Genomic DNA, 144,179 nt, shown 5'->3' with positions numbered 1-144,179 from the left:
CGTCACTGGGTTATTTTATAGCCAGAACTGCTCGCAAGATTGTGGTAGCAAAAACCAACCACAAGAATAGCGAGCAGTTCATACGCTGGTCGATGTACTCGATTAATCTAATAAATAGCGGACATGACGTAGGATGCGAGCGGCCAGGGGGCGTAGTTTTCCAAAAAACGACCGCAAGTTTTGTTTGCTCGTTCAGACCTAGAGGCGTGAACAGACCGCAAAGAGCGAACGGTTCATTTGAATAGCCACCCCTATATTCTGGACGAGCGAGCACTAATTGCGTCCGGCTCTGAATCAGGCCCTTAGTTTGATAAATAGGCACCTGGATTTGAAGACACAGGGGTTTATATTATACACATTGTCAGTTGAAGACCTAATAATTATCATTGTATAAATACCATGCAGAATAATTTTATTTTTACAATAGCTAATGTGAGACAAATTTATACTGAATTCAGGTTATAGCTGTAACTGAGATACAGAATATAACATTTAATATTGTGAAGAATTCTAATGACATCTAGTGGTAATCTAGTGGTAACACAATGCATATAGTATATACCTTTGTAGAATATGCAACATTTTCTAAACTTTTCCAAGTAATATTCACCTCATTTTCTACTTGGCACAAGAATGCTCATTCTTAAACAAAATAAACCACAGAGCTACAGTCATAATTTTATGCAATGAGAATTACCTTTTATTAAATGTTTTTGCTGTTGGTAGCACTTGTTTTCTCTTCAATATATGGGGCCTATTTATCAATCGGAATTGGTATAAAATCCAAGTAGTCGGGATGCCTGCTGTCAATATACCAACAATGGCATCCCGATGCTCAGGATCCCAACAAGGGTTCGGTAAGTATGGTAACCCTCCCCCCTTCTCCCCCCACCCTGCACCCTAACCCTCCCCCTTAGAGCCTAAGCCTAACCCCCCCAGTGGTGCCTAACCCTAACCTCCCCCCCCCTAGCCTAACCCTAGCCCCCGTGATGCCTAAACCTAACCCCCACCTCGCGGCTAAGACCTAACCAGTCCCGCTATACTTGTGATCAGCATCCCGGCTGTCAGGACTGCGGCGTCGGCATCTCCACTACTGTCGGTATTCCGGCACCGGTCTTCTGGCCGGGTAGTGGCATTCCGGCGCCAGAATTTCATCAGCTGGGATGCCGGATGTAGGTATAATAACTGCATTCTTATCAATCATATCGGTGGTCAAGTGTACAATGGTGGTGTATTTGCAGGCATACAGTGAGGCATTGCAGACTCTTAGGTGGTGAGAGTCTCCTGGTCCGACCTGTCCACATGGACGCTGGGGAGAAAAGACGTGTGAAAAGGTTGCGCGTGTGCTGTAGCACGTCTCTCTTAGCAGTGCTTCGGCGCATCCTAGCAACTGCCAACTGTATCCTACCTGTACAGTGCTGCAGGGAGGCAGCACAGGAGCATTATCTTTCCAACATTACCAAGCTCTGAAAAGCTTAGCAGTAGCAATTGCATCCTAAAGGCTGCATTTTTTTGCAGGATACCTCATCGGCATCCTGGAGTGTGCGCACACCCAGTGCAAATACCGCCTTCACTCCTGTGATAAGCACAGAGTGCAGGAGGTTTGGATGATGGAAAGTCAGATTTCTATTGGTTGCACTGTCCCAGCATGACCTTAATGATATACAGTGTAGCCACCAAAGGCGTAACCGGGTCTGGTGACCCCCTTTGCACACTCTGGATATTCAACACGCGCAGGAGGCGCATCTGACCTAAAAGGAGCATGGTCTAAATAAAGGGGATGTGACCTCACAGGGGATCTGGATAACACTACTCCGGGGGCAGCCCATCATCACCGGAGATACTGGGCTGCCCGCGGAGATTGGGTGGTCTGCACTGTCGGCTCCTCTTCTATGACAAGAGACGGGTGCTGCAGCAGAATGTCACACTGCAGCACCCGGCCTCTGTCACTGCAGAGGAGCCGGCATTTTGGTGTCACCCCCTCCGAGTGGGACACCCTCATGACGCCACTTATAGTCACATTAATTAATAACTTCTCTCTGTTAATAGCAACCAACTATAGCTGATATTAAATAACCTACCAAAAACACGGTCATTGATAAATGAGTGCCTGTATATTAAGTGGGATTATAGGATTACAGTACCACTGATCTTGCATGGGGCAGCCTAGTTATAAAGCATCACAGTGTTACTTAGGGGTAAATTTACTAAGAATCAAGTCTGGGAGTTTTTTTTTTTTTTTCAACTTGATTAGCTTCACCTAAACTCGGGTGATTTGAAGCTCCTGAGACTCTCGAATTTACAAAGAAGGGAGTTTAGCTGAGAGTGAGATGGCCAATGGTGAAGCAGAACGAGATTTCTATGCCGAGTAGCAGGGTTTGCAGGAGATTTCTCCCCCAAGTAGCAGGATGTGCAGATTACTCACCCGAGATTGCAGCGTCTTCTCTCTGCAAAACTCTCCCGAGCAAGCAGCCTGCACATATCAGTGAGATATGTGTAAGCTGCTTGTGTTGTACCTGTTAAACAACGGGTTAGAAGTGTTGTGAAAAAAAGTGACTTAGCTCCCCCCCCCCCCAAAATCTTAACAAGCCCCAGGCTTGCCAGCCTGTCCTGTTTTCTAAGATTACGGGGAACAAAATGTGTAGGGTTCCCACGTAATTTAGAAACCAACACCAGGCTGCAGGGCCAGTCCTGATTTTAAATATAGGGGGGAAAAAATTGCGTAGGGTCCCCCCTGTTTAAAACCAGCACCAGACCCAAAACGGCCGGGCTTAATGCCACAGCCCGGAGACCCTTTCACCGAGGCTCTGGGTCCAAAGCATTATCAGCCCAAGCCAGGGATCTCAGGGGAGGTGGGGACCCCCCCAAAAAAGGGGTCCCCCCTCTCACTTAACCCCAGGCTTGGTCTGAAGCCTGGGGCTCTTTCCCGCACCCCTGGAGCGTTGGGTACGGGGGTAATAAAGTGGGGAAATTTAAGTAAACTATTGTATTTTACAGTGGGACTACAGGTGCCAGCATGCCTGCCTTTTGGCACTTGTGGAACTACAAGTGCCAGCAGACGGACGGCACCTGTACCCCCACTGTAAAATAAATAGTTAAATGAAGACAAAACACACACACCGTGATTAGTAAAGCTTTATTACACACACCTACCCATTCACACATACTTACCTATGCCAGATGCTTCTGTCCCCTTCTCCAGTAGATTACGTATTGACTAGCCCTACAAAAAAGATTTCATACTCACCTATATCCTGGCGCTGGTCTCCGCAGTAATCCATGGCCTTTGTAAAACAAAAAACGAATTTACCGATCCACGCACCGGGTATCAGTATGTGTGTTGCCACACATACTGATACCTCCCGAATGCCAGCTGACGGGATTGCACAGGGTTTGCATGTCCCACAAGCCAATCAGCGGCCGCGCTGACTGTAGAGCGGCCGCTGATTGGCTCCGGCAAGTTGCGATTGCATGGTAAGACATTAGTACGCACACTATGTGTTAGCGTGCGACGGCAGTGCTATCGCAAGCCAGCCTAATGACACCCCCTTTCCCTTCACAGCACGCGTCATCTCCAGGAAGTGTATGTAATTTCAGTAACAGAGCACCATCGGACCCGCTCGCAGCACTTGTCGTTGACCATACCCCGCCGCAGGCACTGCGATCGCTGCAGTGTGAAACACAGCCAGGTGACGTGTACAATGACGCTCCATGTTAAATATACACGCCCATGAAACGTTGTTAGAACGCACAGGCACACCTGCGTTCACACATCCACATCCCCGTTTCATTGACCTTCCCGTCATCACCCACAAACGGCTCGTCCTGTCATTCAATGTTGTGAGCTGTCTAAACTTAACTTGCGATCACCTCCCTATCGCAGTGACTGGCTTGCGCACATGCACTGCAATACGTACGCATGCGCAGATAACAAAAATCGTCCAGCTGCGTGCGAACACAGCCTAGCGAGTGGGTCTGAATAAGGCCCTTTAGCTACAACCCGCCAACAATCCAATTGTATATATAAACCAATATATCTAACATAGATAGAATATTATATATAAGGAAAAAATGATACAGAAACAACATTTTTTAGAGTAAAAAAATATATACCAAAGATATATAGATAAACCTTGTACAGAAAAAAATTACAATGAGAGCACATTACATCAGAATCTATATGCTTCAAAATTAATAAGCATACAGGACCTCATTCAGAGGCGGTCGTTAGATGCAAGCGGTCGCTCTGAATGAGGGCGGCCGCTTGCATCTTGTAGTGCCGCCTCTTGGTCGATCGCTAAGCTGTGGGTTACCACCCACAGCTCTAGCGACCGACCAGGGTGATGGTCGCGATGGTCAAGACCATCACGACCATCGGGGCTTGCGACGAGCCCCTAAGGTTGGGTCTCGGCACTCGCAAGCCCCAGGGAGCTTCCTGCTCTGATCGAGCAGGAAGCTCCCCACTGACATTACTGCTGATCTCAGTGGGGCCGCCCCCAAACGGCAAGCGTTCCTTCGGGAATGCCTCCGTTTGGCCAGCCACGACTCCCAAATGGGGCTAGCTGTCACTCACCATCGACAGCTCACCCCCTTTGGTGCGAGACCCCTAGCGGCGGAGCGCCGTCGCTAGCCAGGTCTCGCGCATGCGCATGTCGGAGCCGGCTCCGACGTGCGCATGCCCAGTGGGGGAACATCGACCCGGTTGCGAGCGCTCAGTGCTTGCGACCAGGTCTGAATGACCCCCACCTTTCCAATTGATCTTATTGTTTAGATGCTTAGGACTAATGGTGTCCAAACGTAAGATCCATTGTGATTCCTTAATAAACAGACTCTTTGCTCTATCACCCCCACGAAGTGAGGGGGTATATGGTCAATAATTAAATATTTCAGAGGCCAAAGTGTGACCTCGTTCATTAAAGTGTTTAATGACCGGCTGGATACTATCGATGTTTCAGAACCAGTGTTTAGGACTAAACAATGTTTTGTATCCAATGTTAAAAACATTGATACTTCCAATGTTTTCTGTTGATGTCCCTCCCGCACAGTGCAGAACAAACATTGACATTATGGGCCTGATTCAGAAAGGATCGCAGTTGCTAATACACACGCAATCGGACGATTGTTGTGTTCTGCATATGCGTATGCATCACAGTGCGCAAGCGTGAATCATTCACTGCGATCGCAGAGGCTACGCAGACCCATCGCCATGTGAGTGACAGGAAGTACCGTTTGAGGGTGGTGATTGGTTGAGTGAACGCAGGCGTGCCAGTGCATTTCACCGTTGTTGCATGGGTGTGCATAAATTATCCACAGCGATACCATATGCAGCATGAGGCCTCATACAGTGCGCTGAAAGTTAGCAATTCCTGAATGAGGCCTGACCTGCCTTAACTGTGCGTATGGGTCCGATGTTACATTTCACTATGTTGCTAAAATGTGATGATGTAAGGGGAAGTGGGCGTCCTTATGTTAAGCTGCGATCTCAATGCAAATGTAATTATTTGCATATCACCGCTGATATTAGCAACTGCGTTGTATGCGTATTAGCAGAATAGCGATCCTTGCACTGCAGCTGTACAGGAGGGGTGGTTACCTCTCCTTAGGTATGGACATCGAACAACAAGAGAGATAGGGCCTGATTCAGACCCACTCGCGAGCGGCTGTCCGCTCGCAAATGGGTCGATGTTCTGGACTGAGCATGCGCGCGACGGAGGGAGCTCCGTCGTGCGCATGCGCCAGACGCGACGAGCGAAGGAAAGTCCTTCGCTCGTTGTGTCTGATCAAAGGGGGCGTGCTGTCGATGTTGATTGACAGCACGCCCCCTTTGGTAGGCGTGCCGGGGGCGTGCCTCCCTGACGGGGGCGTTCCCATGGGAACGCCTCCCGTCAGAAGCCGGCCCACTGACATCACTAGTGATGTCAGTGGGAGTGATTTTGGCTCTGATAGAGCCAAAATCACTCCGGAGCTTGCGGTTGAAAACCTCAACCGCAGGCTCCGGCTCGCAGTTTCGATGGTCGCGATGGTCAAGACCATCGCGGCCATCAAACTGCACGCTCGTATAGCCTGTGGGTGGTGACCCACAGCTATACGAGCGTCCAGGAGGATGCTCCATTTTCATGGAGGCCGGCCCTCATTCAGAGCGTGCGCTCTGCTCAGAGCGTACGGCTCTGAATGAGGGCCATGGTAAGAACTTACCTTTGTTATCTCTGTTTCTACGAAGTCCTTAGGGTCCACAGGGATACCTTGGGGTATTGGCATGGGCTTGTCCATGGGCACCGCACAGTTAAAGCTGTCATCCCAGGATGCACTGGGCCCCCTCCTATACCCCGCCCCCAGGCCAAGGCACCTCAGGTTTAGTAGCAAGCCATAGGCCGGAAGGAGGAGAAAAAGGAAGAACAACATCTGGAACACACAGGAATCACAGTCTCACAGAAAAAAAGACAGAAACGGGTGACCAGAATAACACCCTACAGAAGCACAGGGCATCAGGGCGGGCGCCCTGTGGATCCTAAGGACTTCGTAGAAACAGAGATAACAAAGGTAAGTTCTTACCATATCTCTTGTTTTCTACCCCAGGGTCCTTAGGTATCCACAGGCATACCTTGGGGATGTCCCAAACCAGTATCCTTCAAGGGTGGGGACGCTCCTGTGCAGGAAGGAGAACCTGCCGCCCGAAGGAAGCATCCTGAGAAGCAAATGTGTCAAAGGCGTAATGCCTGACAAAAGCATTGACAGATGACCACGTGGCTGCCTTGCAAAGCTAAACAGCTGAGGCGCCACGGTGAGCTGCCCACGAAGGACCCACAGACCTCGTAGAATGTGCCTTCACAGAGGGTGGCACTGGCAGACTCTCTTGAGCGTAAGCCTCAGAGATCACCAGGTGAATCCACCACGCCAAAGACTGCTTATTGGCACACCAACCCCTCCTTTGAAAGTCATACAGGACAAAGAGTCAGATTTTCGTAAAGACACATAAATCCGCAGCGCCCGTTCCACATCCAATGAGGCCTCACTGGCCGAGAGATCCAAGGGATTAAATGCAGGGACCACAATTTTCTCATTACTATGGAAACTAGACACCACTTTAGGAAGGAAACCAGGGTGGGTCCGAAGAACCGCCAGGTCTGAATGAAAAATCAGGAGAGAGCCACCAGATCCGACACTCTTCTGGCCGAAGCAATAGCCAGAAGGAACACTGTCTTTGTTGTAAGCCATTTCAAATCCACCGAACCAAAAGGTTCGAATGGAGGACCTTGGAGCGCCCTCAGAACCACAGCCAAATCCCAAGGAGCCACCGGAGGGACAAAGGGAGGCTGGATGCGAAGGACACCCTGCACAAAGGTGTGGATATCAGGCAACATAGAAATCATACGCTGAAACCAAACCGACAGGGCAGAGACATACACCTTCAGTGAGGTGAGGCGTAGACCTAGATCCAAGCCCGCCTGTAGGAAAGCCAGCACTCTGGGTATCCGAAACCCCTGAGGATCGTAGCCTCTAGGGCGACACCACTCAAAATAAGTATGCCACACCCTGTGGTAAATTCTAGCCGAAGCAGAAGAGGGAGAAACCCTTAGACCCCTTAGAGTCTCAAGAGCCACTCAGGTTAGGGTAGAGGCAAGGACCTTGAGACAACAGGTCCGGGCATTGAGGCAACAGCAATGGAGTGTCGATGGACAGACACTGAAGATCCGAGTACCAATTCCATCTGGGCCATGCAGGAGCCACCAGCAGGATCTTGCCTCCTTCCTGTTTGAACTTTCAAAGTACACGAGGCAGAAGGGAGAACGGAGGAAACAGGTACGCGAACTGGAAGGTCAATCGTACCGACAGAGCGTCCACCAGAAGAGCCCCTATGTCTCTTGTTCGGGATCCGTATGCCCACAGCTTGCTGTTGTTTCTGGAGGCCATTAGGTCTATTTTGGGAAGGCCCCACTTGTCCACCAGGAGTTGAAACACCTCCTGGTGAAGAAACCATTCCCCCGGATGTACATCGTGATGGCTGAGGAAGTCCGCTTCCCAGTTGAGCACTCCCGGTATGATCTCAGCCGAAATGGCTGGGAGATTGCCTTCCGCCCAAGTCAGAATGCGGGGTACCTCCCTTAGCGCCGCTTGACTTCGAATTCCACCTTGACTGTTTAGGTAAGCCACCATGGTGGCGTTGTCTGATTGAACCTGCACGGGTTTCCCCTGCAGGAAAAGCCTTGCTTGTTGCAGCGCTCTGAACACTGGGCCTGATTCAGACCCGCTCGTAAGCGCATAGTGCACGCAAGAAGGGTCGTTGGTGGTCCAGTGCGCACGCGAGGCGTGTGCACTGCGCGTGCACGAGCCCCGGAGCGAGCGCAAAAAGCACTCGCTCCGTGGCTCACTACAAAAGGGGCAGCTGTCGATGTTGATCGACAGCTCGCCCCGTTTTGTAGGCGGCCCCACTGACATCACCAGTGATGTCAGTGAGAGAGCTTCCGGCTCTATTAGAGCCAGAAGCTCTCTGGTGCTTGCGGCCACGAGACCCTACCACAAGGGTCTCGTCGCAAGCCTGCGATGGTCAAGAGCATCGTGACCATCATCCTGGCCGCTCGCAATAGCTGTAGGCGGTCACCCACAGCTATGCGAGTGGCCAGGAGGCCGCAACTAAAAAAAACAGCTCCCACCCTGAGTCAGAGAGCGCTCACTTTTTGCGAGCGCCTCTGAATCAGGCCCACTGCACGAACCTCCAATATATTGATTTCCTCTGACGTCCACCGGCCCTGAAAGACGTGCCCATCACAGCGCCCCAGCCCCGAAGGTAGCCATCCATTGTTAGAAGGACCCAATCCGAAATCCAAAACGGACGTCCCCTGCTGAGATGGGACTTCTGTAACCACCAGGTCAGGGACAGGCGCACCTCTGGAGAGAGCCTGATCATCTGTGTCTTTATCCGACGGGGAATTCTGTCCCATCTGGAGAGGATCAACATCTGCAGAGGCCTGGAATGGAACTGGGCATACTCCACCATGTCTAATGTTGACACCATGGAACCCAGTAACCTCATTGCTGAGAGAAGAGACACTCGGCGACTCTTTAGACCATTGCGTATCCTGGACTGCAACAGGGCTATCTTTTCTTCCATCAAGAAGATCCTCTGCTGCTGAGAGTCCAACAATACTCCGAGATGGACCATCCCGAGAAGGAATTCGAGGATTTCTGCCAATTCACTAGCCATCCGTGAGCCTGCAACACTGATATTGTCAGTTGCAAAGGACCTGTGGCACCGTGCCAACAACAGAAGGTTGTCCAAATAAGGTAACAGGTGAACCCCCTGCAACCGCAGAAAGGCCAAACTGTAGAGCTTGAAACTGGTAATGGTGGCCCAACACCGCAAATCTGAGGTAACGCTGATGAGCCCTGGCAATGGGGATATGTAGGTAAGCATCCTGAATATCCAGGGACACCATAACATCCCCAGGCTGCATAGCTAAAACAATAGAATGCAGAGTCTCCATTCGGAACCGAGGGACCCATAAAAACTTGTTCAGGGAGTTGAGGCTGAGGATAGGTCGGAATGATACATTTGGTTTTTGAACCAGAAAGAGGTTGGAGTAATATCCCGTCCCCCTTAGGGGAAACAGAACAGGCACTATGACTCCCATATGGAGCATAGAGCGCACCATCTCCTGGATCGCTAGAGCCTTCATTGGATCTGAAGGAAGGCCTGCTGCCGAGAACTGAGGAGGAGGCCGTCTGCGGAAGGAGAGGGCATATCCCTGAGATACCACCTCCCTTACCCTAGTGTCTGTGGTGGTCTGAAACCAGCACTGGGCATATTGCAGAAGTCGGCCTCCCACCTTCGGGTCCTCCAAGCGGAAGCCCAGCTCGTCAGGCTGAGGGCTTGTCGTCTGGCTTGACGGCCAAGCCTGTTTCTAGGGTTTGGCGGTCTTTTTGGGGCCAGAAGGTCTCGGGAAGGACTGCACCTTAGATTTGCCCTGTGGGCGATAGGGACGAAAGGACGGGTTCTTAGACCCTGACAGAGTCGGGGCCGAAGGCAGACATGCCGATTTCGCTGCCACCAGCGTGTCCACAATTTTGTCCAAAGCAGAATCTGACCATTATAAGGTAAGCCTTCCAAACCCTTTTTGGATTCAGCATATGCCCTCCAAGAACGTAACCATAAGGAGCAGCGAGTGGACACTGCCGCCGCAGAAATCCTAGAAGTCAGAAGACTAAGGGCCTGATTAAGAGCCGGACGCTCTGACCAGAGCGCTCGCTCTGAATCAGGGCCCTCCTACATGAAAATGGAGCGGCCTTATGGATGCTCGTATAGCTGTGGGTTACCACCCACAGCTTATGCGAGCGTCCATGATGATGGTCGCGATGGTCAAGACCATCGCGACCATCGGGCTTGCGATGGAGACCCTGCGGTAGGGTCTCGCTGCCGCAAGCCCTGGAGTGATTTTGGCTCTATCAGAGCCAAAATCACTCCCACTGACATCACTAGTGATGTCAGTGGGCCCGGCTTCAGACGGTAGGCGTTCCCATGGGAACGCCTCCGTCTGGCAGCCACGCCCCCTTTTGTGGGCGTGCTCTCAATCAACTTCGACAGCACGCCCCCTTTGGTGCGAGACCCGGAGCGACGGAGAGCCCGTCGCTATCCGGGTCTCGCACATGCGCACGACGGAGCTCCCTCCGTCGTGCGCATGCGCAGTGGGGCAACATCGACCTGCTTGCGAGCATCCTGCGCTTGCGAGTGGGTCTGAATGACCCCCTAAGGGCCTGATTCAGAGCCCTCGCTCTGAATCAGGCGGCCGCTTTATTTTGACAAACCCGGCCTCCTGGCCGCTCGCTAAGCTGTGGGTGAACACCCACAGCTTTTGCGAGTGGCCAGGTGATGGTCACGATGGTCGCGACCATCGGGCTTGCGACGAGACCCTTGTGGAAGGATCTCATCTGCAGCAAGCCGCGGTGAACTTCCGGCTCTAATAGAGCCGGATGCTCACTACTGAGATCACTCGTGATGTCAGTAGAGCCACCCCCAAACGGCAGGCGTTCCTTCGGGAACGCCTCCGTTTGGCCAGCCACCCCCCCCCCCCGCCTACAAAACGTTTGTAGCAAGCCCCGGAGCGAGAGAATTTCTCTCGCTCCGGGGCTTGCGCACTGCCCGCCCATCGACCCGCTTGCGAGTGGGTCTGAATCAGGCCCTAAGATCCAAGGCTGCTTTGTTAATGTACGTAGCAGAATCCCGGAGATTACACAGTAACACAACCTGTTCCCTGGTAACTTCCAAAGCAAATGATGCTTCCAATGCGTCTGCCCATCCTTCCATAGCCTGGGCCACCCAGCAGACTGCCATAGCTGGCCTGAATGCTACTCCAGCGAGGGAATAGATGGATTTAAGGCACAGGGTCTCATTCAGACCCGCTCGCAAGCGGGTCGATGTTACCCAAATGCGCATGCGCACGATGGAGGGAGCTCCGTCGCGCACATGCGCGAGACCCGGACAGCGACAGCCAAGCTGTCGCTCCGGGTCTCGCACCAAAGGGGGCGTGCTGTCGATGTTGATTGACAGCACGCCCACTTTGGTGGGCGTGCCGGGGGCGTTGCCGCCAGACGGAGGCGTTCCCATGGGAACGCCTGCCGTCTGAAGCCGGCCCCACTGACATCAGTAGTGATGTCAGTGGGAGTGATTTTGGCTCTGATAGAGCCAAAATCACTCCAGGGCTTGCGGCAGCGAGACCCTACCACAAGGGTCTCGTCGCAAGCCCGATGGTCGCGATGGTCTTGACCATGGCTAGCTGGAACCCCCAAGAGCCTGCCAAGTTCCCCGGATCGCTACCGGAGGTCAGCGTCGGTGGGGGTGTCAGATTGGCAGAACGGACGTCCGCTGGACTGTCCGAGCTTCCACTCTTAAAGTTCTTTCCAGCTCTTCAGGGGCTGTGAAACCGACCCGAGTCCTGCCGGGCACCAACTGAAACTGAGGTGCCTTGGCCTCGGGGCAGGGTATAGGCCCCCAGTGCATCCTGGGATGACAGCTTTAACTGTGTGGTGCCCATGGACAAGCCCATGCCAATACCCCAAGGAATCCCTGTGGACCCTAAGGACCCTGGAGTAGAAATAGATGGTTGTTAACCATCAATGTTTTTGATCCGATAGATGTTTTTACATTCAATCGTAGCCTTCCGATGTTTGTCACCATCATTAGTCCCGGGTGCTGCTGCTGCTGCACTGTGTCAGCTGTGACACAGCAGCAGCAGGGGCAGTGTCTCTCCGTCCTCCGAGTCCTCTCTGCCTGGCTCAGCTGGATGTAATGTAACACACTAGGGATGGGAATCATTTGTTGTTTCATCGGAAACATCGGGCAGATGGTTCCAATGTTTGATGTTTAACCCTGCGATGTTTAGGATCCAATGTTCCATTACCATCGCTAGATTTCTCCCCTGATGTTTTTCCCTGCTTTCCAATGATTTTTTTTTTTTTGCGACACTGGGCCTGATTCAGAGCCGAACGCTCTTGGAGAGCGCATGCTCTGAATCAGGGCGTCCCTTTTTTTTTTTTTTAAAGACGGCCTCCTGGCCGTTCGCATAGCTGTGGGTGACCACCCACAGCTTATGCGAGCGGCCAGGTGATGGTCAAGACCATCGCGACCATCGGGCTTGTGACGAGACCCTTGTGGTAGGGTCTCGTGGCCGCAAGCCCCAGTGGACTTCCTGCACCAAAAGAGCAGGAAGTCCACTTACTGACATCACGAGTGATGTCAGTAGGGACGCCCACAAACGGCAGGCTTTCCTGGCGGAACGCCTCTGTTTGCCCAGCCACCCCCCCCTGTCGGTCTCCAAAACAGGGCAAGCTGTCAATCACCATCGATAGCTGCCCCGCTTTGGTGAAACCCCCGCTTTGGTGCAAGACCCGCTGCGGGGGTTTCTAGTTTTTTCTGGGGGGAAGTCGGGAGTGTCGCAGGGTCCATGAGGCTTGCCTGCCTTTCCAGGGGGCCGGGAGTGGCACCCAAAAATCGTGAGGCTCCCGGCCAAATCGGGAGGGTAGGCAAGCCTGCATTCCTGTCCACAGCCCACTGCCACTGGTGCGGCTTTCAGTGAACACTGGTTGGCTGCTGGGGTGTCTGGCTGCTGCAGCTCTTGGTAAGAAGCAGAGAAATGTTTCATGAAAGTTTTATTAGACAAGGCATCACTTTCATTTCTTCAATAACAAGTTTATTACCACAAAACATGTTTTACTTCTAATGGTGCATACACACGGTCAGATTTTTCCTTCAGATCTGAACGATAACGATTTAAAAATCGTTCAGTCGTTCATATCTGAAGGAAAATCTGACATATCTGACATGCCTGAACGATGGACGATGAACGATGCGCGTTCCCGTTTGTCAGATAACGATATCTGACATCTGATGTGTTTGCAGTCAGACTTGGACGATTCCATTCATTTTAATGCAGTAAAAAATCATTCAATCGTTCAAAACTTTTGTTAAATCGTTCATCTGACAAATCTGACCGTGTGTATGCTCCATAAAAATGCATTCATCCTTGTAATTTTTGCACCACTTTTGTGTATACATATATATACTGTTTGCCTCCATGAAGATAGACATTGTATAATAATTATTTTAAAAGTCTTAGAGGGGTATTCAATATGGGAGCGAAAAGTCCATGCTGGACTTTTCGCTCCACATCGGAGCTTTTCCTGGGATAAAGTATCGGGCGCTCGCCCGCTATATCCCCGTATTTAATTAAAAAGCTACGAAAACAGGAACCGGCGAAATAGGATTGGCCAAAAAAAAACTGGATTTACCTGGAATAAATTGTAGGACCCCCCTAAAGCTGTCAAAACATGGGGGATCACTATGGGTACCCCGTTTTAGCCTGCGAATGAAAGTCGGGGTTTTAAATAGCTGCGGCAGGTGTTTTTTTTCCGACCTTGAAGAAGTGATGCAGAAGAGCACTTAGGTTATTATTTTTCGGTTTTTTAAGTGGTCACATCAAATTTGGGGTACATGAAAATGGGTACTAGCATATTTTTAAGTCCCTAAAGTGTTTTTATTTCAAATTTTGCAAAAATGCACCTGCCGCTAATAGCCTATTCTAGAAAGCATCTGCCGCATACTAGCAGAATAGCCCAGAACCTATTTCCTTATTTTTAAACACTTTTTTTTTTCACCCCAAATTTTTTTTATCAATTTTTTGGGGTGTCCCTATTTTTTTTTTTTTACTTTTTTTGACACAGTTATTTTTTAAATGTCATTCCCAGGGGTGCAGGCTATTTTTTTTAAGCCTGCACCCCTAAACCCCAATTCTGCACTTTTTTTCGCCACCTATTCAGTGGTGAAAAGTTATCCCCGTTTTTTTTCAAAGACTTTTCGAACCTGCGAAAAGTCTTTGAAGTTGAATAATGGGATAATTGAAATCGGAGAAAATGACGTCATCGGCGATAATTTATCGCTGATTCCGTAATTTACGCTCCAAATTGAATACCCCCGCTAGTCTATTAATGTACAAAGTTTGCTTACAAAAATACAGAAACATCGGTTAACATCGGTTCCAGAGAACCAATGTTTTTATCTAAATTATGTTTTGTATTCAATGTTAAAAACATCGGTACTTCCACACTTTTCTTTCGATGTCCCATAAACACACTGACTCGACTGCAGCGAGCAACCTCCTATGTCGCTTGTGTTTGGCATGCTGGAAATGGGCCGGGCTGTCACTGTATAAATCTGTTACTATGTATATATAAAAGCGTACTGAATACCTGCCGCCCAATCCCCAAAGCACATAGAGATCACAGACAGTGATAGTATGTATGCTTTTGCTACGGAGCGGGCTCTGCCCCTGATCCCATCCCCCCCCCTCCAATTACGTCCCTGTTAGTATAGCATCATGCTGTGTAGTGCTGTTCCGTAAGGCACCGTATGGAGTGGCATTATATAGTATGGATGCTTGCTTTTAGTATCTTAATAGTATGCATTATTGCATTTAACCTAGTGTAATTGTTCTCAAAACTGTTAGTATAGCATCATGCTGTGTAGTGCTGTTCCGTAAGGCACCGTATGGAGTGGTATTACATAGTATGGATGCTTCCTTTTGCATATTTTTGCTTGCTTTTAGTATCTTCATAGTTTACATTATTGCATTTAACCTAGTGTAATTGTCCTTAAAAGTTTAAATAGCATCATGCTGTGTAGTGCTGTTCCGTATGGAGTGGCATAAAGTATGGTTGTTTTTAGTTAGTATTTTTAATACTATGCATTATTGCATTTAACCTAGTTTGTGTCCTTAAAACTGTTATACAGCATGTGTGGTGCTGTTCCGTAATGGTGCGTATCCACATTGCAATTTAAATCGCACATGTATCGTGCACATTTTGGTCAAACTACCAGTGATGCGTGCGCCCGCAGGTCGGTTCCAACATCTATCATCGCCCGTACATGCTGGTCAACCTGACAATCACGTCAGGTTCCGCATGTACGGCGATGATGAATGTGTGTGCTACACTGAACGTTCAGTGTAGGCACATTACAGACATGGAAACGACATCACGATTACAATGTCGTAATCGTGCTGTCATTTCCATGTCTGGTAGTGGATACGCACCTTTAGGCAGCGTATGGAGTGGCATTATAAATTATGGTTGCTTTTAGTTATAATCGTAATAGTATATATTATTGAATTTAACCTGGTTTAATTGTCCTTAACTGTTAGTATAGCATCATGCTATGTGGTGCTGTTCCGTATGGAGTGGCATTCTATAGTATGGTTGCTTCCTGTTAGTAGCATATCCCGCTTGCTTTTAGGTAATATATTAATAGGTTACACTTAACAAATACAAACTATATTTATTGCCCCTAAAACTTAGTATGGTGTGGCGTGTCATAATGCTGTATATTTCCTGCCTGTAGGGTGTTGTACCAATTATTTACAATTGGCAGTGTTATATTTTCAGTAGAAACTTTCTTTACCTCCTAGAATTACTGCACTTCTCATTCCAGCAGCTACTCTAATGAACATTGAGGTTTTTGGATACCTTAAAGAAAATGATTTGCTTCATCCATTGGCAGTGGTACAAGCGGAAACCAGTGTCTTCAAACAGCTTGGATATTATAGATGGCTTTGTGGTGGACATTACAGGAGTTTATCAGGATACAGTGCTGCAGACTATTGAGCCTATGAAGCTACCAGACAAGACGCTTACTGACGACTATCCAGAGGCAATGATATCCTGTATTCATTGTAAGTAATTGGCTTGCTTTAATATCTTAATAGGTTACATCCAACAATACAAACTATATTTTCATTCTCTATAAAACTACTTTGGCTTTATGCTGTGAGGTGCTGTGACGTAAGGTGCCGTGCGACATGTCATCCTACAGTATGGTGCTTTGTGGTTATCACTCTCATATCCTTCTTTCTTTTTCTTTAATGTCTTCTTTTCTCTCAAATGTTGCGATTCGATGGTTCCAGTCTATGCAGCAGTGAGTCTCTATAGCAGTGTTAGTCTGCATTCCCAATAGTTGGTTCCAGAACTGAGTTCCGCTACGAACGGTTGCAGACCTTCACGGCTAAGACTCCAGTTCTGTATATCTTCGTCATGCTGAGAGATGCTGTGAGGTGCTGTGCTGTGAGGTGTTGTGTCGTAAGGTGCCGTGCGACATGTCATCCTACAGTATGGTGCTTTGTGGTTATCACTCTCATATCCTTCTTTCTTTTTCTTTAATGTCTTCTTTTCTCTCAAATGTTGCGATTCGATGGTTCCGGTCTATGCAGCAGTGAGTCTCTATAGCAGTGTTAGTCTGCGTTCCCAGTAGTTGGTTCCAGGACTGAGTTCCGCTACGAACGGTTGCAGACCTTCACGGCTAAGACTCCAGTTCTGTATATCTTCGTCATGCTGAGAGATGCTGTGAGGTGCTGTGCTGTGTGGTGTTGTGCCGTAAGGTGCCGTGCGACATGTCATCCTACAGTATGGTGCTTTGTGGTTGTCACTCTCATATCCTTCTTTCTTTTTCTTTAATGTCTTCTTTTCTCTCAAATGTTGCGATTCGATGGTTCCGGTCTATGCAGCATTGAGTCTCTATAGCAGTGTTAGTCTGCATTCCCAGTAGTTGGTTCCAGAACTGAGTTCCGCTACGAACGGTTGCAGACCTTCACGGCTAAGACTCCAGTTCTGTATATCTTCGTCATGCTGAGAGATGCTGTGAGGTGCTGTGCTGTGTGGTGTTGTGTCGTAAGGTGCCGTGCGACATGTCATCCTACAGTATGGTGCTTTGTGGTTATCACTCTCATATCCTTCTTTCTTTTTCTTTAATGTCTTCTTTTCTCTCAAATGTTGCGATTCGATGGTTCCGGTCTATGCAGCAGTGAGTCTCTATAGCAGTGTTAGTCTGCGTTCCCAGTAGTTGGTTCCAGGACTGAGTTCCGCTACGAACGGTTGCAGATCTTCACGGCTAAGACTCCAGTTCTGTATATCTTCGTCATGCTGAGAGATGCTGTGAGGTGCTGTGCTGTGTGGTGTTGTGCCGTAAGGTGCCGTGCGACATGTCATCCTACAGTATGGTGCTTTGTGGTTGTCACTCTCATATCCTTCTTTCATTTTTTTTTCATGTCTTCATAGTTTATTGTTGATTGTAACCTTTTTGTCTCTCATTGTCCCTATTTACAGTTGGCAGGTTTGTTTTGAGTATACATTTTCTTTACTTCCTAGAATTTCTGCACTTCTCACTTGAGCAGCTACTCTAATGAACATTGAGGGTTTTGGATACGTGAAAGAAAATGGTTTGCTTCAATGTTACAAGGGGAAACTGGTGTCTTCAAACATGGTGGATATTATAGACTGGTTTGTGTGTGGCCATATCAAGAGGCCATCAGGATACAGTGCTGCAGACTATTGAGTTTCTAAAGCTACCAGACAAGATTCTTACGAACTTCCATGCCCAGGTAATGCTTGTTTTAATATCCTAATAGTCTGTATTGTTTAGTTTAACCTAATTTAATTATCCTTAAAACTTAAAATGGCATCATACTGTGTGGTGCTGTTCTGTAAGGCACCGTATGGAGTGGCATTATATAGTATGGATGCTTGCTTTTAGTATCTTAATAGTATGCATTATTGCATTTAACCTAGTGTAATTGTTCTACCAACTGTTAGTATAGCATCATGCTGTGTAGTGCTGTTCCGTAAGGCACCGTATGGAGTGGCATTATATAGTATGGATGCTTCCTGTTGAATATTTTGCTTGCTTTTAGTATCTTAATAGTATGCATTATTGCATTTAACCTAGTGTAATTGTTCTACCAACTGTTAGTATAGCATCATGCTGTGTAGTGCTGTTCCGTAAGGCACCGTATGGAGTGGTATTACATAGTATGGATGCTTCCTTTTGCATATTTTTGCTTGCTTTTAGTATCTTCATAGTTTACATTATTGCATTTAGCCTAGTGTAATTGTCCTTAAAAGTTTAAATAGCATCATGCTGTGTAGTGCTGTTCCGTATGGAGTGGCATAAAGTATGGTTGTTTTTAGTTAGTATTTTTAATACTATGCATTATTGCATTTAACCTAGTTTGTGTCCTTAAAACTGTTATACAGCATGTGTGGTGCTGTTCCGTAATGGTGCGTATCCACATTGCAATTTAAATCGCACATGTATCGTGCACATTTTGGTCAAACTACCAGTGATGCGTGCGCCCGCAGGTCGGTTCCGACATCTATCATCGCCCGTACATGCTGGTCAACCTGACAATCACGTCAGGTTCCGCATGTACGGCGATGATGAATGTGTGTGCTACACTGAACGTTCAGTGTAGGCACATTACAGACATGGAAACGACATCACGATTACAATGTCGTAATCGTGCTGTCATTTCCATGTCTGGTAGTGGATACGCACCTTTAGGCAGCGTATGGAGTGGCATTATAAATTATGGTTGCTTTTAGTTATAATCGTAATAGTATATATTATTGAATTTAACCTAGTTTAATTGTCCTTAACTGTTAGTATAGCATCATGCTATGTGGTGCTGTTCCGTATGGAGTGGCATTCTATAGTATGGTTGCTTCCTGTTAGTAGCATATCCCGCTTGCTTTTAGGTAATATATTAATAGGTTACACTTAACAAATACAAACTATAGTTATTGCCCCTAAAACTTAGTATGGTGTGGCGTGTCATAATGCTGTATATTTCCTGCCTGTAGGGTGTTGTACCAATTATTTACAATTGGCAGTGTTATATTTTCAGTAGAAACTTTCTTTACCTCCTAGAATTACTGCACTTCTCATTCCAGCAGCTACTCTAATGAACATTGAGGTTTTTGGATACCTTAAAAAAAATGATTTGCTTCATCCATTGGCAGTGGTACAAGCGGAAACCAGTGTCTTCAAACAGCTTGGATATTATAGATGGCTTTGTGGTGGACATTACAGGAGTTTATCAGGATACAGTGCTGCAGACTATTGAGCCTATGAAGCTACCAGACAAGACGCTTACTGACGACTATCCAGAGGCAATGATATCCTGTATTCATTGTAAGTAATTGGCTTGCTTTAATATCTTAATAGGTTACATCCAACAATACAAACTATATTTTCATTCTCTATAAAACTACTTTGGCTTTATGCTGTGAGGTGCTGTGACGTAAGGTGCCGTGCGACATGTCATCCTACAGTATGGTGCTTTGTGGTTATCACTCTCATATCCTTCTTTCTTTTTCTTTAATGTCTTCTTTTCTCTCAAATGTTGCGATTCGATGGTTCCGGTCTATGCAGCATTGAGTCTCTATAGCAGTGTTAGTCTGCATTCCCAGTAGTTGGTTCCAGAACTGAGTTCCGCTACGAACGGTTGCAGATCTTCACGGCTAAGACTCCAGTTCTGTATATCTTCGTCATGCTGAGAGATGCTGTGAGGTGCTGTGCTGTGTGGTGTTGTGCCGTAAGGTGCCGTGCGACATGTCATCCTACAGTATGGTGCTTTGTGGTTGTCACTCTCATATCCTTCTTTCATTTTTTTTTCATGTCTTCATAGTTTATTGTTGATTGTAACCTTTTTGTCTCTCATTGTCCCTATTTACAGTTGGCAGGTTTGTTTTGAGTATACATTTTCTTTACTTCCTAGAATTTCTGCACTTCTCACTTGAGCAGCTACTCTAATGAACATTGAGGGTTTTGGATACGTGAAAGAAAATGGTTTGCTTCAATGTTACAAGGGGAAACTGGTGTCTTCAAACATGGTGGATATTATAGACTGGTTTGTGTGTGGCCATATCAAGAGGCCATCAGGATACAGTGCTGCAGACTATTGAGTTTCTAAAGCTACCAGACAAGATTCTTACGAACTTCCATGCCCAGGTAATGCTTGTTTTAATATCCTAATAGTCTGTATTGTTTAGTTTAACCTAATTTAATTATCCTTAAAACTTAAAATGGCATCATACTGTGTGGTGCTGTTCTGTAAGGCACCGTATGGAGTGGCATTATATAGTATGGATGCTTGCTTTTAGTATCTTAATAGTATGCATTATTGCATTTAACCTAGTGTAATTGTTCTACCAACTGTTAGTATAGCATCATGCTGTGTAGTGCTGTTCTGTAAGGCACCGTATGGAGTGGCATTATATAGTATGGATGCTTCCTGTTGAATATTTTGCTTGCTTTTAGTATCTTAATAGTATGCATTATTGCATTTAACCTAGTGTAATTGTTCTACCAACTGTTAGTATAGCATCATGCTGTGTAGTGCTGTTCCGTAAGGCACCGTATGGAGTGGTATTACATAGTATGGATGCTTCCTTTTGCATATTTTTGCTTGCTTTTAGTATCTTCATAGTTTACATTATTGCATTTAGCCTAGTGTAATTGTCCTTAAAAGTTTAAATAGCATCATGCTGTGTAGTGCTGTTCCGTATGGAGTGGCATAAAGTATGGTTGTTTTTAGTTAGTATTTTTAATACTATGCATTATTGCATTTAACCTAGTTTGTGTCCTTAAAACTGTTATACAGCATGTGTGGTGCTGTTCCGTAATGGTGCGTATCCACATTGCAATTTAAATCGCACATGTATCGTGCACATTTTGGTCAAACTACCAGTGATGCGTGCGCCCGCAGGTCGGTTCCGACATCTATCATCGCCCGTACATGCTGGTCAACCTGACAATCACGTCAGGTTCCGCATGTACGGCGATGATGAATGTGTGTGCTACACTGAACGTTCAGTGTAGGCACATTACAGACATGGAAACGACATCACGATTACAATGTCGTAATCGTGCTGTCATTTCCATGTCTGGTAGTGGATACGCACCTTTAGGCAGCGTATGGAGTGGCATTATAAATTATGGTTGCTTTTAGTTATCGTAATAGTATATATTATTGAATTTAACCTAGTTTAATTGTCCTTAACTGTTAGTATAGCATCATGCTATGTGGTGCTGTTCCGTATGGAGTGGCATTCTATAGTATGGTTGCTTCCTGTTAGTAGCATATCCCGCTTGCTTTTAGGTAATATATTAATAGGTTACACTTAACAAATACAAACTATATTTATTGCCCCTAAAACTTAGTATGGTGTGGCGTGTCATAATGCTGTATATTTCCTGCCTGTAGGGTGTTGTACCAATTATTTACAATTGGCAGTGTTATATTTTCAGTAGAAACTTTCTTTACCTCCTAGAATTACTGCACTTCTCATTCCAGCAGCTACTCTAATGAACATTGAGGTTTTTGGATACCTTAAAGAAAATGATTTGCTTCATCCATTGGCAGTGGTACAAGCGGAAACCAGTGTCTTCAAACAGCTTGGATATTATAGATGGCTTTGTGGTGGACATTACAGGAGTTTATCAGGATACAGTGCTGCAGACTATTGAGCCTATGAAGCTACCAGACAAGACGCTTACTGACGACTATCCAGAGGCAATGATATCCTGTATTCATTGTAAGTAATTGGCTTGCTTTAATATCTTAATAGGTTACATCCAACAATACAAACTATATTTTCATTCTCTATAAAACTACTTTGGCTTTATGCTGTGAGGTGCTGTGACGTAAGGTGCCGTGCGACATGTCATCCTACAGTATGGTGCTTTGTGGTTATCACTCTCATATCCTTCTTTCTTTTTCTTTAATGTCTTTTCTCTCAAATGTTGCGATTCGATGGTTCCGGTCTATGCAGCAGTGAGTCTCTATAGCAGTGTTAGTCTGCGTTCCCAGTAGTTGGTTCCAGGACTGAGTTCCGCTACGAACGGTTGCAGACCTTCACGGCTAAGACTCCAGTTCTGTATATCTTCGTCATGCTGAGAGATGCTGTGAGGTGCTGTGCTGTGTGGTGTTGTGCCGTAAGGTGCCGTGCGACATGTCATCCTACAGTATGGTGCTTTGTGGTTGTCACTCTCATATCCTTCTTTCTTTTTCTTTAATGTCTTTTCTCTCAAATGTTGCGATTCGATGGTTCCGGTCTATGCAGCATTGAGTCTCTATAGCAGTGTTAGTCTGCATTCCCAGTAGTTGGTTCCAGGACTGAGTTCCGCTACGAACGGTTGCAGATCTTCACGGCTAAGACTCCAGTTCTGTATATCTTCGTCATGCTGAGAGATGCTGTGAGGTGCTGTGCTGTGAGGTGTTGTGTCGTAAGGTGCCGTGCGACATGTCATCCTACAGTATGGTGCTTTGTGGTTATCACTCTCATATCCTTCTTTCTTTTTCTTTAATGTCTTCTTTTCTCTCAAATGTTGCGATTCGATGGTTCCGGTCTATGCAGCAGTGAGTCTCTATAGCAGTGTTAGTCTGCGTTCCCAGTAGTTGGTTCCAGGACTGAGTTCCGCTACGAACGGTTGCAGATCTTCACGGCTAAGACTCCAGTTCTGTATATCTTCGTCATGCTGAGAGATGCTGTGAGGTGCTGTGCTGTGTGGTGTTGTGTCGTAAGGTGCCGTGCGACATGTCATCCTACAGTATGGTGCTTTGTGGTTATCACTCTCATATCCTTCTTTCTTTTTCTTTAATGTCTTCTTTTCTCTCAAATGTTGCGATTCGATGGTTCCAGTCTATGCAGCAGTGAGTCTCTATAGCAGTGTTAGTCTGCATTCCCAATAGTTGGTTCCAGAACTGAGTTCCGCTACGAACGGTTGCAGACCTTCACGGTTAAGACTCCAGTTCTGCATATCTTCGTCATGCTGAGAGATGCTGTGAGGTGCTGTGCTGTGAGGTGTTGTGTCGTAAGGTGCCGTGCGACATGTCATCCTACAGTATGGTGCTTTGTGGTTATCACTCTCATATCCTTCTTTCTTTTTCTTTAATGTCTTCTTTTCTCTCAAATGTTGCGATTCGATGGTTCCGGTCTATGCAGCAGTGAGTCTCTATAGCAGTGTTAGTCTGCGTTCCCAGTAGTTGGTTCCAGGACTGAGTTCCGCTACGAACGGTTGCAGATCTTCACGGCTAAGACTCCAGTTCTGTATATCTTCGTCATGCTGAGAGATGCTGTGAGGTGCTGTGCTGTGTGGTGTTGTGCCGTAAGGTGCCGTGCGACATGTCATCCTACAGTATGGTGCTTTGTGGTTGTCACTCTCATATCCTTCTTTCATTTTTTTTTCATGTCTTCATAGTTTATTGTTGATTGTAACCTTTTTGTCTCTCATTGTCCCTATTTACAGTTGGCAGGTTTGTTTTGAGTATACATTTTCTTTACTTCCTAGAATTTCTGCACTTCTCACTTGAGCAGCTACTCTAATGAACATTGAGGGTTTTGGATACGTGAAAGAAAATGGTTTGCTTCAATGTTACAAGGGGAAACTGGTGTCTTCAAACATGGTGGATATTATAGACTGGTTTGTGTGTGGCCATATCAAGAGGCCATCAGGATACAGTGCTGCAGACTATTGAGTTTCTAAAGCTACCAGACAAGATTCTTACGAACTTCCATGCCCAGGTAATGCTTGTTTTAATATCCTAATAGTCTGTATTGTTTAGTTTAACCTAATTTAATTATCCTTAAAACTTAAAATGGCATCATACTGTGTGGTGCTGTTCTGTAAGGCACCGTATGGAGTGGCATTATATAGTATGGATGCTTGCTTTTAGTATCTTAATAGTATGCATTATTGCATTTAACCTAGTGTAATTGTTCTCAAAACTGTTAGTATAGCATCATGCTGTGTAGTGCTGTTCCGTAAGGCACCGTATGGAGTGGCATTATATAGTATGGATGCTTGCTTTTAGTATCTTAATAGTATGCATTATTGCATTTAACCTAGTGTAATTGTTCTCAAAACTGTTAGTATAGCATCATGCTGTGTAGTGCTGTTCCGTAAGGCACCGTATGGAGTGGTATTACATAGTATGGATGCTTCCTTTTGCATATTTTTGCTTGCTTTTAGTATCTTCATAGTTTACATTATTGCATTTAACCTAGTGTAATTGTCCTTAAAAGTTTAAATAGCATCATGCTGTGTAGTGCTGTTCCGTATGGAGTGGCATAAAGTATGGTTGTTTTTAGTTAGTATTTTTAATACTATGCATTATTGCATTTAACCTAGTTTGTGTCCTTAAAACTGTTATACAGCATGTGTGGTGCTGTTCCGTAATGGTGCGTATCCACATTGCAATTTAAATCGCACATGTATCGTGCACATTTTGGTCAAACTACCAGTGATGCGTGCGCCCGCAGGTCGGTTCCAACATCTATCATCGCCCGTACATGCTGGTCAACCTGACAATCACGTCAGGTTCCGCATGTACGGCGATGATGAATGTGTGTGCTACACTGAACGTTCAGTGTAGGCACATTACAGACATGGAAACGACATCACGATTACAATGTCGTAATCGTGCTGTCATTTCCATGTCTGGTAGTGGATACGCACCTTTAGGCAGCGTATGGAGTGGCATTATAAATTATGGTTGCTTTTAGTTATAATCGTAATAGTATATATTATTGAATTTAACCTAGTTTAATTGTCCTTAACTGTTAGTATAGCATCATGCTATGTGGTGCTGTTCCGTATGGAGTGGCATTCTATAGTATGGTTGCTTCCTGTTAGTAGCATATCCCGCTTGCTTTTAGGTAATATATTAATAGGTTACACTTAACAAATACAAACTATATTTATTGCCCCTAAAACTTAGTATGGTGTGGCGTGTCATAATGCTGTATATTTCCTGCCTGTAGGGTGTTGTACCAATTATTTACAATTGGCAGTGTTATATTTTCAGTAGAAACTTTATTTACCTCCTAGAATTACTGCACTTCTCATTCCAGCAGCTACTCTAATGAACATTGAGGTTTTTGGATACCTTAAAGAAAATGATTTGCTTCATCCATTGGCAGTGGTACAAGCGGAAACCAGTGTCTTCAAACAGCTTGGATATTATAGATGGCTTTGTGGTGGACATTACAGGAGTTTATCAGGATACAGTGCTGCAGACTATTGAGCCTATGAAGCTACCAGACAAGACGCTTACTGACGACTATCCAGAGGCAATGATATCCTGTATTCATTGTAAGTAATTGGCTTGCTTTAATATCTTAATAGGTTACATCCAACAATACAAACTATATTTTCATTCTCTATAAAACTACTTTGGCTTTATGCTGTGAGGTGCTGTGACGTAAGGTGCCGTGCGACATGTCATCCTACAGTATGGTGCTTTGTGGTTATCACTCTCATATCCTTCTTTCTTTTTCTTTAATGTCTTTTCTCTCAAATGTTGCGATTCGATGGTTCCGGTCTATGCAGCAGTGAGTCTCTATAGCAGTGTTAGTCTGCGTTCCCAGTAGTTGGTTCCAGGACTGAGTTCCGCTACGAACGGTTGCAGACCTTCACGGCTAAGACTCCAGTTCTGTATATCTTCGTCATGCTGAGAGATGCTGTGAGGTGCTGTGCTGTGTGGTGTTGTGCCGTAAGGTGCCGTGCGACATGTCATCCTACAGTATGGTGCTTTGTGGTTGTCACTCTCATATCCTTCTTTCTTTTTCTTTAATGTCTTTTCTCTCAAATGTTGCGATTCGATGGTTCCGGTCTATGCAGCATTGAGTCTCTATAGCAGTGTTAGTCTGCATTCCCAGTAGTTGGTTCCAGGACTGAGTTCCGCTACGAACGGTTGCAGACCTTCACGGCTAAGACTCCAGTTCTGTATATCTTCGTCATGCTGAGAGATGCTGTGAGGTGCTGTGCTGTGTGGTGTTGTGCCGTAAGGTGCCGTGCGACATGTCATCCTACAGTATGGTGCTTTGTGGTTGTCACTCTCATATCCTTCTTTCTTTTTCTTTAATGTCTTCTTTTCTCTCAAATGTTGCGATTCGATGGTTCCGGTCTATGCAGCATTGAGTCTCTATAGCAGTGTTAGTCTGCATTCCCAGTAGTTGGTTCCAGAACTGAGTTCCGCTACGAACGGTTGCAGACCTTCACGGCTAAGACTCCAGTTCTGTATATCTTCGTCATGCTGAGAGATGCTGTGAGGTGCTGTGCTGTGTGGTGTTGTGTCGTAAGGTGCCGTGCGACATGTCATCCTACAGTATGGTGCTTTGTGGTTATCACTCTCATATCCTGCTTTCTTTTTCTTTAATGTCTTCTTTTCTCTCAAATGTTGCGATTCGATGGTTCCGGTCTATGCAGCAGTGAGTCTCTATAGCAGTGTTAGTCTGCGTTCCCAGTAGTTGGTTCCAGGACTGAGTTCCGCTACGAACGGTTGCAGATCTTCACGGCTAAGACTCCAGTTCTGTATATCTTCGTCATGCTGAGAGATGCTGTGAGGTGCTGTGCTGTGTGGTGTTGTGCCGTAAGGTGCCGTGCGACATGTCATCCTACAGTATGGTGCTTTGTGGTTGTCACTCTCATATCCTTCTTTCATTTTTTTTTCATGTCTTCATAGTTTATTGTTGATTGTAACCTTTTTGTCTCTCATTGTCCCTATTTACAGTTGGCAGGTTTGTTTTGAGTATACATTTTCTTTACTTCCTAGAATTTCTGCACTTCTCACTTGAGCAGCTACTCTAATGAACATTGAGGGTTTTGGATACGTGAAAGAAAATGGTTTGCTTCAATGTTACAAGCGGAAACTGGTGTCTTCAAACATGGTGGATATTATAGACTGGTTTGTGTGTGGCCATATCAAGAGGCCATCAGGATACAGTGCTGCAGACTATTGAGTTTCTAAAGCTACCAGACAAGATTCTTACGAACTTCCATGCCCAGGTAATGCTTGTTTTAATATCCTAATAGTCTGTATTGTTTAGTTTAACCTAATTTTAATTATCCTTAAAATGGCATCATACTGTGTGGTGCTGTTCTGTAAGGCACCGTATGGAGTGGCATTATATAGTATGGATGCTTGCTTTTAGTATCTTAATAGTATGCATTATTGCATTTAACCTAGTGTAATTGTTCTACCAACTGTTAGTATAGCATCATGCTGTGTAGTGCTGTTCCGTAAGGCACCGTATGGAGTGGCATTATATAGTATGGATGCTTGCTTTTAGTATCTTAATAGTATGCATTATTGCATTTAACCTAGTGTAATTGTTCTCAAAACTGTTAGTATAGCATCATGCTGTGTAGTGCTGTTCCGTAAGGCACCATATGGAGTGGCATTATATAGTATGGATGCTTCCTGTTGAATATTTTGCTTGCTTTTAGTATCTTAATAGTATGCATTATTGCATTTAACCTAGTGTAATTGTTCTACCAACTGTTAGTATAGCATCATGCTGTGTAGTGCTGTTCCGTAAGGCACCGTATGGAGTGGCATTATATAGTATGGATGCTTGCTTTTAGTATCTTAATAGTATGCATTATTGCATTTAACCTAGTGTAATTGTTCTCAAAACTGTTAGTATAGCATCATGCTGTGTAGTGCTGTTCCGTAAGGCACCGTATGGAGTGGTATTACATAGTATGGATGCTTCCTTTTGCATATTTTTGCTTGCTTTTAGTATCTTCATAGTTTACATTATTGCATTTAACCTAGTGTAATTGTCCTTAAAAGTTTAAATAGCATCATGCTGTGTAGTGCTGTTCCGTATGGAGTGGCATAAAGTATGGTTGTTTTTAGTTAGTATTTTTAATACTATGCATTATTGCATTTAACCTAGTTTGTGTCCTTAAAACTGTTATACAGCATGTGTGGTGCTGTTCCGTAATGGTGCGTATCCACATTGCAATTTAAATCGCACATGTATCGTGCACATTTTGGTCAAACTACCAGTGATGCGTGCGCCCGCAGGTCGGTTCCAACATCTATCATCGCCCGTACATGCTGGTCAACCTGACAATCACGTCAGGTTCCGCATGTACGGCGATGATGAATGTGTGTGCTACACTGAACGTTCAGTGTAGGCACATTACAGACATGGAAACGACATCACGATTACAATGTCGTAATCGTGCTGTCATTTCCATGTCTGGTAGTGGATACGCACCTTTAGGCAGCGTATGGAGTGGCATTATAAATTATGGTTGCTTTTAGTTATAATCGTAATAGTATATATTATTGAATTTAACCTAGTTTAATTGTCCTTAACTGTTAGTATAGCATCATGCTATGTGGTGCTGTTCCGTATGGAGTGGCATTCTATAGTATGGTTGCTTCCTGTTAGTAGCATATCCCGCTTGCTTTTAGGTAATATATTAATAGGTTACACTTAACAAATACAAACTATATTTATTGCCCCTAAAACTTAGTATGGTGTGGCGTGTCATAATGCTGTATATTTCCTGCCTGTAGGGTGTTGTACCAATTATTTACAATTGGCAGTGTTATATTTTCAGTAGAAACTTTCTTTACCTCCTAGAATTACTGCACTTCTCATTCCAGCAGCTACTCTAATGAACATTGAGGTTTTTGGATACCTTAAAGAAAATGATTTGCTTCATCCATTGGCAGTGGTACAAGCGGAAACCAGTGTCTTCAAACAGCTTGGATATTATAGATGGCTTTGTGGTGGACATTACAGGAGTTTATCAGGATACAGTGCTGCAGACTATTGAGCCTATGAAGCTACCAGACAAGACGCTTACTGACGACTATCCAGAGGCAATGATATCCTGTATTCATTGTAAGTAATTGGCTTGCTTTAATATCTTAATAGGTTACATCCAACAATACAAACTATATTTTCATTCTCTATAAAACTACTTTGGCTTTATGCTGTGAGGTGCTGTGACGTAAGGTGCCGTGCGACATGTCATCCTACAGTATGGTGCTTTGTGGTTATCACTCTCATATCCTTCTTTCTTTTTCTTTAATGTCTTCTTTTCTCTCAAATGTTGCGATTCGATGGTTCCGGTCTATGCAGCAGTGAGTCTCTATAGCAGTGTTAGTCTGCGTTCCCAGTAGTTGGTTCCAGGACTGAGTTCCGCTACGAACGGTTGCAGACCTTCACGGCTAAGACTCCAGTTCTGTATATCTTCGTCATGCTGAGAGATGCTGTGAGGTGCTGTGCTGTGTGGTGTTGTGCCGTAAGGTGCCGTGCGACATGTCATCCTACAGTATGGTGCTTTGTGGTTGTCACTCTCATATCCTTCTTTCTTTTTCTTTAATGTCTTCTTTTCTCTCAAATGTTGCGATTCGATGGTTCCGGTCTATGCAGCAGTGAGTCTCTATAGCAGTGTTAGTCTGCGTTCCCAGTAGTTGGTTCCAGGACTGAGTTCCGCTACGAACGGTTGCAGATCTTCACGGCTAAGACTCCAGTTCTGTATATCTTCGTCATGCTGAGAGATGCTGTGAGGTGCTGTGCTGTGTGGTGTTGTGCCGTAAGGTGCCGTGCGACATGTCATCCTACAGTATGGTGCTTTGTGGTTGTCACTCTCATATCCTTCTTTCTTTTTCTTTAATGTCTTTTCTCTCAAGGAAGTACAAGTTTATTAGCTCACATGGGGTCATTATTTGCAGTTGTCAAGCCAATGGTTTGTAAGAATGCATTTCCTTACATAGTAAATTACATTGTGTGAAACATTTTGTGATCAACTACAACTTGTTAGGTCTGTAGATCTCTTGGCGCATGTATAGATTGATGGAGTTAAATAAAAATGGTGTATATATTGCTTGATTAAATTGTTGATGTTTGTTCTGCAGCTAAACTCTTCAGTGACCCAAAGTGATGATGAGATAACCACAATAAGTGCTGAGAAGGGAGAATGTGGATATAAAGAGAAATCTCATGAACTAGGTCTTTGATGGCGCCACACATCCTGCAACATGACCAACATCAGCCTTGTTCTAATTTGTTTACGTTCAGACCTAACATCATGTTATATGTTGGATGTCACTCTGTCCGAACCGTTTAATGTCTGATATTGCTCCAAGATCATGAAAACCTCATCTGATATTGCCCTATCCCCCCCTCCCTGTGACTATACTGTGCTTCACACTTTTCTCTACATTATCCAATGAAATACCTGTATTATACTGTTCCTGTAAACTTCTATCTGTAAATGATTCTGTAATCATGTGTATAAGTTGCTCTGTCTTTCTGTGACAAATTCAGAGATCTAATTTACTTCTCATTACTCTGTGTCACTCTGCAGAAAAGTGGAAATGTTTCCCTAAATAAATTATATTTGCTTTACCACAAAAGACTATGTAATTAATATTTTGCTTTATCAAGATCTTCATCGATATATGCTGTTTTTTTTTATTATTTAACAAAGTACTTCTTAAGGGTTTTCTATGCGTCTATATCCTGGCAATATAGAGACCTCATTTTTGCTGGGAGAAGAAGACTGTACCTGTAGGTAATTACTCCTGAGATGCAACATCCAGGGACCAAAGTTCTTTAGGAAGGTTGTCTAAAAATTTGAGAAATTTAATCACTTTTTACTTAATGTTTAGCACATTTTGGAGCTCCATAACACACTCAGAGGTTTCTTGTAATAAGTTTTAATATTTACTTTTTTGTTTAAATGTGTTATTTCTCTTTAAAGTGTATCCATAGTTATTCAGTTTCTCTTTTTTCTGCATTAAACAATGGTATTTCAGTGCATTCCCCCATGTAATATAGTTCATTGAAACAAGATTTAATCTAAATCAAATTTAATTCTAAACTCAGGATCCCAAAGTTAGGTCAGTTTACATATAAACTACTCTTCTTCATAAACTAATTGATTACAAAACACAATATTGTAGTCCTTTTCTTTCTCAGAAAAATCTAGCTAGCAGCACCAGTTTAATTCGTATCACACAAAACACAGATTTGTACTAATTAGGGTAATTCAATGTAAAAAACTGTTTTAAGTAAACTGTTACTAATCTTTTCTAATACCTAGATTACTAAGCAAAAATAAAGTTACTAGCAGCATAAGCCGGTCTTGGAGGACTTCAATGACTAGTGGTTTTCCATGTCTCCTTCCACTGTCATTCGTGACATCCCCTAGGGCCTTTGCAAAAATGTCAGTCACTTATGGCTACTTTTAAAAATGTGTAGCTGATGATGCTTTTGCCTTACATTAGCCACGGTTTTTGTCCTGCTACAAATGTTCTACTACAAAATGCAAGCTCATTTGGTCAGGGCCATCTGTAACTTTGGTTTTATATGCATAGGAGGTGGCTGGTTATGAATGGAAGTGTCCTGTTCCGCTTCATGTTTAATAACCTGGGGGTATATTTACAATGCTTTGGTTTTGTTTTTTGTTCGATTTTGGATAGGTTTTTTTTTTTTTAATGAAAGGAGTTACTAAAGCCCAAAAACATAAAATGAGCACAAAATCGAACTTCAAATCCCTAAATAAATAGAATAATGATTTGAGCTTCTAAACACCATTCTATTGACTGGAAATTGATTGTGATGCCTTTAAAAGTTCCCAAAAGCATGTGGGGCAGCCTGGCTGTAGGAATGGCTGCTCAAGGATATGCTATGCTGTGCACCTACATGCGGTAACTCTTTGAAGGCCCCATAGCCAAGGTGCATACAGGTTTCCCCCACCATGGTGGGGTTCGGCCGACCTAGCCAGACGAACCAAAAAATGTTTCCCGTCTCCTCTGAGAGTGTGGTTCTCGTGTGTACCAGTCTTCCTTCACTCTTATCCTCCTCCGGGTATAAGTAGGATTGACCAGTGCATCCTGGGAGTTGAAAGCTTGAACTGCGTGGGGCCTGGATCCAGATCCATAACCTACACACCAAGGTCTCCCTGTGGACCCAATGGGCTTCGAAGAAAGAGTTAACAAAGGTAAGTTCTTACCATAACTCATTTTTCAAACACATCCTGTAATAATGAGTTAGAAGCTGAGTGGTTGGTACTTGTACTCTCTCTACCTTCTCTCTCCAAGGATTGATAAATATCCCCCTAAATGAATGAGAAACTTGCCAGAATAAATATTTACACATACTGTATAATTTTTATATCAATCATTAAAAAAATTATATTTAAATTTTAAATAAATAAATACAACTGTTTAGCTGTTTAGTTTTAATTATTGATAAAAATTTTAGGATTAGGTAAAAAAACATACTGCAGACCAGTTTTTCTCCTGACAGCACCCTGCAGCAGCTAAACAAAGACGAGCTAAAAGAATAAGATCAGGACACAGGTATGAATAGCTTGCTGCTTCCTGACACAACTGATAGATGATAATGCATGTTGGATACACTTTCCCATCTGCTTGATCAACAAATGAAAGCTTAATCAGCAGTGTAGTGCCTAGTTGCTGCTGTGAGTGGATCTTCATCCCAGGAAGAAGACTACTTTTAGTAGTTTAACATAACAATTGACTGTCAAACAATCCTTTGCAAGGGGGACAAGTATGACAGCAGTCGCCCAATTGCACAATGGATCACTGACGCCATAACAAAACTCAGGGAAGTCATTGCAAAATGGCTTGCCCCGCTTGGACTCCCCTCAGGATTTGTGATTTCTGACAACGCCATCAATATTGTGAGAACATTACAGATGGGTGAATTCCAACACATCCAATGTCTTGCTCACACAATCAACTTGGTGGTGCATTTTTTTTTTTTTAAATGACACGGTCGTGCAGGAGATGCTCTCCGTGGCCCGCAAAATATCTGGACATTTTTGCAATTCAGGTGCATGTAGAAGATTGCAGCACCTGCAAGAAATGTTGAATTTCCCCTGTCACCAGATAGTTATGAGGTGGAACTCCACCCTTTTATATGCTACAGCGGATGGTGGAACAGCAAAATGCCATCCAAAGCTACACAATGAACTTGACGTAGGAAGAGGAGGGGGAATGTACCTTACTCAAGCTCAGTGGAAAATACTTTCTTTGTTGTGCAAAGTGCTAAAACCTTTCAAAGTATCCACCTGTGAAGTGAGTTCAGATACTGCCAGCTTGAGTCAGGTAATTCCCCTCATTAGACTGTTTGAAAAGCAACTTGAGAAACTGAAGGAGGAGCTGAAACAAAGCGATTCCGCTAAGCTTGTCAGACTTGTAGATCAAATCCTTTTATTTGCTTTGCCAGGATCCAAGGTTTGACAAGATCTTACAATTTTGGTGACCGTGCTGGATCCTAGGTTGAAGTCATATGTCGTGTCTTCCCAGCGGACACAGATCTGAAGAGATGTAAAGAGCGGTTGGTAAGGAAATTGTCAGCTTAAGTGACACGTGATGCAGCAAAAGCTCCTCCTTCCATTTCTCCAGCAAGTGCGGCTGCCAGGAAAAAACTAAACTTTCGGAAAAAAAAGACCCACTGGTGATGCAGATGTGTCACCACAACCAAGTTTTGACATCTGGGAGTAGATTTACTAAAGTTTGATTTTGTTTTCTGTTCGATTTGTTTTAACTTTTTTATGAAAGAACTTACTAAAGGCAAAATCGAATGTCAAATCGAACAGAAAAAGTAATTTGAAATAAAATCGAATTTCAGAAAAACATCAATGTTTTCAAATAGAGGACAATAGGATCTCTTCATTTACTAAAATTCGATTTGTAAATCAAATGGATAAACTAACTCTCAAACTAGAACTGAAAATCCCCAAATGATTAGAAGAACTTCATGCATTAATTTTCAGCATGAGCAGTTCGATTTGACACAGATGCATGCATCTCACTGACTACAAGCTTGTTTCAGTAAGATACATGTATACAATGTACAGCAGGGTTACTAAAGTTGATTCTGCGGTTCCCACCATTGACTTCAATGGAGGGAGTCGTTCATTGGCATTTCTCATTTTTTTATTTTACTAAGACCATGGATGCCTACAGGGAGAAGAGGATCGGTCCAGGTAATGTAGGTGAGTGTGTGTGTGTGTATATGTATTACAGCTGTACGGTCACGATGTGTGTGTATTGTGTTTATTTAAACATTTTTTTACAGGTACCAGCGGGACCTTAATGCCCTGCATGCTGGTAATTGTGGTTCTCCAAGTAACCAGCATGCGAGGGAGGCTTGCTGGGACCTACAGTTCTATTCGTAAAGACAATGTCTACACTTATCTATTTTTACACTACACTGCCGGTGTTAGCACCGGGCTATCAGCCTGGGCCTGGGGTGCACTAGAGGGAGGTCCTCTTTATTGGGGGGGGGGTCCCTAACTCCCCAGGGATCCCCGTCCGGGGCTGGCTAGCAGTCATGAGTAATGTTTCGGTTAGGGAACCCAGTGATAGGGTTTCCCTGGCTGTGACATTACCCCCACCCCTGCTAGAAAGGGTCTGATGCTGGTTGTGGAAATTACAAGGGAACCCTACGCAATTTTTCCCTATAATTCCAGAACCAGAACTGGCTATGAAAAGTCCGGGGCTAGTTGTGTATTTAGGGGGGGATCCCATGTAGTTTTTATTTAATTTAACATTAACTCTTTCCAAGCTTGTTACATTAAGATACATGCATGTGTGCATCTCACTTATGTTTGCATGTATCTGTGTGAACCATTGCTAAATTTTCATAATTTATTATAATCTAGTCACCAATACTCTACAGCACAGGTTCTCAAACTCAGGACACATTCGGTATGAAAAGCCGGCTGCGGCATGACCGGCAGTCCGATCCCGGCTGCGGCATGACTGGCAGTCCGATAGCACTGGAAATCCTGATTGTCCTTAAGGTAAGTACTTACTAACCTAACCAACCCCCCTAACACTAACTCTCTTTAGGGCTGCCTAACCCTAACCTCCCCCCCAAGTGCCTAACCCTAAGTCCCCCACGGGTGCCCTAAACTTAACCCTCTTCCCCCCCCCCCCCCCCAGCGGCTGTCTGCTCGCGGCGCCCGGCATCCCTTCGATTGGGATGCCGGGTGCCTGTTTCCCGGCGCCTGGAAAATGACAGGCATCTAGATTTTAGACGCCTGTCATTTAAACCTAGGCGGGATAGAGGATTTGGGAAGCCGACGGACGGGATTGTGGCCGCCGGCTTCCTAAACGTATCCCCTCAGGACTCCACACTGTGCATGTTTTCCAGGTCTGCTCACAGAATCACAAGTGAAATAATTAGCTCCACCTGTGGATCTTTTAAAATGTGTCAGTGAGAAATGAATACACCTGTGTACCTGCTGGGTGACCTGGAAAATGTGGCCTGTGTGGGGTCCTGAGGACCGAGTTTGGGAACCACTGCTCTACAGTATATTCATGCATGTTAATTTTGAAAAAAAATTAATCCTTTTTCCTTTTCTTTATTTTAAAAAGTGGATTGTGCTCATCTGAGATCAAACCTCTAAAATAAGCACCATCTGAAGTTGCTGCTTGGAGGTCGAAAAAAATCAATCCTGGTAAAATTAAGAGAATTGATTGTTTAATAAACCACAATAACACTCAGAAAAGTTTCTGATAATGTAACATAAAAGGCTGTTCTTCACATCAAAGTCCTGATTACAGGAACAATAGGTTTTATTTCCTTTACAAAAAGTCATCTCTTGTCAGGGACTGGCTGTCAATTTAACTCGCCTCAATAAAATATTTAGGGATAAATTTACTAACGTGAGAGTTAGTGGAGATGTTGCCCATAGCAACCAATCCGATTCCAGCTATTATCTTCTAGAAGGTGCTAGTTAAATGTAAGTATAATCTGATTGGTTGCTATGGGCAACATCTCCACTTCTAAACTCACTTTAATAAATATACCCCTTATAGTCAATTAACTCTAGTACATACCATATCACAACTCAAATGCATGTAAATCAAATATTTTTATTAACCTTTTTTATCCAAACTCACTGTAGCCCAGAAAGGTTTCCACATGAGAAAAATTAGATTAATCATCTTTAACAATTGTTAAAATCAATATTGCAGATAGTAATGCATTCTCTTTAATAATAGTTTTGTTACAACTTGCGTCATTGTGAGAGATGAAAATATGTGACTGTTTATAGCATATTGAGACTGCAGAGGGCGCCAAATCTTTTCTTCCAGTATACAATGTTTCCATTTAAATGTTATAGCGTAGCACCTGCTGCTGAATGTTACATAGCTTCGCTGTTACTCATCTGCTTTATAAGTGGGTAATCTGGAGAATGAGGAGGAGTTCAGGTTATCAATGAATGTAAAAATCTGAGGAATTATTTCCCTGCCTTGTAACTGCACACACACTTTGATGAAGTACAGATGGATTGCAGAAAGCAGAGCAGAGCCAATGCAAGTGTTTCACAATCTGAGAAAATGGATACAAATTTAGCTGACTATATTTCAGAAGAGGCGGCTATCCCTTAACATAAGGGTCTTCTGTAATTCTACTCTTTGGAAACTCAAAAAAGCAAGACACCAGTCCTACCATGAAATGATAGTAGCTGATCAGATCGCTTGATTAAAACATTCAGAAAGCTGGCTGTGCAGCGTGGCTGATCCTAGTTAGAAAGAGAGGGTGGAACTCCAATCCTGTGCTCTGTGCGACTCTACACAGCTGCAGAGATGAATGCATCAAATGACCTTTTTTTCATTCATTCCACCCAGTTCAATGGGACTTTGGACTTTAATGAGACTCTTTTGCTCAGCAATCTTAGCGGTATTGAATTCTGCGAGCAGGTCTTCATTAAAACAGAGGTTTTCCTGACTCTGGGAATTATCAGCCTGCTAGAGAACATCCTGGTGATTCTGGCTATACTGAAAAACAAAAACCTTCACTCCCCCATGTATTTTTTCCTCTGCAGCCTGGCTGTAGCAGACATGCTAGTCAGTGTGTCCAATGCCCTGGAAACTATTGTAATCGCAGTGCAAAATAAATATTTAGACATTGGGGATACACTTCTCCAGCAGTTGGATGATGTATTTGACTCCTTAATCTGTATATCTTTAGTTGCTTCAATTTGCAGTCTTTTGGTTATTGCTATAGACAGGTACATCACAATTTTTTATGCCTTACGTTATCACAGCATCATGACAGTGAAGAAAGCCTTAGCATTGATTATGGTCATCTGGATATCCTGTATCATTTGTGGCATTGTATTTATTGTTTATTCTGAAAGCAAAACTGTCATTGTGTGTCTCATCACCCTGTTCTTTACCATGCTTGTCCTCATGGCTACCATGTATGTTCATATGTTTCTGTTTGCACGCCTCCATGTGAAAAGAATTGCTGCTCTACCGGTGGATGGCGTAGTGCAACAGCGGACCTGCATGAAAGGTGCTATTACCATCACCATTCTTCTTGGGGTGTTTGTTGTGTGTTGGGCTCCATTTTTCCTACACCTTATCCTCATCATTTCCTGTCCTGCTAACTCCTACTGTGTCTGCTATGGTGCCTACTTTAACACATACTTGATCCTCATTATGTGCAACTCTGTTATTGACCCACTCATTTATGCTTTTCGAAGTCTGGAGATGCGCAAAACCTTCAAGGAGATTATTTGCTGCTATGGGATGAATTTTGGAAAGTTTAGTTAGTGTCTCATAATTTTCACTCATTTCACAATTTACATAGCACCCAAAGATCCACTACATGTCAACATTCTGTGTGGTGCATTGGATGAAATCTATTAACAGGCATAAGGTGTGCACTTGCATAGTTTGGCAAACCATAGCAACCAATGATACACTTGCATCCTATACTTTGCATTAAGAGTGAGAGCTAATTGCTTAATGGTTGCTAGTATCTACTAGTATACAACCTAGTGACCAATATGAGACTAAAATTAAGTCATATCCAAGAATATTTTTGTAAATGTTTAATTCCAAAATTTCAGAATTGTAGAATTATCTTAAATAATTTTTTTTTTCTGTGTTCGTGCCATCTCACTACTGTTGGTGGCATTTAATTTATATTGAAAAAGTGCTGAATTTATTTATTTGAAATAAAATAATTGGTACAGTATACTGTATCAATTAATACATAAAAAAATATTTTTTACTGATTTGGAATACAAAAAGTAGTCTCATGCTATTTATATCAGAATATATTTATTTTCCTTGCTATAGAATCATGTTTATTGAATACTTATTTACTACAAATTAAAGCTGGCAGGGAATGTTACTTATAGTTCCTCATTAACTGTCAAGAGTCACATGCTACCTAAAATGTTTAAAGCATGTCCATGTTATGTCCACACACCTCTTTACATGCCACATCTTTATTACAAATTAAAGCGGTCGGGATAAGCTCTTATAGTTTAATGGAAGCTTGCTTTAAAGTATTTTTTCGATCTTACTGTATGCCCACATACCTCATTTTTATAAATTAAATATGTGAGTGAAAACCATATACAACATCTCATATTTGCAACAAGGGCTCATATTGATTTTCCCATACAATTTGACATTCACAATCTGATGTAACTAATGTAGCTTTGCACTGCAATTTAGCCTTTTATTTATTAAAACTTTATTTATTAATATGGTTGTTCGATCAATTCTTACAGTTCAATCTACCCTCTAATACAGTGCTCCCCAAACTCAGTCTTCAAGACACACCGTCCATGTTTTAACTTTTAAGACTATCCATGTTTGAGTACAGGTGATTTAATTAGTAAATCATTCATTTTGATTTAACCATCTATGCTCAAGCATGGATATCCTTAAAACCTGGACTGTTAGTGTGTCTTGAGGACTGAGTGTGAGAAGCACTACTCTAATATAATTTAAAAAAACACGTACTTTCACAGTTAATTTACCTATTAAAGCTGATTCACATGTTGATGAAGATGTTAGAAAATAGGAGAAATATAGAAAACTTTTTAAATGTTTCACTTGCACATCTAATGGGGACAAGCTAGGGTTAAATCACAGCTTGTCTCACAATTACTTCTCACTGTTTATAGACCTTTAAACTTTCCAGTTTAAATCGTTCTGATAGCGTATGCATACAGTTATAAATTTCAAGGATGATTACTGGATATGCCCTTAATCCATTGTGTACTAGAGAAAATGGAAATCTTTTTATAAAATGCATTTTTGCTGCTGGCAGTGTAATTTGTATGTAATTACCTATGCACCCTCTTGAATTAGAGAACCTGCTCAGTGCAATTGTCTTGTGTCTGCAGTTATCAGTGTGAAGGTACCCATACACTGTTTGTTACGATCGATCGAAATCGTACAAAAAACAATCAATCGTGCTCATCGTGTTTTTTATGTACGTTTATTATGCTGATGCGCATCGCCGTCGTCGTAGAACTGGATTGTAGATCTTACAGCAAAACCATTTTGACCACATCGTATGTAGAATTTCAAGGGAAGTATCTCAAGGGATATCGTACAACACATCGTGACGTTTCTTAATCGCACCGCCGTGTATGGCCGGCTTAAGAATTACTAGATCTATTTCTTCCTTGGGAATCAAATATTATTATGCTTGTAGCATTTGGCATTCCATTCTTTGTAAATCTGATATATAAATTAATATTTCATAGAAGTCATGAAATATTTATAACCCTTGTCAGAGAGCAGAATCACCATTTCAAAGTGCCTCGTGTACACTGGATCTGTCTGTCTACAGTAATAATAGACTGATCATATAAGACCTACAAGTGTAATAAGGTCTGTGTGAAATATTGATGTAGGTGTGACTTGAGAATCATAATTTTTTTTTTCTTAGACGATTTGTATAATTACTGACATGTCTAGGAAATACGTCAACACACTGAAGTATAAAAGGACCCATTAGAAGAAGGTGACTGAGAATGACAGAGTAGCAATTTATTGTAATCTGTGACGGCGTTAAATGTCCCTGACTTTATGTGAAGGAGATTTCTTGCAAATAACCAGCAGAGTTTCTCAGATATCGCTTGAATTCAGTGTGTGTTTTTTTTTTTTTTTAACTCAAGGTGTGAATGTAATACTGGCTTTGTTAAATGGTTCTAGTATCTTATACCAAAAAACTTGCATCACCCTCTCAGCTAAAGTTTGTCTGTGCCATGGAAGTCACATGAATGCTTCCTGAAGTGCCAAGTGCAGATAATCCCTATAGAAAACTTCATTGATGTACCGACACAAACATTTTCTTAAAAATGTCAGGGCAAATGGATTACTACAAAATCCTCTCCAAAAGTTGAAAGTTTCCATTGAGAAAATGGTGTACGTGACGCTTGCCTCCTAATCTACAGAGTGAAGATTCCAAAAAATTTGTTAGCATAATAAATCAAATTGATTAAAGACTTTTTTGCCAGCTTGCATGACTCCTACAATAAAGGGAGGGTGGGTCTTATTTCATTATTGAAACATGAAACCATATGGAAAGCAGAGATCAGAATAATACCCCTTTCACACAGAAAACAAAATTACCAGGTAAAGCACTTTTTACCCGGTAATTTGCTGATCACCACTGGTCATTTTTCTGTCTGGAAGGGTCAAACCGGGTCGTAATTCCCGAGACTTTAATCAGGCAATTTCGACCCGGGTTGACCCTTTCATGCAGAAACAATACCCCTATTGATCAGCAAATTACCGGGTAAAAGTGCTTTTATTGTGACTATTGGTACAATATATCAGATTTATTTCCCCCAAAAAATTTTGCAGTGGTTGAAATTCAGAATGTGAAAAAAAATCTGGAAACTTTGTATTTAAAAAAAAAAATGACAAAAAAACCCACCAAGCCAATGTTATGTATAATTATCTAATTATGATTGTGCTTGAGTACCACTAACTAGTAAGGAATGCTATTTAGAGAGCTCTGTGTATATTATTATAATCCTTTATTTATATGGCGCCACAAGTGTTCCGCAGCGCCGTACATAGAACTAATAAGTGAACAAGAAACAAGTAACTTACAGTGCAGGACAAGGACACGATTTATATACATTGCTGCAATAGCGATTAAAGAACTCACAATAAGTAGAAGCAAGGAGTTGGCAGTCACATGTTAGGTGCCCTTATGGGGAGTAAAGAGAAGCACATAAGGGAAGAGGTCTTGCGAGCTTACATTCTAAAGGGGAGGGAAGTATATAGTTATTTGTCTATAGCTTACATAGTGCAAATGCTTACACAGATGTTGATCATGGTCAAAACAGAGGGGTTTATTTACTAAAGTGAGTTTTTAGAAGTGGAGATGTTGCCCATAGCAGCCAATCAGATTCTACTTCACATTTAACTAGCACCTTCTAGAAGATAATAGTTGGAATCTGGTTGCTATGGGCAACATCTCCACTTCTAAAAACTCTCAATTTAGTAAATATACCCCTGAGTGAATGCAAGAGCAATGCCAAATCCATGTAGTTATTTGTTGCTAAAGGTATGAAAAACTTGGCCCAGTTTCAGTATGCAAGCCCAGTAAAGGTGCATACACACGTAACGATTTTTGAACGATTTAACTATAACGACGTCGTTATCTTTCAATCGTTGAAAAAATCGTTCAGTTTCTGAGTTATATCGAACGATTATCGTTCATGCGCGTTTCCATTTGTAATTCATTCTGACTGACCAACTGAACGATTTTCATTGTGTGTGTATGCAGCTTTAGAGATGGCCGAAATGTTTTTGCACTTGACATTCAGCTGACACTAGGGGCCGAATGTTTAGCAGTAAACTCTCACATTGGTAGAGTTTTATCTTCAAAATGGGAAAACATCTGGATGAGATTTTGAATTGTTATTGTTGTTTGAGTCTAAAAACATGCGAGTTTGCTCTCTTGTTTTCGGACTCTATTACATTGGCCGAGTTTAAAAAGTGTGAGAAAACTCTCCCAGTTTCTAAACATCTCAATTTGACCATTATTTCCCTGGATAAAATATATTGTCCTTTTCACTTAGCCAAAGGTCCCAGTAGAAGTTGGAGCCAAAACAAACAATATAATTTGCAGCAAATTAAATCAGCCCCATAATAGCAGTAAAGACATGTGAAGTAAATAAATTGAATGTACAAAATATCAATATGGTGTCTACTTAAGGGTAATTAATTTGCCAAAATACAGATGGGCCCAGCTAGTTTGTTGCTCAGTGTGCCATTCAGGCCTCTTTATCGCACCATGGAACACTACATGATGGCTGTACTTTGGTGTACCGTGGTATTTTACAATGAAAGATAAGCCACGGCATGTAATACACTGCTTAACCGCTGGGTGGCGAGTGCTCCACTGATGAAATTTGTACTATGGACATCACAATCAAGCAGTGTATTTGCATATTACATGTTTGCAAAACCAATCTTTTTAATATCACATAAGCTCTTAGAACGGGATGCAAATCAGTACACATACTGTACATACAGTAGCTATACAGTAGTGTTATTGCCATATTCTTATGACTGTATAACTGACACTGTACATTAATGAGACGCACGCTTTCCATGAGACAGAATTAATTATTCTCTAATGGTGTATATATGTACTAGTATAATATTTTGAAAGGAAGGCACATTTTTTAATTATTAAAAACAGCAGTGGGTGGGTGGAGTGCACACGGATGAGCCTGCTATTGACATTGTACACATTACCTGCTGTAATTTGCAGACATAACATCACATACATGACAGGTGCGTTTCTTTATACGGCTGGCATATGGGCTAGAGGTTTGGTGAGCACCTTGCACAGTGCTTGTCACGAGTTCGAGACCTGGAAAATAACTTTTCTATTTAATCCTGTAGTGAAGATTTAAAAATAAATAAATCAATCACTTGGTAGTGAGTTCTGTCATTTATACAGATGTCTGTGTTGACCAAAAAGACACACTCCCAGCATTGCATAAAGACCATGCAATTGAAGTTCATTATCCTTATCCAACCCTTCTGAACTCAATACATCAGCCACAACTTCCCACCACCTGGCATTTATATGCTACTTTATGCCACTGTACTGCTGATGCACTGTGTGCCCAAGAAAGTGGTGTAAGCTGTTTGCGCTATGCTGTGGCGTCTGGAGTCTCATAGTACTGCGCATGCTCAGTGCGGTTGGGAGTCACACACTGTGCATCAGGTCCCTTCCCCCAAAGCAAGCAAGAGCCTTTCATTACCATAATAAAGGACGCTTTGTTAGCCATTAAAGCAGTCACCTCAAGGTCTGCCCTTGTGTTCTGAAAAGGCGAGGAATGGTGACCATTGCCAAGGACACAATCCCCCATCTGCTAGGAAAACTAGCACATCCACAGCTGAGAAAATCTCTATGGCTGGAGTATTGGTGTACAACGCTGAATCAGGCCCAAAATCATTTAACAAGGCAATCACATTTTTTTATTTATATATTAAAAAAATAACAGATAAGGGACACACGATGTTAATAAAGACTTTGGGCTTTACCCTTATCTGTCTTTTGAGAAATGTTCTAGCACTTCTTTGTGGTGATACAGTAACAAACCGTTCAAATCAAGTCCAAAAACAGATGATCATTCACTGATCTGCAAAATTTTGAATCAATGCTCATGACTACTACTTTTTATTAAATAAAATTCAAACATGACAAACTAACATTATGTAATAATCATCAACTTATATATAACTAAGAATAAGAAATTTATAATATAGAGCCAACAATTAGAAAGGTTGCTGCTGGCACCACCCTTGACCATCAATAGGTACTCTTTAGAGGATTTAAAGTGTCCCAATTCCGATAACTGCCCATTACGCTGAGACGTAGTATCAGTGTCTTTAGAACCAGGAGGTGCATCCACAGATAGAACTTCAATCTTGTTAACTGCAGACACTTTAATTCATGCTAATGCTGGGGAAAGAAATGGTGGACTATAGTAAAAATTAGAAGGCTGTTGCTGGCACCACACTTAAACCCCTTTTTTAATCTTCTTTTTTGTAATTTTTATATATCAATTAATATATTGTGCATAGAATATTTTGTTATTATGACCATCCCAACCTCTGAGGAGTAAATATAGAGGTGAAAGCTAGGAATGTTACTGCTGACACCAGACGTGAACACCAGTGGGTACACTTCAGAGTGTCCTAATTTTGATTCTTCATGTCCAAACATGAGCTGGATGCAAAGTAATCAATCCGCAGATACAACTAGAAGCTTGTTACTTGTAGAGAATTAATGTTAATGCTGGGGAGTGGGTAAATGGAAATACAGTAAGAAGGATTCCAGACCAGGAGAAAATGCACCCACAGGATATCCCCAAAATTCCAGCACCAAACACCACTGACTGGGGAGCTGGAAGCTCCAGTAAAGTAGTGGGGAGCCGCAGCTGCAACACTTGTCCACTGAGTGTGACTGCGAGCTGGCCAGCGGCAACTTCCAACTGAGCTCAGCAAGCCAGATGTGCAGATGTAGGAGAAGGGGGTGGTGCATGCCTGCTCCATCTGCAGGGATGGTGAACAGACATGCCCACAATGCGCCAGAGGACCAGAAGCCTTGCCTGTGAACCACCGAACACCACCATGATAGCATTCCTAAAGTGTGCTGGCAGCATGGAATGGAAGCTGGGGCACAGTGACAGAAGGGGAGGAAAAGAAAGAGGGAAGAAAACAGGAAAAAGGGGGAGGTGGTGGGGACAAGGCACAGACACAGAATGGTAGGAAAGAGGAGAAAAGAAAGATTGGAAAGGGAATAGTTAATTAAAAGGAAGGCGGGAGGCAGAAGATAAGAGGAGAACATACAAAAAATAGGAGGAATGAAAGCAATTAAACAATAGCCTTGCAGCCCCTAGGTAAAATCTGCCACTGGCTATTGAAACCTCTTAACATTGCCAACAAATGAAAGCATCAAGCCATTGAATTTACTATTCAATGGTTTTGATGGGTTTTGTAAACCAGTCAATTTTTTTTATGGGTTTTTTTTTTTTTTTTTTAACCAAAACCTCATCTTTATGGTCACTCACATTTCAAACCCACCGCTTGGTAAGTTTCCCCCTATGAGTAATGGTGTTTCTCTTATTAGAAATAATGTTAGACAGTTTGCATATGACTTTGCAGTTTTTGCCCATGTACTGATCTCCTCAGGGGCATACTAAAAGCTGAGTGACATGAGCTACATACCCTCCACTTTGATGCAAGCCCCCCATACCTGTTGCCACTGTGACTACTCATGTGACTCTGGCTCCCTATGGTCATCCCACAGCTTTCCTGTGATCATTTCAGAAAGTGATGCATATACAGAAAATGGTACAGTGCCAGAAGCTTAGCACTGCACAGAAGCAAACAATCTGTTTGAATATATCACTAGAAATATGACACCACTGGAATAGCATGAAGAGCAGTGAACAGGGAACAGTGGTCAGTCATAGGTGCAGAGTGTATGATGTCAGACCCTCCTGGACCTGTGGGCTCTTCAGCATGAATGAGGGCCAATACATGGAAAGCCCATTTTTTATTTCAGTTCTTTTGGTTGCTGAACATGGTCAAAACCTCAATTTCACCATCAACTGGCATCCCACCATTAACCAATCTTCAGTCACCTTCCTTGGTGTCAGGACTGCGACTATTTCAGTACATAAAGATAGATTACTTTTTCCAAAGTTCATTTGTGGTCGTTGGAGGAGCTATCCTGCTAGCTGGCGTTCTTCACATACAGGGAATAGAGAGTTAAAGTGATCATCTGTTTCCAAGGTGTTGTCAGGCTGTGGGATTCCTAGATTGCTCATTATTGCAAACCTGATTCCATTTGGGTCACATGTTCTGAACTTCCTATGGATCACAGACCTCTAGTATAAAGCCTGTTACTAACTGTGTCTCAGTGTCTGTGCAACGTTACTTTCAGGTCTTTCTTGGACTCCTGCCAGATCCCTGCTGTACCTGTGGGTAGCTGTGGACTTTGTTATATCTCCATTCATGTTCCAGCTAAACTTCTGATGCCAGTTACCAGCCGCACTACAGAGCTCAGCATAGCCATTGCCTAAGTATTGCTTTCTGCTCCACTGCTGTGGTTTCACCTTTTGCTGCACTATTTACTTTGCCTGTTGCCTCTCACTCCTGTGGACATTGAATCCATCTTTGTTACAGTTGTCAACTGCACCATTACAGTTATCATCACCGCATCGTGGGGCTCAACGCCGTTCCGGATTCTAGTCACACCGCAGGACTCAACCCTGTTCTGGAACCACCCCATTTCACAAGGTTCAACCCTGCTTCAACCATCATTGCATCACGGGGCTCAACCTTGCTCCGGATTCTAGTTACACCGCAGGGCTCAACCCTGTTCCGGAACCACACTGCTCCACAGGGCTCAACCCTGCTCCAATCTCACTGCATCACAGGGCTCAACCCTGCTCCGATATCACTGCATCACAGGGCTCAACACTGTTCCGACCTCACCGCATCACAGGGCTCAACCCTACTTCAACCTCACAGCATCACAGGACTCAACACTGCTCCGTCTTTCACCGCATCACAGGGCTCACTCTGCTCCGGATCTCCATCACTACAGGGTTCCACACAGGTGAAGCTCCTCTATACCATCTTGAGGTGTTAGCCTCATACTGGACTCGGGGTTCCCTATACTCATTACTGCTTATGTGAACCTCAGTGTTGTTGAGACTTTATGTGAGACGTTGCTATTATATTTCTCCTGTGAATAAATTCTATTTACTTTTATTCCGTGCTATCGAGATTTCATGAAAAGGTCATTCCTAAAGCCACCCCAGTTTATTGTGCCTAGTAGGCCTGCCTCCTCCCAGGAGTCTCAAGTGTCGGCAGCCGAGACACTTGGCTTCTGAATCCAGGTACCATCACTTTTTACCTTCTTGTCTTTCCATCAACTGTACTGGACACATGAGTGCAGGTGAACAATGCTGCCTACCAGCAGTTTTAAGTCCATGGCACCAACTTCAGACACCGTTGCGGAATCCCTTCTGAATAATCCAAGCTGATCTGTCAATCCCTTTGCTTCTCCAAATCCGCAACTGAGGCCCATATGACCTCCCTTCATATAAGAAACAGACAAATTGAAATATAAGCAATAGTCTCTCTTGATTGCACTGGGGAAGCAGATTGAGGAGTAGGTAGTGGTATTCAGGACTGCCACCACCTGGGAGAGATGGGAGAATGTTGGTTGACTTACCACCATTCTAGATATTAGTGTCTGGAAGGAACCAGTGGCAAAAATGAAGAGCACACATCAGCTTGTGCAGACCTCTTGATCTTGCTCTTTTGCCTACAGCCTCAGTATTACACATGCTTGTGTCCCTTTTTATTGGCATCATGATGAAGCTTACTGTATGTCCCCACAAAATCGCAGAAAATACAAAACCAACGTTTAGTAGATATACCCCTAGGTCATCTCTAGAATTCCTCTCTTGTATATTCTCAAGTTATAAAGACATATTTTCAGTTAAAACAGAACATCTTCATGATTAGTCTTTAAGAGCCTATATGGAAAGTGGATAAGTTCATTAAATGTCAAACATGATGCAAACAAAAAGCAACTTTTATATACAAATATACTTCTGTAAATGTAACAAAATGGTAGTTGGGTATTTACCTGTATGTTGTGCTCTCTAAATTGGGTAAAATTGTATTCTGAAATTTTTTTTGTATCAACAAAGTAAACAAATCTGCCTGATATACAGTAAATACTATACATCTCTAAATGCAGACTAAGCACAGGATGTGCTAAGCATCGTATGAACGATGCGGTACATTCCGCCTCTTATCGGTACTATCACCGGTATGTACCTAGACATGTGAAAGGATAGCAAAGGATTGCTCTCCCGATAAGAGCTGTCCTTTGCGATAGAGGGACTTCTGGGTTTATGACCCATAAGTTCCTCTGGCGTCATTCTGCACTTGCGCAGAATGACGCGCACGCTGTGGAGGGTGCTGGGACGGATCTGTTTTGATTCCTCTTAGGGGGAAGTGTAACACCATCTACAGATTGCGATACCCACCAGGTCTAAGCTCCTGAATGTATGGCATTCCGGAGATTGGTACATATGGAAATGCAGACAAAACTCCGAACACTGGGGTTGTCTGAGTTTTGACCACATTTCAGCCTTTAGTACATCCCGCCCCGAAGACTAAAGCAGTGAATATATTACAAGTTGCAAGAGGGTGTGTGCAAAGCAGTAAAAACAGAAAATCAAAATAATCTGATTGAAATGTTTTTTTTTACTTTAATGCTTTGCAGGCATAATATCCACATGGCTCCAAACAGTATCATATAGTACATTTTTCCTACAGTTATATGAACACATTTCCTGGAATTCAATTTGGTGGATGGTAAAGCAGGTGATCCATAAAACAAATAAAAGTTTACCGAGAGCAATAATTAAGCCCCTGCTTCAAAAAGCTCAAGATGGAGAATAAATTATGATAAGAATGTATTTATTAAACAAAAACCATCACTACTCATGTTGTCCATTACTTTTTAAATGTCACTCTAATTATTAGGTCTAGTAAGCAAAGTACTTCATATTTGTTGTGAGATAAACACAATATAGCTACCCCGATTTATAATATTAGTTGATGAATCAAGGCTTTGTTTGAAGGCATGAGGTCAGAGAAATAGCTTCCTGTATGTTGTTTTTTTTCCATTTGTTTTCTTACATAGAACATAACTCACTTTCTGTATGTTATCAAAAAGGGGTAATAGAGGGTTAGGAAGCCATCTTGGGCACTAAAATAAGGTTAAAGAACAAAAGGGAGATTTAAGAAAAGTGCTAAATGTCAAATGAGCAAGAACCAGTGCTAATTGACATTTACACTGTATATTGATCTTCCGTATGTATGAAACGAGATAAGATTTAAAAAAAATCACTTTTCTCTGTTATCTGCAAACATCTAACAATACTATTGTAGGCAGGGGTGGTGCAAGGGTGTTCGGAGCCGCCCTGCAAGCTATAAGTTTGCGCCTACCCATTTTTTGAAAGGGACAGTGCACGCCCAAAGGGACGTGGCAAAAAGGGGTGTGGTCTCACAAGAAATGGACATGGCCACACAATAATAGTAGCAGAATATTATTCACATTACACCGCACGTAGTACCCCTGAATCACAGTAGTGCCCATTACACGCAATGCACAAAGCATTAGTGACTCTTACACATAATGACCACAGTGATGGTGTCCCTTATGCAATGCCCACAGAAGTAGTACCCCCTATACCACGACCACAGTAGTAGTGTCCCTTTATTATTATTATCCTTTATTTATATGGCGCCACAAGTGTTCCACAGCGCCGTACATAGAACTAATAGGTGAACAAGAAGCAAGTAACTTACAGTGCAGGACAAGGACACGATTTATATACATTGCTGCAATAGCGATTAAAGAACTCACAATAAGTAGAAGCAAGGAGTTGGCAGTCACATGTTAGGTGCCCTTATGGGGAGTAAAGAGAAGCACATGAGGGAAGAGGTCTTGCGAGCTTACATTCTATTCTGGTAGGTCAATTTGTTCCCCACAAAATTAACCCTAGTGTGTATGTATGTGATAGGGAACATAGATTGTAAGCTCCACTGGGGCAGGGACTGATGTGAATGGCCAACTATTCTCTGTAAAGCGCTGCGGAATATGTGTGCGCTATATAAATAACGTAATAAATAAAAAAATAAATGAAACACCGAGCCAGTATGTCTGACTACAGGCTATGGAGGGTTAAGGTTTTAGTTACTAGACAGTGTTAGGGTGAGTTGGGTCAGCCTATAGGAAGAATGCTAGTGGGTGGGGTTTCAGGGACATTTCAGGGAGATTGCTGTAGCAGCCATTTTAGGTCATCTTCCTTTTGGTTTGTTCCCCGCCCACCTGCCCTGTTTTTTTGGTTTATTATTGATGTCAGCTTTGGCGTTTGGCGGGTAAGAACGGTTGCAGTTGCCATTTGTCTATAACTTCAGATGCTCTCTCTCCCCAATACATGGCTTAGGTTGATTCTTCCCTCAGCGGTACCATCGCTCCAGGTGAGCTCATTTTGTGTCATTGGGGCGGGAGGTGGATTCCTTGGGTGCGGTAATGGGCTGGCTGGTCGCCTCTCATTTTGGTATGGGTGGAGTATGGAGTTGGTGGATCTTGCATTGTGAGGCAGTTCTTTCGGTGACACCATTCTTTGTCTTTTCCTCTTCTTATGGTGGGTACAAACTGGACGATTAAATTGGACGACAACGATAACGATATCGTTATCGTTCAGTCGTCCACTTTTTCGTACATTTTTATCACAAAAACGATGAACGATAACGACGACGCGCGTTCCCACGGGTCGTTCATCATCATCGTTCATCTGATTAACATGCAGGCCAACCTGACGATGTCGTCAGGTTGCTGCATGTTGGGGAATGGGGGGAAGAGAGCCCGGCGCTGAACGATATCGTTAATGATATCGTTCAGCGGGTGTGCTCAATGTCATGAGCGACATTGAGCACACCCTGCCAGGGACACGCTAGACGATATCGCTCAGGGAGCATATCGTCTAGTGTGTACGCACCATTAGTTATTTAGTATTGTTTAGTAATTTTATTATCTGCCAGTTTAAATAGTAAAGTAAATAAAAGTGACCTTCCTTTCCGCTTCAGCAAGTCTCAGTGTCATTATTTCAATATTATTATTATGGTTACTGGTTTGCACTACACTGGGAGTGGGATAGGCAAGCATCTGGTGATGGGGAGTTTATACTGTAGAGACTATTGTAGTTCTAGTCATGTGTAGAATGACAGGGCATGGATGTGGTTTATGTAAATGTGTTGTCTCTGTGAGTGTGTAATGGCATATTGTCTGCTCATATGGTTTGTCACAGCATGTTTTTGTTTATTGTTTTACAGGTTAGATAGATTGGCATAGTTAAAAACATGAATGTAATATTTCTTTCAGTTGTAAAAATAATTTCAATTTAAGATATATTTTTTTACTTACAGATGCAGAACAGAAGCCAAAGAAAACATTACCTGCCAGCAAGACTACCAAGGACAAGGGTAAGCAAACTTTGCACTATTTTCAAACCCATATTTTTTTTCTTTATGTTACAAACTCCACAAGTTATAATGAATTTGATACATTTTTTAATTTGTTTTTTTCTTTTCCAGATTCAACACAGTTACAGAAAATGTAACCTGCAACTCTTCCTAACATTTGCGGAGGCAGCTTCCTTTCCTTTCCTTCTTATTTTCTGGTCTCCTTTCTTCCTCTCATCTCCCTTCTACTCTTGTTTCTCACCTTTCTTATTCTCTCTCACCTTTCTTATTCTCTCCTTCCATCTCTCCTTTTTAATTCTCTCAATTTCCTTATTCTCTCCAGTCTTATTCTCTCAACTTTCTTATTTGTGGCAGCCTCCTTTCTGTGTGACCACTCTGTCATTTCTGGAGAGTATGTTGTTATTATTCACCTATTGGTTTTTCAGTAATTGTAGTCAATGCCCTGTACCACCCCTGTCCCCCCCCCCCCCCACACACACACACACACCATCAGCTTGTCAGAGCCCTGCACCCCTCACTCCTGTGGAAAACTAATTTACAAGAAACATTAAATTTTACATAATTCCATAATTACATATGCTTGATAATGAATACAGTTCATGAAAATCAATATGGCTTTTGCACAGCCATTTTGCTTTGTACAAACTCACTTAAATGAAGTGAAATGAGATGAGATGTCTTTAAGGACTTCTGCCTATGAAAATGTTTATCTGAAAGAGTGTACAAGTGCTTGACCATTTATGTATCATTTTGGGCTAGAGAATTTCACACAACCAAGTATAGTGATGCAGAACACAATGATCATCTCATAAGAACAAACTTTGTCTATCTGATGATGTCAGTGGGTGTACAGGGGGTGTATTAACATAACAGAGTTAATAGGAAGGTATAAAACCTCTCAACTGTAATCAATCATTGTTATCCTTGCATTATAACCCTGTGGGATATGTGCCTCCAGTTAAGGGCTAGATCTATTTATTTATTTAATTAATTAATAAAATGACAAATTATTAAGTATACTGGATTGGAGTCTATATTACTGTTATGCAACAATGGACCACCTGGTAAAGATTAGGATTAGACACTCCATTATGTCATCACTGCCCCGTGCCCCTCCTCTCCATCATGACAGCACTGCCCGTGCCCCTCCTCTCCATCATGACAGCACTGCCCATGCCCCTCCTCTCCATCATGTCAGCAATGCCCCGTGCCCCTCCTCTCCATCATGTCAGCAATGCCCCAATGCCTCTCCTCCACAATGTCATCACTGCCCCTCCACCATAATGTCAGTACTGCCCTTGCCCCCCTAAAGTCATATCATCACTGCCGCATGGAACCCTACTGTGCAGAGCTAGTGTTTGCTGGAACACGTTTGAGCAGTGCTGCCAGTTTGTGTTGGGACCCTACCCCCAAGCACTGCCTGCCCCTAGCCCCCTCCTTGCACCTCAGCACTGCCGCAAAAGCAGTCTGTGCTTACCCCCTCTCTACCCTCAGCACTGCCTGGTCTTACTCCCCTCTATCCCCAGCTCTATCCCAACTTCTCCCTGTCTTTACCCCCAGCTCTACCCCAACTGCTGCTTGCCTTTAACCACCTCTACCCCAATTGATTCCTGCCCCCAGCACTGTCCCAACTGCAGCCTGTACTCAACCCCCATAATATGTGATGGACCCAGAAACAGTGGAGTAGGGCCCCAATTTTTTAAAGTGAGGGGTCCCTGGAACCCACAATTTGTTTTGCTCAACGCGATCACTGAACACGATATGGAGCGTTTCCCTGTAAAAATACATACCAGATGTGAGGATACTGGTTGACCTGGGTATCCCGGTGTTCAGTGATCACACAGTGGAGTGGATTATCATGAAGACAAGATGACCTTTAGTCATGGAGACACAGAAATCCACCAAACAGCAAGCAGGGTTATATCAATAAAGTCCACTCGGAGTTCAGCAAAGTCTTTTTCAGCTGCTATATATCTTCTCCCTACCTGGTCAGCAATGACAGCTGTAGCAGGGCACACAGAGCTGCTGATACCCCATGACACTGAGAGGGGATGACACCCCAACCTCCAGGGTCACACTGTACACATACACTTCCCCACACATCCCTCCTGCTGCACTTCCCTCTTTCTGATTGGTGGGCCCTGGTGTCAGTCTTTCCAGAGAGGAAGCATTAGGAGCATGGAAAGGATCCCTTTACTTTGGCAGATAGATCTTTTATTTTCATATTCTGTAGCTTGGTGCAAGTGTTGCTTTAGAGACATTGTTTTTTTTTTTAAAAAGACTTGCGGTTGTTCTGGTATTATCTGTTTAAGGATGGGGTCTAGCAAAAAGAATATTCCAATGCTTCTTCAAAACAGATTAGATCTACCGAATATAAAGACGATACTGATAGAGAAATTGAAAATACCACAGTTGTTTTGCACTGGACATACTAACATATCCTTGTTAAAATAAGTTTTATTTCTATAATTTTTCTATGTAATTTTTTCAAAGCACTAGCAGTTAATCAACATTTTTATTTTCAATCTAGTAATGGAGTAAATCCGGCAGCCACATTCTCACCCTCATTCTCACGCTCAGTCACTTATATCACCCCACTGTCACCTTCCTCCATAAGCTGATCTATCAGACACATCCATACAACACCTTTGAATGTCTCATCTCTGGATTCAGAAGTTTTTAAAATGCACTTCTGTGTAAACGAATGTGGCAGACCCGACTTGCTCCTGCAAATCCCCAGTGAGCAACTGATTACACCTATGTAATATAGGAGGAAAAAGCAGTTGGAATGTTCAATTGTTTTTTGTTTTATAAAGAGAGGGGTGGAAAGGACTATTCCAATGTTTTTGGGAGGGGTGGACACTGTTATGGCTACACTGGACATAAACAAAAGGTAAAAGAGAGATTTTAAAACAATTGAGAGCGTGAATTAGGCCGCGTGATCAATTGAATAGCTATGTCCTATTCTTTCCATGAGGAAAGTGCACGTGAAATGCATTCTTGTATGTGTTTTTGAGCACATTAAATATTTTTTCATGCAATCAAAAAACAGGTGCAATTTGATAGTGGGAGAAATTTATGCGCAAGAAAAAAAATGTAGATGAAAGAAGAATTCCTAGTTGGCTCTGACATCTAAAGATCATGCTCACCTCTGACCTTACGGATGGCCTGTTTCCAATCATTGTTGATCCCATAGTGCAAATGAAAGTCACCTGGAGAAGGGCAGTGATACTTTTTCTGACTAGTTTCTAGGGATGACCATTGGAGGATTAATTCAGGGGCTGCCAAAATGAAAACAAATTTCAGGGACTCAAGGGAAAGCAGTTCATCCCCCCCCACCTCCAAGGCACTTTCCAGGGAAATAGGCAGGGTGGATGGGTCAAAATGATGCTATTCAGAGCAAATAGCATAGTCATAAATCCTGTTGCATAATACAGGGGAGTCCGGCGGTTCAAATCCCGATAGCGGCTGGCCAACATGGCTGAAAATCCCAATCGTCCCAAGGTAAGTATTAACTAACCTAACCTCCCCCCTAACAGGCCTTAGGGGTGCCTTCCTCCCACTGCCTAACTCTAATCCCCCCTCTAAGTGCCTAAACCTAACCCCCCCTTCCCCGCCACCGGGGGGGTGCCTAACCCTAACCCCCCCCGGGGGTGCCTAAACCTAACCCTCCCCCCCCAGCGGCTTTCCGCAGTGGCGCCCGGCATCATTTAGATCGGGATGCCGGTCTCCTGGCTTCGGTAAAATGACAGGCGTCTAGATTTAGACGCCTGTCATTTAACCCTCACCGGGATAGAGCAGTCGGGAAGCCAGCTGTCGGGATTTTGTCCGCCGGCTTCCTGTCTACATACCAGTCAGGGGACATTGGAATGGACTATGGGACTGCTAAATTAGAACCACCATTAATTATGGAGAATGATGCATCCAACGTAAGTAAATTGTTCGTTGTTTTTGTATTTTTTTTTGTGGTGCGTGGGGTTATCATCTAAAACATGATGCAAGGTATTGCCATTATGCAGACAGACATGTGTACTAAATAGTAATGGTATAACACAGATGAACAAAAAGTAAGCAAGAAAGTACACAGTTATTGTATTGAGTAAATTACATCCACTGTGTCTGTATTTTATTCCCCTTATCTAGTTTTTTCCATACTTATAGTTTACTATAATTTTAGATGTTGAGACTAAGGTGCAGATTTCTGACAATTAAAATCAAATGTTGCACAGTGGGTCTCAGTCACATTGGCTGTATCAGATTCAGTTACTGTATGTCTGCAATTTGATATCATTTTCCATAATCACACAAGTCTTTCATCTGTTGTGTTGCATAATGAAGCAAGAAACTATTATACAAAAGTAGAAAATTATCACCATTACAATGAGTAATGGTGCCTCTTTTTCTACTTAACATACATTGGGATTGGTGGAAGATAATGCTTATGGACGATTCCCCTGTGCGGCTTCTCTGTTTGAGCTAAAGTTGTATGAAATTAATTTGGCAGCAAATTAGCTGTGATGCAACAAAATTGTTTTTTGAACCACTTTAAAAAATTCAAAATGCAAGAGTATTTTTGCAGAGAGAAAATGGCTTTTCACACAACTAAAAATATAACTAAAACTTTTAGAATATTTAGAAAATATTGCTCTATAAACCAAGCACACATTTTTCATGTATCCACAAAATTAGGTGCAAAGGTAGACAAGGTTGGGCCTGGTTGCAGGTTGACACATGCCCCCAGTCTGTCCCTAAAGTAGAAGGGCCACCCCAAAACAAGTATGGGCAAACCAAACTGCCTCCCGAAAGAGATTTGTGTTGATCAGCCCAAGCATTGCCCTTATCCATTCCTCCACTTCATTTTTTGACCCTTTCTACTGTGTCCATGTGGGCAAGCTTCCACTTTCCTCGGAAGACAAGGACACACCACTGCTGAATCACTTCTGAAGGCAGAGGAGTTTGCCTCTCACAGCATTAAATAGAGCAGGTAATGTTAAGGAATGTATTAATATATCTGGTTAGTGTAGGTAGATTTTATGTGGATATATGAAGACTATAAATATAATGTGAGATTGCTGGGTCAAATAATATATTTTAAGGGCTATTCATGCACTTTGAATCATATATGAATGCTATTATTTTGATGTTGGGCTTGCTAAAAGGACAATATGTCTATTTATTAAATGTGCTGTCAGAACTAAGTGGGAATCTTTAATAAGTCTATCAGGGGCAGGCTGGGATGGGGACAGGTACATCCTGAGCCTGACCTGTATTGGGCTGGGCTTATGGCACACCTCTTTTTTTCTTGCCTAACAGTTGCTTTAGTGGTCATCAGTCTTACTCTGCCCGGCACAGGTATGTTATGCCCACACTTCATGGGGCAATACTAGTAGGATCACCTCTTACCCGCCTCACAGCTGGCTGCCGGCTTATATATAGGTAACATGCAACCATTTTTTTTTACACAAGAGGTACAGCCTCTTTCTATGCAAACTGCACATGTGAACCCCCTGACCTCACCTTTCTGCTCCTGCTACATCTGGCCATTTCCTGTATGTGTGGTTACTGAGCAGCAGATTGCCCTACTCTGCTGTATGCATTCCTGCCCCAGTTTTTCTTTATTTCAAAGAAGATTCTTTTGGTTTTAATTCAGATTAACTAGAATAAGTAATTATTATTATTTTTATTATTATTATGCATGTATCACTCAGTAACTGAGAGAGAATAAGATACCATTTGCACCGAAATTGGATGTAACCTCCTTACAGGCTTTATGTGGAACCTTCTGTCGCTGTATCCTCTGTGTGTGTTTGTCCCCTTTGTTGCGTTCCCCCTCTTTGTCTGTATGTCTCTAATTTTGTATGCACCTCTGCTTCCCCATCTTTCTCTCTTTGCCCCTCCCAAATTTTGTGTTTGTGTATCTGCATTTTGTCTCTGTCCTTTCTCTCCACCTCTCTGTATCCCTTAACCTCTCTTATTATATCCACACTACATAATCTTCTACCATTTGCCTCCAAATAACATTCACACTGTGCCTCACAAGTGATTATCCTCATGTCCTGCACCACAACCATCACCCACTTCTTCCACATTTCCCCTATTTACCCCTTACCTCAGAGGTTCCCAAACACGGTCCTCAAGGCTCCCCAACAGTGCATGTTTTAGAGATATCTATGGTTGAGCACGGATGGTTAAATCAAATTGACTGAGGCAATAATTAAGTCACCTGTGCTCAGCCATGGAGATCTCTAAAACCTGAACTGTTGGGGAGCCTTGAGGACCATATTTGGGAACCTCTGCCTTACCTTCTTCCACCTCTACTGCTTGAGTGCACTGGAGTCCTGCTGGCTGCCTATAAGAAGCAACGTGGGGCTGCCAGGTAAGCGCAACCTTCTTATTTAAATAATTGTTTGCTCAGCAACTATATAGGAAACCTTTGATACATTTAGGGATCCTGTTTAGTAAAGCTTTATTTATTGCTTGAGGTTTATAAATGTTTGTTTTAAATACATTTTAAATTTTTTGTACACTTTAAATCAAAGCTAAAGATTTGCCAAGCTGGCTACACATATGTGCACTTTTGGTGAGACTGTTTGATAAAGCGGTAAACAAACAGTTACTGTACCAGAAGGGTTTATTTTATATAGTGAGAGACCTTAAGGTATCAGGCAATTACATAGCATGTTTTCTTTGTATTGCAGAACAAGCTTCCAACATAGATGAACTATACTGCCCTGAACTACTGCAGAATAGAAGCAAAATTTAAACTGCAGGGTAGGCGAATAGTCAACAACACTTTTGTTTTATGAGTGCCAGGCACTATGGGAAAGTGCTTTTTTCTCACTTTCCAGGCTAAAATAACCAGCACCTGCATGCTAGTAATATAATATTGAATCTGGCTTGGGGGAAGGAAGCTTTATTATTATATATGGGTGCTTAGATTTAATGTTGGAGGTTGGTTGGGAGGAGCCAGACCTAAAGGGGCTGATTCTGACTTGCAAACAATCTTGCATATTTAAGTACGCTGCTCATGTGCCAAAGACAGAATTTGTTTTATATGCATGTGCCTGATCAGATAGCCGCACATGGACTGATCAGTGCATATGCACTAGAGATCTTCATCTATTGATGGACCACGCTTCTCATGTAATAGAAATTTGTGGGTTGTAACTGGATGGTGACCATGTGATTGAGTGGAACTTTTCTGTCTTGTGGGAGTATAATAGGTGTTTAAGTTGACTTAGTTGCTCGCAGCAAGTGAACAGTAATTGGACATAAGTTTCAGCTGGATCTTTTGCATCCAACATGGGGCAGATTTAAGTCCGGATACTAATGGCAGCGCAATGCAGAGGGCAGGCTGTTCAACTGAGGGGTTGTGATGTCAATGGTCATACTGCACAACCCCATGCCAGCCCACCCTCTCAACAACTGCGCCTGCCTGCTGAGGTGAGGTGAGCTGCAAGCCATGTGCAACTGGTCAGTGCCAGTGAGCACTAACTCAGAGGAGAGAGTGCTGGGCCAGCACCACTGCCACATGTGTGCCAGCCACAGTGAGTTACTCTGCCTGGAGGACTGAGTGGACTATCACTGGCGCTGCCAACTGCTGCATATTAGACTTTGCTGCCTGCTGTGTGGTATGAGTGCCCTGCCCTGGCTAAAAGCTGCAAGGCTGCGTGAGGATAGAGGCTGTCCTGCTGCCTGGACTCGGAGTGTGCTGCTTACTAGTACTGCTGTGCCTGTGCTGACTACTAATGCTGCCTTCTGGACTGGATAGTGGAATGGACTCTAAACATATAGATTTAAGGAGAAGATCTAAGGCGATACAGACAAATGCAATATAAAATGAATATAGTCAAACCGAAGTAATCCAGAGACAAAAAAACATGTTCATGATATTTCAAAGATACTTTCTTAGCCACAATGACTCCGAAATGTGGGATATGAAAAGTAAACACAACAAAAAAAGCAAATGTGAAGTACTGCCTCAGGATAAAATGAGAAAATGCGTTCGCTTGTGGTTATTGGGAAGTGAATATGGTGATGGTGTTTATAAGGTCCATAAGGGGTACCAGGATATGCGAAAGAGCCTCGCCACCACTATTTCTTTAAGAAGGTGTACCTAAAACGCACTTGAAAATAACGTAAGAAATATATATAAAGATTTCTCTTATTCTTCATACTCCACCGTGTGCTTTTTGGCAAGAAAGTAAAAAAAGGAAAAACTTTCTTGACAATCTTTGTAAAATTATCACCTCTAACTATGAAGGGAATAGTTACTGGTGAAAATTGACAACATATACTGTACACCACTCGCCATGGCAAGGAAAGGCTTAGGCGGTGGCCTTCATTTATGAGTTGTGGTCCTACTACTGCTCTTTCATGCACTAGAATGTCTTTTGCAAAAGCCAGGACCTAACACAGTCAGGCATCTTCTTTAACCTCACATGCGCAAGCTCTTGCTCAGAGTCTAGGTATGTCACCAATAAAACGGGCAAATCAATGCACAAAAAGAACGTTAAACCTGAAGAACAAATTTTGTGTTCACAAATGTGAGTCTGAAATTTCTGATTCTGACACTGTAATCCTACAGAAGCCTCTTTCCACCATTTTTGAAACCTCTGCAGATATGAGAATGAGTAGTAGTAAAAGTAATGATGATTATGGTTTAGACATAGAAATTGAGGATGCTTCTTTTGAAGTTGTAAATGTGCAGCAGGATGTGGGGGTTAATTTTGTGACACTAATGAGAATAATGATGATAAATGTGTTGGACAAGAGCAATTTTATAAAATTCAGGAGGATGATATTGTTTGTGCTGAAGTAAGTGAGCTCCAGTGGAAGCACTTCATGCCAGTGATGAGAAGCAAATTGTCATGTTCGATTAAAAGACCAAAAAACTCACCTCTACCATATGAAAATATTTTTTGCAAAATCCTAACATTTGTCAAGGCATCTGTGCCAAATAAAGTAGAGTTGGGGGCAATAACTATCTAGGCACCTCCTCCCTGTTATGTCATTTGCAGACAGCCCCTATCCTGCTGCACAGTGGATCACTGAAGCCATGATGGCTATGTTAGGATTTGATTTGTGTCCAATATTCAGCATACATGCATCTGATTTGAACATGATTCAATTTTCTGCTAGACTTTACGCCGGCAGCAATTACCTGTACTGGTTTGAGGTCTGTGATTTGCTGTTTGCATTAAATTTGCATTTGAAAGCTCACATTTCGAAGCTTGGTTTTTAATAACTTGTTCCATGTATCAGATATACTTTTCCTTATAGTAATGAATGCTTTACCTCTCACTAAATACTCCACCTCCAATCATCTGTACTGGCCTCTGGCCTGCTATTTGCTGTTTGATGGTGATCTAGTTTTCTACTAGATGTTACTTTAGCAGCAATCACCTGTACTTGCCTGAGGCCACTGATTGCTGTTTGGAGAAATGTGTTTATAATATATTATATTTACTACTAGGCTTTTACTTTTAAGCTTAGTTATTGATTATTAAAACATTCTATAGAGTTGTTTCATTGATTACACTGACCTCCTGTTTGCAACTACTATGCCACTATGTTTCATAGATTTTTTTATTTTATTTATTAACATTTTTTTATATAGCGCAACATATTCCATTGTGCTGCACAATTGGAAAGATTAATAGAACAAAACTGGGTAATAGCAGACAGACATAGAGGTAGGAAGACCCTGCATGCAAGCTTACAATAGATTTGCTATATTCTTTTAAACTGCCATGCATTTGTGCCTTTGCTCTCTTGCTTAGTTTAGCCAGCCAGCTCGCTGCAGCTTTTGTTCAATATTGGTGAAAATAATATTGTGAGCTGTGAGGTCGTCAAAATTGACTGGAAATGAATGTTATTGATGCAAATAATATTGTAGGATCAACTACCGGTCAAAATTGCAGCATTTTTATAAATTTTTAAACAAAATTCAAAACCCAAACTATTGGGGGTGGTTTAGCCAAAACAGGTTGACGATTTAGAACCAAAACCAAAATACAAGGGTCTGTACTCATCTCTAGTTTTAATTAAAAATGGCAAACATATTTTTCTGTGTTCAAGCCATTTGGCACTAGCTTGATATATTTTATACAAGTTATTCAGAATAGCCATATTCAATAAATATTTCCCACATCTCTCTGCACATACCTTTAAACAAATCTGTACAAATCCTACAAAATCATTAAAACCATCTCACTGAATGCCTCCAAATAAATTCCTGGGATAACAATTATCTGCCCTCATATTTTCTAAAGCTGTCCATTTCTATAAAAAGACCACCCTTCCCTCTTAATTTACATTATGTAGATCTTGACGATAAAATGGTTCTTATTATATGTTACAGTAAACTTTAATATATAACTATTGTAAATTACAACAATGAAAATATTTAATAAATCACTAGTAGCCATACCAAATAAAAAAAGAAGATAACTACAGTATACTCGTATGATAAGCAATACAATGATTATTATGCAGAATTACTGTTACTTTCTGCCACTGACAAATGGTGATTGCATCGGTAACACCAGGAGCACAAAATTAATGTTTTAGTAAAAATATTTCAAAAGAAAAGCTATTAGTGGTGCTACCCTCCATAGTCACACTTGGCTGTTGCATCTGTATTTTATTCTTATTCTCTAGATGAGGGCCCACTGGCAATCTATCAGCAAGGTATCCCAGTCCAATGACACAAAAAGGCCCTTCCAGCAAGGTGATGCTGGAGACCTCAGTAGGGTGAAAAAAACCTAACCATTGTATTGACTGAGAAAACCCCTACAGAACTACAGCAAGGTGGCCTCTGCTGTTGTTCTTTCCTGCCAAATGATATTCTCAGTACTTGATCCAAGCCACCACCATACTAAACAGAAAAAGCTTTCTTAAAACCTTTCAACAAACCCTCTAGAACTGTAAACATGCCTATAAAGATGGGATTACTTAAATCAAATAAATTGATGGGACACAACAGAACCCCCTAACATCAAAACAGCACGGGCTCTTCCAAACCAAATCTTGGCAGCTTTGCAAGGTAACCCTAGGTATAATTGCAGACGACCAAATTAGGTGACAAAAGATTTATGTCTTCTTATCTTCTCCGAATCATGAGCTATAGTGCACCACAAATCCAGAGATGTGTGAAAACCCAGGTTGTTACCACCCAGGTGAAAGTACAGGAAAGCCAAACTATTTGACCAAATCAAATAAATAACCCAGTAATGATTGCCAGTGCATTGCACTGAAACCTAACCACCACCAGTCTGGAATTTGAAAAAAGGGGACACCCAAAAGCAGTAAAAAGCTTAGCTGTCGAAAAAAAACAAAAGATGGCAAAATAAAAAATGAGGGATAAGAGGCTGTTTGTAACTTGTCTTGAGGTAAAAACCAAAACACCTGCCAAAATCCTAACAGCCAATCAGATAAATGACTAGGTGTAACTGTAAATTCCTTTAAGGCCACCTCCATGTGGAGATGAGTGGTCAAATTCCCAAGTTAAGAAACAACATGAACGAGAAAAAGCTACTGCCTAAATCTAAAGCTATTGTTTAAATCTAATATAACAAAATCCCACCAAAGCAGCCATCATAGCCGTGCTGATTCAGAATGTTGTATCATAATCCAATGGAGACAACGCAAGAGCAAGGATGTAGTGTTGTAAGATGCTCCAGAACTTATATTGGACTCACCCCCTTAAATCAGGTATGCACTTCCACAACAAGGCCGACTGTCCAAATAAACAGAAGCCAATGACACCAGGCAGATGCATGTATCATTAAAGGCTGCCAAGTACACCCAAAGACTTTGATTCATGTGAAATGCCTTCTGTAATTATAAAGTCATTTTTGGTTGTATTCATATTCAATAAATGTCTTAGCCCAGACAGACTAACATGTTTTCAAAAGTACATTTTACAGAACATCCAGATCTACAGATATGGGAATATATTATGTACAACTTCTACTGAAAACCATTTAGAACTTCCAAAATTATTTTTCAAATGGGAATTAATCTGAAACCATCCAAAACAGTTCTCACATTTAGGAAGAAATATCTGGTCGGGATTCAAACAGCTGTGTCATTTTGTGTTGCGGTGTGGAGATGATGATGATTGTTATTACGGGGGGTCATGTTAGAGATATCTGTGGAGTATAAAGGGAACAAAAGCTTTTCAGCTAGGCCCCACTTATCATGGGAAATGCATCATTTAATGTTTTCCTTGCAAGTTGAAGCAGAAAAATGAAAAACAAGCAGTTCTCTGAATCTGATATATAAACAACAAACTAATGAGCAATAGATATATTAACATGACATATCCCACGTTGGCTATCTAATTTAATTTTACAATTTAATGTTCCATATAATTGGTTTCAGAATGTCTCTTGGAGCCAATGAACAGCACATTATGCTACCCCCTAGGATCACTGGGAAGATTATTCATAAGAATAATAGATGTAAGAAGCAGACAGTAAACAAGGCAATGGGAAGTGTACAGAATACAAAATGTGAGAGTCATTCAAAGATTGCAAAGAGAAATCAAATATTTATTATATACTGTATTTGACCAAAAAATATTATGTAATAAAATGCTAGTCAGAAATGGGTAATATTGTAAGAGTAACAGTAAATATGAAAACTTTTAACAAGTCACATTCCAGCAGAAAATGTCCAGAAGTGTTCTTATGCCTGCCCCAACCACACAACACAGCAGAAATCAATGACCATCATTGTCATCCAAGCTCTATTCATAGACTTTTTATTCCACAAAGCAAACGTGTAAGCCAAAGTTTGTATCACTGATATTGTGCATCTTAAAGGAAGGTGCTTTATTCTGCTTTCTAAAGGAAAGTGCATTGGAAATCCTTATTGAAATGTGTGGCTAAGTTAGTGTACCACCATCCCCCGTGTATTAGCAAGGTTGGTCACATCAACCCTAACATAGGAAGTTTGTAGTTGCAACTTCATCTCAACTCCACTATGGACCTTGTTGCATACCATGTCAGATAATGAATACTAGATAAAATCACCAAGTTTATGGGACATCAGACTATACAAAGAGCATTACAGACTGTCAAAAAACACTTTACAGCTGGCATAAAGCAGCAAATAGGTACTTGACATGCAAAAGGAAATAAATGCATATAAAGGATAATCTTTCAAAGAGCTTTACCCTGAATATGATTTTTATGTTTACGATGTTATATGGATTACCCTGATGTTACCTCTTGATCATGAATCTGGGAGGAGTGTCTCTCCTCAAAGGTGCGCCTGAGCATCTCAATGCCATTTCAGAGGCATGTATGATTAAGAGGCAGCATCACAGTACACGTCACTTGGATGAATATTACACTGAAGTGCTCGCAGTGCTTGTGGGAGGGTATGGTCAGCCACAAGTGCTGCGTATGGGTCCGATGGTTACATGTATACACTTCCTGGAGATGACATGTGCAAGTGGGCATCTTAAGACAGGCTGGTGGGCATCTGCATACACAAAGCGATCGCTCGCCAAGACATAGTGGGTGTGCTAATGCCTTGCCGTGCATACGCATCGAGCGAGCGAACGCATCTAGCGAGCAGGTTTGAATCAAGCCCAGGGTTCCAATCCGGGTCAGACCCAGGATATTCCACAGTTGGCGCCGTTCACACCAGAGCCGGGTCTGCAGTGACCCAGCTCTTCCGGCGTGGAAGTGGACGCTTGGAGATGCCGGAATTTCCAAGCAGCATGCCGTGCACTCCAGATCATCGTGACCCAGATTGCGCCATTTACACTGCAGGGTTTCACGGGTCACTCCCGTGATAAACCCTGCAAGTTACCTGGGTTGGATTGGCGTGTCGCTCGACCCGGGAATCCAACCCTGTCCCCTTTTATACCAAGGAGCTACCTGGGTTAACCCTGCAATAACCTGTGTTTTAACTCTGGTGTAAAAGGGGTATTATTCAGAAATGTTGTATATCTCTCTATGTAGTTTGTGGACTGCACCTGGTGTTAAATACAGCTAGTTACAAAGCATTACCAGTGTGTTTGCATTCACTGGTGTTTGTGTGAGAAGTCTATGATTAGTTTTCATGGCATACACACATTAACAAATGCAGTCTCTTGGTCCCTGTCACAGTATAATAGCCACCCTCATTAGTATGACACAATCTAGATGAATTGACACATAACTAATACACAGTAGGACCACATTGCCAAAATGTGTTTTAGCTTCCTCTGGGTAAACCTTAGCAGGGCCACATGCAGGCCTGATTCAGTGGTTGACGCAAGCGGGTGATGTTTTCAGACAGCGCATGTATCTGAGTCACACTGCGCATGCATCCCAGTGGTTACCCTCGAGCTGCAGAACGATTTGGATGAAGAGAGAGGCAATTTCAGTGGGCATTCCTGGGTGGTAATGGAGATGACTAGCCAGTTATGAGCATGTCGTGGTTAGTGACTGAGGCTTGTGCCGTAGTTGCTCAGATTTTGGCAGCCATGGTCACATGGACATTCTGCACCTCCATAGGACTGGTGCAATGTTCTATGGTATAACCAATGTGTGTCTGATGATGCATCGTAAAACGAAAAGTGGCGGATGAGCACCACTGCCGGTGGGCGTTTCTGTAGGAATCCAATTGGTTGTGGCATTAGAATAAAGATGCAGCTGGGCTGTGAAAAAAGATGCAGTCATGGCTGCATTAGTGTCCACCTATATATAAGGCCCTCAGTATTTGCAGAGAAGTTTGCTCTCCACTCATGCATTGTAACTGGCTTTTATTCAGTCTGTTTATTGAGCATAAAGTTATGTGGGGTACACACTTGGTATTTAATTTCACGGTATGTGAGTCTTGTCTTTCTTTTGATATTTATTTTGCAGGTTAACCAGAGATACCAGCAGGCTCTTAATGGCCCACATGCTGGTACTTGGAGAACCAAAAGTACCAACATTCGGTTCTCCAAGTACCAGCATGTGGGGAGACTTGCTGGGACCTCTAGTTCTCCAGTAAAAGACAATATTCTTAACTCTATTTTTTACATAATCAACCCAACACCCACAGCCCAGGGCTGCCAGAAATAGCTCTGTGCTAAAAGGCCCAAGCATAGGGTGTCCTGGAGAGGGGGAACCCCTTTATTTGGGGGGGGTCCCTTCCTCCCCAGGGATCCCCGGACTGGGCTTACTAGCGGTCCGGAATAATGCTTTGTCCGGGGGACCCAGTGAAAGGGTTCCCCGGCTGTGACATTACACCCACGCTAGAAGGAGTTCGGTGCTGGTTATAGAAAATACAGGGGACCCCTTCTCAGTTTGTCCCTTGTATTTCCACAACCAGGATTGGATCAACAACAGAGCCTGGTGCTGGTGTGATACCCCCAACTTTCGGAGTATCACTATTAAATGCCTTCCAATGTATAACCCCAAGTTATATGTGTATTTTTAGGGTGCCTTTTTGACACAATATAGGTGTGTTGTACTGTATACAAGTGTGACTGTTGCCCCAGGGCTATATTGTAGATTGAATTGTATTGTGTAGTGATTGCGCACTGAATACTGGCATTTACATGCCTTATATGATGCCAGACTCTACAGGGGAGCCCGTTTGTGCCCTCTTGCAGTGAGTGGGGGCCAGTGACTATTGTGACACGCGCGCCCGGCGGGAACAGAGCCGGCGCGTGAAGTCAAGACCCGGACAGAGCTTTTAAAAAGGGCTGGCCAATGAACCGTTGGAGTCAGTCCTGAGGTGGCAGAGGTACAGCTCGGTGACCGCGCACTTACCTGAGGGCTGAGGAGATCGAGGACGGGAACCGGAGGAGCTGAGCGAGCCGGTCCGCTGACTAGGAGGCGGCTGCTGAGCGTGTGACGTGTGAGGGTCGGTGCCTACTGGGAGAGGAGGCAGGCCGGAGCTAGATCGGAGGTGGGTTGTGGGAGGCTGCAAGTGCCAGAGGCTGACCTGAAGGAGGAGAGGACCAAAAAGGGCGGTGATTACCCGGTAACTGCCTTAATCATCTGTCCAAGCTGCCAGAAAGGTCTGTAACTTACAACACACCCAGTCATCTTACTGTGAGGTTACCCTGTGACTCAGTCACCAGTGAACAGTAAATTAACAGAGGGGACCAAGACTCTACCAGGGAATGTCAGGATAAATAATCCAGAAGTTACTTAATTGAGGCAGTACTAGCCTAATACACAGTATATAGACTGCAGCCACCCATAATTTTGCCCACAGCCTGTCAGTTATAGACTTAGCCCCTAATATTTACCCTCCCCCTGCTTGTGTAAGCAGTTTCAACACTCTGGCACTAGAAAGAACTGTAATTTCTACATTGCAGCACCTGTGCCAGTGCAGGTGAGAGACAGTGTTAAAAGTGAGGATTATTTCCTATTAACTGCTACAGTGCCGAGTAAAGTACAGCAACAGTTCCTTGATTAATTGCTGTGAATCATCTCCTTTTGGCAAGGTCCTTTACAATCTATCAATTGTTAGTGACAGCTAGAGTTAACCACCTGCATACAAAGTAACCATTATCAGGATACTTCAGATCCCTGAGTACAGCATCACTTATGGTACAGTAAAATCTGTATAGACTACATATGAAAGTTAAATACCACAGGAAAATATCCATCATAGGCAGAGCCAACCTTCTACAGGGACAGCTACAGTTTACTTAAAGGACTTCACAGGCCCGGGCTTGCAGCGTCCAAGAGTAATAAGTGTCAGTACCAGCGTAAGGGACAATATCAAGGGGCAGTGCAGTATCACCAGTCGTCAGGAAGTTTTAATGTAAAAACCACAAAGTATTCAAAAGTGCACCAACGAAAGGGGTTTTTGGACAGACTTTTGGGGATTAAGGGCCTGATTCAGACCCGCTTGCGAGCGCATATTCATAATTGGTTATTAGTACTATTGCAGTGAGAGTGTGGCAAAGTTGTGTAAAGTGTAAATATAGCACTAACTCTTTCATTCATAGCACAAGAACGAAGTGTTCCGGTTAAATATAGTTACCGCGGGACCAGAGTCCGTTTACTGTTGTCATATACTTGTATGCATTTACTCAAGTTCATTCTTTTACGAAATGGTAATGTGTGAATAAATTCACCTCTTATTTAACTGATTGTGGACATCTGCTTTGAATAACCTAGAGGAAACCCAGCCGTGATAAGAACCAGAGGTGGTAAGGAAACAGGTATTGCTCATTGCAGCACACTTGACATAACTGACTTACCGATACAGAACCCCAAGTTGGGGTTGTTACACTGGTTCATAAAATACAGGGGAACCCTACACCTTTTTTCCCCCTGTATTTTAAGAACAAGGACAGGCTCAACATAGCCTGGGGATGGTTATGCTTATAGGGGGGAACCCCATGTCTTTTTTTTTTTTTTATACACACAGAAACATGCACGGATCTCATGGATCTGTGCATGTTTCTGTGAAACTCGGGCCTGCTCATCCTACACTCACTATCCTAAAGCAGGTTTGTTTTTTGATGAGTTTTCAGTCAGTAATAGTGTGCAAGTTAAACACTTGCACTCTGTTACATTGCCCAAAATTGTAACCTCAAAATGGCAAAACATCTTGATGCGTGTTTTGCCATTGCGAATTGCGGGTGTGTGAGAAACATGCTGTGTAAAAATATGTGAATATAGCTCTATAATAGCACATTTTACAAACTCGGACTCTATTATACTTTGTTCAAGGTTTCAGTGTATAGTAGCAATGGACCATAATGTAGGTTTAGCAAAATATAGTTGCTGGTATGTGAATATGTTGATAACCCATTTATTTGTAATGAGATTTGTAGCTAAATTGTTTGGTAAATGCATCTCTGAGGATGATGTGGTTAGATTATCAATAATTTGAAATGTGTGAGTAATAATTAGTGTAAGGAAATAGTTTTTTGGATTTTCCCAAATACTGATATAAAATTCAGAGATTACTTATAGGTATATCTTTGATATGCCGACAATACTAAGCTTATTTTTGGGATATACTTATTATAAGACAGAATCAATTTTCTGCTGTAAAACCCCCTGTGTATGTTTTTTAGACACCACAGGCACATCCTGGATGTAATTACCTTAGTATTAATTTTGATACATTACTTGTTGCAAGAAAAATTAATTGTCACTGCTTAATACTAGATACAATTGGAGATATTTATCAGGGCACCATACAATGTCAAGTAGTGTTCATTCTAGAACCCTGCACCTGTCACAACCCGTTCAGTTCCTCTTTCCTGTCTGGTTTCACTGTGCTCTGGTGCTTCTAGCACACACTGGTCTGTATCTCAGCAGTTTGGTGCACCAGCTGAATGTGCTAGAAGCACCAGAGCAGAGAGTGACACCCCAGGCAGGAAAGAGGTACTGCATGGGTTGTGACAGCTGCAGAGTGCTAGAATGAACAATATCAAGTTCTGCAGATGGATGTAATTGAAAGTGATATTGCCAGTTAGTATTTAGTCAGCTTATCATTTAAATATCTCAAGCAGAGAGTATGATGTGAATTGTGTTAGCACATACGTTGGAATCATAGGCAATTTTTTTTTGGGGGGGGGAGGGGGGGGGGATCCAGTTCCCTGGAATACCCCCTTTGTAGTGCAAACAGTAAGAGCTCCAGTGATATTTTTATTGGCCTTGTTGACAATTGGAGAAATCACTAATTATTTTTCAGCCAACATCTTGGGGGCTCTAACTCCATGTTTACTTGACAGAGGTTTCAATGTGGGCTTCCCTGTTATACAGTAGAGTAATTCTTCTCAGGCTTTGAAATCTAATAATGGTTACCTCTAAAGCAGGAGGCACTAAAATAACTAGTCACAAGAGCTTTTGTTGCTGTTAGCAAATACCAACATTTGTGTTTCTGATTTTCTTCTTAATTACATTTAGGGTTTATTTCCTTGCAATTAGAAACAAATGTAAGAACTAGTTCCTGAGCCTAGGGCTTTTTATTTTGCAATTGTACAATACTATATTGAATGCAGTCACATGAGTGGGAAGGAATAATCCCTGAAGACTGGGTAAAATGACTTGAAAAAGTTGCCCAGAAAGCATAATTTACACAATTTTGATGAAGGATTCTTGCCTTTGTCAGATACTCCAATTAAGAATGGTATAAATGTAATCACCCTGTGTTTTCCAGTTACAGATACAGCAATAAAGAATAGATTACAATTATATTAGTATAAAATTGAACAAGCGTTTAAGAAAATATAGTTCCTGGATAAAGCCAGGCTTCTCCCTGGAAACTTGCACACAGAAAACTAGTGGTCCCAAATGCCCTCTCCACTAGCTGTGTCTCATACGTCGACATACGGTACGCTAGCAAAGTTTGTAAGATAAATCTGGCATACAAATGTGGCTGAAAACTTAAGAAGATCAATGGAATAGCGTATATATGTTGCTTTTATTTGCTGTATATACATTAATTCTAGATTTTTCACAGTGAATTGTCTTCTACGTCGACAGACAAAATTTTTATCTTTCTAAGAATAACAAAAAAATTGATGGAGTACCTATATAGAGCCATATACCTTTACATTCCCAAAATGAAGCATATTGTACTATACATTAAATAAATACATTACAAAATGAATGGGAAGGAACTTCCCTCTCATGGGGGACTATTCATTGCCAATTAAACACCCATTACACATGTGCAAACGGAAGTTTTTGCAAGTTTTAAGTATCTGATCCATTCATTAATTTATTAGGAACCCAACAGGGACACCTAGTATTCAACAAATGCAGAAAACATTCAGGTTTTTGGAGTTTGCTTGTGAGAACCAACGTCATCTTCAAATGACACTGGTTCTGAGGACCCTGCTCCCTCATAAAAGGAGGAGGTCCGGGGTTGTGAAGAGGGATCTGAGCTGAACTTTTCGCTGTTGCTGCACAACATGACCTGTGGCAGTTGTATGTGCAGTTGACTGGATGGGCAATGCGTAATCGCAGTTGCGATCGGTAATGAATCAGGCCCAATGTAATTTTGGACATCGATATTTTTTTTTAATCTTCACTACAGGATTAAAAACAAATCACTCTACTAAATCGTTCTATTATTTATAAAAATACATATATGTTTTGGCCAGAAAATGCACAACCAGCATTAAATAAAGACAGAGCAATTCAAGTTCAATACTCTTAAGGAAATCTGCTGAAATCAATACATTGCTCTCAACTTCCCACCTCCTGGCATTTCTGCTATACAGTAGACTTTGTATTGTACACATTACAGGAGCCATCTGTACTACACACGGGAAGTTTTTCATAAACAGAGATCATTTCAGGTTCAATACTTTTAAAATACAGTGATCTGCATTTTCTCTCTCCCTTCCTCTCTGTGTTAGGCATACTCGGATCGTCACTTTGGAACGTATCACCAATACGAACCCCTGAGATACCCACTGCAACTTCTGCTGACTTCCAAGTCCTTTTGCTGACTTTCAAGTCACGTTGTTGCACCTTACTACTGTATGTACCCTCAGCTGTACCAGCACTTCACTACAGTATCATCCTGCTGGTACAGTAAGTACTTTGTAATTACTAATTTGTTAAAGCATTATGTACTCTATGCTGCTGATTGCCTTATTTCTATATTGTAATTCTGCCATATCCCTAGACACACTCCCATGCCTAGTCGCATACTGCAGCAGCGCTGAGCTCTCTTGTGTGCCACTGTTCCATCTAGGGGGGTCGGCCGCCTCGTGGGTGGTTTCAGCGGTTGGCGCCCATATTGTGCCCTAGCACCTGCCTGCTTGTATAAAGTCCCATAGTGCTACGTTATATCTACTATATTTTACTATAATGCTGCCATGTCCCTAGATGCACACTCCTACTGAGCACCCTTGCATGCCGCCGTTCCATCTGTGGGGGTCGGCCACCATATGGCGTGGATGAGCGGTCAGTGGCCATTTTGTGCCCGCTCTTGTAAAGTGCTACATTATACCTACTGTAATGCTGCTATGTCCCTAGAGACACACCCCTGTACCTAGTAACATACAGCTGTGGCAATGAGCTCCCTTGCATGTCGCTGTTCCTCCAGTAGGGGTTGGCCGCTGTGACCATCGCCATGGGTTATGGTGATTCCTCAAAGTCATTTGTCATGACTGTATGCATTCTGTGTGCCCTGGGTAAAGTGGGCTCATAGTACTATGAGTAACAATTGGGCTGTGAGCCGGATGTGTATTATTATAGTTCCCCTAATATATATGTTTCAAGAATGTTAGTTTGCTATGAAATGGTAGGTCAAAACTGTGTTTGCATTGCATCAGCTACTCAGAACCAAGTGGCCAGGTGCTACCTAGTCTTTGAAGACAAAATCTTCATGGAAGCTGTGTTTGCTCTTCACCCTAGGGGGCCTTTGTGCAAGCCCTACATACCGACAAACAGGCTGCTAGATGTCATTCTTTTCATCTTAGTTTATCAGTTTTCCTGCAATAAAATGCCTCTTAAGACAAGAGAGTTATATGAGGTGTAGGTCCCTGTAGCCGTTCTAATTTACACATAAACAGACCTTGGGAGGACAAAGGGCCAGTCCTGAGCAACAGAGTGTGTTTGAAGCATGTCAGAACACAGACCCAACTCTGGAGTCTGTAAGGGCTCATGTTAATCAGGTGTGTGCAGAAGGTGACCCAAATAGAATATTTTGGTAAAATGGGCTTCTGTATATGGAGAAAAACATCAAAAGCGAGCTGTCAGATGTAATTACTAAAAATCAACTGGTTGTACCACAGTTTTACAGGGATGGCTTGTTGAAGGTGGCCCATGAGATTCCCCTGGCAGGACATTTAGGTGTGTCCAGAACTAAGGCCCATTAGTACACAATTTCTACTGGCCTGGCATGATGACCGACATAGCTAACTACTGTCATTGATGCCATGCATGCCAGGTTAGTGGGAAATCTGGTGATGTGAAACAGGCCCGCTTAATGCCTTTGGCAGTCATCTCAGAATCATTTGAATGGGTTGATGTAGATAATTGTGGGGCCCCTAGGTATTCCCAGTCATTCTGGTAAGGAATATATTTTGACAGAGCTAGATTATGCCACCCAGTATCCGGAAGCAGTGGCTTTGTCATCCATCCGGGCAGATAAGGTTGCTGATGCCCTTATCGCCATCTTTTCCAGGGTGGGGTTCCCAAAAGAGATAATGGACCAAGGTACCCAGTTCATGTCGAACCTAATGTAGAGCCTCTGTAATAAGATGCTTGTGGATCACCTCATAAGGAGCACATACCACCCCGAGACCATTAGGCTTGTGGAAAGACTCAATAGTACCCACAAACAGATGTTGCGGACCTTTGTGGAGTACCAGAGGTTCCTGCTGCACCTCCTCTTTGCATACCATGAGGTGCCACAGGAATCAACCAGATTCACACCCTTTGAACTCCTATATGGGCGCCGTGTGCATGGCCCTTTAGATTTGATTAGAGAAGAGTGGGAGGGTAAGCTGGTCACTCCTGAACCATCAGTGGTACACTATACAGTACAGTTCAGGGAGAAGCTGCAACCCTTGATGGGGATAGTGCAGGACAACCTTAAAGCTGCGCAGGCAAAACAAAAGAGGTAGTATGATCGCCATGTGAGAGAGCTCATACTGGAGGTAGGGCAGAAGGTCCTTGTTCTAAACCCGCTGCAGCAGAACAAGTTTCAGGCTGCCTGGCAAGGACCCTACAACATAATACAGCACATCAATTATGTAAATTATGTAGTGGTACAGGAGGCAGGCCGAAAAAGACAGAAAATATGCCACATTAACATGCTTAAGGTGTATCATGACAGGGAATCATATGTTTCAGTTGTGTGTAGCTTGCCTGAGAATGAACACAAATCTGACCAAATGTTAGACCTTGCAGTTGCTGCCCAGGAAAGAGGGTCTCTGATAGACACATGCCGAGATGAGACGCTGTCCGCAGTACAGCTATCTGACACACTACACCTGTATCAGGCACATTTTACAGACACACCTAGTGACGTATCATGTCAACACTGGCACCCAAACCTCATTATGACAGGCAGCCTACCGCATCTTCTGAGAAGTAATAGGGTCCATGAAAAGGGAGATTGATGAGATGCTGCAGGATTTAGAGGTCCAACAGTTCTTGGCCAGCCCCAGTAGTACTAGTTCCCAAGAAATGTGAGGGTACCCGATTCTGTGTAGATTACAGGAGGTTGAATGAGGCAAGTGTTTGATGCATACTCAATGCCTAGGATAGATGATTTGCTGGATCAGCTGGCCCAGGCGCACTACATCACTATCATGGATCTCACCCAAGGGTACTGGCAGATTCCATTGTCACTTGAAGCCCATGAGAGGTACACATTTTGCACCCCATTTGGCCTGTTTGGGATCCTTGTCATGCCCTTTAAAATAAAAAAATGCCCTTGCATCCTTCAAGTGCATGGTCAAGTACCTGCTGGCAGACCAGGAGGAACATGCGGTGGCATATTTGGATGACATTGCTGTGTTCAGCCAGATCTGGGAGGAACACCTGAAACACCAAGACCAATTGATCAAAAACACTGGGCAGGTCTGACTATCAAGCCAGAAAAATACCAGCTTGGCATGAGTGAGGTGCAATACCTGGGACACCATGTATGGAGAGGTATTCTGTGCCCAGAACCGAGTAAAGTAGAGGCTATAACAAAATGGCCTCCTCGGGACAAGAAACAGGTCAGGTCATTCTTGGGTACTACGGTACTACTGTCAATTTGTACCTACCTACGGTGCCCTCGCCAAATCCCTAACCGATCTGACCTAAAAGAAGTGTTCGAATCTGGTCACGTGGATGGGAGACTGAGCAGGCCTTCAGAGCCCTGAAGTCTGCCCTAGCTCAGTCTTCTCTGTTGCAAGCACCAGATTTTAATGCAGATTTATTGTGCAGACTGATGCCTCTAACTACAGTCTGGGAGCTGTCCTCAGTTAAGTAGATGGTCAGGGAAATGAGCACCCAGTCCTCTACTTGAGTAGGAAACTGCTCCCCCATGAGGTGGCATATGCCACTATTGAGAATGAATGCTTAGCTATTGTGAGAGCATTGCAAAATCTGCAGCCGTACCTCTTTGGGAGAGACTTCATGGTAATTACTGACCATAACCCACTCAGCTGGTTGAACAAGGTTGCTGGGGTTAACGGTAAATTGCTGAGATGAATTCTCATACTGCAGAATTCTCAACACAAAGAAGGGGCAGAGCATGGGAATGCAGATGGATTCTCCCGGCAAGGCAACAAGGTAGTCACCATGGCAAAGGGAAGTATGTGGTGTATGATCGCCATCTCCCAGCACCATTTTAGGAGGGAGGTGTAACCAATGCCATGGGTTTGTCATGGCTGCCGACACTTGAGACTTCTGGGAGGAGGCAGGCCTACTAGGCACAATAAACTGGAGTGGCTTTAGGAATTACCTTTTCATGAATTCTCGGTAGCACGGAATAAAGGTAAATAGAATTTATTCACAGGAGAAATATAATAGCAGCGTCTCACATAAAGTCTTAACAACACAGAGGTTCACATAAGCAATAAAGAGTATAGGAGAAAATCCCCCATATATAGTCTTTAACTCAGAAGGGCTAATATGGTAGGGAACCCCGAGTCCAGTATGAGGCTAACACCTCAGGATGGTATAGAGGAGCTTCACCAGGGTGGGTCCCTGTAGTGATGGTGATCCGGAGCAGTGTGATCCCTGTGATGCGATGAAAGACAGAGCAGGGTTGAGCCCTGTGATGCTGTGAAGTCGGGGCATAGTTGAACCCTGTGATGCGATGAGGTCGGAGCAGGGTTAAGCCCTGTGATGCGGTGAGGTCAAAGCAGGGTTGAGCCCTGTGATGCAGTGAGGTCCCGGAACAGGGTTGAGCCCTGCGATGTAACTAGAATCCGGAGCGGGGTTGAACCCCGCAATGCAATGAAGGTTGAAGTAGGGTTGAGCCCTGTAGAGCAGTGTGGTTCCGGAACAGGGTTGAGCCCTGTGGTGTGACTAGAATCCGGAACGGGGTTGAGCCCCGCGATGCGGTGATAACTGTAATGGTACAGTTCACAACTGTAACAAAGATGGGTTTGATGTCCAGCGGAGTGAGAGGCAACAGTCAAAGTAAATCATGCAGCAAAAGGTGAAGCCACAGCAATGGAGCAAAAACAATACTTAGGCAATGGCTATGCTGAGCTCTGTAGTGCGGCTGGTAACTGGCATCAGAAGTTTAGGAACATGAGCAGAGATATAGCAACCCACAGGCACAGCAGGGATCTGGCAAGAGTCCAAGAAAGATCTGAAAGTATCGTTGCACAGACACAGTTAGTAACAGGCTTTATACTAGAGGTCTGTGATCCATAGGAAGTTCGGAACTTGTGACCCAAATGGAATCAGGTTTGAAATAATGAGCAATCTAGGAATCCCACAACCTGACAACACCTTGGAAACAGATGATCACTTTAACTCTCTATTCCCTGTATGTGAAGAACGCCAGCTAGCAGGATAGCTCCTCCAACGACCACAAATGAACTTTGGAAAAAGTAATCTATCTTTATGTACTGAAATAGTCGCAGTCCTGACAGGGTTATGGCGATTCCTCAAAGTCAAGTGTCATGACTGCATGCATTCTTTGTGCCCTGGGTAAAGTGGGCTTACAATAATATGAGTAACAACCGGTCCGTGAGCATTATGTGTATTATTATTATTCAGTAATTCCCCATAAATATTAATTTCAGGAATGTCTGTTTGCTATGATTTTTTTAGGTCAAAACTGTTTTTGCATTGCATCAGCTACTCAGATTCAAGTGGCCGGTTGCTACCTAGTCTTTGAAGACAAAATGTTCATGGAAATAGTGTTTTTCCTAGGGGACCCTTGTGCAAGCCCTACACACATACAAACAGGCTGCTAGAGTGTCCTTCTTTTCATCTTAGTTTATCAGTTTTCCTGCAATAGAATGCCTCTTAAGCCCAGAGAGTTATATGAGGCATAGGTCACTGTAGCCATTCTAATTTACATATACACAGACCTTGAGAGAACAAAGGGCCAGTCCTTTTGAGCATCGGAAGCATGGGGGTTGCTGGGGAAGAGGGTAGTTGTGGATCTATAAAGATCGGCTACCCACACTACTCTGGGTTCACTCTAAAAGGGAGTAGCTTTGTGCTATGAGTGCTACCCATCTTCTGTCTCCTGTGGTCTCCCTCCACACAGATAGCCTTAAACTTCACAGTAATATCATTTAGGGTTCTGACTTGTAGCCTTTTCTTTATTTGAAATCAACTGTACATTTTATATCTGTATGTCTTGTTATTTACCTGTTTTTTCATAGTAACTTACCCTGGAGATATTTTCCTAATACATCTTAAAAATGTATCAGCATACCTTTGTGCTCTATGAATTCATGTGCCTGGAGAGGCCCATTGTATATTTTTGAAATAATTGTGAATTGTTAAGTGTGAATTAAGTGTCTGGCGATAGCAAGAGCGCTATTCTAATACTCTTCGTGGTCGTAGCTTTAGTAAAACCCACATCACAACCGGCTACCTGCTGGGGCATGGTGCTATGACAGCCACCTCATGGCATGGCTAATCTCATCAGTTGGTGGCCATTTTGTGCCTGCTCATATAAAGTCCCCTAGTGCTATGTTATACCTACTGTATCTTATTGTAATGCTGCCATGTCCCTAGACAAATACTCCAGTACCTAGTCGCACACAGCAATGGCAGTGAGCTCCCTTGCATGCCACTGTTCCATCCATGGGGTCGGCTGTCTCGTGGCATGGCTGAGCGGTCAGCGGACATTTTGTGCCAACTTATAAAAAGTCTTCTAGTGGTACGTTATACCGACTAATGCTGCCATGTCCCTAGACACACACAGCAGCAGTGCTGAGCTCCCCTGCATGCCACTGTTCCACCATGGGTGTTGGCCACCTCATGGTTGGGGCTGAGTGGTCGGCAGCCATTTTGTGCCCCTTCGTATAAAGTCCCCTAGTGCTACATTATACCTACTGTAATGCTGCCATGCCCTAGACACACACTCCTATACCTAGTCACACACAGCCACAATGCTGAGCTCCCTTGCATGCCACTGTTTCATCCATGGAGGTTGGCTGCCTTGTGGCCTTGTTTGTGCCCAAGTGTTTGCCCGCTTGTATAAAGTCCCTTAGTGATATGTACATACAGTACAGTACTGTACTGTATGTTTGACCTGTGTTCTTTTTTTTAATGGCCTTGTCTTTAGACACATTTGTGTGTATTCAGTAGCATTGTAAAGTATACAGTCTAACTTGTAACATTACCTCAGAATATGACTCATTCCTGGAGGGACAAATTGTTCAGTTCTTGGATTTGGGGAGTGAATTGAAAGATAGACAGTAAAAAGATTGGCAATGTCTACATAGACACCAGATGTTATACAGTCAATAGGTCGACAAGGATGAAAAGTCAACAGGGTCAAAAGGTTGACATGTAAGAAGGTTGAAAGGTACAAATGTTCAACACATGTATTTTTTTGTTTTCTAACCCTAATATTCACCCTAACCCTCTCCTTGGTGCCTGACCCTAACCCTCCTTCCTGGTGCCTAACCCTAACCATACGAGTAAGTACCAAACCCTGAAAATAGAAAAATAACATGTGTTGACCATTTTTGTGTTGAATTTTGATCCTGTCGACCATTTGCACAGGTCAACTTTCTTACATGTCTACATTTTAGTGTGTCGATCTTTTGTTCCCATCAACCTTTGGCTGTCTAACATCTGGTGTCTATTTAGACATTATCGACCATTTTAAAGTCGATCTATATACTGGATCCCCATTTCAATTACTCTGAGGGCCTCCATCAATTATTGTGTCCTTTATAAGGGGTGTTAAAACAATTGAATATCCCCCTGTATGTTGTAAATTATGCAGTACAGTAGACTGTAAATAACAGTATTATCTTTCTGTACACAGCTCCTGTCCTGAAAAATGCCAACAAAAATCAACAAATCCGTGAGCAAGTTTATTGCAAACATGAAAAAAGGAAACAAGACAATGAGAGATCCAGGCCTGGCTGAAAGAGAGTGGTGGTGTAGTTACTTTACAAAGTGTGCACTAACATGAATTTGAAAGGACATGACACAGTTATAGAACTTCTTCCAAATGCATTTGATAGGTACTTTACATCGTTTTTTGTGCTCTGTCTTTACTTAATGCTGGTTGTGCATCTTCTGGCCAACACAGATATGTATTTTTATAAATGACAGAACTCACACCAAATGATTTATTATTAATCCTGTAGTAAAGGTTTTTTTAAAAATAAATACAAAATTACATTGTCCCTTTCTTGGCCTTGAATCTGAGACACTAACTCTGTAAGGCGCTCACCTTAACCACTTAACCAGACATACGACAGCCATATCTAGAGCCACACCTGTTGTGCATGTAATGTTACATGTGTGATCAATAGCTTTTTAAAGGTAAAATGCAGCTTGGTGGTATATAGTAGCATAGATGGTGGGAAGTTGGGAACAATGAGTTCAGCAGAGTTCCTTAAGAATATTGAACTTGAATTGCTCTGCCTTTATATAATCCTTCATTCATGACAAAATGCAGTCCAGTACTACTGTATAGTATAATGAATGACCGTTTCTGTCAACCAATCAGCAATTGACGCTACAAAAGCTTTGTTAGCTATTTGATGCATGCGCTGTGCCATTTAAGAAAAATGACATCTGGTGGACAGAAAGTTGCATTACACACCCGGCTATTCCAGAGCATCAGTACGTTATGTTGCGTCTTACAGCAGCATGCTGCGATGTACATCGCCAAGCTGCAGTAGGGTGCGACTAGCATGGCACACTACATGGCATATGGAGCAAAGATGTAGCAGAATCTGTAATTGCCAGGCATCCCATACCAAGTGACACCCGTCTGTGAGGTTTTCATCCAAAACCATCCAGTGGAAGGGGCAGAACAGGCTGCCTGGGTCAAAGTTCTGCCCAGCGTACACCAAGTGGGAGCTCCAATTGGGACCTCACCCCGTAGTATGTCTTCTGGAATCCACTCTGTGAAATTTTTAACCAATAATACCATACAGGTGACAATGATCATCATTTTCATATGTAGGTTGAAACACAGTCATGAACTGAAACAGAAACAGCTGTGTAGGAGGCTAAAAACTGGGTGTGGAAGAGCCAGACTCTGCTACAAAGCTGAGGTCAAAGCAGACTGGGCTTTCAAGATGTGCTGTTCAAGTTCTTTTGAAGAAGCACAAAGAAACGGGCAACATTGAGGACCATAGATGCGGTGTCAGCCATGGAAACTGCACTAAGTGAGATGAAAGACACATCTTGCTTACTTCACTTCGAAATCGGAATATGTCCAGCAGTGCCATAGCGGGCATGGTGGCAGTGGGACCCGACATAGGTAGTGGGCGTTTTTGGTGGGATCTGCGGAGGTAGTGGGCATGGCGGCAGACCTGGATCCGAGAGGATCCAGTCCCTGCCAGTCATTCTGCAGAGTTTGGCAGTGGTGCCAATTTAAAAGGCACCTCAGCGGCATTTTTGAATTTCAAGATGGCTGGCCCAAGCCAATCACGGCTCGCAACGTCATTGTCCCACCCTCTCGGCTGGCTTATATAAGCCAGCATGAGGCAGCGGCTGGCAGCCCGACAGTGGGGAAGGAGCATGAAGAGGCGGTGGCCATGCAAAAGTGCTTAAAGTCCACTTCCACCAGGAGAAGATTCTAGAAGCCCTAAGTGGGCGGCGGCCATGTAAAAGAGCTTAAAGGCTGCCGTCCCCAGGTGAAGATGCAGTATAATAAACTTTTATTGAAATATTAAAGTGTATTGTGTTTATTTTAATATTTATTTTACTGGTAAACTACAGGTGCCAGTGGGCCCGTAATGCCCCGCATGCTGGTTCTTGTGGTTCTCCATGTACCAGCATGCGGGGGAAAGCTTCCTGGGACCTGTATTTCTATTTTTACACTACACATTTTACACAATCAACCTGGCACCCACCACCCAGGGGTACTGGAGATAGCCCTAGACTCTTAGCCTAGGCCTGGGGTGCCCTGGAGAGTGGGACCTCTTTACTGGGGGGAATGCCCGGCCTGGGCTGACAGGTGGTCTGCTGTAATGCTTTGGCTGGGGGAACTGGTGAAAGGGTACCCCTTTCTGTGGCTTTACTTTCCCTCTAGAAAGGGTCCGGTGCTGGTTATAGAGAACACAGGGGACCCCTACACTTTTTTCCCCCTGTTTTCCAAAACCAGGACCGGCTCAGCTGAGCCCAGTGCTGGTTGTGCTAAATACAGGGGACACCTACTTCTTTTGTCCCCTGTATTTTGACAACCAGGACTGATTCTGAAAAGCCCGGTTTTGCTTGTGCTAAATACAGGGAGACCCCTGTGTCATTTTTCCCCTGTATTTTTGACAACCAGGACCGACTGTGAAAATTCAAATGCAAATTTAAAAAAAAATAATTTTTACAATTTTTCTCACTGATCTGTCCATGCATCTGTGTCTTATTTTTTTTTTTCCATCAGATGCATGCCGCACGATCGCATTGATCCATGCGTGCATCTCTGAATCATTGCAGTCAGCTATCTTTAGATCTTGCACAATAGTTCTTATGTCAAAATGTGCTGTTTAAGCACCATATCTTGTCCTGGAGTTCAAGGGAAATCGTTCACGATATCGCATCGTGAGCACATCGTTCCATGTGTAGGGGCCTTAAGAATCAGTTCACGGCAAGGACCATCAGTGCATGAGCCCCTCTGTCCCCTGCTGCTGACCCTGTGCACTGCTGCCACTGCTCTGCACCCTCGCTGCTGCCACTGTGCACTGCCCCACAGCCCCACTGCCCCACAGCTGCCACTGCCCCACATGCCTGTAGCCTGCCCCACAGCTGTCTCTCCCTCTGCACCCTCAAAATGACAGACCAGCAGGACGGAGCCGGAGGCGCTGCAGTGGGCAGGTAAGTGCGGAACGGGGGGAGATGAGGGGATGAGGGGAGGGGGGGTTGGGGGGGCACACACAAACTTACCATAGCTGTAAGTAGTGCTGCGCATGCGCTGGGTTTACGATTGTAACAGCGCATGCGCTGGGTTTACGATTGTAACAGCGCATGCGCAGCACGGATTCCAGCTGCGGTAAGTTAGAGCAGGCAGGGAAAACTATCTATTTCCTGAAAAGCTGTCATCGCAAAAATTACAGCTTTTTAGAATAGATAGTTATAGGGAGGAGGAATGATGAATTCCTCTGGTAATTAGGTAGAACTCCATGTGAGTTCTAAACCTAATAACCTCCCTCGATATTTTAGGTATGAGGAATAGGCCCCTAAATGAGATGGATGTATGGAGTGAGAAGGATGTTGGAACCCAGTGGGATTGTTGTGGTGACCAAATAGGAAGATCATGGGCACTGAGTGGGATGTGTGTGCCACATAACTGCTCAGACCTCAGTTGCATAGACTGCATGTGTGTATTCCAATAAGCACACAATTCTGTGAATTAGCAGCTCCACCATTTTCTGAGTGACATTAATCTCACTCTGTGAGAGTTCTGAATCTGCAGTTAACCACATGGTGTCATGGCATACCATATCTGTATAGCACAAGGAACACATCAGCCCTAAAGATCAGAATTTCATTGCTTTTTTAAGTTTGAGTGGCACAAATTCAGTAGGTTTTGTCAAATTTTAGATCATGTCTAAGAAGCCTTAATGGGACATGTGAAACCGTAAGGTATTTTGTCTATGGAATATATATATGTGTGTGTGTGTTTGTTTCAAGTTTATTTTGTACTAAGTCTTAACCATTGCTAACTTCATTTTCCTGAGCTATTGTATATTTATTTAAAATTGCTTATAGAATAAAAGTATTAGTGAAGCATGTTTCCAAGGGAAAAAACTTTTCCCAGATTGACAATCTTCAGATGTTGGTTCGTTATTATAGCCTCAGTGTTTGTGCCCATTTTCACTACATAAAAATAGAAGAGCTCCCAGGGCTTTCCGATGACAAAAGAGCTCATTTAGAAAATGACATGTAATTATCATGAAGAAAACTGAATATCATAATTAAACCACTGTATCTGCTTTGTTAAGTTCTTTTAAGAAAATCATATGAGCTATAAGTAATTTACTCTGTTGACAATTTCTCTATCTATTTACTTTTCATTTGTGTTTTTTTTTACGTTGTTAGAATTTTTAAACACACAAAAAAGCTATTCTAAGCTTTTAAATGAGAAAAGTCTATCTTTCAATTAGAATGCTGAAATGTTTTTGCATTTTTTTTTAATTTGTTTTACAGTAGCTGCTACAGTATGAAACATGATAAACATTTATTCCAGAAAATATGTGCATCCTTTTGTTATTCACAGTGTTAAAATAAAAATAAAATGGGTTAATTACTCTTAGGGAATTTTTCATGGGATGTAGTTTGTAAGCCGACGGTGTACATCCCGACCGCCGGCTTCCAGACGTTCTAATCTAAATCTAGACACCTGTCATTAACTAGACGCCGGAAGACCGATGCCCGGCATCCCGATCGAAGTGTTGCCGGGAGCAGTCCCCGGGGGACTTAGGTTTAGGCGGCAGGGTAAGGGGGGGTTAGGTTTAGGCACTTAGAGGGGGATTTGGGTTAGGCATTTGAGGGGGAGGTTAGGGTTAGGCAACCCTAAGGGAGGGTTGGGGGGGGGGGGGGGGGAATTAGGTTAGCGATACTTACCTTAGGGACGATCAGGATTTTCACCCTTGCCGGGCTGCGTGCGTCGGATTGAACCGGCGGTAATACCTACTACACCCGGATCCATATATACAATTCTGGTTTACACATTGGACTCTAGAAGTACAGGTTGAGTCTCCCATATCCAAATATTCCGAAATACGGAATATTTTCAGCATGACTGAGATAATGAAACCTTTGATTTTTGATGGTTTAATGTACATAAACTTTGTCTAAGGCACAAATTATTAAAAAGATTGTATAAAATAACCTTCAGGCTGTGTGTATAAGGTGTATATGAAACATAAATGAATTTCATGTATGTACACAAACTTTTTTTGATGCACAAAATTATAAAAAATATTGTCTAAAATGACCTGCAGGCTGTGTGTATAAGGTGTATATAACACATAAATGCATTCTGTGTGTATATTTGGGTCCCATTTCCAAGACATTTCATTATAATATGCAATTATTCCAAAATACGAAATATTCCGATATCCAAAATACCACTGGCCCCAAGCATTTTGGATATGGGAGACTCAACCTATATATATATATATAAAAATCCACAAAGTGAAGGCACTACTCCTTGTTTCAATATTCTTATCACAAACCGTATTTATTCACCACCCAGTAAACACAACACCATCACTGAAGCGTATTGTCCATCCATTGAAAAATGCATGTAAAGCAGTTCATATAACAGTCAAGATACTTATGAAATCAATGTCTGCCGACTTCGGTCCACTTCAGGGCTGTTCTAGACTCACAAAGACTTATCAACAATCCAGCGTGGTATACAGGTATACTTCCATGAAAGAGCACACCCAGGATGAATATATAAGGACAGTGCATAAGCCTACAATTGCGTAGACAATATTTTTTATAATTTTGTGCATCAAAAAAAGTTTGTGTACATACATGAAATTCATGTATGATTCATATACACCTTATACACACAGCCTGAAGGTTATTTTATACAAACTTTTTAATAATTTGTGCCTTAGACAAAGTTTATGTACATTAAACCATCAAAAATCAAAGGTTTCATTATCTCAGTCATGCTGAAAATATTCCGTATTTCGGAATATTTGGATATGGGAGACTCAACCTGTGTGTGTATATATATATATATATATATATATATATATATAAAGGCACAGTCTGTAGTGCAAATAATCCTTGTACTTTCCTTTTTCAGTAGTATTGTCCAGCCAATGATTATATCAAATAGGTAGTATGGCTCACCTCCTGCGCCGTATGTCTAAATAGAAACAAAAAACAGGGAGCGCACCATCGTGAACCACATTAAAACATATAATTTATTGAAAGTCTCTATGAACACTCACAATGTATTAAATTTTCACGAGCATATCAAATAAAGCTCTCACAGAACCCCAGAGCTGTACAGCATCGGCTCAAACCAAGCGTCGCAGCTGACGGACAGGAACTGTTCCTTCTCCTTCACACCGGCTGGATAAGCAGACAATCACAGGTATTGCTTCTCCAAATCCCCAAACGCGTTTCGTCACGTCATTGGACCCACTGACGTAGTCCAATGACGTGACGAATCTGCTCCACGGGAGGTTTCTGTCCTCCCTGAGCTCGCCTTAGGACACCTGCGTTACGGTTTGACAGGTGTACCGCCCCAGTCAAACTCCCCACCTGCCACTGTCATGACAGCTGTGCTAGTATTAGATGGTGAAATGATAGAAAATCAGGATGATAGCGTGGGGAAAGTGCAAAAGGAGGATGAGAAGGAAAAATTGTTTCCTATCTGATGCTAATGAGGATGTTGATGATGAGGATGTTGTTTGCGTAAATCAGCCACAAGTGGCAGCAGTTCTTGCTCGTGATAAAAAGAAAGCCAGAAAAGCCATGTATTGGGTTGGAATTATTTGAATCTAAATTCTGACAACAGTTGTGAAGGCATCTGTTCCATTTTTTAAAGCCAGCAGGTTGGACCAGCACATGCAATCTCCACAACCAACACCCTCCTCATCCAAAAAATGTTTTGTGAGGGCCCAAACAAAGGAATTAATTTAATTGAGGCACCAGGGTTGAAGTGTTTGAAGACTATGGATCCAGCGTGATTCATGCTGTAGGAGGATACGGCCTCTGTCACCTCCTCTGGTGTTTGGGGGAATCCAATCTATGATCTTGCAATGTAATGTAGCTAAACTGTGTTTGAAGTCACAAAAATGTTTTGCAACTGGTTGGTCGACTGGTTTACCATCCAGCGCAGCTCTTATGCTTGATCGATGGAGTGCCATGCGCTCCTTAAGTTGGCGTGTGGTTTTACCTATGTATAGGCATCCACATGGGCATCTAATGCAATGTAATGCAGCCTGTGCACTTGTAGTTGCCCGGTTTTTTGGTAAAAAAAAATGTGCAAGAACTTGCTGCTTGTGTTGGGAAATGTCATTGATGTTGCGACATCTCTTGTATGCAGGTGTGAATGCACAGAAATATAGTGTATTTCTGTCCATATGAAGAGCTGTGCACATTCTGAGAATCACATGTCACCACACTGACAGTAAATGTGCCTGATCTAGTAAAAAATGTTATCATCAGTGTCTGGCTCATAGAGAGCTGGACCAGGCCCTGGTACTTTTCCAGGGGTGTGATGTAATTGCAGGAGGTGTGGCCATGCCCACCTTAGGAAAAAATAGAAAAAAAGTATTTTCAGTTGAACAGGAGAGCTCTGTGAGCCCCTCAGCAAGGGGCAAATACAGGAGGGTGGGGCATGATCAGTGTGACTGCCCCCCTCCCCCACACAGGCAGAGGAGACTGCTGCTGCTGCTCAGCGGCTGCAGCCTCCATTGACCCACTGCAGTCCAGCGCATAGCAGCGTGTGCTGCACTGCGGAGGGAGGCTGCTGACAGGTAAGAGGGAGGGGTGGCAGCCAGGGCTGCCATCAGAAATTGTGGGGCCCAGTACTGACAAAATAGGCAGGGACATTAATGCAGTGCAGGAAAAGCTGTACTGGGAGGGCGCAGGGAAGGCTGGTATATTATTATTATATCATTACGTTATTTTTTTTTTAGTCATATACCAGATATTCAGCAATTGTAAAAAAAATACTTTCAAACACTGTGCTATCTAACTGACCATATAAATGTTGGTAGACACCGGCAGCCAGGGAGAAAGATCATCGGCTGCATTTCTGGAAAGAGAGGGGGTCCAGGTAGCAGAGCTGCAGAGGTGTGGAATGCAGTGATGTGCGGTACCGCACATCACTGGTTGAATGCACTGGCATCCTTAGAAGAAGAGAAGAGTCTCGTGGCATTTAAAAAATGGAGCCGGCCGCGAACCAATCATAGCTCAAGGAATGGCAGCCAATCGTCATCAGCCACTGCTGATGGGCTGGCTGCTGTTCCCCAAGCTTTGATTGGCTTGCAGAATGGCAGCCAATCAGCAGCGGCCACTGCTGATTGGCTGGCTGCCATTGGCTGGCTAGCTGGCTATATTATATATATATACTCTACAGCAATGCCTATCAGAAAATCAAAAATGATCCAACAATTAAAGTAACAAATTCCTTCTAAAAGATACAATGAACACCCTGCAACAGTTCGCCAATGTACAATGAGATAGCGATTGTTTTTTGGTAACAGCGGGTGCCAAAATATTGTACACTATTATTGCACATGATAAGGGAATTGAGGCCATATCAAAGGCCCTTGAAAAGAGTGAACTTTTCTCAAAATCAAAAACAACTGATTGTAAAAGGTTGAATTTATTTAAAATAAATAACTTCTTTTATATTAATGGTGCTTATTATATTAGTGGGTCATTCCAGTAATGGCAATACTTTTATGGCGTACTACAGGGGTCTTCAACCTTTGGCCCTCCAGCTGCTGTGGAACTACAGATCCCAGGATGCCCTGCCACAGTTTTAGCATGCTGTTATATCAAAAAGGTGTCAGGGCATGCCGGGATGTGTAGTTCCACAGCAGCTGGAGGGCCAAAGGTTGATGACCCTTGGCATACTACAAGGAAGTCATGTGTATAAAGGACATCCTTACATCAATAATATTGTCTTTTAGAAAAGATTTAAAGATGACATCTTATTTATATGGCGTGGAAAGGAAAAGTGTTTGAGATATTTTTGATATCAATCTTGGGATTCAGTTAACTTAGTAACTAGTTACTAATGATGTTAATAAGGGACTTCGAACTTTCCTAGACCTGACCTTGTGCATAAAAGACAATACCATTTATACCAAAACATACAGGAAACATACAGACTCCAATTCCTATAAAGTATCTCAGCTACTAGCAATCATCATTATAAATGGATTAAGAATATTCCATCTGGTCAAATTAGAAGGATCAAGGGGAACTGTATGGAAGAAGACATATGTAATGAGCAAATTGAAGAAGTTGATAATATATTTATCAAAAAGGGCTCCAAATTTAAAAGAGAAAAATAATTAATTAAAGACGTGAGTCGCGAGAGTCTATTACATTATAAGGATAAAAACAATACTTGTAAGGATATTTCGTTCCAATAAGCCTTTTTATCATGGAGTTTGATTATCGACATAAGATAGTCGAAAAAGTAATTAGAAAAAATTGGGGAATATTTCCTAGAGATCCAATATTAAAGAAAGCAATTTGAGCAGTGTGTACAGCCCTTCTGCTATGAAGTGTCAACATACACTTTAAATCTGGTGAGTGCATACACAAAATGGATTGCCAGAGCATCTAAGTATTCCTAAAAATATGTATCTGGAATAATGCTCCATTGTAGACTTTTTACTTCTATTTGTAAGTGGCTTCACATTGCTGGAGATTAAGGAAGAGAAAAAACTGAAATCAGTGTAGATACAGATTCCCTTTGAAGGGATTTATTTATTGACTGTGCATATGATGACCTTTTTAATCTGAACCTAGTGAATATATCTGCAAAGCACTATACAGACTCTCACAAACCTTAGTAGGATTATTATTTCTTCAAATGCTGTATGTTTACGATTGTTTTTAAGGAGAAAAACCTCTATAGCTGATTGACATCTTGAGTAATATGATTATTACCATAGGTTTGTCTAAATCTATGCCATTCGGGGCTGCTTATTTACCATAATGTTACAAAATGTGACTAATGTGAATATATTGTTACAAATTGTTGAAATTGTACATTCCAGAAAAGCTGTCTGAGATTAATTCCATTGTGATGTAAAAGTAATATACAACGGTCTGATACATAATTCAGAACTTATTCCTGAGCATTATTTAATTAGTACCAAGCACAAAAGGGACATTCTATATTTTATGTAAACTGCCTTACTGAAATATACCTATGTGAAAACCCCCTTTTCCTCCCCTAATTCCGTCCCTCGTCATAAGATTAAATGCATGTAAAATCTACATACTGCACGTGCAGTGTGAATTTATGCATTAGTAAAAAGAAAATGAAGGAGCTAAGATCCAATCTGAGAAGTGCTGAGTTGGTCACATGTTCATTGATCTAATGATGTTAGATGAGATCTGATTACATGGCAGACAGTGACCATGTCGACATGGGTCAACATGGCAACATGTTCACAATGTCGACATATGAAATGTTGACATTCTCAGCATGCCGACGGTTACTGTTAGGTGTTGCCAGTAGGATTAGGGTTAGGCTGCAGGGGGAAGATAGGATTAGGCTGTGAGGAGGGGTAAGGGATATGCACTAGGGGGAGAGTTATGGTTAAGTATTTTGGTTAAAGTTAGGGGAGAAATACTTACTAGAGCCACCGCTCATCACAGGTCTGTACCGGAAGTGCTACACATGACGCTGAGACACCACTGCTCCTGGCAGCAGGTAAGGATGGGTCACTTCCTGTAGGGAATTTGAGAGAATGCTGCTGATTAATATCCACCCTTATCTCCAATGCGCACACTAATATTTGCTTTATATGATTGGCATTCTATCCTCACAAATTTATAACAATTCAGTCCGGGCTAAGTGCTGTATTTCAGAAAGTATTACAATTTGAGGGAGTCCAAGAATATATTCTTTCACTAGGAATAAACATTTTGTACTATTATTTTAAATTCTAAGTTGGCTTACCTTTATACAGTATTTTTATATCTGGCATTTACTTTATTACAGTGTTATTATAATCTATACTTTTTAATTTGTATATATTTTTTTTTATTTAACTTCATTGATATTTTACATGTTTCTTATTTTTAGCAAAAAGTCTGCCAATCTATGTTGTGGTTGATCAATCATCCCCACATGCTACATTAATATGCAGTATATTAAATTATATTATATTAATTTATATTAAGGTATGGTTTCCTTGGATCTGAATTGGTGTGATATGATATGTGTTTCTCAATATTCATTTCAGGCTACATGTGCAGGAATTATTTTCCAATAACTTTTTTTGTAGCTGTACCTGGTAATTTAAAAACAAAGATCACCGACCTAAGCATAAAGTAAATAGTACATAGAATCTAGTTCACAGTATGCACTCCTAGTTATTTTATTTCTAGGAAGCCTGGTATATTATTTCCTGACCTTACATTAGCAAATCATTTCTTTTTCAGACAACTGTTTGACAAAAACAATTTCTGCAGGGTATGTTAACCAATACAACTACTGTAATAACTAGTGTTTTCATAGTCCTTGGTGTATATTCCTGCAGACCACTTACAAAGAAAATCCACTGTTCCTACAGATTGTTTTACCTAATGATAACTACAATCTTTAATGTTGACTAGTCAATCTCTTGCTATATATTATATTCTCAGTCCATTTTTGCAGTTGAATTTGTTTCCTGCTAACTTTTTACGCTGTCTTCTTTCTGATCATCTGAAAAAGGCATAATATTTCAGTTGTCATTAAGTAAAATAATCTACAGGAACAATAACAGGTCTTTGCTAAATGCGGACTGAATTGAATGTATCTATAAGACATGAAAAATATATTACTCCTCAAGAACAGGGGATAGTAGTAAACAATAAGTACTGGATTATTTTGCAAGAATTATTGTTGTAATATTCTGCAAATTGATGAGAAGTAGATGAATAATATATCAGGCTTTCAAAAATATATTATGCAGACTATTTTTTAATTTCCTGGTTATACATTATGTATTTTATGATGTACAGGGTACCTGCTTAAGCAAGGACATGACAGTTCACAAAGCAAATGTGTTAGTGTTCCTATATTTTGTTCTGTAACTGACAAAAGACAATTATTACATGATTAACCTAATCTGATTGCTGGTGGTAAGTAGCCAATAAATGCACACAATAATCCATCCTCATATAAGTGTAACAATTAATATATTCTGTTGTAATAAAGTGTTTGATCTACAGGAGTCTACCTCCTTCATATGGAACCCATTATATTACCGACATTCACAGAACACTGCAAACTCCTTAGTCACAACTACCTGTAGCAAGCATGTAATTTTAAGAAAATATCCATATACAGTACACAATATATAGGTTAAGAATGGCAGAAGGCTGCATAGGCCAGAAGAACATTAAACACCCACTGTTAACCCTTACAATTTAACATATAATTTGGCTGGATTAGTGAGAGTTAATGTTTTTCATTCCAGCATTATGCTTTCGGTCAGCTAGTAGCATATGGAGGGTGTTCATTAGCCCCTTGGCTATATAAAGAAGGTGATAGCATAGCTGAGGCCCCTATTTCAGATTTTTTTTCTCACCCCCTGCACTGTTTTGATTGGCTGGGTAGTGTCTGTGCTGTAGATGTTTTGGATTGTCTCTGTGTGTTAATTTGGTGGGACAGTAAAGCTCAGTGACAGTAAAGCACAGTCAGTGTCCATTTTGCATTTTGGCTTTAGTGGATTCCCCCAATGGGAACGAGGATACCACTAGCAAGGAGATCCCATATTTCAGCCAAGACTTTGGGAAGGGAGGTACTATTTGGTATGCTAGTTGCACAGGGGTGAGTGCAATAACCTCTCTATTAGTCAGTGTTGGTTATTGAATCAAATCTTGGGCATGTTGGTTATTGAGTCATATGCTTGGTCTGACTGTTTTGTTTGTGCTTTAACTTGCCGTCAGGTGAGTGTTTTAAGTAAATTAATCAATTAATTGATTACATTTGTAAATGTTTACATAACTTGAATTTCCTAATTGTATTATATTGAGACTGGCTAAAATTTATGGCAAATAAAGTTGTCAACCGTTATGCAGACTTTGCGGCCTATATATAAAAAAATGTGATGGGGCCATGCTAATTATCATTCCTTATTGCCGTATATAATGGCAATAAGGTATCATTTTGTGTACCTATTTACCAATGTGTATGTGCTGGGACAGCAGCTCTAATAAGCTTAACAGTAATTCTATAGCTATTTCTCACATTGCATATGCACAGCTATAAGGTCATACGTGCAGCCTAATTGTGGGAGTATGGTCACATCAGTGTTTGTAGGATGCCATAGAGGTATTGCAAGATCCCTCTCCTGTGCCTCCATATGGACAGAGCTGATGTCATATATTATACAAAGGCTCAACTGACAACTATTATATTACCCCAAAATAGTGGTATGTCACGTATCCATGATAAAAGCATGTCATTTCTGGAGGGTGTTCAACCCTAACCCTGACACTCCAATTAGACCCCAATTAGACTCGCAACCTCTCCCATACTCCCATGTGCCTTAACTTGCTTATAAGCAAATAAAAATACTGTACAGATTAATTTTTTTCTCACATATTACTCAGGTAGTGGTCTACACAAACTTGCCTCATCTGTGCCCTTGAACCCATTCCCTTACTACTACTTTGCTCCTTCCCTCCCTAATCTTACTTGCACCTAGTTCACAGCTTAAAACATTGTGCACTAGCACTTTCCCTTACATCCTCAAACATGCATTTATATCTCATACTGTAGGGCTGATTTATCAAATCATGAAGACACCAATACGTTTCTGTGCTATAAAAATTACATAAGTTGAATGGCCAGTATTTTATCTCTCTCTAAGATTTGATAAATCTCCTCCACAGTATCTAGAAGAAACCAATCTCTCAGCCCGACCGCTCAATCCACATTTTGCTGTATTTCTTTCCTATGCATTGTTTCCTAAATATTTGAATGGCTTCAAGACTAATCCACTTTCTCTCCACTCGCTCCATCCTTGACTTACTATAATTTGTCTTTCACCAATACCTCAAAAAATGGATTACACTTTTCTTGAACAAGCTCCAAGTAAAGAGCGAAACTAGTCGACAAAAGGGTTAATAATACCCAAAGGCTGTTCCTGGAAGTCCTGATATACCTGTCCTACCACAGCATATTGTCAGCCTGTAACACTGAACTGAGAGAATACCACCGCCTAGCTAAAAGGCAGGTGACTAAGGAAGGAAAGACATTGGTGATAATTGGTGCTATATAAACCACAGCGGTCGCTGGGAATACAAGCGCCGAGGTCTCTCCTAAAGTCAAGGAAAGACACTAAGCAGCGAAGTGCTGCTGTCTTCACTCACGAGCCTGCACTGGCAGACCAGTACGGTGTGTATACAGAGTCAACACACCGCATTAAGAACTTTGTGATCTGAACCCATATATACAGGCTGATTAAGGAAACAAAGTAACTATCACAACTTGCCATTGAGCACTTTATACTTTGTATCCAGGGGATAAAGTGGGCTGGAACGAGGCAGAGCTGCGTTCCGGCACTTCTATTTGGAGACGGAACCAGTTCCGCCACCTCCGACCCACCTCAGCCTGGCAAAGCAGGAAGTCTCCATTTGCCAGACGCCCACTGAGATTTTGTCACCAGCGGCCGCCCGGCTCCCTCCCCACAGTGCCAATGGCAGCCGGAGGATGGAGCTCACCCTTGAGCTCTGACTTCTGGCTCACCCCATGAGCACTATGGGAGAGACGACTCTCCCATAGTTCAGAGGAGCAGCCAGATGGACCGGAGGCACGCAGGAGCGGGGCTTATGGTAAGTAGATTTTTTTTGTGTGTAAGCGGCTTCACTATAGGGGGCATTACTTCTGGGAGCATTACTCAGGGGGCATTACTATTTAGGCACTACTACAAGGGGCATTACTTCTACAGGGGGCATTACTACAAGGGGCCCCACTCCTGGAGGCATTGTATAAGGAGCCCCACTCCTGGAGGCACTGCATAAGGGGCACTACCACTACTGTGGGCTCTGCATAAAGAGCACCACTACTGGGGGCACTGAATAAGGGGCACCACTACTGGGAGCACTGCATAAGGGGCACTACCACTGTGGGCACTGCATAAGGGGCTCTACCACTACTGGGGCCACTGCATCAGGGAGACTCAACCTGTATTTACCAGAAACTGACCCTGGAGGCAAAATAGATCCATCAATGCTGTCCATATACTCAGAATGTGTGCTTATATTCATAGTTGTTTTAGACTACGCAGGTGCTGTCAAGAAAACAAAGATTTTCAAGATATGCCTCTAATTCTCCCCAATACTGAGAGTCTTCCTAACAACAGCACATGGATTCAGATGAAGAAGTGGAAATGTATTGTGTTACAATTTTAGAAACTAATGGCCTACAGTATAAGGTAAAGACATCTCCTAATTTCCTTTCTTGTATCAAAAATTATTTGATTTATATGATTGCGTAGATGGAAAAAATCATCAATGTCTCAACTTGGCCACTTCTTCCTTCACTTGCTCAGATTGACAGGATGGATATTTTGAGCAGATAAGTTCCATATAATGTTATACATTAATGTCCAACATTGTAAATTGGCAGTGTACTTGTCACGGAATCGGTATGAAATACCGCCGGCAGCGACTTGCCGGCAACAGCAGAGTTCACGGCAGCGGAAGCCCGACAGCGCTGGAAATCTCAATCATGGAAAGGTAAGTATTCTCTAACCTAACCTAACCTAACCCCCTAACCCTAACCCTCCTTAGGGGTGCCTCACCCTAACCTCCCCCCAAGTGCCTAACCCTAATCCCCCCTTCCCCGCTGCCTAAACCTAAGTGGGACATAACCCTAAGGCCCCCCGGGGCTGCCTAACCCTCCCTGGGGGTGCCTAACCCTAAGTCCCCTCCGGGTGCCCTAAACCTAACCCTCCCCCCGCGGCTGTCCACTCGCAGCACCCGGCATCCCTTCGATCGGGATGCCGGGCACCTGTCTCCCGGTGTCGGGGAAATGTCAGGCGTCTACATCTAGACGCCCGGCATTTCATCCCTCACTGGGATATGACAGTCGGGAAGCCGGCTGCCGGTATTAAGGCAGCCGGCTTCCCAATTGTATACCCTTGTCACAACTCATGGATGGATAGTGGAGTCTAACATGTCGGCGGTATTCACCAGGGACCCTGCAAGGAGGTTTTGACTTAGCAGTTTACGGCCCTCAGACTTGGTTCCCTAATATAGGTGCTGGTGTACTCTGGACTGGAGTGTGATGCAAGTGTACCATGTAGTTGACAAGCTGGGTCAGAACCAAACGAATAAGACAGTACTGGGGAGCAGATGTAAACCGGTCATGGAAGAAAGTCTAGGTCAAAACCTGAATACCAAGTGCAGTACCAGGAAGGAGACTCAGGTCACAAACAAAGCCAAGGGGAGAATTGAGCAGTAGTAATCAATAGGAATGCTGGAGTATGGTATGGGAGCTTATACTTTGGCACCTGCCTAGTGCTCCGAGACTCCCTTTTATTGGGAGGAGTTCAAATCTTGCGCCAAATATGACATCATGTTTGGAATGTCTGTCCCTTTAAATGTCCTTGCAGATCAGCTCACGCACCCCTTAGGGAGCTGCGGCCACCTGCACTTGCAGCCGCTGAGGAGGGGAGAGAGGAGATGCCAGGAGCTGGGACATTAGCAGCTGGCACCAGGGACTCCTTGCCCACTGCTGTATGCCAGCCAGGACATCAGGGCTACCAGACCCAGTAAGTGGGCGCCGGGTTCGGCCACGCTGTGACAGTATTTAGGAGTGGAATGTTTAACTTTTTGTTTTTTTGTTTTATACTTGGCTCTACATAGGTTCAGTTACATGCCAAAAAATTTCCATGGATGAGGTTGTGTATGTTGCTATTGCTCAGAATATTGTACCCAAGGTCATTTGATATTTAGAATTAATATTAGAGAGCTTGGAAACACAACAGTGTAAAAATAGTCAGCTATTCAAGATGATCACAAAAGACAATTGTAACTATTAATTTGCATTCAAAAGAAAACTAGAATCCTCACCTCGGGTTTGGAATAAAAGGATGTTTGTGAATTTTTGCTATCAGCATTTCATGTTATAATGGATACATGCAGAGTATGCCTGGGGCTAATGTTAGACTGAATTAATTAGTTACTAAACACATAATTATCAGAAAAAAATATTACATTTATCACATACAGTACTAAACCAACAGGATAAAGCTAAATCATCTTCACTCCTATCTTTGTGTAGAATTTGCATTTATGTGAAGGTTTTTGAATCACCCGATGTCTGACACTCAGTGAACTTTCCAGTCCATGAAAATATTTAACTTTTGTATTTCTTATTTCTAAAGCATCATTTGGTTAGCTTCTGCTATAGCCTATGTTAGGTGGTGGTGTCCTGAAGACATTGAGAGCTTAGAATATTAAATTAAATTAAATTACATGGAATATTATTTATTTTTTACGGGCACAGAATAGTTTTTAGCAGCAAGTGGGGCTCCTAAAAAAAAAACAAAACAAAAAAAAACAGTGATACAGTAACCCCCATTTTTATTGTTCATGGATTGCTTCCTGGTCAAGCTGGAAAGCCTGGTGACACCAAGTGAATAGAAATGATATTTTGAAAAAAAAAGTACTTTATAGTTAAAAAAAACCCTTATATGTAAATAAATTATATATATATATATATATATATATATATATCTATCTATCAAGAAATGAATGGGTACAGCGCCACTACCTGTGTAGCTTACTGAGTGAACCAAATGAAGTGTATAGTGTATAGCAACTAAGCCTATTAGTGTTCCGGCGTCAGCTCTGAGTCAATAATGTAATACCAGTGTGGGTATTATTGAAAACAGTGAAAAAAAGGGGAATAGACAATCAGGCGACTAGTTTACTATATGTGTTAAACCACAACAGTGAAAGATACAGTACAACATGAATAAATTATTAAGTGCAATTAAGTCTAGTTATAACTCAGGACATATAGGAAAATATGTTCTACGTTAAGTAATAAATAAATATTTCAAGTCAATAGGTAACAAAGTGCTAGTGCAAAGTATGATAAGTCTGGTTATAACTCAGAACATATGGGAAAATGTATTCCACACTAAATAATAAATATATATATCAAGTCAATAGATAACAAAGTGCTAGTGCAAAGTATGATAAAAATTATGACAATTTATTAGTAAACAGCACACATAAAAAATAAATGAATGTGACCATAAAAAGACTGTCAGTAAAAAATAAATAAATAAAAACAGAGTAGAGGTAAGTTGATGTTTTAAACAGCTTATCTGGTTAGAAGAGAGAGGTAGTTCTCCACAGTGCACGAGGCAGCCAACAGTCCCAACGCGTTTTGTCTCTATGACTTCATCAAGGGGATATTATCTTAGTGTGGTGATCCTGTATTTATACCACACTGAGTTCAAATGGGGGTCAGGTATTCACCTTACTTCCATGTGATTTTATAATTCAGCAAATCGTCGTCAAAAATAGTTTGTTATAAAGTTTCCCATAAAGAAATTATTTTTATAAATAGTCAAACGGCGATCTTATAAGGTCCACTCCCGCCCTTTGTAACCTGGCTTCCGCCCTTACTTGTAGTGCGTCACATCCATTCCCGTCAGCTGTATTCATCCAAAGTGCGCGCTCAGTCACTTCCGCATTGTCCCTAGTGTTTGGAGCTGAACACGTCACTTCCGCCCACCGCATGTTCCCGTGTTCAGAGCTAGGCCGCGTCACTTCGGCCATCCCTTCTATTATTCTGCTCCAGAGCGCGACGTGTCACTTCCGCCCACCGCTTTATTCACGTGTTCGGAGCTGGGCCGCGTCACTTCCGCCAACTCTTCTATTATTCTGCTCCAGAGCGTGACGTGTCACTTCCGCCCTCACTTAGTAGATGCATTAGGCTCCTCCGCCCCATTGTTTTCTTAGGACTTAGTATTTCCGCCCTTCTTTTCTATATAATTAGGATAATTTCCACCCAGGTGTGAATAATAAATGGGTCATATCTTCAATATTATCTGAAACTAAAATAATAAAGGATAAATATTCCATTTGAGGAGGATAATCTATTCTGATATTCGATATATAAGTTAAATCACCAAATGATTAATCGAGGTATAACATTCTTTCTGGACATATATATATTGGAATAGCCATTACATAGTGAATATTTTAATCTTTTAATGTAAAATATCTATTTATGTATATGTACAAAAATGTGGTAGTTTATATAAGAAATTGCAATAGATGTCATTGTGTATTTGTTTCAACTTGGGTTTGCTCTACAAGATCAACCCAGAGGAGCAGGAATTCAGGAGTATAATAAATGATTGAGTGTTCTTGAAATATAGAAATCCTTCTTCAACTCATTCTTTTCTTGAAAAGAAGTTCCAGAGGATCTTAAAGTTCCCTGAGTTTTCATAATCAGACTCATAACACACTTCTTTTCATCCAGTTGGGTAGGTGTAGTTGTAAAGGTCTGGTACCATTATTTACTCCTAAGCCTTTCAATTGTGAATATGCTATGATTCCCTTTTTAGGCATTATCATTCTCTAGCCTGGTTATATTTCAAAACGCCGGCTAAATTTGCAGCACCAGGTATTCTCAAGGGGTTACCTTCCTTAATACTAACCTGGCCCAATCATGCTTTGCTTCCAAGATCGGACGAGATTGGGCAGCAAATAAATATTTTTTCCATGGTCCATAATGCCAAATATTCTACCAAACCTGAACTTCCCTCAGAAGATAAACCTTCAGGGTACTATTCAGGCCCATCCATAACCTGGTGGTATATTAGTAGATAGGAATGGAACATATCACAAGAAAGGAGCAATTTCATAGTATTCATTAAAACCTTTAGATGCCAATGTGTCCAGTTCAAACAGCCAGAACATTTCTCTTCTCGATAACAAGTTACCAAAATCTCCACCTCTTTCTCCCAGGGTAACGTGTTCTATTGCCTTGAAGGTGATGTCTTCGGGATCTGAGTTATGTTTGATCGAAAAATGCTTAGAGACTGCATGTCCTTCCACTCTGTTTCTAATGTTCCTAATGTGCTCCTGAATTCTAATTTTGAGTGGTCTCTTAGTTTTTCCTATATATTTAAGTCCACATGTACATTCCAACAGATAGATCACTGATGTAGAGTTGCAATTCATAAAGTTCTTTATAGTATATTCCTTAGATCCGTCCGAGTTCGTAAATGTTTTTCTCTTGGGGTGAAGAAATTTACAAATATTGCAATGTCCGCATTTGTAGCTTTCATTACACTTCAGAGTATTCATAGTTGATCTTTCATTTCCTTTATCCCTTAGCATACTTGGTGCAAGTAAGTATTTTAAGTTCCTTGATTTTCTATATATGATCTGTGGTTTTGTCGGTAAAATCTTTTGAAGTAACGGGTCCATCAGAAGGATATTCCAGTTTTTGTTGAGAGATTTTTTGATTTGATTCTCGTGTCCATTAAATGTGGCAATGAATGGTATCATCTCTTCCTTTTGAGGTTTTTCAGTCTTATATTTTAGTAGATTCTTCCTTTGTAAGTTTTTCGTTTTCTGCATAGCTGTCTTGATAATTGTTTCCGGATACTCCTTTTCTCTAAATCTGGTAGCATAAACATCCAGTTGTTCATTACAGACATTAACATTGCTGCAATTACGTTTTATTCTGTAGAACTGGGAAATAGGAGATATTGTTCTTCCATTTGTCCAGGTGACAGCTTTTATAATGCAGGTAACTGTTTGCATCTACTCCTTTTATAAAGTTTTCTGTACTATATATGTATATATATATATATTATATATATATAGTCACAGAGACGGTGGCACTCAGGTCAGAGGACACAGTGGAGGGGCAGCCATGGGTGCAGGGGGTCCCTCTGATGTAGGCTGCTGTTGAAAGATTAGCTTCCCTAGCCTAGTGGGCATGTCTGACTGGTTGCATCACATATGACCATGTCAGGGGAAGCCCAGTCTAGTGTGGTTGCATCTGATTAACCACACCAGGCAAGTGTTTAATAAGTAAAATATTTTTTTTTTACATTTTGCTTAAATATCTTTTTCAAGGAAATCAGCAGTTAATAAATATTAGGGCTTGGGTTGAGGATCCCAGCGGTCGGGATGCCGGTGGTCAGAATACCGACAACAACATCTCGACAGTCAGAATCATGATGCCCAAAGGTAAGTTGCCTAACCCTAACTTCCTGCCCTGCAGCCTAACCCTAACACTCCCCCTAATGCCTAACAGCTAACCCTAAGCCTAACCATCTCCCTAACACTCATACCTACCATAAAGATGCCGGCAGTTGGGATCCTGACGCCGGGATTCCAACTGCTGTCTTGATTCTGGTGCCAGTATTCTGAGTGCTGGCATCTCAACTTCTGGAATATCAACTACATCAGTAGTGCAAGCAGGGGGGGTTCTGAGTACCCAGAACCCCTCCCCCCTGACAGCCTCAAGAGCAGACACCATGTTATTAGGCCCGTGCCCCCTCAGGGCAAAATGCTGCGATACGCAGGTTAATAAGGAGGAGACGGAGCCAATATGACACGATTCTAATAGAATCGCATCATTTGGCTCCACCCCCTCTTGATTGACCCATGAATAACGGCATTTTGCTGTCAGGGGGAGGAGCCTAATGACATGGTGCCAGCCTGCCAGGTCTCATCCCCGCAGTTGCTGCAAGGTAAGTGTAATATATGTGTGACATACAGTATGTATTTGTGTGTAAGGTATGTGAGACATATTAATGTTTGTGTGTGTATATGTATGTATGTATATATAGATATGTGTGTGTGGGAACCCCCCTGGAAAAATCCTGCATTTGTCCCTTTACATCCCTATATTAGAAACACAGGTATGTCCAATTTAGCATTTCTTTACTGCACAATTCGTGTAATGCATTCAGGGACATTCTCCCTCTGGTCACAAATTTGAATTGGTAGTGATTCAACAGAACTTATGTCATCTATTTCTACTATACTATACTATGGGTTCCTCATAGTCAGACCTATTTAACTGTCTCAATCTTATAAACAACCCCCATTACATTAGTCTTGCACAACCTGTTTTTCCTCTTGGGCATTACTGTTCCTACATCTTCATGATGGCTAAAGGTCAACTTAAGATTCTAAATAACTTAACAAATACAGAATTATTCTAAGCTTTTTCAAACTTACAATAGAAACATTGTTCTTTTTCTACAGCCTTTCCACAATACTTACAAATTAGACTTATCTATATACATTTAACATATTAATAGCTCCTCTACAGAAATAAGGGAACCTCATGAGTCTAACTGATAGGGAATCTTTGGTGAAGTGTCAGACTCCGAAGGATGGTCAGATAGCTGGTCCAGTGTAGCAAAAGCTTCCTTCAAAGAACATGTTTAGAACATCACTAAGTCTAATGTAGGTTAGTAGGGCCAGACTGAACAAAATATTCCAGGCAATGTTTATTATTAATTTATTTTTTATTCACATTAGTTATATAGGGAGGTCTTACCATATCATACCAAAATGTTGGTCTCAAGTGTGAAATCTAAATATCACTATCACATTTACTAACATCCCTCTGGACCCTAAAGACTAGAGATGTGTGCTGACCCTGTGTTTTGGTTTTATATCTGGATTCATCTTCATGTTTTGGTTTTGCCAAACCATCCCCATCTTTTAAAATCCGAAATCCAAACCATGGGAAGCTCAGAACTGCGATTAGGATCTGTCCGGATCTCTCCGTATCTCAGGAGATCAGAACCATGAGTCGTTTGGGTTTTATGAATTTCGGATGGCTTCGGATTTCTGGAGAACTGAATCTCACATCTCTACTAAATACAATGTCCTGTCACTCTCCAGCCCTAATACCCCAAAATATCTTAATGAGATCAATAGACATTTACCTCGTGTTGCAAATGTCTGATTGCACCATTATGGAAGAAAAATTATGCATTGTAATGCCCACTGAAACATACAGTACGTCAATAATGAGTCAGCTCTTATGTTAATTGAATACAGTGTCACATGCAACCAAGTGACACAGTATGTGCTGGTGAGTAAATGGAATGGCAGAGGTAAATCGGTGACTGTGAATAAAATTTATCTTCAAACCATCTCAATATCAGTGAGGCATTCCTGATTTGAGGGCTCTGACTCAATTGGAACTACAATGTTGTAAACACTAGGCAGTTGGGAAAGCATGCCTATCCTCTGATGCTCTGCGTAGCAGAGTTGCAGTGAATGAAAGCTGTGCACTTCTTCCACTGGTGCTTAGGTTCTGACACTGCCCCCCTCCCTCTTACCTGTCAGCACCCAGCACATGCTGTAGTGTGTTGGGCTGCAGTGGGAGACTGCTTGCTGCTGCTGAGCAGCAGCAGCCTCCTCTTCTCTGCCTTGGGGGAGCGATCACACTGATCACGCTCTCCCTGGATTTGCTATGGGCTAAGAGGCTCACAGTGCCCCCCTCCCCAGCATGCAGCACCACCCCTGCTGGTGCTCACAGTAATTAAAGGGTTATAGGAGTTGAATCACCAGCCTAAAACATATGACCCCAAAGGTGTAGCTCTGCCCCTCTGTAATTATGACACACCCACTCTGTGATGCAGCCACGCCAACTGTCAAGAGATGCCAACCTCCAAAACTGGGAGGTATAAATACAGTATCTTGTTTATTTTTACATTTCATCATTGTTAAATGACCACAGATACACCTGTTGCATATGCTATTAAACCTGCATGTGTAAGGATATATGTTGCTAACATTAGACCATGAGGAGCCAAAGTAAGAGAGTCTGAGCTATGCCAGGGCGTTAACTGAAGAGCACTGCAAGGTAGGAAAAAAAGACAAGACCATCAGCCCCTGGTAAACAGGAGTTTCATTAAGAGAATGTCTGTAAAAAGTTTACTTTCTTAAAAATAAAGGAAAAAGTATTGAAAAGAGTAGGAACAAACAAGAAAAAGATTTTTTGTTCATAGTAAATATAGTGTAAGCATGTGTACTTCTATTAAATGTCCCCTTTGTTGCCAAATTTGCCCAGTTATAGCTATGATTATGTAACTATGATTTCTACCTATTGTTTACAAAGACTCCACCTTGGTCACAAAGCCCAGTATAATGATATTTCAAATGCTTCTCTCTAAATTAACCCTAGAAGGGTAGGTGATTGAACTTTAGGGCCTTGGAGCCAGATACATTTCTTTTAACTTTAAATATATCAATAGGAGCAACTTCTAATTAAATATAGATTTTTTTTTTAACTTCTATACTGTCAACATGATGACCCTTAATTATATTAATAAGACATAAAACAAGTATTTTCTTTCTTGACTATGTTTTACATATACAGTATTGATGTGCCATTGTGACTCTAACCAGACCCTCTAAATATTTATTGTTCATTTTATTAAACTACTTATACAGTCTGCAAGAAGAATAGGCTCACTGGAATTACTTGAAGAAGAGAAGATGCAGAATTCTCATTAACAACTTGTGTTGTGTTGCCAATTTCCTGTAACGGTGCAGACATTAATTCTCAGTGCTGTTCATTAAATTCAGAAAGTTATCAGGCGCCAACCCTGCTAACCAGTGTATTTAAAAACATATGCACATATTATAAGACAACTTAAACGTGGGGAAATCATTCTTTTTTTTGACATTTCTGGTATTTTATTTACATTAAAGATATAAATAAAATATGATTAAATATATGAAACACCACTGGCATTTTATTCTTTTGAATATTTTAGCATGATATAAAAATTAATACATACAAGGTAATGCAATCGGGAAGCCGGCTGACATTATACCGACAGCCGGCTTCCCGACTGTCATATCCCGGCGGGGGTGAAATGACCGGCGTCTAGATGTAGACGCTGCTCATTTCACCGGCGCCGGGAGACTGGCGCCCGGCATCCCGATCGAATGGATGCCGGGTGCCGCGAGCGGATAGCCGCGGGGGGGGGGGGGGGTTTAGGTTTAGGGCTCTCGGGGGGGGACTTAGGGTTAGGCACCCCCCTGGCAGGTTAGGGTTAGGCTAGGGGGAGGGAGGGTTAGGCTAGGGGGAGGGAGGGTTAGGGTTAGGCACCCCCAGGGGGAGGTTAGGGTTAGGCACCCCCCGGGTGACTTAGGTTTAGGCAGCGGGGAAGGGGGGTTAGGTTTCGGCACTTAGAGGGAGGATTAGAGTTAGGCACTTGGGTTCGATGTTAGGGTTAGGCACCCCTAAGGGAGGGTTAGGGGGGTAGGTTAGGTTAGTTCATACGTACCTGGGGACGATCGGGATTTTCAGCGCTGTCGGGCTGCCGCTGCCGGGATCTGTTCCACTGTCAGCCTGACGCTGTCGGGAATCGGCGGTATTACATACTGATTCCCATACAAGACAGATATTCAAAGAATTCACTGTATGCATGTTGGAAACAGTAAGCATTTCAAATCAAAGTCTAAACAACTAATTCTATATGCCACCTCCTTTCTTATTTGTATCTTTAATTATTTATGAGAATAAAGGAACACCAAGTAAACTGAGCAATATGGTACTAAATAAATCCCATTAAAGTGCTGGTTAAGAGATTTGAAAGGTGATACAAAATTGTCCTCTTTGGAATGTTCTTTTAAATACACCTTCTCCAATCAATTGACATACCACACATAGGACCTAATTCAGGGCAGCTCGCAAGTGGCCCGATGTTTGCACTCTGCGCATGTGCCGGGTCCGGCGTGAGCGTGAAGTTCAGTTGCTACGGGACTCGCAACAAGACGGGGCGGCTGTCAATGTTGATTGACAGCTTGCCCCATGTTGTGGGTGGGTAGGGGGGTGGACCACAGCTTTGTGAGTGTCCGGAGACCAAAAAAATAACAAAACACACCTACATTCAGAGCGAGCGGCCGCCAGCAGTGAGCGGTTCTGAATGAGCTCCATAATCATATACATAAATGAGTCTGTTTGTTTGTTATGGTTAAGCATTTGGACACCACTGTACCAATTGGGATGAAACCAATGCAAGGTGGTCCACTAGGATCCTGACCAGGTTTAAGAGGGGTTAGGGTCCCAGTCAGACCTCCCGTTGGCATACACTGGGCAGAACTTTCACCCAGGGAGCTTGTTCTGGGCCTTGCACTGGATGGAATTGGATGAAAACTTCACTGAGGGGTGGCAATTGGTCAGGGATGCCTAATGAAGTTGTTGGGGTCCCAGTCGGACCTCACGGTGGAGTGCGCCGGGCAGAACTTTGACCCAGGGAGTTCTGGGCCTTTCAATGGATGAATTTGGATGACATCACATAATTTGGATGAATACTTTACAGAGTGGTAACATTGAATCCCAGAAGACATACTAGGGGGTTGAGGTACCGGTCAGACCTCCCGTTGGTGTATGCTGGGCAGATTTTTGACCCGGGCAGCCTGTTCTAAGCCTCAACACTGGATGGATTTGGACAAAAACTTCATAAAGTGGTAAAATTGGATCCCAGAAGACATTTTGGGGGGTTGAGGTCCTGGTTGGACCTCTTGTTGGTGTATGCTGGGCAGAACTTTGACTAGGGGACACTGGCCAGAACTTTGACCCGGGAAGCCTATTCTAGGCCTTCCACATGGATTTGGATGACATGACATAATTTGGATGAAAACTTTAGAGAGTGGTAACATTGGATCCCAGAATACTTACTAGGGTATTGAGGTCCCAGCCGGTCTTCCCGTTAGTGTATGCTGAGCAAAACTTTGACGCAGGGAGTCTGTTCTGGGCCTTTCACTGGACGGATTTAGATGAAAACTTCACAGAGGGGTGGCAATTGCCTAATAGAGTGATTGGGGTCACAGTCATACCTCACTGTGGTGTGCACCAGGCAAAACTTTGACCCAGGGAGCCTGTTCTGGGACTTCCACTGGATGGGTTTGGACAACATCACATAATAAAACTTAATAACTTGAAGATTTAAACCCGGGCAATGGTGGGTAGTTAAGCTAGTGAAATATAATTGTATGTTCACACAAACATAAGAACACACTTGTATTAAAGCTATACACAGGGAACCCCTAAATTTATCAACTCTACCATCACAATATTTAGCACATAACCTCTCAAAACAAGTGCCAGCAGGAAATTTTTTGTGCCCTAGCTATGGAAATGTGGCAAAAGTTTGGTGGTGTGATCTCACCATGTTGTGGGCCCATCTACATTATACACTGCAGTTTCTGAAGTATGGCCAAGACATTTTGGTGGCCCAGATATTCTGTAATGCTCCCACCCAACCCTCTTGGCACTGCTATATTTGTGCTGTAGGTTTTTGGTTTGCAAATGAGCAAGGTTAGAGTAATTGAGGGAAATGGATCTTCTCAGTGAGGCAGTTTATTCTGTACAATAGAATGCATATTGTAGCAATGAGTCAGACATTTCAAGGTTATGATGCTGACAAAGAGTTTGACAAAGTCTATTGGTGTCACTTAATTAGAATTTTCCATTTTCAATATATTGGTCCTAACAGCCATATATTTCAATTTATTTATATATTTATCACTTATTTGTAGAGATGTGTACAGACCACCATGTTTTGGTTTTGGCAAAAAACACCCTCAAATTTATGGTTTTGGTTTTGGCAAAACCACCCTCCAGTGTTTTGTTTCAGTTTTGTTTATGGTTTGGAACTTCTTTAAAACTGATAAAACAGCTAAAATCATGTAATTTGAACTTGTTTTCATGCATTCCAAAACCTGAGATACGTTTTTTTTATCCGAGATCCATACTTACAAGTAGGACTGGACTCTAATTGGAATCCCAAAAGTGATATGATCCGAGACTCAGTTTGACTCGGAACTCTGGTTCGGTTTTTCAGCAAAACCAAATCGATCATCTTTACTTCTTTGAATACCGGCAGTTTTTCTTTATGCAAAGGTACTAGACATGGTTGCCCTCTTTCTTCATTGTTTTTCAATATAAGCATTGACTTGTTGCTGTGACAGATACTGACAGATTTTTAAAAGAGGGCCACATTATCATTATCCTATATAGAGACTTGTCTTGTAATAAAAATGGTCAGTTTCCTGCATTGTAGGCTATACAAATGCTGCTCCTGAATGACGTTATGCAGAAATTCATTCAGTTTCATAAATGCCCAAGAATATCACTGTAGAAATTGCAGCAGCCCCCTCTTGTAGGAAGTGTAACCTACCTTGCCTTTAAAAGCTGTACTCAAGCCACAAACTATCAGTTTATTATGGACTCTTAGGTGTGGTAGATAATTACACTACTTGCCATATAGAACAAGTTTGTAGTCCGGATATTCATTTAGCAACATTGTTACATGCTCACACTGCTACATTCTACTTTTCCATCAAAAATAATGTTCTACTGACTACAACTTGTAATGCTTGGAGGCTGCTCTCATCCCATTTGAAGCTCTCTCCCTATCCCACTCCCTGTTACTACCAAATTCTCCCTAATTTCCTAGGGGTCTCTTCTCATATAAGTATGTATGGTCTTGATCTCTCAGAGGTTTGAAATGTCTATATCAACTGGCAGATATTAAAACTTTGCAGCCATATACTCTGTCAGTAGGCATGGTGAATACCTGGACTTGATTATTCCACTATTCCTTTATTTGCAAGTGTTGAGTGATCAACACAAAGCATTGCACTTTTACTGACTGACTGCTTGATTCAGAGATGGGTGCTATTCCAGGTGTAGTGAGGATTTATTTGCAAAGTGATGGATGGACAGGGACCATTTGTGGGTGGTGACTCAAAAGCAGGTGTGTCGCAGTCGTTTTCAGGGCATCTCTCAGCCTGCGGCTACGATCCTGTACACAGTAAAATGAATCCAGCTAGTTGCCGTGGCCATCCTGCACGACCATAGGGTTACTCAGAAGACTGATCTGTGACTAATGCTGTGTCTTTGTACGCAGTCGCTTGGATTTGCGAAGCCACTCATGGGTGTCTCAATACAAATCCAGATGACTGCGACATTTGCACATTTTTACATAGCCTCTACGTACAAATTTGCAACAGTGCTGGTATTAGCATACATCTCTAAATCAGGTTCTAAGGGGTCTATTTACTAAGCAGTGTTAGGAGACAGAGTAAAAATTGATAAGAAAGTGATAAGGTGCCAGCCAATCAGCTCCCAACTGCCATTTCACAGGCTGTGTTTGAAAAATGACAGTTGGGAGCTGATTGGCTGGCACCTTATCACTTTCTTATGACTTTTCACTCTGTCTCCTAACACAGCTTAGTAAATAGACCCCTGTGACTGATAAGCAATTGAGGTAGGTGGCGCACTACGCTGCTGACCTACAGTACAGACCTTTTCTCCTTATCTCACATTTATACTTTGTTTTTACCCTACATTAGATTTGTCTACTATCACAGGGGTCTTCGCTCTCCTTCATTGCAAAAGTTGAAGTACTGTACAGATTAAAAAAAAAAATTATATCCACTCCCTGTAGGGAGATGAACGACAACATTTTACGTACAGCTTACTACTGTACACTCCTAAATTAAAATTCTTAACAGGGCAATCCACTGATTCCATTATAAATGCACCTCGCAGATATTTATCATTGTCTCTGGCCTTGTTCCAGGTTAATTTGGTCTTAGAACCACAATAAATGTTGATTTTCACATCTCTCCCAAATGGGTGTTTTGGAATGACTACTCTTGTACAGATTTCCATAGATTTTCCTGACTTAAGTGGCTGCCGCAGCAAAGGAATCAATTTTATCTCAGTGGATAGATCATGTTGTCAACTTTCTATAATATGGCACTTCTTGCTGAGAGGTTCCCTTTTAATTGATGGGTAGATTTTCTATTGCGGAATGAATCCTTTTTTCTTAGGAGCGGTGGATTGCTTCGCTGTTACTGGTCCTAACATCATATTTGGGTTATCTATTTTTCTTTTTTGTTTTTACAGCTATTGTTATGATCCCTTGCACTATGTTTTCAGACTGACCTATTCATCATTACTAAAATGGCTCATTATGCAGAGACACTAGTTTCCACATATATAACATAATGGGCCATTCATCGTCAGGAGTCCGATAGGACTTAAAGTTTTCTGTGTTTGCCTGCGAGAAGATGGCGCTTGTTCTTTGAGCCCTGCTCCTTCCTATGAGAAGGAGTTCTGGGGATGTAAAGAGGGATCTGAGTGGATCCCTCCGCCAGTTGATATAGACATTTCAAACATCCTCACTGCCTCCCCAGCAGCTTTGCGCAAAAGCCAGCAATGGGGGCTGGTAAGTAATGGTGCAACAGAAGTAGCAGTGTTACTGATGGCGGGGACAGCTTCTGTACGGAATAACTGTCCCAGCACCTGAGCAATGCTAAATTCCTCCAGTGATAGATATCACCCGAGGCGAGATGGATACTTAAGTATCCCTTGCCTACGGGATTGCCTATGCAGGCCTTAACACAGCAGCGTTTTTTTGCCACCACTCCCCGTTACCTCCTCCAAATGCTCAGTGATTGTCAATCACACTGCGAGTAATAAGTCACTGCAAGCGACTATGGTAATGTACTTTGACGAACAGTGTGACTTAGATGCATGCGCAGTTTACCGATATCATTCAACTGCATAAATATCAGCTTAGCATACAACTCTGCATCAAGCCCATAGTACTGCTTGCTGAGCTGGATGGGATATCAGCTTGGATTTGAATCCTAGTATGTTAGGGACCTACCCTAAAGAGGTTACCTGGATATGGTGGGTAGGCCCATAACCTTGGCCATGATTATGCTAAAAACCTCTATAGATTGCAAACATTTTTTGCATTTATATATTATCAATAATTTGGAGTTGTGCACCTGAGATTTGTCTGTTTCTGTGCCTGCAATTAGTCTCATCAGGTAGCACCTCCCATCATATATATTCAGGGTGTGCAGTCCAGGAACCTTTCCCATATACTCCATTTACTGTGCTTTATTGCACATCTGAGGGAAAGGAGACACCCTCAGTATGCATTATCACCCCTACCTTATTGGTTTACAAACATGGAGTCTGGTAATGTATATGCACATTAGTATTAGGTACAATTCTAGGTAAGTCCTACAAGTTATATACTGTAGTGCAACTTTGGTTAATTTTTGGGGCGTGGGACCCCTAGATTGCTTTGGTTGATCTGTTTCAGGGCACCGCATTATAACACATTTTTTTTTTATAACACATTTTAACCCTTCACTGTTTGTTTGACATACATGTACTTCACTTTTTTATTTTAATTCTTTTATATGCAGCTGTGGCTGCTCTTAGCTATGTCTTTTACACTGCACTTTTCTTACTATGGCGGTGCCCTGGGGCAACTTAGCTGGGCCGGTTTGGAGGGGGTCCTGCGCTTTGGATTTGAACCCTAGTATATTAGGGACCTACCCTAAAGAGGTTACCTGGATATGGTGGGTAGGCCCATAACCTGGGCCATGATTATGCTAAAAACCTCTATTGATTGCAAAATTTTATTGCATTTATATATCAATAATTTGGAGTTGTGCACCAGAGATTTGTCTGTTTCTGTACCTCCAATTAGTCTAATCAGGTAGCACATCCCATTATATATATTCAGGGTGTGCAGTCCAGGAATCATTCCCATTTAATTATATGCAGATGTAATGTAGTATGGGTATGTGATTTGCTGAACGTACAAAGATGCTGAATCACTCACATTGGAGGCCATACCCGAATAGATGATCTGCACCTACAGTAGCATAGGACTGGTGCAAGTTTCAATGGTGTGACCAATGGTTGTGTATAAAGTAGGGGTGTGCACCGGCCACTTTTCGTGTTTTGGATCTGGATCTTTCTTCGTGTTTTGGATCTGGATTAGTTTTGCCAAAACCACCCTTCCGTGTTTTGGGTTCTGGGTTTTGTGTTTTGGATCTGTATTTTTTTATAAAAACAGCTAAAATCACAGAATTTGTGGGTTTTTCTGCTCCTATGCAATTATTAACCTCAATAACCTTCATTTCCACTCATTTGCAGTCTATTCTGAACACCTCACAATATTGTTTTTATGGCCAAAAGATTGCACCAAGGTAGCTGGATGACTATGCTAAGCGACACGTGTGGGTGGCACAAACACGTGACCCATCTAGGTGTGACACTGCAGTGGCAGACAGGATGGCAGTTTGAAAAACTAGGCCCCAAACAGTACATACTGCAAAGAAAAAAAAGAGGTGCAAGATGGAATTGTCCAAGGTCAGGCATCGCAACCGCCACCACACTTGGACTCTCCTTGGGGATTTGTGATATCTTCTTAGAACGCACAGTTCTTCGCTGTGCTTTTGCCAGCTTAACTCGTTTGATTTTTTTAGCGGGAGGAGGGCTTCCATCGTCCTGTGAAGCTGAACCACTAGTCATGAACATAGGGAAAGACCTTAGCCGTTCCTTGCCACTCCGTGTTGTAAATGGCATATTGGCAAGTTTACGTTTCTCTTCAGATGATTTAAATGTTTTTTTCAAGGTCATTTTCCTGAACTTTGTCATTTGGGATTGTATGTGCCCTCTACTATGACATTGGGCATCGGCCTTGGCAGACGACGTTGATGGCATGTTATCGTCTATGTCATGACTAGTGGCAGCAGCTTCAGCACTAGGAGGAAGTGGCTCTTGATCTTTCCCTATTTTATTTTTATCGGAGAAAGTTTGGTCCTCCATTTATGTTATATTGATATATACGTGCGGCTAAGGCGCACACAAACACAGAAAATAATTTTTTATTTTTGTTGGAGACTAGTGCACTTTGTGGGTTACACCACCCTTTAAGAAATGAGCCAGCTGGCCCTTTACTTATGGGACACAGGCGCACGCTTGGCGCTGCTCCTTTGTTGATGCACGTGCAGCCACAGTGCACACAATTCACAAACACAAAAAAATATATATTTTTTATTTTGTTTGAAGTGCCCTTTGGGGGTTACAGCACCCTTTAATGGACAAGCCAGCCGTCCTTTTACTTATGGGACACAGGCGCACGCTTGGCGCTGCTCCTTCGTTGATGCACGTGCAGCCACAGTGCACACAATTCACAAACACAGAAAAATATATATTTTTATTTTGTTTGGAGTGCCCTTTGGGGATTACAGCACCCTTTAACGGACAAGTCAGCTGACCTTTTACTTATGGGACACAGGCGCACGCTTGGCGCTGCTCCTTTGTTGATGCACGTGCAACATCAGTGCACACAATTCACAAACACAGAAAATATTTTTTTATTTTGTTTGGAGTGCCCTTTGGGGGTTACAGCACCCTTTAATGGACAAGCCAACCGGCCTTTTACTTATGGGACACAGGCGCACGCTTGGCACCACTTTGTTGATGCACGTGCGGCTACTGCGCACACAATTCACAAACACAAAAAAATATATTTTTTAATTTTGTTTGGAGTGCCCTTTGGGGGTTACAGCACTTTTTAACGGACAAGCCAGCCGGCCTTTTACTTATGGGACACAGGCGCACGCTTGGCGCTGCTCCTTTGTTGATGCACGTGCAGCCACAGTGCACACAATTCACAAACACAGAAAAAAAAATTTTTTTTTAGCACTTTGGGGGAGCACCCCCTGGACAACACTACAGCACCCCTTTAGGACTGGGACACTGCACAGGACTTTGGAGTGGACACAGCCCTTATGGACAACTGACTGCACAACACAGTCCAGCCAGCCCCTATGGACTTTGAAGTAGTGGATACAGCCCCTATGGACAACAGCAGCACAGCCCAGCACTACACTACACTACACTACACTACACAGCCCAGCCAGCCCTAACTCCCACCCTCCCTCTTCACTGTCCACAGCCGAGTGAGAAAATGGCGCCGACGCGGGTACCTTATATAGGATCCAAAACCCGCGAGACCCGGAAGGCGAGATGATGACGTTTTGCCTCGATTTCAGATCCAAGTCAGGCGGGAAAAGTCGAGCCTGACTCGGATCGGCCTCGGATCGGGGGGGTTCGGATTTCAGAAATCCGAACCCGCTCACCCCTAGTATAAAGATGCACAAAGCTTTATTACAGAGTCTGTAGACACTGAAAGTGGATGCCTCAGTCCTTGCACATTTGGATGCATGGATGGATGCTAAGGAAGGGTATTGTAGCGGCATTAGCTGAAAGTCGCAGACACAACTGCATCAAAAGAAGCAAGGAAGAACATGACAGCCTCAAACCTCAGAATCAGGCTCTATGAGGGGGAGTATCCCACCCTTCTCCACAGACCCTCAAAATACCAGCCCCCATTAAGGCTGCTTCCAGAAATTTCCTGGCCCATTTTTCCGTCCCAATCTGCCCCTCAGGACACTGTCCTATACTAGTTCTCATCCTACCTATCAAATTACACTTTCAAGGCTTGATTCAGACTTGTACACAGTACCATGCATGCATCCTGATTGTGTCCGTAGAGAGTCATAGTTACAATTTTAGACATTAACAGGTGTCTAGAAAATGTAGATGAGATCCGCAGATGTGCCAGTAAAATGGGGTCCATACAAAGACATTCAACAGCTCACATTAAAGATCAAACTGTGACAGTGAAACTGCACTTGCCATAGGGCTGGTGCAAGTTTCCATTTGCGACCAATGGTGCATCCTTAGATGCACCAATCAGTATTACTGTGTGTGCCCATGCAGAAAGGGGGCATCTCTGTCCATTTGCATGCAAGGATGTAGACAAGGGAAGGAATTTATATCGGCATAAAGTTGTAGACGGGTGACCTAACACTAGAAGCAGCTGTGAGAGGTTCTGTGTTCTCCTCAAAATCAACCCCTCAGTGTTTATTTCTCTGAATGCACCTCCTCAGTGCTTCCTTTACAAGTTGGAGTACAACAAGGGCCAGTCCTAGGTCCCCTACTGTTCTCTATCTATACCACATTAATTGCAAAACTAATAGGCTCATTTGGATTTCAGTATCATCTCTATGATGATGATACCAAACTTTACTTATCCTCTCTGGATGCCTCACACTCTGAGTTTGAGGTGGTGAGAGGATATCTAAACTTTCAAAAGCTGAGCTGATAATATTCCTATCAGTCAAAGTCCAGTGTGTGACATAGAGGTCAGGTAGGTAACATCTATTAAAGTGGTGGAGTCTGTTCCCGCCACACATTGCCATATCGTCTCTCCTTTGTGCAAGTTTCTGTTCGCTGTCTCAGTAACATACTGTACATCTCTCCAGGGGTGCCTCACACATTGCTTTTCCTGCAGCTCTCCAACAGTGCATCATTCCTTGCTGCTCCTGCAGCACTTACTATCTCCCACATTGACTGCTGTTCTTCCCCTAAATACACTTTCATGAGTACAATCTATTTTGAATGAAGACGTTAGAGCAATTTTCATTGCAAAACGTTTACCTACTGTTGCTCCACTCACTGTCTTCCAGTTTCTTATTGAATCCAATATAAAAAACTTCTATTAAAAACAAGGCCATAAAAAACACTATATCAATATACTGTATATCTTGTCTCAAAATAGCTCTCAACTTGCCCCCTCCACTCTGCAAAATATCCTTCATCCACACTAATTATCTGTTCCTTTTCCCAGTTACTGGATATGTTTCAAGTTGAACCCACTCTGTGATTGCCCTTCTTCACACAAGAATTCCCCATTATCTCCAAACCTTCAAGCATTCCCTGGAAACTGACCTCTTCAGACAAGCATATCAAATTCCAGAAACCATCACCTAACCTCCCTGGGCTAGGCAACATAATTAACATCCCTCTACAGAGTAACAAACAAAATATCCATGTGTTATTTTCATATTCAAACAAGACTCTGATTCCAGGACAAATATGGTGCCAGCATTGCAATATGGCTGGATAATATAACCTATAGCACTTTCTGTATGTAGCACTTAACCTCATGTATCAAATTTCTACTTCCCTACAGGTTGAAAGCTTGCGAGCTGGGCCCTCTAACCTCTCTTTAAGGGGTTTATTTAAGAAGTGTCAGGTTGTAAAACCAAACACTTCTGTTTGTGTTTATGCTTGATATTTCAAAGGGCAGTGCTTTTATTAGCAATACATGGCTTGTAAAAGCACTGCCCTTTAACCCAACATTTACTGAATTAACCCCTTAGTCTGCTAAAACCCAGTATTTGTTTTGTTCCCAATTGCAAAGCACAACAAAACATGTGAGTTATAGTTACCTTCGTTCAGCATACCAGCCGCCAGCATTCTGAAAGTTCTTATTAGGGTTAGGGGGACGGTTAGGTTTAGGGTTAGACATTGGGGGGATGGTTAGGGTTAGGCTGTGGGGGAGAGGTTTGGGATTAAGCTGCAGAGAGGGGAGAGTTAGGGTTAGACTGCGGGAAAGGTGGGTTAGGGGGAGGGTTAGATTTAGGGTTAGGCATTGAGGGGAGGGTTAGGCTGTGGGGTGGGTTTGGGTTATGCTGCTGGGGGAGGGTTAGGATTAAGCTGCAGAGGGGAGAGTTAGGGTTAGTCTTCAGGAAAGGTGGATTAGGGGGAGGGTTAGCATTAGGACACTTAACTAATTTGGTCAGGATTCTGACTGTTAGGATGCTGCTGTTAGTATTCTGACTGTCACCATCCTGTTCCCACCCTAACATGCAAGTGCTATAAAATAAATGTTAATAATATTAATAATTAAAACACTCCGAGGCTATTTCAGAGTTTGTGAAAATTGGCTGCAATTGCAATCACACTTTGTATGGAACTAAATATGGATATTCATATATATGTACAAATATTTACTATACATTATAACACCTGTGACAAAAAAATGTCTGTTTCAGGAATGCTTCTTTTATTTAAAAAATATTAGTGGGTTAGAATTATTTTAATCAGAGATGTGCGGGTTCGGTTTTAATTGGTTACGTTCAGTTTTGAAAACCGTATCTTATTGGCTATCGGCTGTCACGTGTTTTGGATAGCTAATAAGGTAAATCCAAACTTGCGCTAATTTGGCAAAAAGAACCGAGTAGAACCAAACCCGCACATCTCCAATTTTAATATCAAAAATATATTCCATATAATTAAACTTTTCTAATTAATAAAGATAATATTGTATGTTAAGTATAAACAATTAATTAAAATTGAGAATGCTGAAAAACAGGGCAAGCAACTAATCGCCCCATTAATCACACTAGAGTGAAAAATGAGTACAACAAATGAACCATAAAATTGCTTGTTTTATAAAGTCTTTTCTCTCTCCATTAACATTCAGTACTCACTTTAAATCTAAATTCAAAATACAGTAACTGATAACTAAACAATTAATTTTGTTTTATATACTAAATATTTATTATGAATATTACATTATGTGCAAAAATTGTAAATATAACAGAAAGAAAGAAAGATAGAGTGAGCGAGCTCCCTCAAATTTGATGCACAGAGTTGAGAAAATTTGTGAGGAAAGTTTTTACTTTTGAATAATTTTCTTATAGAGATGTGTGGTTTGGTTTTCCGTAAAGCCGAACATGCCCGAACTTGAGTGATATGAGTAGAACCGAGTAATAGCTTCGGTCTTTCTGCCAGGCTTGGATCTTGCGTGTTTAGGATTGCATATAAGAGTCCCTCCCTCATGATCAGGTGCCATTTCACACAGGAGAGTGGTGGAAAAGATTATGGGACTGTGGACTGCGGACTGTAACAGTGCTAAATAATAGCCATTGGGATGACATCAGAGCACCATTAGGACAAAGATTTGTAGTAGGTACATACCTCCCAATTGTCCCACTTTTGGCGGGGCAGTCCAATTTTTCTAGGACTGTCATGCTGTTCCACCCATGGTCCTGCTGTGTTCCACAGTATAGGGGGAAGTTGGGGTGAGCACACAATGCTGATTGCATAGAACATGCATGGCATCTATACTGTGCAGGGAGAGTCTCTGTGGGCAACCCAGCATCTCAGGGACTGTTGGGTACTCCCCCAGAATGATGGGTTTGTTAGTGTGTGTTTCTTTGAAAGACACATTACCCGCAGCTGCATGCAAGTTCACTGTAGTGCAAACTGTAAACAGGCTACTGTGTGTTTGTCAGACTGGCTGCAATCCAGTGCTGTTAAAGACAAAGTGAAGTTACAGATATTTTTCTGATCTATCTACACTGCAGTATGTACTGTAATGTAAATATAAAACGTATGATAGCAGTGTCATTTCAACTTCAAGATTATTTCTCCAATAAATAATGTGCTGTGTCTGAGGGAGCTGCACTCCAGTCCAAATAAGACCTCTTTTCCTGTCAAATTGGAATAATAAAACAAATATTTTATAGTAATTCAATTTAAATTTTATTTGTTCAAGTGTCTGTTTTGTACAGGCAAGCAGTGTATATAATTGTACTTAGTGGGGATGGGTAGACATGTGCCCACCAACGGCATGCCAAATATAGATAAGCAGTGTGCCCCCCAAAAAAGTTTATTTGCTGTTGTTTAAAAAAATACAGATTTAGTATTTTATAATCATTCAATTTAAATCATGCTGTATTTGTTCAAACGTGTGCTTAATACAAGCAGGCAGCATTTATTATTGTACTTCTTAGTGAAGCTGGGTGGGTGTGTGTCTGCCAACTGCGCGCCAAAAATAGAATAGCAGTATCAAAAGTAAAAAATAATTTATTGCTGTTTTTTAAAAAAAGATTTTGTCTTTTATATTCATTCAATTTAAATCCTATTTGTTCAAGAGTGTGTCAAATACACACAAAAAATAAATAAGCAGTGTTATAAAAGAGATTTGGCGGTAATTGTAATAGGTTTCTATTTTTAAAACATGCAAATATTTTTTACAAAAAACATGCAAGTTTGAATTCGTCGTATGGAATAGCCTTCGAAAACATATAAACTTGCATCAAACTCTCAACAACCATTCTCGCACCAGATGTTGCCCATGTAAGCTCTCTGGATGTAATAGGCTGCGAGTCGTAAACTCGCAAAAATAAACTCAAGAAATAATAGACTTATCCCAAGATGACTAGTTTAATGTGCGACTTTAATGTAACTAAAATTTTGAAACCTATTAAAAGAGAAGATTAACATAACACTAATTGAACCCCTATATAAACCACACCTACCTCCACTTCACTTGCGTGGGTTTAATAATGGTGACTTTTCTGAACTCCTGTCAGCTGTAAATGTCTGGACTCCTGATTAATGAGGAGCAACACTGGAGAAGGGTGCAGGAGCATCACCAGATCCAGTGGCCCATTATGGTTTGTGCCAGACTAAACTATAGATTTCGTATGGGTCTGTACTCCCTCTCAGATTAAGAGATGGTGCACCTTTTCAGGCTGAGCCAAATAAACATCCTTAACGTATATGAGCAGGTGAGAGATGATTAAAAACCTTTGTCTGGCAGTAACTATGCAGTATCTGGCCTTCATCAATTCTTGTGTGCCCTGACCTTTTTTGGCTCCTTTCAGTCTGTGAGCTGTAGGGTGTTGGGGATTATACAGGCTACTTTTTCTTAGGCATTTAACCCAAGTATTATGTTCCTTGAAGAAAATATGGCATACACATATCTCATTCCCCAGTTCTAAGTTAGTGACAGTACCTTAAGATCAACTTCTATAGGCTCACAGGATTTCCAAATGTCCTTGGAGCCATAGATTGTACCCACATTGGGCTCAGAGTAGTGGCAGAACTCCCAGAGGCAGTGGAGTCACTGGACCCAGGCAGCAGGGGCACACAGATAAATCCATCTATAACCACTGTCAGTGGTTATAGATGGATCTGTTTATGGGGTACATACCTTCTATAGAGCCCCTGTCTCTGCTCTTCAGGCACCACCAGTGGTGGCTAGTGGCAGTGCAATAAAGTTTTTTTGTTTATTGCAAGTTGCAATAAACAAAAAAAACCTTATTGAACCAACCACCAGAGGTGCCCTCAGATATGCATTGTGACAATCAAAGCTGTCACGGCATGTAGAGGAGAAAAAGATGCAGCCGACCCAGGAGAAGGTAAGTGTATCTGGAAGGATGCGGGGGCTGGCTTCAGAGATAGTGGGGGCTGGCTGAAGAAACAATAGGACCTGGCTGGAGACACATTAGGGGCTAGCTGGAGACAGAGAGAGAGGGGGGCTGGCAAGAGAAACAGTATGGGTTGACTGAAGAGAGATAGAGAGGGGGGCTGGCAGATGAGACAGAGAGGGGGTTGTCAGTGTTGGATGGCTGGAGAGACACACAGAGGGGGCTTGCAGGTGAGACAGAGAAGCGGCTGGCAATGGGGGCTGACAGGAGATACATAGGGGTAGATTCAATTAGCCGCAGGATTTAACCCGCCACTAATTACCGGCCTAACTTCCTGCGGTGCGGGGAAAAGCTATTCAATTAAATAGCCTTTTTCCTGCACCGTAAAATCGGGACTCGCACGCGGAAACACACTGATTTCGCGTAAACTGCGGAATCAATGTTTTTTCCTCGCGCGCGAGGTCGATTTGCTTGTTTTGACATGGATTTTAGCTCGCACGTACATGAAGTGCGCGGTAAAAGTCCGACAGCGGGGACTTGCATGTGGGGTCTCGGGGACTCCCATGCGAGGAATCCCTGCTAATTGAATAGGTCCAGCGTGGCAATTAGCCGCGGGGTAAATCCCGTGGCTAATTGAATCTGCCCCATAGAGGGGCTGTGTGGAGAGACAGAGGGGGGCTGGCTGAAGAGACAAAGGGGGGCTGGCTGGAGAGACACTGGGGTTGTCTTGAGAAAGTCTGGTGGAGTGGTTTGAGAGACACCGGAGCTGGTTGGAGCTAGAGACACACGGGGGTGGGGGGAGGTCTGGAACAAGCCAGAGCCTACGGGGGGCACCACTATCTATTTTGCCTCTGGGCACCTGGCATGAACTTACACCACTGACTCAGAGCACTACATTTGAGGGCGGAAGTGTTTGTGAATAGGCATCACTACCACTCCATGAATGTGCTTGTGGTCTGTGATGTTCACCTGCAAATTCTCAGTGTGGTTTCAGGTTATCCATTATCTTGTCATGGTGCCTATAACCTGTGCCAGTCATCCTTACGGGAGAAGTTTGAAGGTGGAGACATGCAGGAAGGCTGGCTAGTAAGTATATAGTACTTGCTTTTCATAATTTCAATTTTTTCTGCTGTAGCAGCTGTATGAGAGTTTGTAACTGCATGACACCTTACGAGTATGTATTTAAAGTTTAACAGACAATCTGCTTCACATATACTTTATATTTATATTCGGTTCATGTGTGTTGGGATCAATGTTTGGTCACATAAATACTCTTCATGTGGTGAGTGTTTTCAAATAAATTACAAGTTAGCCTTGTGTTGTTTGTTTGTGCAACCTGAAAATTGGCTAGTATTTTATATATTCAATTTAAGGCTACACAGTTCATTTTATAATGTTATTACCCTCATTACATCTTGTAAAGAGCAAGTTCTGCTGTTTGGATAGGTTGGGGGAATTCTTCTACAGTATATCCCCCACAGAAAGTTGGTGACATAATTACTAGCTGCTGTATACTACACAACATTAACCTTGGGCAAGATAGGTCTGATCTTGGAGACCTTGGGGACATAGAGGCATACATCAAGAAGACTTCTGACCCATCATCATCTCAGAGGAGGAATGAGGTTCGTGAAAGGATCATACACCAGAACTTCACATGTGAGTTTGTGATTTTCTAAATCTGTAAATGGTAATATGTTACCCAGATATGGTTGTATTAAATATTTTGGTATTTGCTGTCATTACAGGGGGTACTTACATCTTTCTATGTGATGTGCTGACATATATTTGTTATAAAAATACATATGGTAAGTTTGGTTAAATTGTACATTTGACAAAATAGGTATGGGTTTTATTTGGTGTCATATTAAAATACAGCATTTCCATAAGATTTTTTTCCTTGTAGGCAATTTATAAAATACAACCCATGTTTTAGCAATCACTAATTTGTTTCAAAATATATACAGTACACTCAAGCGATAGTTAATCTATACTTATAATTAAGTTGTAATGGTTGTGTCTGTACATGGAAATTTTTTTGGAGAAATTTACTCCTTAAGACTGTGTATGACTATGGAGACAAAAATTTTTCGTCTGTCAGTCTGTTCGTTCCAGCATCACCCAAAAACTACAGGATGAATTTGGATTGCATTTTCAATGTTGTATAGCTTAGTCACCTAGAAAGAAACTGAGGTATGTATTATCTGTGAGATCAGGGAGAGGAGCAATAAAGGAAAAACCAGACGGTTGACACAGTTGGTGCATGCACTGTGCAGGGTCCTCAAGCCAAAAATTATTAGATATACAGTATATACATTTATTTTCTTAGGACAAATATACTTTTAGGGACTGTTTATGAACTATGGAGACAAACAATGTTTTATCGGATTTTGCAAATTCTCCTCGAGTCCAAAATTACTACATGTATACAGCGGGTAAAATAAGTAATGAACACATCAACATTTTTCTCAGTAAATATATTTGTAATGGAGTGAAAATAATTATCAGAAGAATTGTCCAAGAGCCAAAGACCACTTGTGGAGAGTTTCAGAAAGACCTGGAATTAGCAGGTACATTTGTTTCAAAGAAAACAATAAGTAATGCACTCAGGCCAGTATGAACGCTCACCACGCAAGACACCATTGCTGAAGAAAAAGCATGTTGAAGCTCATTTAAAGCCTGCTGCACAACATTTGGACAAGCCTGTGAAATACTAGGAGAATATAGTCCGGTCAGATGACACCAAAATTGAACTGTTTGGATGCCATAATATGTTTGGAGGAGAAATGGTGCTGCACATCACCCAAAAAACACCATACCAACAGTGAAGAGTGGAGGTAGGAACATTGTGGTGTGGGGCTGTTTTTCAGCATATGGTACTAGCATACTTCATATAATTGAAGGAAGGATGAATGGTAAAATGTACGAGACATTCTTGATAAAAATATGCTGCCATCTACCAGGATCCTAAAGATGAAACAAGGGTGGACATTTCAGCAAGACAATGATCCCAAACACACAGCCAAAGACACCATCAATTGGTTTCCGAGAAAGAAAATAAAGCTTCTAGAATGGCCCAGCCAATCACCTGACTTGTCAAATCCAATTGAAAATCTATGGAAAGAACTAAAGATCAGAGGACCTCATTCAGAGTCGGTCGAAGTGGCTGCACGGTCGTACGGAAAAAGGGGCGGATATGCAAATGATTCCCTCACAAGTTGCGTCCCTAAGTTCGGAACGGTAGTTGACCGACCAAGGGGAGGAAGCGGTCGGAAGACAAAAAAATATGCCCCCTTCTCGTACGCATTGCATGTAATCTCCGGGCATATAAGGATTAATCGAGACCATCGGGAACCATCGGAACTGGTCGTAGAGTTTAAGATTGACCATACCCTCTCTTAAGCTCTACGATCATGACAGTGTAAAAACCTCCCATGTCACATGTGCCATGATGCTACTTTGTTAATTATGCACTCCCATAATCCGTATGCACTCCCATAAAACGCCGTTCGCATAATGAGGCACGCCTGCGTTCGGATCTCCACTCCCCCGTTTTCAAGCACCTTCCCCTGTTACCACCCACAAACGCCTCCATCTGTCACTCAAACTACCGACCTGGCTGTGTTCAAGGAGAGAGAAATTTCTGATCGTAGCGGCTAGTTTGCGTACGCACATTGTGAACTTTACGCATGCACAGTATAGCGAACATCGGTGGCGTACGACCGTGCGGCCGCAACGACCGACTCTGAATGAGGTCCAGAGGCCCTGATTCAGAGCCAGACGCTCTTACAGAGCACTCGCTCTGAATCACCCACCCACAGCTATAGCGAGCAGCCAAAATGTTGGTCGCGATGGTCAAGACCATCGCGACCATCGGGCTTGCGACGAGACCCTTGCAGTAGAATCTCGCTGCTGCAAGCCCTGGAGTGCTTTTGGCTCTATCAGAGCCAAAAGCACTCCCATTGACACCACTAGTGATGTCAGTGGGGCTGGCCCCAGACGGTAGGCGTTCCCATGGGAACGCCTCCGTCTGAGCAGCCACACCCCCGGCATGCCCACCAAAGGGGGCATGCTGTCAATCACCATCGACAGCACACCCCCTTTGGTGCGAGATCCATAATGACAGCTTGGCCGTCATTATTCGGGTCTCGCGCATGCGCACGATGGAGCCGCCTCCGTCATGCGCATGCACACTTGGGCAACATCGACCCGCTTGCGAGTGCGCAGCGCTCGCTCGCGAGTCTGAATCAGGCCCAGAGTTCATAGAAGAGCCCCACGGAACCTTCATGATTTGAAGACTGTTTGTGTGGATGAATGGGCCAAAATCACACCTGAGCAATGCATGCGACTAGTTACTCCATACAGGAGGTGTCTTGAAGCTGTCATTACCAATAAAGGCTTTTGTACACAGTATTAAATAAATTCCAGTAAGCGAGTTCAATACTTTTTCCCTGTGTCATGTCACATTACTACACATAACTTAATTTATGGACATCTATGGTTTGATTTATTTGCATGTGTGGATTGCATGGGTTTTTGCAGACATTTGGTGAACATTTCATTACAATAGCCCCATTACAAATATATTTACTTATTTCTAGGGATGTGCAGGCTTGGATAGGTTCGAGTTTGCACGTTGAGTTCGGATTTTTCCCTCCAAAAAAACGGAACTCAGAAAGAGGCTAAACGTCATCTTACATGGACGAACATCATCATTCCTGGACAAAAGTCGAGGAATGATGATGTTCGTCCATGTAAGATGACGTTTAGCCTCTTTCTGAGTTCTGTTTTTTTGGAGGGAAAAATCCGAACTCAACGTGCAAACTCGAACCTATCCGAGCCTGCACATCCCTACTTATTTCAGACCCTGCAACATGACCCATTCCATTAGGTACAAAATGCTCTGCTCCTGGACTTCCCTGTCTCATCTATTAACTAGTTCAACACAGATGACTGCAATCATATATTAGGTGGGAAGTCCAGGAGCAGAGTGTTTTGTACCTAAGGGAACGGGTCATGTTGGAGGGTAGGTTATTTTACCTGCTATGTATGTATGTGTATATGTATATATATATATATATATATATATATATACATACATACATATATTGCACATCCTGTTTGCAAAGTTATATATGTATGCATGTATAAATACATAGATATAGAGGGTGGTCCATAAGTTTGGAAACACCCTTAGAAAAAGGAAATGAGTAAATAAATATTAATCCAGTGTCTACACATATGGTATTGGAGTGGGTGAATTTTTTTATGGTATGTCACCAGTATGGCGGCCATCTTGGATGCAACTTTATTTTTATAATTGGAAAGGTAGTCATATGACATATCAAATAGATACAGAACATTTTAATGTATCTTAATTCATTCTCGAGTTTTAACTGAGTTTTCTTTTGCAGGTAGCGACATTAATGACAATGGACTAATGAAACACACATGCTATTGCAAATTATTTCAACCTATGACACCCAAATAGGCCACCTATTACTCATAGTGAAGTTGCTAAACTCCTTGCCAAGTTTAAAGAAATGGGATCAGTTACAGATAAACCAAAAAGTTCATGACCAAAAACTGTTACACATGAAGCAACAACTGTTGTGCTGGCATCATTTTTAAAGAGCCCACAAGGTAGCACGCGTCGTCTGTCTTGTGAATGTTGGGTTAGTCATACAGCCATTTTATTTACACATAAATGGCACCCTTACAAGATTCAGAAGTTGCAACACCTGACTGAGGATGACGCAGACCATCGGGTGGAGTTTGCACAATGGGTAACACAGCAACTCCAACTGAACCCTCATTTTCCACACCTAGGGATAATTTTACTAAAGTTCGATTTGAGATTCATTTTTATGAATCTCTTAAATCTCCTGAGATCAAATTGAAATCGAACAGCAGAAGCCCTTAGCAAGTCTCAAATTTACTAAGATTCTATTTTGCATTTGATTTTCAAATCAAATTCGATCTTGTTTCATTTTGAGAAGGGATTTGATGTTCAATTTTGCATGTTCATGTACAAATTGAACACCAAATCCCACTCCAAAATGAACTTCAAATCCCCAAATGAATAGACTTGCTTCATGCTTTCATTTTTAGCATGAGCAGTTCTATTTGAAACAGATGCATGTATACATCAGTGAGATGCATGCATGTATCTTAGTGTAAAAAGCTTGTTAAGTGTTAATTTCTAAAAAAAACAAAATACATGGGGTCCCTCCCTAAAAGCACAACCAGCCCCGGATTTTCATAGTCAGTAATGGTTGTGTAAATACAGGGAAAAAATGTGTAGAGGTCCTCTGTACTTAGCGCAACCAGCACCAGGCTCTGAGCTGGTCCTGGTTCTGGAATTACAGGGGAAAAAAAGCGTAAGGTTCCCCTGTAATTTCCATAACCAGCACCAGTAATTTCTAGCAGGGGTGTAATGCCACAGCCAGGGAAACCCAATCAACATTACCCCTGTCCACTAGTCAGCTGAGGCCAGGAATCCCTGAGGAGTTTTGGACCCTGCCAATAAATGTCCCTGCCAAAAGTAACAGACTAACTCTGATGGTAAAGAAGGCCAGGGATACAGAGAAGGCAGTCTTGGACATGAACTGGCAGGATACCAGCAGACAGCATCACCAACAGACTGACAGGAACCAGGATTCCCACAGGAAATGTAAACTATCACCGGCAGCATGGCACCAGTCCAGACAGACTAATTAAAGATCCTCCACCAATGAGCTGCAGGTGCACAGATTGATGGACAGCTGATAGCTGGAACAGTTCAGCATCCACATTGCCTGGTGACTGGGGAGGTTGTCAGATTCTGCTGCAGGAGGATATGGTGTGAAGGTAACAAGCCACGATGTTGGCTTTGTGATACTAATATTGTGTGATGATGATATTAACAATCATGTGGGTGATGATGAGACTGATAATGACATTTTACAACAGTGATGAGTAGTAGCTTGATTTGTGGGGGGAAACATAAAAGAGATACTGTATGCCGCTCTCGGTTTTACCCATTTTATACATGGTACCAGCAGCATGGAAATATTAATGCCATAAATGTATGTAAAACAGAAAAACTTTTGCTATCTGTGCTAACAATAATGTACTGCAAATCTGTGTGTGTGCTGCAAATAAAACCAAGGGGATTTTGTCAAGATTTGATCAAAGCATTTAAGACTGCAGCCCAGCAACAAGGAACCACTTTTTCCTGCAGATCCCTACACTAGCACTTGTGGGGCCCAAACAAACCAAGCACTTCAGCCACAAAAATCGCAGTGCCTGTAAGGGTGGGTGGAAGAGCCCAAGGACAATTCCATTGCACACCATTTTTCATTATGGGCTTTGCCAAGATTGTGTTTGTTAGACAGGTGGCATATATTACTGTACTTTGCTGGGATTTTCATTTTCTTTTGTATCTTGCAAAACCATCCATCACCAATTTCTCATCCAAGCATTTAGGTTTCCTGCAGCTTCTCCAGAGATACAGAATTATATCATAAAAAAAAATATAATATTATAATAAATAATCATCAACTTTGATTAGGCTGTTACTCTTGTATTGTCATGAGGTCTGTGATTTGCTGTTTGGATTCAGTTTCCATTTTAAAAATCTAATTAGGATTTTGAAAACTTGTTTTTTAACAGTTTGTTCCATGTCTACAATTGACTTTTCTTTATACTTATTATTAGTACTGTTAGTAATCAATCAATCAATGAATCAATCATTGTGTAATAAGTCACTCCTTTTTTATTGTTGGAATTACTACAGGGAAGGTGTAGGTCTATGGTTCTTTATTAATTTCACATATCGGTAAAGGACAATACTAAAGCAAATAATATCTCCAAGGCCTTCTCACCTGAAATTTATTTTATTGGTTGTTTAGAACAAAACAAATAATTCTTACATTCAATGTATATTACATATATTCTTACATTCCGTGTATATTATCAATACAATTAATTTATATTCAAGACACACAGTAATGAATATTTATTTTACTGGAACTCAACTACTGCCAACTGCAAGGAACCCGTGAGTTTGAAGAATGTCAGCATCTATCAGTGAACAATCAGCTTATATATATATATATATATATATATATACACACAATTCATACAATTGCTATAAATTCACAGTATGATATACAACAATACATTACCCTAACTATGCTATCAACTTCTAATTTATATACCTTTAAACCTTTACGATAGCTATAATTGCTCTGTACTGAAAATGCCGTTTCAACTAGTTAAACGTCACTAAGGTTCACATTCAGCGCAGTCTGATTTAAAGTAAAGTGCACTACTTGTTGCTCGGGTTGTCGAAAGCTTTTTGGCTGTCAGTGTACACTATTTGGAGCAGGTCCCTCGATGCTGAGAAACAATCTGTTACAGTCTATGATTTCCCTTAGTGCACTTTACTTGATGTTGCTATTAGACTCTCCGACTGAGGATTATGCATGGCTGACTAAATACAATTCACGTTGCAACAATAACAACTTGGATGGATTGTACGATGTGTAACATTGGAGATTTCGCTTATTTCTAGTTGTTTATAGCAGTCTGTCTTCACTACATGTGTTTCTCGTGCTCAGATCTCTTGGACTCCTAGCTATTTATAAACTCCTGGGTGGGACGATTTTCAGGAGAAATGGTGCTTTAATCTACCTCAAAGCTGCTATCCATAGTTTTTGCTTTCTTATGATTTCTGTAAGTAACAGGCAGTTGCCCTCTAATAAAGCTGTAACCTACAGTCTCTGGTTCTGCTTTGACTCTCAGGCTATCAGGCAGCAATATGTCCCTAATAGAGGCTCACAGTAAACTGTTGTACTGAAGCAGTATTGCTAATTAAAGCACTGGTGCTGTCTGTGTGAGACTGAGATGGGTGGGCAATTAAGTAGATGGTACATGTCTGGCTCTCCTTAGCCTAAGGAGTCCCACCTCCAGTCCTCCTGTCACTCGACCAGCCACTCCAACTTTACTGCTTATCTGCTGCACCTCCTGCACCTCCGGGAGATGCCAGCTTACCTCCGTGAGCATGTCTCCGCTGGATGAAAGAGGAAGCCTTTGGATTGCTCTACACTGCTCTAGGATGTGACCACCACCTTCATCTCACACTCAGCCCATTACTGAGTTAGTTTTCTGGTGTTAATGGTAAGCACTGGCATTGCGGTGACCTGTCTTGACTCAGCTGCCTTACGAACGGCCACTGCCAACTGCTGCTTCCTTTCAACGGACAACTGCCTGACACCCTGAGCAGCTGCAGAGGCTGCTGGGAATTATCCGCACTGTGTTAGCATATACCTTGCATAGCGGGGTATTACAATTGCTCTACCTGGTTTCCACTAAATAATCCACCTAAATTTACCTGTTCTGGCCTCAGGCCACTGATCTAGTTTTTGATTAATGAAAACATTCTATGGGATCGTATAATTTATTAAACTGCCATCCTGTCTGCCACCACAGTGCCACTATCTTTCATAGATGTGCTATAGTCTTTTAAACCACCATGTGTTTATACTGCTGCTCTGTCACTTACTGTAGTGTAGCCAGCCATCTCGATTCAGCCTTTGGTCATTATTGATAAACACAATATTGTGATCTGTTAGGTGGTCAAAATTTACTGGAAATTAATATTATTGATGTTAATAATATTGTAGGAACAAAAACAGTCCAAATTACATGATATTAGCTGTTTTTATTAACTTTTAAAAAAATCCAAAACAAAAACATTTGATGGCGTTTTTTCCATAACCAAAAAAACCACAAAGATTTAGAACCAAAACGAAAACATGGTGGTTCATGCAAATCACTAATGAATAGTGAACATTTTGCTTTAAGATTAAAAGTAGCTACTATATATAATCTATCAAGCACTACACATTTTTCATATAATTCTCTGACTTATATATAATTTAACACCATCAGCATGCCTTGTCCTCTAGAATTATTTAGAAGAGTCAATATTGGCTTATAAATTATTATTTCTGTTAAATATAGTCATATGCTACTAATATAGCAGAACCAATGTTTCTACATCATATAGTATCCCAAATAACCCATATTTTGACAATTTGTTGTGGCAGAAACTGCTAAAAAAAAAAAAAATACTGCATAGTAAATTTAGCTCATGGACTTCAAATAGACTTTAGTGACATTATATTGCCATTTACAGGACATTTGTGCTGTGATTCCTGTTTATAGGCCATGCTTAATTATGGCAAATGTATCATTAAATATAAGTTAATTGGGTATTTTTATACTGAACTCTTAAAAATAAAAATATTTTTAAAACACCAATTATACAAATTTGTTATACTTTATTATTTAAAATTTTTAGATCTAATTGAGTTATAACATATTCCTTGTAATTGCTTACATTTAATTTTTTAAGATCTTTTACTTTTGGGTGATCAGGATGCACATTAATATACAGTATCCCCAGATTTAACAAGAGCTATCATGTACATAGCAATTATGTGTCAGGACCCAGAGATCACAGGTACAACATGTTACAGTAATTCCACTGCTAATGTATTGGAAGCCATTGTTTTGAGTTCACCGATGATCTGTATTTTATAGTATGTAATAAATTTAGTTCTCTTCATTTAGATACTTGAAGGGCTGTGATCATCTATAAAATCACAATAAATTCTTTGGCGGCAGCTTGGTGTCTGCTGTGTGGTGTCATGCTTACTGACCTGATTTAATTGAATTTGTAAAGAGCAAGATACTATTATTACTGTAACATCTACAAGTTTGGGGACAAGCAGAGTTTAACAGAGGACGCTACAAAACGAATATCAGCAAGTTACATTTCTTGCATTCTACAAGATTCTTAAAATACTGTATCATCTTCATGCATCATCTTTTGCAAGACTCAAGTACAAATTGTCTACCTTGCTTTGCAGTCTAATTAAAATTGGCATGCTTAGCCCTCACCTGCCTATGAAGCATTTAATTTTTATTTCAGGTTTTGTATGATTGCTTTCATTGTTGCCCCTGCTCAAGAAATTAAGGAAAAGAGGATGATATGTTTCCTTTAATTTGTGGCATCTGCTTAACTTACTGGATTTATTATTTGATTGTCCTGTGACCCTGCCACTATAACATTCAGACCAGGGGCGTCTTAAGAGAGAAGGGGGCCCATGTGCATTCCCTGTGCCAGGCCCCCTCCTCTCTCCCTGGTGGCTGGCAGCCATCTGACGTGGCTGACCGGCCACCGCAGAGTCAGTAGACACTGGGCTCTAGAGTGTGCCCAGAGTCTACTGCGCATGTGCAGAACGCCGGAAAAATGGCCGTGGCAGGTGAGTATTAGATAATATGGGTGCAGGGTGTGCAGTGCGGGGCCCCTCTGGACTCAGGGGCCCATATGCACCGCACACCCTGCACCCATTATAGATACACCCCTGATTCAGATAAGGTCCAGAGGTGGTAGTCTTGGACAACTTACTGTATTTTAAGTTAACATGTTTAATTACATAACACCTAAGAGTGTAGCCAAACAGAAATAACAGAGAACATAAAGCAGGACCCATCTAGGAATAGCAATAAATAAAAAAACAAAGGAAAGATGAACATATCTATAACTAGAGATGTGCGCCGACCCCCGTGTTTTGGTTTTAGATCCGGATTAATCTTCATGTTTTGGTTTTGCAAAACCTCCCTTACGTGTTTTAGTTTTGGTTTTGATTTTGGATCTGCACCTTCAAAAAATAAAAAAAATTAAAAAGAAAACGGCTACAATAAATTACATAATTTTGACCTGTTAGCATGCAATCCAAAACCCGAGTTTGGGTATTAAAACCACGTTCCGAACCACGGGAAGATACAAACCAGAAATCTGTTCGACTCAGTGCCCCAAAGTGATTCCGAACTTGGACTCAGAATCCCTAAATTTGGTTGTTGTCGGTTCTCTGAGAACCGAACCCGCACATCTCTATCTGTAAGTCACCTATTGGTTTTATTAATACACCTTGTTACTAAACCTGAACACTAGAAATAACGATACTGAGACAGTAAATTGGATTAAAGGGGTCGCAGCCAATGAATTTATTGAACAGATCTGAATTAAATATTATTATGGTGGCAGAAAAAGACAGTGCTACCTCGGCCACAGCCCAACAGATAGATTTGAGTAATGTGGGTGGATCCCTGCCCTAGAGAAAACTGGGTTAGGCAGTACCTCCTCCCCCCAATTGGCCTAGCAATAACCCCTCCATAAGATGTAGACCAGGTCTCCCCCTGACCAACTCGCCGCTCTCAGAGGAGAAATGCAACCGAACCACTCTTGCACCCAAATAGGCCGCCGAGGAGCGCTGCTTTCCACAATGCTGCACCACCTTTTGTTGGAAATGATCAGATTGCAATTAAACATTCCAACCACATTAAACGTTATACAAACCATAGAATAGCCTGATGGGTGGGTGGGGATCCAATACTGGAAAGAGGGAGAATGCCCTTTGAACTGCCTATTCATATGCCTAACTAAAGCCCCTCCCATTATCTAAACTGATAGGTTAAAGAACCCTGACTGACATCTCACTCCACTCTGCTGGCAACAAATATTAACCCTTACCAAACCGTGCCAAATATTCCTTAAAAAAATAGGTTCTTATATATCATCAAGCTTATACAGTTAGATACTTTAATGGGTGCAGCATGTGCAGTGCATATAGGCCCGTAACTCTCACCCTGCAATCATAACCTACACTTACCTCTCTGCCGATGGCACTTTAATCACCAGGAAAATGATGCCCGTGCCATTTTTCATAAGATCTGCACATTTGTAGCAGAGAAATCATTGGGAAAATTGTGCCAGTATCATTTAACAAGAGATCTGCACATGTACTGTACCATAGTCTACTGAGTACATGCATCACCGAGAAAGGGGGAGGGGCTGCTTTTGTTTATTTTACCTGCCCTTTTTTGCTAATTTAATCAGAACTTTAAGAATGGCTCTTTTCTTTTTCTCTCTACACCTTCCTATTATACATCCTGCTTGTTACTACTGTTTTATGGAAACATCTCCAATGCTCATGGGGAACTTGTGCTGCTCCTAATCTATGTTCTAAACATCTCTTCCTTCAATGCATGCCTCATGTCATTGTTATCTTGTGTGAGAAGGGACTCCTTGTTTCCATGTATGTTATTGTTTTATAATTTACTTACATTTTAATATTTGACAGCACTGTGACATATGTTGTTTATAAATACTCAGAAATGCTATTTTCACATTGTACAGCTCTCTTAGGGGTGCTGAGTTTCATGCTGTATATTTTATGGAATTTGGAAGACCTTGATATTTAATACAGTTCATTGGGCATTAGGTTTAGTGCTCCTAGAAGTGTAGGCTAGTTTTTGAAGGTTAACTAAGAATGCCCTATAGTTCAAAAGGGCAGTCCAAAATGAAGGACATTGTGGGTAATATACAAAATGACTGAGCTGTAACACGACAACAACATTTCTTGTGATTTGAGTTTAGCAGTAGAGAGTTATTCTGGTGATGCAAACTTCCCTCTACTCACATACTTTACTGAGTGAGCCAAACACATCCCTACACTATATGCTTCTCCGTACTTCCAGCTCAGAGTGGAAGGGAGCAAACTTTAATCTTGGAATCCTAAATTGCTGATTTACATTAACTTATTTTAGTGCTATTTCTTAGAAAAGAAGCTGGACAGACAATGTTTGCCTACAAATGACAAATGAAGTCCAGGCGCTTTCTCCAGATTAAACAGTAATCAAATAGTCATGCAGTCAATAATCAGTGTATCATTCCCGGCTGTGGGTCCAACTTTAAACTCTTCCTCAATTGCTCCTCATTGGACCATGTTCATCAATATGAAAAAGAGGAGAAAATATCACATATAGTGAAATACCTTGTATTAAGGGTGATAAAACATTCCTCAAATAAACAATCTACCCCTTATGGGATATTCAGTGTACCAGAATTGGCGGTGTATCCTATACACCAGAAAACACATCAAACACAGTGGTCTCAATCCAGATATAAAACCTGCTTGAGCGTCAGCTGGATACGGAGATCTTTCCACTCCTCACAGTCCTGGTAGTCTGCTTCCACTTGTCACCAATGCGTTTCAACTTCTAAAAGTCTTTTTCAGACACACCTTGAAAAAGACTTTTAGAAGACATCTCTGAAGGACTGATATGGAGCTGGAAGCAGATCTTCTGGAGAGATGACTGAACTCCGAATGGCACGGTGTGAATGTTTGACAGAAAGACAAAAATGATCCATGGCATTGAGAACCCCACAACAGGATTTGACATTTTTTTCCAATCTAAAATGGGAGCATGCTTGTGGAGCCAAGGAAGACCCAGGATGACCAGACTCTTAGCTGATGGGAGTATATAGAACACTATCAATTCCTGATGGAGACTGCCCACTTGCTTGGTAACTTCTGTCGGTCGAGAGTGGATGGTAGCCATGGGAAGTTTATTCTCATCTACTCTGATGATACAGAGTGGTGTTTGTAGTGGCACACTAGGAATTCCTAACTCTTGAACCTTCTTTGCAGTAATGAAGTTGCCATCAGCACCTGAGTCTAAAAAGGCCTTGAGGACTTTAGAAGAATTTCCCCAAACCACATCGATAGAAAACTGCAAGACAACATTGTCTTTTGGACCTAATCTGACAAGTCCTCGATCAGTTAGGCCACCTTGTTTCCCGTTTTGAGCAACCAGTGAGAAGATGACCTAGTTCACCACTTGAACCTCCTTTCCCTCTTTGCGGCAGGAAGGTGAGACTTCCCAAATTGCATGGGCTCTTCTGGAGGCTCAACTGGTGCTGTGATGAACCTTAAGGACTGAAGAGAAACATGTTAGAACTGTGGGCTCTTCTTGATTATTCTCCCTGAAAATTACCGGCCACAGACCTCTGCTTAGCGGGATCTCAAACAGATGCAGCAAGGTATACCTGATGGTCTAAAGATTACATTCTCTGTCTGCCATGCTGCTCCAGTGTCCTCAGCCTGAACACACTGCATGTTTTGATCGAGACGCAGTAAGTTTCATCCAGCTATTGAGGAATTTACCCATTGCCTGTCACTGCAATATTGTGCTTTTTGCTAAAGACACTCTGCTGCCATGGTGACAAAACTGGGGCTGAGATATGTTCCCCTTAGCTTTTATTATTGAGTACTCCTGCGGATATTATTTTGGTGCTTTCCTGTTTTTGATTGACCTATTTGTGATCTAATGCTGCTGAGCTTGTGCATGGCCAGCGACTTAGACACTGGAATCCCACAGTGAGGAGGAGGAACTACCCATTTAAACAGCACCTTAATTACAACAGTGAGGAGGGAAATTATCCCCTTTAAATAGCATCTTAATTACAATAGTGTGTTCTCTGTGTTTGTGTTGTTGTGGCTGGTCTGAATTTAATATGCGGTACACAATTGGATACACATTAGCAGACTCCGGGAATCATTGTAACAAATGGAGCAAGTGTTTCCTTCTTTTACCTACAGAGACACTTTCCATTTTAAATTTCCAGCTCTGCTGGGTCCATTGCAGTCAAGTGTATTCATTTGTATGCTTGTCTGATGACAAGAGCTATTTCTCTGTTTTATATTGTGTGTTTTTTATATGTTATTAACATTTATTTCATATTAAATTTGCTCATTTATAAACCAGACTTCTCTATTGATCATTATCGCTACCCAGTATAGCGCAATTCAGTTCTAGTTTATCAACTGGTGCTGTGAACCATGGGGTGAGCTTAACGCTGAAGCAACAAGACTGTTCCTTCTCTCATGCTCTCTCTCTGTGGCAAAGATCTACCCAGATACACAAGGCAATTTCCTGGATGCAAGTACATCTTTGATTTGATCCGACAGACCTTTCATAAATGCAGTGACCAAGGATTCGTTGTTCCACCCTAGCTCTGAAGTAAGGGTTCAAAACTGCACAGCATGCTGTCATGCTGATTGGTTGCCCTGCTTCAACTGCAGTGTAGCTGATCCTGCAGAGGATACTCCCCCGGGCTCGTCAAAGAACTTCCAGAGAGCTACCAGGGACTCAATTGTTGACCACGGGGTCATTTCTTTCCCATAACAGAGAAGCCCAAGCCAATGCCAGACTGGACAGTAGCGAGATCACATAAGCCACTTTCGTCCTTTTGGAAGGGAAATTTGCCACCTGGACCTCGAACTAAATCGAGCATTGGTTCAGGAATCCTCGACAGCCTTTAGGATCCCCATCATACTTCGAGGGATTTGGAATCTGTAACGGCGCAGAAGCGCCTGCAGTCTTTACAGTCACAATAGGAGGTGGAGCTGATTGTACCGAAGGTGGACGAGCGTCTTGTTGCATTAGTAATAGCAAACACTGCATAATCTGAGCCTGTGTTTTTTCTCGACTCTGGCGAGGAGGTTTTCAAGCAAGTCGAATGGTGAAAGATTACCAGCAGCATCCAAATTGTGGCCAGAGTATTCTGTCGCATCTCTTGGGTCAATAATGGATGCAACCCATATTTGGGATTGGTGAGACCTATTACTGAGGTGCGGATTTGCCAACAGTGTTCACTAGGGATCCCCGCAAGGAGATATGGACTTGACTGCATGCGACAAGCAGGTCGCAGTCCTCAGACTAGGTTCCCCTACACAGGTGCTGGTGAGCTCTGGATGGAGCAGAGAAGGAAAAAGACTTTCAGCATAGTCAACAAGCCAGGTCAGAACAAAATGGACAAGACTGTACCAGGGAGCAGTTGTATGCAGGTCACGGAAAATAGCCAAGGTCAAAACCAGAATACCAAGAATACCAAGCACAGTAAAAGGGATCAGATGAAATCGGGTCATGGCAAAGCCAAATTCAGGAACAAGCAATGAAGTAAGGTTTGGGAGCCTATAATCTGGCACAGGAATGCTCCAAGGGACTTCCTTTTATAGGCAGGGCTTGAAATTAGGCACCTCCTGTGACATCACTAGGGAAGTGTCTGGCCCTTTAAATCAATTCAGGTCAGTGTGTGCTTACGCAGGGAGCTGCAGCTGCCCAACCATGCCACCGGGGGAATGAGGATCATACAGCAGCAGGCGCCAGGGACTCCCTGCCCCCTGCCCTGCCACAGACCAGCGCAACCAGACCTGGTAAGTGCGTGCCAGTGGCCAGCGTGCTGTGACACTGGACTAGTAAAGGATAGCACTAGTACTTGTTGTATCAGCAGTCACTCCATAAGGAGTTCATTAAACATCTTGCAGACAGAACAGTATTGTCTTGAAACATCATTGATGACAACTACACGTGGCAACTGACAGATCCCACAGTAGCTGCAACCTCTGCTCCAGCTGTTACACCCATGTCATAAACAATTCCTGCATAATTCTACCTGCAAAGAGAAAGTATGTGAAACCCATTTGAAAATGTCACTGCTCTCTGCAGCACAACTGCTGATACTCAGTACTTACTTCCATTTGCTATATCAAGCACAATTTTTTGTGACTGTACCCAGTGGTCGAAGTGGGAATTTTGAAATGGGGGTATGGCAAATGTAGAAGTTATGGCAGTGGTGCAACCAGAAACAATGCGTCAGCAGTGATATGAGTCGAGGGTATGCAGAAAAAAATGAGCATGGGCACGCATCACAAGAGGTGTGTCAGGCAGTGATTGACGGGGAGAGAATGAATGGAAGAGGCAGAGGGTGACATAGAGAGGCAAAGAGTGATGGGCAGAAGGTACAGGGGAGAGGGTGACGGTGAGGCAGAGGGTGACAGAGCAAGGCTAAGAGTGATGGGCAGAGGGTGCTGGGGAGAGGGTGACGGTGAGGCAGAGGTTGACAGGGAGAGGCAAAAAGTGATGCACAGAGGGTGATGAGGAGAGGTTGAGGGTGATGGTGAGGCAAAAGGTGACAGGGAGAGGCAGAGGGTGACAGGGAGAGGCTGAGAGTGAAGGTCAGAGGGTGACAAAGAGAGGCAAAGGGTAACAGTGAAACAGGGGGTATCAGGGAGAGGCAAAGAGTGAAGGGAAGAGGGTGACAGGTAGAAGCAGAGGGTGATGGAGAGGCAATGAGTGATGGGCAGATGGTGAAGAGGAGAGGGCATACGGTGACACAAAATTTATCAGGGAGAGGCAAAGAGTGATGGGCAGAGGGTGACAGGGAGAGGCTGAGGGTGACAGTGAGGCAGAGGGTGACAGGGAAAGTCTGAGAGTGAAGGGCAGAGGGTGACGGTGAGGCAGAGGGTGACAGGGAGAGGCAAAGAGTGATGGGCAGAGGGTGAAGAGGAGAGGCTGAGGGTGATGGTGAGGCAAAAGGTATCAGGGAGAGGCAAAGAGTGATGGGCAGAGGGTGCCGGGGAGAGGCTGAGAGTGAAGGGCAGAAGGTGATGGAGAGAGGCAGAGGGTGACAGAGAGGAAAAGAGTGATGGGCAGAGGGTGATGGAGAGGCTGAGCATGAGGCAGAGGGTGACAGGGAGAGGCTGAGAGTGAAGGGCAGAGGGTGATGGTGAGGCACGGGGTATCAGGGAGAGGCAAAGAGTGATGGGCAGAGGGTGACAGGGAGAGGGTGATGGTGAGGCAGAGGGTGACAGGGAGAGGCAAAGAGTGATGGGCAGAGGGTGACAGTGAGGCAAAGTGAGACAGAGAGGCAAATAGTGAAGGGCAGAGGGTGACAGGGAGAGGCTGAGGGTGACAGTGAGGCAGAGGGTGACAGGGAGAGTCTGAGAGTGAAGGGAAGAGGGTGATGGTGAGGCAGAGGGTGACAGGGAGAGGGAAAGAGTGATGGGCAGAGGGTGACGAGGAGAGGCTGAGGGTGATGGTGAGGCAAAAGGTATCGGAGAGGCAAAGAGTGATGGGCAGACTGTGAAGAAGAGAGGGTGATGTTGAGGCAAAAGGTATCAGGGAGAGGCAAAGAGTGATGGGAAGAGGTTGACAGGGAGAGGCAGAGGGTGACAGGGAGAGTCTGAGAGTGAAGGGCAGAGGGTGACGGAGAGGGAAAGAGTGATGGGCAGAAGGTGCCGGGGAGAGGCTGAGAGTGAAGGGCAGAGTGTGACAGTGAGGCAGAGGGTGACAGGGAGAGGCAAAAAGTGATGGGCTAATGGGTGACAGGGAGAGGCTGAAGGTGACGGTGAGGCAGAGGGTAACAGGGAGAGGCAAAGAGTGATGGGCCGAGGGTGACATGGAGAGGGTGACGGTGAGGCAGAGGGTGACAGGGAGAGGCAAAGAGTGATGGGCAGAGGGTGATGGGGAGAGGGTGATGGTGAGGCAGAGGGTGACAGGTGGAGGCAAAGAGTGATGGGGAGAGGGTGACAGTGAGGCAAAAAGTGACAGAGAGGCAAAGCGTGATGGGCAGAGGGTGACAGGGAGAGGTTGACAGGGAGAGGCAAAGAGTGATGGGCAGAGGGTGACAGGGAGAGGGTGATGGTGAGGCAGAGGGTGACAGGGAGAGGCAAAGAGTGATGGGCAGAGGGTGACAGTGAGGCAAAGTGAGACAGAGAAGCAAATAGTGAAGGGCAGAGGGTGACAGGGAGAGGCAAAGAGTGATGGGCAGAGGGTGACAGTGAGGCAAAGTGAGATGGAGAGGCAAAGAGTGATGGGCAGAGGGTGACAGGGAGAGGGTGATGGTGAGGCAGAGTGTGACAGGTAGAGGCAAAGAGTGATGGGCAGAGGGTGATGGTGAGGCAAAGGGAGACTGAGAGGCAAAGAGTGAAGGATAGAGGGGGACAGATAGAGGCAGAGGATGAAAGTCTGTGGATAGCAATTATAGGGTGCAGATTGACATACATAGGTCCAGTATAAGTGTGATACTCCTCTGGGGTGTCACATAAGGAAGGCAATAAGTAACAGAACAAGACAGTAACACTGACACCATTTGCACTTACCTAGGTACAGTGTAGAAGGTCAGCAGTGCTGTGCGGAAGAGTCTAGGCAGCAGCGACTGTCTGTGTGCACTGTGCAGCTGATGAATGTTTGTTTCCTGTGGCTGCGTGTGCCAGTGGGCAGGAGATGGGACACACAGGAAGTGGGAGAGCTCGCCAGGACATCGGATGGAGGAGGCAGCGGCCAATAGCAGTGCAGGACAGGTACACGTGCAGCAGTGATGTCCCTCCCCGCGCTGTCACCCGGTGAAGGGAGGGAAGCTGTGAGGGGCTTGGCCTCATGGGCAAGAGGCATGGCCATGTGGGTGGGCATGGCCTCTGGCCGGAACCCCATGCTTCAGTGTTTATTACCGGGTGCGCAGTGGTGCGGGCTGTGTAGTGTGCTGGCTACCTCACAGTGTCAGGAGCCGAGTGCTGCACTCAGTACTACAGTGCAGCACTTGGCTCCTGTCAATGAGAGGGAGTCTGCACCTTGGTGTCACCCCTCGGCGGGTGACACCCTGGTGGGTCCGCACCCCCATTCTGACGCGGCGATGCCACTGACCTGCAGTCCAGCTGTGTGACAGAGACACTGGCCACTGAAAGGACACCAAGAGGTCCCCTCCTTCCACTGGTAGCACTCACCAGCTCACCTCCCCAGTGGCGCCAGGCAGCAGCTGACAGTGCAGATGACAGTGGGATTGCTACTGAAGGTTTGCACTGTCCAAGGCAATCCCGGAGAGGTGACAGAGCTGACAGCTATCAGTCTGATGGCCGTCAGTGCTGCGGATCATCAATGATGATCTGATCGTCAGGGAGGTCCCAGCGGGTTACCTACTCCTGTAACTGTTACATACCGACCGTTACATACCGGCACACTTCGAGCACTGATTGTACCTTATATAGATTCAGGTATTATTTAGATTGTTAATATGTAAGGTTTTAAAATGTTTGTCCTTCTGATTGGAGCAGCTGTGTATATATACTGATGGTTCACTAATAGATGCTAACCTTTTTCAAGCTCACAGGTTCCTTGCAGTTGGCGGTAGTTGGGTTCCAGTAAAATAAGTGATATTCATTACTGTATGTCTTGAATTTAAATTAATTGTATTGATAATATACATTGAATGTAAGAATTATTTGTTTTGTTCTAAACAACCAATAAAAGAAAGTTCAGGTGAGAAGACCTTGGAGATATTATTTGCTTTAGTATTGTCCTTTACCGATATGTGAAATTAGCTTTTCACACCCACACACTATTAGATAGACTACAAACATGGTGTTACAATTTATGAATCCCTTCACTTTAAACTCTTTACCCCCTCCATCACAAAATATTTTTTTCTGATTAAGTCCATGTGAACATACCTTACATTTACCACAGATATAAAAGCCATCGCTAATATCGAAAAACGAGGAAGTCCTATCTTCCTCCTTTAATACAGGTAATATACTAGGCATTAAATAAGATTTTAGGTTTCTTGCCCTTTTAAAAATTACTTCTGGCTTCTCCGGTAAGAATGGAGATAGAATTGGATCCATTTTATTAATATGCCAATATTTACCAAGCACATGTTGAATTTCATTATGAGAATTATTAAACTGAGTGATAAAAGCACACTTCACATTATCTGATTCCTTTTGTTTGCTAGCATCTTCTTTTTGGTATAGAATTAAATTATTTCTTTCTAGCAGCCTTGCTCTTAATATGGCTGCATTAATGAGAGAACCAGAATAACCCTTTTCCAAAAACCTCGTTCTGTATACTTCACAAAGCTCATCAAATTTTTCCATGGTACTGCAATTGCGTCTCAGTCTAACTAATTGGGAGAAAGGCAAGTTCTTTTTCCATTTGGTGTGATGACAACTCTGGGAATCTAAATAGCTGTTACTATCAACTTTCTTAAAGAAAGTGTATGACTTAACTTTTTTATTCTTACAATTCTCTGTACTGAGTGTTAGATCTAAAAACTCAATCTTTTTCTCTTGGAAATTGGAAGTGAAACTCAGATTATATTCATTGGTATTCAGATATTTAATAAACGTTTCAAATTCACACTTAGTACCCCTCGCCACACCACTATGATATCATCGATGTAGCGCTTAAAATATACAATATATTCACTGAAAGGGTTCTTCAACAACACATATTTACTCTCCCAATCTCAAATATACAGATTTGCAACACTCGGTGCGCAAACTGTCCCCATAGCACAGCCACATGTTTGGATGTAAAACTCATCCAGGAAAGTACACACACAAAATGTAAACATTCACATAAAAGTATAATTTTAGATTTATCTACTAAATCCTCCACCAATCGTTGTTCTGTAGTTTCTATTCCTTTTTGATGGGGAATCGATGTATAAAGTATTTGAACATCGATTGTTCCCCACGAATAGTTTTCCTCCCATTGAAAATCTTTTAAAAGTTGCAGAACATGTGTGGAGTCTTTAATATATATTTCTAGCAAGAATACATAAGGTTTTAAAAAATATCCACATTTTCTGATACTCGTACTGTAAGGGAATCAATGACTGATACAATCGGGCGGCCAGGAGGCATATCCCGATCTTTATGTATCTTTGGCAGATACAGTAGTAGATGTTTGCTAATCGTGGATATTCATTGTAAATATATTGATGTTCTTCATCTATAATCACATCTAAACTTTTAAATTTATCTAGCAGAACTTTAAGCTCAGCAAGATACTCTTTTGTTGGATCACTTTTTGTTTTCATATAAGATGCTCCATCTCCTAATATTCTAAACATTTCTTTCCCATAATATCCATGATCAAACAACACAATGCCCCCCCCCCCATTATCTGCTTGTTGTATTACAAGATTTTTATTTTCCCCAAAATTCTTTAAATATTTATTTTCTGCTGCAGTTAAATTATTTGTAATTGTTGGCAATTTCATATCATATTCATTGGGGTAAAAGATAATCCCTTTTGTAAAACACTTTTATCAACAGCAGAAAGGGAAACTTTAGATAAATTGAATATACCATAATTTTCATTCTTTTATTACTTCTGACCCTGAAACATCACTCTCTTTTTGTAAGGTGCCCTTTCTACCTCTTTTCCCTCTTCTTCTCTGTATCTTTTCCTGAACCCCACAGGGGAGAAAAATCTGTGATTGTGTTCCCTTTGTGGGTATTTGGGAATCGGGCCTAAAAAATGTTTTCTATTATTTCTGGGGGTCTGGGGGAAATCATTTTCTTTTACAGATTCCAGTGCCTGGGATCTGTTTGTAAGTGCAGGTGAAAAATTAAGTTTTATATTTACTTTATTTCTCCATGTCTTATTCCTATTCACCTGTTGCCATTGTGGGACATGTTGTTCCACTCTCTCATTTCTAATTCTCATATCAGGTTGTTTTAATTTCCAGGGTGGGGCTGTTTGTTGCTTCCATTGGAGATTAATAGGTCTTCTTTCTTGTTGTTTAAATCTAGACCAGTTTCTCACGTTTACTGTTAGATAATCATTTTTATCCCTCTTAAATTTATGAGTTTTTATCTCTATAATATCCTGTTCAATATTCTCAACCTTTGACTCCATATGCTTAGAAAATTCTAAAAATTCTTGTGTATCTTTCTGTGACTCAACTTCATGTTCTAATACTGACATTTAGTTTTCTAATTCATTTAATACTTTCTTTATTTCAAATATATTTAATCTTATTAAATCAAAAGAACAATCATCTAAGATGCGGTTCCATTCCTTCACAAATTTGTCATTAGAGGCTCCAAAAGTGAGATTCTTTAGTACTCTTAAACCTCTAGGTACACGATCACATTTAATGTAGTTCTCTAAACCCACTACATCCCACCAAGTTTTCATCTCCGTAATAGTTAAATGATCTATTTTACCAAATAGGTAATCAAATACACACATTTCTTTAGTTTGCAATTCACATAGAAATGTATCATTATTGAACATTTTTAAACATTGCTGTGTTCTTTTTGATCTTGATTCAGCAAATCTAAACATGGTAATTCAACTGAAAAAGCAACAACCAACACAACTGGATTAAATGAGAAAATAAATGAACAAATAATTAGTAGGGATGAGCGGGTTCAGTTCCCTGAGAACCGAACCCACCCAAATTTTGGGGATCTGGGGCAATCCGAGGCGCCCTTGGATCTCTCCTCCTGCCCCAGATCCCTAATTGAGGCAAAACTTCTCGATTCTCTGTGTCGTATCTCGAGGTTTTGCCTCGATTGGCCATTTTTAAAAATGCCTTTGCTTTCAATGGGCAAAGTGCTGATTGGCTGACAGAGCCGTCTGTCATGGTTCTCAGCCAATCAGCATTATGGTGGCCATTTGCATGTTGCATGGACCCGGGAGATCCGTGCTACATGCATCTGTGTGATTGAGTGAGACCCGTCTGTGCTGCTGTGTATTTCAATGACAAAGATGTACGCACGGACCAGGAGATCCATGCGAACTTGCATCTGTGTCATTGACACAGAGCACTGACGGGTCCGTGAGACCCATCTGTGCTGCCACTGTAAAAAAAAAAAAAAAAAAAAAGTGTGAAAAAGAAAAAAATGGCATGCCCCCTCCCAAAAGAAGAGCAACCAGCCCCGGGCATTAGTGACCCAGTGCCGGGTGTGCTTAAATACAGGGGACAAATGATGTAAAGGTCCCCCGTATTCTGCGCAACCAGCACTGGGCTCTGATCCAGTCCTGGTTCTGGAAATACAGGGGAAAAAATTAGTAGGCTCCCCTGTATCTTTCAGAACCAGGACCAAACTTTTTCTAGTGGGGGGCTGATGCCACAGCCAAGGGAGCCCTTTCACCGGGTCACCCAGTCGCAGCATCAGCCCTGACCACTAGTCAGCCCAGGCCGGGGATCCCTGGAGTCAATGGTGGGAACCGCAGGGTAAACTTTAGTAACTCTGCAGCTCTCCATCGACTACAATGGAGGGTGCCGTTCAATGGCTGAGAGACAGGGGATGACCTCTCATAGCCATTGACCAGTTAGCAGCGGGGTTTCTATGGTGATATCCCGCCGCTAAGCTGTCATTCGGGAAGTACCGTTCTACTGAACTGGTTGCACAGAATACCTGGGACCCCTACGTTGTTCGTCTCCCGTATTTTGGCAACCAGGGCTGGTTCTGACTAGCCCAGTGCTGGCTGTGCTTAAGTATGGGGGACCCCTATTTAATCACACCCAGCACTGGGTCACTAATGCCCGGGGCTGGTTGCTCTTTTTTGTGGGGGGTACGCCATTTTTTTACACAGGTTTTTTTTTTTTTACTGCGACAGCACAGATGGGTCTCACGGACCTGTCAGTGCTCTGTGTCAATGACACAGATGCAAGTAGCATGGATCTCCTGGTCCATGCGTGCATCTGTCTAATTGAAATACACAGCAGCATAGATGGGTCTCACTGACCCGTCCGAGGTCTGTGTCAATCACACAGATGCATGTAGCACGGATCTCCTCGACCATAACGCTGATTGGCTTTCTGTCTGCCACTGCAGTGCCACTCTTAGATGGGCCACGTGATTGTGCCGCCCACTTGTGTCGCTTAGCATAGTCATCCAGCTACCTCGGTGCAACCTTTTGGCCTAAAAACAATATTGTGAGGTGCTCAGAATAGGCTGGAAATGAATGTTATTCAGGT

General features: G+C 42.4%; 1 protein-coding gene across 1 annotated transcript; it reads left to right on the top strand.

Annotated features, from left to right (window-relative positions):
* The first annotated feature begins 36,325 nt into the window (after positions 1–36,325).
* Positions 36,326–38,113, top strand: MC3R (melanocortin 3 receptor). The gene has a single exon (XM_088467180.1). It carries the CDS (start codon positions 36,762–36,764, stop codon positions 37,731–37,733), a length of 972 nt encoding a protein of 323 aa, XP_088323306.1. The 5' UTR covers positions 36,326–36,761; the 3' UTR covers positions 37,734–38,113.
* The last annotated feature ends 106,066 nt before the right edge of the window (positions 38,114–144,179 follow it).

The sequence above is a fragment of the Taudactylus pleione genome, unplaced genomic scaffold, assembly GCF_031769625.1.
Source record: "Taudactylus pleione unplaced genomic scaffold, aTauple2 ptg000069l, whole genome shotgun sequence".
Taxonomy (NCBI): domain Eukaryota; kingdom Metazoa; phylum Chordata; class Amphibia; order Anura; family Myobatrachidae; genus Taudactylus; species Taudactylus pleione.
The sequence above is the reverse complement of the archived record's forward strand: the minus strand, read 5'-3'. Positions and strand labels throughout refer to the sequence as shown.

What these genes read in the sequence shown, in the direction of transcription:
- MC3R (XM_088467180.1), top strand. Translation starts at nt 36,762, where the DNA reads ATGAATGCATCAAATGACCTTTTTTTCATTCATTCCACCCAGTTCAAT.